Raw genomic sequence first — 122,563 nt, 5'->3', positions numbered from 1 at the left:
AGAAGCTTGGAGAACAAACCACCACCGATATCTACTACTTGAGCTACAAATATTTGCCACCATTTCTAATTATATTAGAATTTTGAAAACAGAATACAAATTAACAAGAACTAATATTTAGAATGGAAAAAGAGGAAAAAAAGAAAGAAGAACAGAGCAAAGACAATGCAAAGAAAAAAAGCAGAGCAAAGAAAAGAAAAAAGATAAAGAATTGACTTACAATTTTTTTACAGCATTTATAAGTATGAATGTAAATCTCTTATTCTACGATTGCAGCATTCTTTACAATTTTTTCCCCTATAATCTATTATTTTTGTTACAATCATCAAAACATATAACTTCATTTTTTCTGTTTCCTGCAAGCAGACAATAAGTGGTTTCCGGTCATTGTTAGACAATGTTTAATTAAAGCAGTCAGTTTGGCCATCCCAACAAGTTCCATCATCTTCACTATCCATTCCTCCATCATGGGTTGTGTTGTATCTTTCTACCGTGGTGTATGTAATAGTTTTTCTGCAATTGTCATATATAGAAATAAAGTTCTATGCTTTATTTCCAGCTGCTTATTCTTCAGTCTCCCTCAAAGTCACTGTTTTAAACTGTACATGAATCTTTAAAATGTTCTTTATTGTTATATGGAGTGGTGGGCTGATGCCGGTTTGGACCGGTTCTAGCAAACCGGTAGTTCCAACTATCAGCTGGCCCACCTGCCCCTGCCCTATCCTGTCCTATATTTCCTTCTTTCTGGCTCAGCTGATTCGGCAGCACAGCTGATTTTCGCACCTCCGCTGTTCTACTTATCAGGGCTGCCTTAGAAGGTAAGCAGCTGAGTTTCAAATTGCTGTATTTTGAACACTGTGTGCAAGTGGGTTAGGCGTGTGCGTGCAAAGCGTGCGCTCACAGAACAGGTTGTTAAACCGGTTGCAGCCCACCACTGGTTATATGTAATTGAGTCCAAAATTTTCTGACTTTTTTACACATCACCAAGAATAGTAAAAATGACCCTTCATGTCGAGTACATTTCCAGCATGTAAAGTCTGAAGAAACTTTATACATTCTAGGCAGTTTTTCCAGTGACATCTACCAATAATACACCATTTTATCAAATTCTCTATAAGACTCTAGCACCGTGATGGTGAACCTATGGCACTCCTAGAGACTCCTAGAGAGGCTCTGTAGGCTGGGGACAGCAAAAAAGGTCACTACCTGTCCCACCGGGAGTTGGGAAATGGGCCGTTTCAGGCCTTTGGAGGGCCTCTGAGGGAATGAAAAATGTTTTCGCCCTTCCCAGATAAATAGAGAGGATCTGGAACCAGGTAAGAAAGAAAAATGGGCCTACCAGGCCATCGCGTGCCAGGAGTGGGGGGTGGGGGTTGCGCGTGCATGCGCTGGTCAGGGCGCATAGAATTATTGGTGTGGGCATGCGTGTGCGCGACCCTCCCCCACCCCCCCTCTCCTGGCACACGATGGCAAAAAGGTTAGCCATCACTGCTCTAGCATAATGTAAAATTCAATCCTTTCAACCACATACACTATTCTTCCAGTCAACTACTACCATCTTCTGACAAGCGAAGTCAGTGGGGAAGCCAGCAGAAGGTCACAACTGGAGACCATGTGTCTGTGGAAAGCTGTGACCACGCAGGGCTGCCACAGCTGCTTTCATAATTTGGTGTGACCATATGACCTTATGCTTTAACAATAGAATTGCTGGTCCCAATTAATATCGTTACGCGAGAGGTACCTGTAGTAGTAGTAGTAGAGCCTATGGGATATAATTAAGCATCCCATCAATCTCTTTGATCACTACCTGTGGTGGTTCATGTCAGCAATAATGGGCTGCAGCTTTCTCTGAATACTTTGATTATTCTGGAATTAAATCAGCTAGAGCATCAATGCGTAGATACTGAATCTCAGAATCCTCCTCTAGGCATGCATATCTAGCACACACAGATAGCCCTCGACTTATTATCACCCAGAATTAATGTTGTTAAGGGAGACATTTGTGAAGTGAGTTTTGCTCCATTTTACAACCTTTCTTGCCAGAGTTGTTAAGTGAATCAGTGCAGTTGCTAAGTTAGTAACAAGGTTGTTAAGTGCATCTGGCTTCCTCATTGACTTTGCTTGTCAGAAGGTCGGAAAAGGTGATGACACTGCGACCATCATAAATATAAATATGAACCAGTTGCCAAACATCCAATTTTTGACAATGTGACTGTGGGGATGCTCGTAAATATGAAAAACAGTCATAAGTCACTTTTTTCAGTGCTGTTGTAATTTTGAATGGTCACGAAATGAACGGTTCTAAGTCGAGGACTATCTGTATGCAAAATGGGAAGATTTGTGAGTAACAGATGTTTATTAGAATACATTTTAACTACAAATAGAGAAGAATTGATTAAAAAGAAACATTGATGAGAACAGGTTCTAAAATGTTGCAGTATACACAATTTAAATGCACATTTATTTATTTTATTTATTTATTGTATTCGGCTTATATGCCGCCCTATCTCCCAATGGACTCAGGGCGGCTCACAATAATAAAAACACAAGCCACAATACAAAATAAAATCTAAAATCTAAAAAAATTAAAATTTAACCCTTAAAACCCCATCAGTCCAGGTCGAGGGATTTGAAAAGCCAAGTTTTTAATTCACAGCGGAAGGTGCGAAGGTCAGGTGCTAATCGGAGCTCCAAGGGGAGTTGATTCCAGAGGGTGGGCACACCCACAGAGAAGGCTCTACCCCTGGGGGCCGCCAGCTGATACTGTCTAGCCGACGGCACCCTGAGCAGGCCCTCTCTATGGGTGCGAACCGGGCGATGGGATATCGTTGCTGGCTGCAGGTGGTCCGCCAAATATCCTGGACCTAAGCCATGTAGGGCTTTATAGGTCATCACCAGCACCTTGAATCTCACCCGGAGGGCAACCGGTAACCAATGCAAGTGGCGCAGGAGGGGTGTAACATGGGAGTATTGGGATTCTCCCATCACAACCCGCGCGGCTGCATTTTGCACCAGCTGAAGCCTCCGAGTGGTCCTCAAGGGCAGCCCCATGTAGAGAGCATTGCAGTAGTCAATCCGTGAGGTGACCAGCGCATGAGTAACTGTGCGTAGGACATCTCGGTCCAAGTAGGGACGCAACTGGCACACCAGACGTATCTGGGCAAATGCCCCCCTGGTCACGGTCGTTATATGATCTTCTAAGCTCAACTGTGAATCCAGGAGGACACCCAAGTTGCGCACCCTATCTACAGGGGGCAAAACTTCACCCCCTATAGTCAGCGATGGCACCTCTCCCCTGAACCGAGATGCCGGTACCCACAGCCACTCGGTTTTGGCCGGGTTGAGTTGCAGTATGGTAGCAGCACTCAGGCTATCAAGTTCATTAATTCTTTTTCTAAAATATCACATCCTTTTCTGTGACTTGATCTTTCCCTTATTATAACTTGCTCTGTTATCATGGCTTACTCTGTAAAAGTGACAGAAGTTCAAAAAGAAAAAAAAATACATAATTCATACATTTGCATTAAATTAATAAGTCTTTCTTCACTTAGACTTACTCAAATATTTAAATTGTGCTTATTTAGCCTGGCTTGTCCCATTTCAGTGTGACTCACATATTAATGTTACTACTATTTTGTAAGTAAGAAAAATGACTGAAGTCACTTGGCCATTTGGATTTGCTATTATAGAAATAATGTTTTCTAATGATCGTGGCGAAGACTCCAACTGTAATTCTGATAGACTTCTTTTCTGGATATAAATACTTGGGAAATTCAAAGCAACTTAGATTGAGACACTTTAAAAGAAGGCATATGTTGAGGCAGATCTCAGAATTTAACAGAGAATCTCTATCCAGAGAATTAGACTTATTACTGAAGTTTAACAAAGTAAAAATAAATGTCTGTTTTTAAAAAATATTTATGTATTGTGTGTGTTTGTATACATTGTGTGTGTATGATATAAGTGTGCATGTATGTACAGTATTTATATATATGAATGATAACTTTTTTTCCCCACAATCAGTGAAATGTTGGCTATGTCATACACATTCAGTATTTATAAATTGCCAACATCACTTGAGGTTGGCAGAACAATCTTTGCTAGAATTCAAAAATCCTAGTTTTCTGAGCAATGTCTAAATCATTCTGCTACACAAGCATTTTAGCAAGAAGGGTCCATCATGTTCTTCAAGGCATCTTCAAGAAAATGAGAATTCAATCTCCACTAGTTTTGAAAATCTTAAGAAGTAAGCAGTCAGTAATGTGAGTCTCCTATCGTGGGTTTGGTTCCCCCCCCCCACAGTTGAAACAACAGCCAGGCTGAAAATAACACAATGCCCAGGGACAATGCCCAGGGACGCAGAAGCCACCCTCCTCAGTGAATTTGTGATAAGCTTTATGATGGTGTGCTTAATGATCAAAGGCCCAGATGGAGACCGTTCTGAAGAGAAATGAAAACTGAAGAAATGAAATATCTCCCTGGCCCAATCCTGGTGCCTCACTGCACACCAGAACCTCACGTAATTATAGGTCATTGGCAGAAACAGTGGCAGAGCTGCTGATATTTCACTTATTCAGGTCCATTACCAAGAAAGCATCCCTTCTTCCATCATAATGAAACTCCTTGGAGAGATACCATTGGGATTCCTTATCCCTTGATGAGGATGAGAAATAAACCAAGTGTAGCTTTGTAAGACTTATTATAATATGCTTCAGTGAGATGCAGCCTGTGGCCATAAACCCACTTCAGCTTCCTGAAGTGAACACAAGAAGTGCACAAAGACGCAGCATTGCTTCAGAAGAGGTACATCATGAGGAGAAAGTATCAGCTAGCCCAGGATATGAAGCCCCCAAGCTGTTTCTTATAATTAAAGTACAAAACTGGTACTTTTCGGCCATGTTCATTCAACGGCCTCATTACATTTCTACTGCATAGCAGAAAATCAAGAGATATTGTCATTTATTTATTTTTTATTTGAAATAATAATTAGTGTTGAATATTAATGAGGGAGAAGTCGTGTCGTACGACTTCCCTCTCATTGGTCCATGCTCCAAGGTGGAAGAATGGACCGACGTGAGTGGCTGAAGCGCGGGACAGCTCCGGGGGTTTAAAAGGAGCTGCCAGCGCGTCTGCTGTAGCTTTTTAAACTGCAGAAATAAACTATTTTACTGCACCATGCCGCGTCCTGCCTCCTCACTCTGACCCCACATCTAACAATTAGCATAATGAAAAATATGTCATCTGCAGAAGAAATGAATGTAATAAATGTTCGTACATGGAAGGCAAGCTTAGTTCTCAGAATATTTTAAAGCAGGGGAGGGCAACTGCACCGGCTTAGGGTTTCTGGGAGGTGAAGTCCACAGGTTGTAAAGGAGTCATAGGTCCCCACCCTGGTTTAGAGGAGTTCCTCAGATGGAGCAAGAATATTTATTATAAATGCGGATGTAAGTCCCATGGCTGTCTCCAAAGTCTGGTTGCATCAATCACATGTGATGTCTTTTCTTAAGTGTCAGGTGATTTCTCTCTGTGGGCACCTGCATGTGTATTGGGGGTCTTCTTGGAGTCACAACCCATGCAGAAAGGAGCCAGAATTAGGTTCTACTCTGATCCAGGGGCTGCTTCCCAGGTGGCATCCTCAATGGCCTTAAAGGCTTGACTTGACCCAGTCTTGAGCTGGTATTTTCTGCTTTGTTGGTGAGATTTGCCATCCTGTTCTCTTTTTATGTTATCCCCCCCACCCTCTCACTCATATTGTATTTAATTCATTCATTATGTTGTGGGCCACGCAGAGTCATTCTGGTATCAGTAATTGGCTCAAGGTCACCCAGCAGACACTGTGCCTAGAACTCATGGTCTTCCGATTTCTTTTTTTCTTTTTTACAAACGTATCATGGTCTTCTGATTTCTAACCAGGTGCCTTAACCACTCTACCAAACTGGCTTTGTCCCCCCCACTCTCTTTTCCCTGCCTTTGTCCTCTCTCCTCCTTCCCTCCTTGCTTTTTCTAAAAGAAATAGTAAGAAAGTCTTGCTGCACAAAGATTTATTGGACCTAAATATGCTCGTATCTTGTTTCCAACCATATCAGGCAACCCTTAAGGGCAATAGCTCTCTTCTAGTACTGTTCTAGTACTTATGATATGAATATCATAGAATGCTAGCCCCGAGGGTTGCTTAAAACCATCATGGCTAACCACCATGACCTTACTTTTAATACCATCTAAATGATAATTCCATAGTTTAGTTACATTAAATGAGGTACTTGCTTTGTTTTACCCTAGATAACACAATGAGAGCCTACCCATTACAGCTGTAAGTTGGGGACTATCTTACTCAAAATCAAGATCATCTAGTGCAGGGGTGTCAGACTGGGTGCATCGCAATCCCACCCCTTGAAGGTAAAAATGTCACAATACGTCACATGACTTCAACGTGACGTGGCAAGTTTGACACCAGTGATCTAGTGGAATTGAGTGCTGCAATGAGTGATCCAGGAGAAAACAAAGCAAGTGCAATGAATCCTACCAGCTTTGAAGTTGTGAAGGTTGTTAATAGCAATAGCACTTAGACTTATATACCACTTCATAGTGCTTTATAGCCTTCTCTAAGTGGTTTACAGAGTTAGCATATTGCCCCCAACAATCTGGGTCCTCATTTTACCCACCTTGGAATGATGGAAGGCTGAGTCAGCCTTGACCCTGGTGTGATTTGAACTGCCAAATTGCAGGCAGCCGGCAGTCAGCAGAAGTAGCCTGCAGTACTGCACTCTAACCACTGTGCCACCCTGGCTCATCATTAAGTGAGACATCAATACAATTGTCTCACTTAATGACACCAATCACTGTTCTTTCCATTGTAACCCTTAAGTAGAGTACAAGTAGACCTAGCATAGGTCTAGACCCATACACCAACACCTCTCCAGCTCACATATAGTTTGCCCTGAGCCTCTCAGGACCTACCCCACCCACTGCTCCACTTCCCATCCTGGGGGCTCCCCACAGGCTTTGGGCCTGCTTCCTACCACACATAGGAGAGCAGTGTGGTGGATTGGCTGCTTTCCCAAGGAAATAAGTGATTGAGCTGTGAGGGTGTGGAACCCAATGGGGTGGGAAGCAGGCCCAAGACCTGCAGGGATCCAGAGGGGCAGGTGGGGGAAAGATAGGCCGAGGAAAACCACTGCAGCATCCCTGCAGTTGGTTGCCAGGCATCTGAATTTTGTTCACATGACTGTGTGGGTACTGCAGCAACCATAATGTCATACAGGGATTATTTATTTATTTATTTATTTATTTATTTTATTTTATTTTATTTTATTAAATTTATATACCGCCCTACTCCCGAAGGATTCAGGGCGGTGAACAGCCAAAAAATAAAACACATAGATTACAAAATTTAAAAGAACAATATAAAACCACATTAAATAAATTTGGCCCGGAACAAATTAAAACACCCCCAATACTTAAGACAGATTTAAAATTTACAATTTAAAAAGTTAAAAGGGAGAAGTTAGGCCAGGCCGGCCTGTTGAAATAAGAAAGTCTTGAGGGCGCAGCGGAAGGTGCGTAGTTCCGGGATCCTCCGTATCTCCAGGGGGAGCTCATTCCAAATAGTAGGTACCCCCACAGAGAAGGCTCTCTCCCTGGGGGCCGCCAGTCGACACTGTTTGGCCAATGGCACCCGGAAGAGCCCCTCTCTATGAGAGTGTACTGGCCGGTGAGAGGCTACTGGTGGCAACAGGCGGTCCCGTAAATATCCAGGTCCTAAGCCATGGAGCGCTCTAAAGGTGGTAACCAAGACCTTGAAGCGCACCCGGAAGACCACCGGGAGCCAGTGCAGCTCGTGCAGGAGAGGTGTTACATGGGAGCACCACGTCGCTCCCCTAACCACCTGCGCGGCCGCACTCTGCACCAGTTGGAGCCTCCGGGTGCTCCTCAAGGGGAGCCCCATGTAGAGAGCTCCCTTCATTCAGTGCTGTCATAATTTTGAATGGTCATAAGTCGAGGACTACTTGTATCTATTCTCTATTCATATTCTTCATTATTCATCAACTTTTTTTAAAAAAATCTCTCTTGCAGAGGAGTTCTGCACACACACACACACCCTTCCTTTTCCTGGTTGCCTTTCAAAATCTTTTTTTCCAGCTGGAAATCTTCATGAAACAATCCTGAGACATTCATTGACCATATTGTGTACGAATGTGCTGTGGTTCTGAATGTCAGCTGGCAAAAGAACAGACATTCCCAATAAATATCTGTTCATCATATTGCAAGATTAAAATCCATAACATTCACAAGAAAAAGATGCTGTTTGTCATATAGGTTATTCTAGCCCCTCCTTTTCTGGAGACACCCCCCCCCCAAAAAGGTCATTTTCAAGAAGAAAGACAGAAATGGATGGATGGGCAAGGGACAAAGGAAGAAATGGGGAACCAAGACTAAGAAAAGAACTGGAATAAGATGTCCCTGCAGCTTTATGTTAAAGTTTGGGATTTCTAGGAAGAGAAGCAGAGGAAACTTTTGTTCAAGAAAACCTGATATTTTCAGGTAATTTTTCTAGCCAGAAGTTTAATTAATTTCTATTTAATTTTGTGCTGCTACTAAGTCAAGATTCTTTGTCCAAAATAAAAAGTGAGTTGTATGCCACTCTGTAGTGATAATTCAGGCATGTTTTAGAAGATCTACTATTTTTCCTTTTAAAAAATCCCTTCGTGGTGACAAAAGTTCTGATTTTTTTTTTTCTTCCTAGCATTTTCCTGCCAGCCCACTTTTTTCAGATCAACTAAGTGTTGATTCATTGGTTGAGGCAGGAATTGATGTCCTGCTTGTCACCCAAGCCTCACATCATGGGCAGAGAGTGACTGGCCCAAAGATGCCCAGCTGGCTTTTATGCCTAAAGCAGAACAAGAATACAAAGTTTATTGATTTCTAGCTTGGTGCCTTAACCACTAGAATAAACTGGCTCTGGGTGGGAATAATAATAATTGAGAAAATATCTGTGTGTTTATTGGAATGTTGGGATGGAGAAATCCTACGTTTTCTTTTAGACAAATTTTCTGCCTAAATCATTTCTTTTGCATTTTCTTGTGATTTTCTTTTTCTTTACTGGTTTCAGACAAAATACAATGTAACTTTTTTCTATGGTTAGATGTATGAAAGTTAAAAGTACTTTCTCTCTTATCGTTGCATAAATTTCATTTTCTTTATTTCTAATGAAATTGGTTTTGTTTCCTAAAAATGCTCCAGTCACACATTTGTAAACAAGACTAGGATATTGCATTATAGAAATTGCTCCCTTTTTATCCCTAACCTTTAAATCATCAGAAAGATAGCCCAGGCCTATGAGAACCCTGTTCTTCTCAAACTCTTCTTCTCAGTTAGGGGATGATGCCAGTTGTTATGTCCTTGGGAATATAAGTAAGGGCAGCAAGAATGATCTATCCCCAATTCCGAAGCAGAAAGCAGACTCATGGAGTCAAGATCCAAAGGCTTCTGGGGGAGGTTTGAAATCTCCAGCATTCCACCCTACAAGCTCAGCTATTTTCCTACAGTTATCTTTGCCCATATATACCCCAACATGACTGCAGGAACTGAGACTGTACTCCTTGACAAGATGAATTTCTTTCTCAAACTAAAGGGACTGTCATATTAATTTATTACAACTACTCATATTTACACATACTTGTAATAAAATAATCGATAAATGTAATAACCATGAGTCTCTCAGTACTAAGAATGGCACAATGCAGGCAGAAAAGGAACAAGCACTAAAACTTATAGCAATAGCACTTAAACTTATATACCACTTCATAGTGCGTTTACAGCCTTCTCTAAGCGGTTTACAGAGTCAGCGTGTTGTCCCCAACAACCAGGGTCCTCATTTTACCCCCCTCAGAAGGATAGAAGGCTGAATCAATCTTGAGCTGGTCAGGATTGAACTGCTGGCACTTGGCAGAATTAGCCAGTAATACAGGAAGTCCTCAACTTACAACAGTTCATTTAGTGACAGTTCAAATATACAATGACACTGAAAAAAAGTAACTTATGATCGTTTTTCACACTTATGACCATTGCAGCAACCCCATGGTCACAAGATCAAAATTTAGATGCTTGGCAACTGGTTCATATTTATGACAATTGCAGTGTCCTGGGATCATGTGATCACTTTTTGCGACCTTCTGACAGGAAAGTCAATGGGGAAGCCAGATTCACTGATCAACCGTGGTATTGACTTAACTGCAATGATTCACTTGTAAAATGGCAAAATTCACTTAACAAATGTATCACTTATTCAACATAAATTGGTCATAAGTCGAGGACTACTTTTACTGCATTCTAACCACTGCACCACCAGGGCTCTTCTTCACAAGGTTTATTATACAACACTGCAATGTTGCTTTCATCAATCTGGTCTCTTTGCCCCTCCCTCAGCAGACACCATTGGTGAGGCCTATTAGACAGGCAGCAGTTTTAATGAACCAGGTTAGCCATAGCTGTGGGCTGGACCTGAACTTTCCAGCAGAGTGCAGGGTCTTTCTAGAAGGATCTGATATGCAACAGCAGGGGAAAAGCTGCCTTTAGGACTGCCTGCTCTCTGCCCTTTTAGATTCTCTTGTTTATTTGCAATGAAGACAAACAGCATAAAGAAGCCAAAAGAATAAAAGTTTTATAAATCTCCTGTGTACTCTGTTAAAGGAAAATCTGTGCAGTGGCAGCCCAGTAAATTAGTACCCAAGGAAATAGGATGCCATTATCATTAGATCGGCTTGGTTTCAACAGGGAATATACAATACAATGTTCCATGAATTTGACACTGATCTACAAATGTTAATATGGCATAAAAGAGAAACTGGTAAATATAGAGGGCATAATCACAGTAAGTATACATCTCATTTAATTTTAATTAAAAATACGTGAAATGTATTCTTTAAACTGACTTCAACCATTTCAATGCTGTCCAGCATTTAACTCAAAGACAATATATATTTGGGTCTAGAAAAGTCATATCTATATAAATTTATGGCTTCAGATTTTCAGCTGAGCCATCTGGGCTTAGAATATTGATCCAGCACTAGTGTGGAAATAGGTCATGCTAGCTTTCTTTCCATTCTTAGTAACTATATTGAAAAAATGGTTGACTAAAAGAGTATAAAAATTTAAGCAGCTTAACGTTGTGCGATCTCCATTTCAGATACTGCCCCTGGGTATTTCCAGCTGTAGAAATTTTCCAGATTAAGTTTTCACATCATTGCATCTCCATGCCAGAAATGACTGCATCCGTGGAACTTCTGACACAACAGTGTCTCAAAGTCATGGGAGCATAGCAAGGACCAAATGTGGCAACCTTAAGAGCGATCACATGGGAGATACCATCTGTCTGGCTAATTACCTGAAAGGAATATTGAGCATGGCCTCTCTATGTAATCAGATGCCAAATGGCTTATATGATGATGAACCTTGTAACAAAATGCAGAGGCTCGATTTGTATAATTTTATCCAGATGCTGCCATAAATGATGACAACCCTATAGCAATGATAGATTAAAGTCCTGAGGAAAGCATCTCCCTCTCACTAAAAACAAATAAAAAAAACATGTCTAAATTCGGAAATATATTGCTCTGCCTATGAAAGCCAATGGAATCATTCATAACACTCATTGGCCACTCATTGATCGTGGTGTGAAAGGATGACTTGCAATAATAAGACAGCCTCCTATAGATCAACTGATATTAATTATCCCCACCAAATTAGTGCCTTCTGGGTGTATGCAACTACACCTCTCTAAACCTCCACCCACCCTCTTTCATCATTCCCAGAAACTAGGGCAATAAATATCTGGCAAGGGATTACAATGTTATAACCTATTGATTCCGTTCAAATTATGTAAACAAATTGATAATGAATTTGTTCTATTGAATGGAACAATTCTATGGAATGGTCAATCATCAAGGAAGCCATGTAAACCTGAAAAACTCTCACTGCTAAAGAACACAATCTGAACAGAATAACAGAGTTGGAAGGTACCTTGGAGGTCTTCTAGTCCAACTCCCTGCCTGGGCAGGAAACCCTATACCATTTCAGACAAATGGTTGCCCAATCTCTTTTTAAAAACTTCCTGTGTTGGACCATTCACAACTTCTGGAAGCAAGTTGTTCCACTGATTAATTGTCAGGAAATTTCTCCTTAGTTCTAGGTTGCTTCTCTCCTTGATTAGTTTCAATCCATTGCTTCTTGTCCTGCCCTGCCCTGCCCTGAGCCTAACTTTATTTAGGAGCAAGTCTTATTAATTCTAAGAAGTTTTACTTCTAAATAAATGTGTTGCAATTTATTACCTTAAGGTATTTAAACTTGGTAGATCAGCTCCACTGAATATATATTGATATATTTGGCAGGTCTGTAAATTTGAACTGATGCTTAAATCTAAATGGCATAAAATAATTTGCTAAACTGCTAATTTCTTACATGCCTAAAATGTCTTTTATTAAACATTGAAATTGCTTGCCAAGAACAATACAACACATTTTATTCATTGCTTAAAACATCAAATTGGTATTTAACTTTTTGTAATAAAACTTTCAGCTAATTATTGAGTGACATGCTTCACAATTCTATAGGAAAACAATTTTTCACTTCACTGATTATCTTAACACATTCTGTTAAGGGCCATTATTTAAATATAAGCACTTCTAATTAGCCACCTGTATTGCAGGTTTTTGAAACACGCTTCTCTCAAACTTCTGGTTTGTGATAACTAAGAGACTCTTTTTGTCAGAGCCAATAAAAGGCATACTGATGATTTATGGAATAATAAAATCAATGCCTGTATATATCATTACTATACTATTTCAGATTTTTCCCCTACTCCTCCAGAAATAAAATGCCAAATGATACATTAAACTAATGGATTGTGTTGACCAGCTGAATCTGGCAATCTCTAGTCAATGAAAAGAAATTGATTGGTTTTTTTTACTGGATCAGAGCAAAAGGAGACAGGCAGTTTTATCTTTCCCCCATAGTTGCAGTGGGGGCACAGATCTGCCTCATGCAGTTACGACACTTAAAATAAGCTAATGCTAATGGCATCTAATTCCAGTTTGCACAAAGCTGGTATTTGGTACTACTTAATTTGTTTCCAAGCAGTTTGTCACTTACCAGGGAGGACTTTACATGTGAAGCAGTTCTGGAACTAGTCAAAATTACAGAGGTGGGAAAATTAGTTGCTATTTATCACGTGAGATAAGGTGAGAAAGGTACAGAAGTCTATAGGAAAAAGGCTGGCAACTCTAATACCCTGTTCACAAAACATTTTTAACTGGATCAAAGTTGCAGTATGGCTGTTGTGAGAAAGTAATAATGTGGCAGCAAGAGGTGAGGGGACAGGCCTAGCTTGGTTCTGGCAGGGGTGCTATTCAGCAGGTTCTGAGAGGTTCTGGAGAACCAGTAGCGGAAATTTTGAGTAATTCGGAGAACCAGTAAATACCACCTCTCACTGGCTCCAGAGTGGGGTGGGAATGAAGATTTTGCAATATCCTTCCCCCAGGAGTGGGGTGGGAATGGAGATTTTGCAGTATCCTTCCCCTGCCATGCCCACCAAGCCACGCCCACCAAGCCACACCCACAGAACCAGTAGTAAAAAAAATTGAATTCCACTACTGGGTTCTGGGTTAAAATGCCTGTACTGGATGGGGAGAAACCCATCCCAAGAAGTTCAGCCATGAAAGACTTAAAGGAAAATTTATATTTGATATCTCACTCAAACCTAAACTGTTCAGTCAAGACCATAAGAAGTTAGGACAATCAACTCTGGAGAATCCACCAGGAGGATAACAATTCTCTTCTCACTGTATTGTCACCAGTGGCCATCGGGAAGCTGCTTGCCCTGGGATTTAGAGACAAGAGATTCACACACCAGGGTGAAGGCCTTCTCCTAGGACCACTTTTCTCAAAAAAACATCTGCCTCTCATACCATCTCCTGTAGGGAGAGCGTGCTCCATGTTCCTTCTTTTAAATCTTGTCATCTTTTGGGACCTGCAAAGGAAGTCTTTTCTGTGATTGCCCTGTTCATTGAAAAAAATCTTCACCCCCAATATACTGTAAAACAGGCCCCCACCTCTGCTCATCTTTAGGAAAGCCATTAAGATCTGACTTTTCCATAAGAGTTTTGATCCAGTTGAGTGGATCTCCTTTTGCTTGTGTGTGTGTGTGTTTTTTTTTATAGTGCTTGGTCACAATTTTATGTTTTGTATCTTCCGTCTTGCAAATGTTTTAAAGTTTTAAAGTTTTGTGTGTGTTTTATGGTTGGTTTTTTTTATTGTACACAACAAACAAGAGTTTCATTGTTTAAGTTTGATGGCAACATACATATGTGGTAAATAAATAAACACCAAAGAGACTTTGTTGCGTATAATTTAAGAGAGTTGCAGAGGAAAAAGAAATATGTCAAACCTTTTGCCTTCAGCTTGCCAGGACCCCAGAAATGACAGAAGACAGATTCCTAGAGTCAGCCAGCTGCTGCATAATTCCAGTGTCTTCAACTCTGTGCCAAGGTTCAAAATTTGGAGATGGGGAGATGTCTTGTTATCTTTTTATACCTTTTCAAATACGGTGGCAGTGGTGATATCTGGAAATGGCCTCATGGCACATCTTATCCGTGGTCTGTTCTATCACCAGACTTATAACTCTGTGTGACCAAAACTTCATTTTTAATGTGCCATTGCTCATAGTTCAGATATTGAACTAGAGAGTGGCTGTAGTGCTCTTTATTTTAACTGTACAAGCTCTAATTATGAAGAAAAGCTCAAAGGCTAATGCGATTACTTATTAGTAATAAGCAATTTGTATAATTTGTTAAAGAACCCTTTCCAAACATGTGCATGGGAAAATTCATCTTATGTGCAAAGAGAAAAAAGCAGACCCCATCACTTGACACATAGATTTTAATATACAGTTGCTTAATTTGAAAAGAAAAGATAAAACCTCAAAGAGGTCTATGACAATTCACCACGGCCAACTCGCCCTGACCAACTTGCCATGGCCAACTCACCAAGACTAAGTTGCCACAGCCAACTTGCCAAAGTCAACTTGCTACAGGACAACTCGCTGCGGGGCAAGAGTTACATTAATATCAAAGAAATGGTGGAACAGAATTGTTGAGGAAAGGATGCAAAAGGAGGGACAGAATAAAATGTGAATGGCAAAAATTAAAATATTTTTATTTATTTTAAATAATTAAATAGAATTGTTACATTGTCCCACAGCGAGTTGTTCTGCAGCAAGTTGGCCATGATGAGTTAGCTGTGATAATTTGGCCATGGCAAGTTGTCCCATTCCACCTCAAAGAGTTAAAAGTGCAACAATTCATAGAAAATGATTATGTCGTGTATTGCTAAATTCAACACATTTTCAACAATTGGACTCCAGCTTGAAAAGGTAATCCCACCAATGGTGAGCAGTAAATCTTCTGTGTTCTTTATCATTCTGACTGGATGTTATTGGAAATAGGAGACATAGCCAGAGAATTTGTTCTGTCTCTTTAATAACTGTTGTCAGAAATTGCATGGGCTGATTGGCTGAATTCACCTTTCTGCCATACTATTTTGATGAAACACCCATGCTCTATTATGGTACACTGGGTCATAATAATTACATTGCTCAAAGCTTGCTGGAAAATGCAGCTGAATATATAGTCAGATTAAAATATTCCCCTGCAACATGCACACTTTGATGAAGCTTCTTGAAGAATTTGTTTTTTTCTAATGCTAAGCACAATTTCCACACAATATATATGGATGCAATGTTATTATCTAGAGCATCTATGTCTTTGGCATTTAATGCTCCAGTCTCTATTTCTACACATTCCAAAAGGCTTTTTTGTAAGCTTCTTTTGTAACTTTTGTGAATGTTTTACACTTTTCCCATGAGTTATATATGTATTTTGCCCACAACGAGGTCAAGTCACATTATATTAAATTATAGGAGCATGATAAATGTATAGTTGTAAGGCTCAGAGGGATGTGGTGGCTCAGTATCTAAGATGCTGAGCTTGTCGATCGAAAGGTCAGCAGTTCAGTGGTTCGAATCCCTAGTGTCGCATAACAGCTCCCGTTACTTGTCCCAGCTTCTGCCAACCTAGCAGTTCGAAAGCATGTAAAAAATGCAAGTAAAAAAATAGGGACCACCTTTGGTGGGAAAGTAACAGTGTTCCGTGCGCCTTTGGCATTTAGTCATGCCGGCCACATCACCACGGAGACGTCTTTGGACAATGCTGGCTTTTCGTCTTTGAAATGGAGATGAGCACCGCCCCCTAGAGTCGGGAACGACTAGCACATCTGTGCGAAGGGAACCTTTACCTTTACCTTTAAGGCTACTATAACTTGGTAAAGTTTATGTCTTAATAAGATAATAGTAAGTAGAGGCAAGTCTACTAACGTATATGCTTTAGTTAGATATATATATATGAAAGAAATAATACACAACATCTATTATACTGTACGTTCTTCTTTCACCCATCCCATTGGAACCACTTCATATGTCTTTGCAGGTAGTACCTGTATCACTGGTCATTTAATGACCATTTGGAGTTATGATGACCTTGGAAATGATGCTTCTGTCTGTCATAAAGAAAAAGAGCTCCAAGAAAAAGAGCCAGTAATATAGAATGACTTAAAAAAAGAAGTGCCATCAATTAAAGAAGTCACTGTCATGGACTTGGAAAAACAGAATCCTTCTCCCAAACATTGACTGGATTTAGCCCCTAAGCTACACATAACTAATGGTTACCTGACTTTTGGGAAAAGGTGTACCAAAGCAATCAAATCTTGCCTATTCTCTTCTTGCGTAAGAGTTTATAAAGTACTCTTTGTACTTCTTGAATTAGTCATTTTTAACCTAGATTGGGAGAGTGGGTGCTGCCTGGATAGCCAGGAGGGAGACTTAACTGAGTTAGCAGCTGAGTTAAGTGTGTTGTGCAGAGAAGGCCGACGTTTGTGAGCATTCCTTTGAACTTAAAAGAGATATATGAGATGAGACATATGAGATCTATTTGAGCCCTCTTTTTTTCATTCCCACAGTGGGCTTTGAAAATGCACGTTTAATTGCTTGCAATAATTATTTTAGATGATGTTTTATTGCTGCTATTTTAATTCATTTTGCATTTACATTTTAATTGAATTGCCATTGAATTAATTTCTACATGGTTCTGTGCAGGAAAGCTCCCTTGTTTGAGTAAGGAATTGTATAATTCAAAAATTGCTTTATCTTTATGATGGCCCATCTTTTTCATCCCTAAATATAGGGTTATACAGGCTTGAGTACAATTTCATCTGTTCAAGAAAACTTCAGACATCATCTCCAGAAAACTTCCATGTCACTTTTCTCACTGGATTTATTTTCAGTATCATGACTTACCTTGAGAAACATATATCATTGCTTTTGTCACTTCAGTGTTGATCAGCATTAGAGTTATCAGATTTGAGCTGCAAAATCTTAGGCTACCATTAGCAAGTTCTCCAGACCTGCGTCCATCTGGGGTTGTCTGAGATTTTCAGCCCAGATCCAGTACTGATAAAGGAGAATACTTTAGGTCAGCATTGAAACAAGAGTTCCTTGATACTCTCTGAGCTTAATTGTTTTCTTGCAGACATTTCATTACCAAACTAGGTAACAACATCAGTTCTAGTAGGGGGTGGGGTTTGCTCTCAATTTATATTCTATTGGCTTGCCCTGTCAGTGTTGGTGGGAATGGTCTTGGTGGTACTTTGTTTGGTTTGGTAGCTTGTTTGGCAGTTCCTTGATTGGAGTATTGTTTATTTCTTGATTGTTGGACTGATGTTAATCTTGAGTTAATCTATGCTCATCTGGGTATTGATCGCTAGTGGAGAGGTGTTTTGATCTTTTTGTTCCCATTTTGGCTTATTGATTGTCTCTTTTGAATAGTCATTGTTTATGTCTGTGTGTCTTTTGATGGCTAATTTGTCAGAGTGCCAGGTTTCCAGAAATTCTCTACCATTTTTGGACTTGGCTTGGTCTAGGATGGTCATGGTTTCCCAGTTAGAATTGTGGCTAAGTCTATCCACATATTGTGAAATTAAAGAGTTTTCATCATGCCTTCTGACTGCTAGTTGATTAGTAGAATACATCCATGAAGAGCAACTAACAACCAAGTTCAGAGAGCACCAAGGACACCCCAATCTAATAACTGATCAGCAATAAGAAGGAAAAACAAAGGACAACCAGCAAAGATGATCTTTTCTAGAGAGTTCACCAAAGTTCAAATGAAACAATTCAAAACTATATTCACTTCTTGGCTTACACAATTTACTTCACCTTCCCTGGAGTTATGCACTAAATTTTGTTCTTATGCAATATCTTCAGAATGGCCTTCACTGCTGATGTAAGTAAATGGACAAGTTCGTAGCAGGAGAAGCAGTTCTTCAGATCATCACACCCTAAGCCAGTGATGGCAAACCTATGGCATGGGTGCCACAGGTGGCACATAGAGCCATATCAGTGGGCACGTGAGCGTTGCCGTAGCTCAGCTCCAGTGCGCATGTGTGCGCCAGCCAGCTGATTTTTGGGCTTTTCGGTCCCACCAGAAGTTGGGAAATGGGCTGTTTCCAACCTCCGGAGGGCCTCCGGGGGTGTGCGGAAGGCTCTTTTCGCCCTCCCCAGGCTCCTAGAAAGCCTCTGGAGCCGGGGGAGGGAAAAACGGGCCTACTGCGCCCACTCTGCCATCACGTGCTAAAAGTGGCGGGGGGCACACATGTGCAGGGGCAGGGCACATTGAATTATGGGTGTGGGCACACACATGGGCAACCTCGCCGCGCTCCCCCCGCTTTTGGCACGCGACGGTAAAAAGATTAGCCATCACTGCCCTAAGCCATTTCAGACTTTAGAGATCAACACCAGCTTCTTTTGACAGCCAGTTTCAATATGGTTATTCTTGTCATGAGTGATCTGGTCTGCAGGGCTCTCCTCAGATGAGGAAAAGCATCCTGGACTAAATATTACCAGAAGCAGATCTGGTACTTCCAGGAGCTAGCAAGAAGATTTAGACAGCAGCTGATTCCACCATACCAACCCAGGATCTGGCAGTCTCTGACTTAGAGCAGAAATGTCCTCCATCTGGCCCTCAAGCACACTGCTGTATGAGGAAGAAGCAGCAGAAAGGCATGGAACTGTTCAGCTATACTGAGAGCTAGTTGGTCAGTGGAGAATTGAATTGTTAGATGAACGTTGCCAAGGTATCACCCAATCTCCAGGCTGGGAAGAGAATTGGCAAATTTTCATTGACTTGGAGCAAAAGTAGATATAAACATGTAAGGTCTACTTTCTGTGGTTTTCAACAGCAGATCTTTCTCTCTTCCATTTTGCCTGCAGGACAGCAACCTATCTAGTCATGTTATGTCTGCTAGTTTCTGTTGCAAACAACTTCCCGAATCCTGGAGAGTAATTGTAAAGTTGAGATTTATTGCAGCCCCTGAGTATAAAGTTTGAGATTATCCTATAATTAGAAAGATACTCTGGGTTGAAGCAGGGCTTTAGTAAATTCATAGCTTCCTTCTACTATATAAGCAGGTGGGAACACATCTCACACTCAAGGAGTCATTAATCCTCTCCTTAAATCATGGGTGCAGTCCCAATGATTAATCATCTAGGACAACTTAGCGCAGCCAACTCATCACAGCCAACTTGCTGTGGGCAACTGGCTGCAGGACAACTAATATTGAAGAAATGGTGGATTAGAACCATTAAAGGAAGAATGCAAAAGGAGGGACAAAATGAAATGTAAATGACAAAAATTAAAATAATTTTAAAATTATTTTAAATACTTAAATTGAATTGTTGAATTTTTCTGCAGTGACTTGTCCTGCCATAAATTGGCCATGTCAAGTTGGTCATGGCGAGTTGGCTGTGGTGAGTTGGCCGCAACAAGTTGTCCCACTCTGCATCTAGGAAAGGCAAAGACTGAGCAAGTAAGTGGAGGCCTTTATTTCTCTAGATGTAGCCTTTCCTCGATGACAGTCATTGGGACCAGAATTTTCAGCACTAAGTGATGGGGTCCTAAAGCACAATATCACTTGACTGTGCTGTTTAGCAATGGCAGTTCTGTTAGTCCCCAGTTGCTAGGAAAAGGAGTCCTTTTAGCTGCACCCTTTGCTTTCGAGTAGCAGTTAAGTGAGGTCTATTCCAATTCATTCCAAGAGTTCTTAACCAGGGGTGGGTTCTAAATTTTTTTACTAATGGTTCTGTGGGTGTGGCTTATTTTGTGGGCGTGGCTTGGTGGGGGGTAATGTGACTGGGTGGGCATGGCCAACTTTTTTTTTTTACCTTTAAAAACATTTTTTCTACAACCTTAAGAGGTTGCTGGAAAAAAATGCTTTTAGGAGCCAGTGACGATCAGGCAACTCCGCTGGAATCGCCAGAGTCTTTTAAAGGCATTTTTTTTCCTACAACCTCTTCGGCTGTAGAAAAAATGCTTTCAGAAGCCTCTGACAATCCCAGCTGAGCCACGCGATCATCAGAGGCTTTTTAAAAAAACTTTTAAAAGCATTTTTTCGCTGAAGGGGTTGTAGAAAAAATGCTTTTAAAAGTAAAAAAAAAAAAGCCTCTGATGAGGCGGGCAGGGTAAGCGAGCGGCGACTGGGCCGGGGACCAGTTGGGGGCGTGGCCAGACAATGTTATTTCTGGTTCTCCGAACTACTACAAATTTTTACTACCAGTTCTTGTGAACCGGTGCGAATCGGGAGCAACCCACCACTGTTCTTAACACACTCCAGCCCTCTACCCATCAATCTATTTTGTTTCTCCCATTTTTCTGATAAACCAAGGTGACACATTTTTCTTAGAGAAGGTAGAGGATTCTTAAGAGGACTTAGACCACTTTCATTCCACAGCTCTTACATGGCCCCACCAAAATATATTCATTCAAAGGCAGGTATCACCAGGTTTGAAGGATCCCACGAATTACAGGAGGATGAGAGCCAAGGTGGCGCAGTGGTTAGAATGCAGTACTGCGGGTTACTTCTGCTGACTACCAGCAGTTTGGCAGTTCAAGTCCCACCAGCTCAAGGTTGACCCAGCCTTCCATCCTCCCAAGGTCAGTAAAATGAGGACCCAGATTGTTGGGGGCAATACGTTTATGCTTAGAGAGGGCTGTAAAGCACTATGAAGGGGTATATAAGTCTAAGTGCTATTGCTATTGCTATTAAGTGTAATTGGGATAGATAGAAGCTCCCCAGAAAACAAAACAAGGATAGGCATGCTAAGGGCTACTGAATAACAGTTTGTGTTTGCCTGCAGGAGTATGGATTTCTCCAGTGGCTTGAATTCTGAAGAGGCCACTATTTATGCTGCAGCCCTATATGAAGTAATAAATCTTCCTTGTTTCATATGAAAATCAAATTTTTTTTCAGTCATGAGCACAGCATCCCTAAATTAAGCTTTGTAATGATTCAATTTCCTGAAGAAAAAAACTATCTGAAGACTTTAAAAAAAACCTTGCCTTTTGTCTTTTTTTAAAAAAGTGGATGTAGTCTTATTTGAGGGAAATGAATGGTAATTTTAATTTGGCTAAACAATGTTGTGACTGACCATGTAAACTGAATTTAAAAACCCCAAATATACTACTAATTATATTTCAAAATGTAGTTTTATCTCTCTTTTTTTAGTCTTCAAGTGATTTATTGTGTATCAATTATTTATTATGGAACTAAAATTGCTTCATAATCAAATCAAAATTTAAATATGGCCACTACATTCCTTAGTAATTTAAAATATTTTAGTGATGTTCTTGCACCACCTTGTGGCTATTTGCAGTAATTTCAGATTTAGTTATATAAAATGGAATGATCTATATTTTCATGAGAGAATTGTATCACAACTACAGTATCATTATTTTAGGTAACTCGACACTTAAAAACTTAATGAATTTCTCTCTATTTCACAGTAGGTCAATTGCAATTATTAGCATAAAATTCTTTCCCAGATTCACAGAGGAATTGAAATGGACAAGATCAAATGTTCTTTATTTTACATGCTGCTCAAATCATTAATACTAGTATTTTCCTAAGCATTAGGGGGGAAAAACTTTATATAATTACAGCAAACATTTATGATAAATTTTAGTAAATTTTAAAGTTGGGAAAGTGTAATGATGTTTTATAAGAAGAAATTGAGATTAGCTTTGTAAAAAGTAAATCTGAAATCTGGTTTGAGATATATCAGTGTAGCTCAGAAATGATTCTTTGAAGTCACAGCTATTTTCCCCAAATTAATTATTTTATTATAGAATATAAATAATATATAAAACACAAAAATTAGCTTGTTTAGATAATAGAAACAGGAAGCTGTAATCATTGACTAAGACAAGGTTTTCATAATAGAAAATTTATATCAATATTAAATATATTTAAACTATATACGAGCATAGTTGTTTAAATTGTAAATCTAAATATACTATTAATAATTAGTTCTAAAATGCACTGAATTATTTTATATGAAATATGTTTTTAATCTTTAAATTAAATACCAAATCTCCACTGAATTACTAAAGTTATCTGAATATAAAGAGAAAAAAAGAGAAAGGAACTGCTTCAGAAAAGTAGATATTTAATTTTCTGAGTTTATATGCAAAAAAATTTTCCTGCTTTATTTGCGTGTTCAATTTAAATAACTACATTCTTCTAATTAACATTTATTTTGTTCTGCAATTCTTCCATTTCTAATAAACATAGGTGCTATTTATTTATTTTGCAATTGTTTGATCTGTTGTCTTTCTTGTTACTTCTGGGTTACTTTTATGCTTTTGTTCCAATTCTCTTATTTTAGCATCTAATTGTTTTTTGTTGTATTTTTCTTTTTTGACGTAGTTTATATACTTTATTTGTTTCTCAAATGATAGAATGAGAGTTTTCTGGTGTCCTATGCATTTTAAAGAAGTTTGATTTCTCTTTTTGTAGGTTAGTATCATTCATCTTCTACCTGAAAAGTATTTTTTCTTCAGCACTCCATGTTATTAAAACTTGATTATGATCTGTATAAGTCATTGAAATAATATATACTTCTTTAATGCATGATATTAAGGTCTTAGAAATACATATCTATTCTTGAATATAATTGCTGAGAAAAAGATGTAATCTCTTTTTGCTGGATTATGTAATTTCCATATAAGTGTCCATGCCAGTTCATCCATATATTGAAATAGCATTTTTGGAAGCTTTCCACCTTTTCCCTTCTTGTATCAATTTGTCTAAGCTCAAATCTAAAACTCCATTCATATCTCCCAAGACAAATATTTTGCCTTCTTCCAATCCTTACACAGCTTCTCCAGGATTTTATCTCAATCTCATGGCCCATAATTTCCACAAGATGGTTGGGCAGTTACTTCTAACTCTGTGTGCAATTCTAGGTGTATGTAGAGATATATATAGTCCTTGTTTAACAGCTGTCTCATACAGTGACCAAGGTTAGAATAGTGATGAAAAAGTAACCTTGCAACCAATCTTCACATTTAAGACCTTTACATGCTGGAAAGGAATGGAAAGCTAAAGTAAGTCATAAGCACTCTCACAGTCACTTAGGAACCCTTTCACTTAACAACCAAATTGCTGGTCTCAACTGTGGTCATTAAACAAGGATTACCTGTAATTTTAACTGCCTGTGAATTACCTGACTACATCAATTAACCCTTTTTCTTAAGAGTTGTTGTGATGCATTTAACTCCCTAATTCAGGGGTGTCAAACTTGCGGCCTCACTTTGTCGTCACGTGACATATTGCGACTTTTCCACCTTCGCTAAACCAGGGATGGGTGTGGCCAGCATGTGATGCATCTGGCCCATGGGCTGCGAGTTTGACGCCCCTGCCCTAATTGATCTGGTTAATCTTGTCATGGATACAGTGCCAAGATCTTAAAACAGCCTTCTATAGTCTGGTGCCTTCTAATGTATTGGGTCTCCTATATCTAAAAATTTCTGGCCACACTGGGAAATCATATGACTTAAAATATGAAAAATAGTATGATAATTTCATTGCAGTTTAAGGAGGAGAAAAACCAACACTCGGTATATAGGAACAGCTCATAAGTATGTGCCCAGAGCATTAAGCATTCTTAAAAGGCAAAGCCAATTTTGAAGAGGATGGAATATTTAGATCAGATTGGGGTTCACTGTGTAGCTTGTGGTTCTGACATTGAGGTCTTTTACGATACAGTACATCTCAGCGTTTGAGATGTACTATAATGTAGCTGCAAGGTAGTAGGAAAGAATATTCCATAATCTGCCAATCTTTTATCATCCTGCAGGGCTGTATTTGCTTGCCCAGTTTCCTCCAAATATAGCTCGCAGATATACCCTTCTTTCCCAAACTGCTCCTTGATACACTTGATAGGTGCAAAAGGGTTGCATGATAGAAATGCAGGTGCTCCTGTATCTTGTTTCACTGTCAACTTAATGTGTCGGGTTGGCTAAAAGAAAAAGGTGAAACAATTGACCAAAACATTAAACATCATTTATGAACACATTTATGTTCTACCAGTAACATATAATCAATCAATAATGTATAATATCTATATATTATAGATAAAACTCTCAGTGTTTCTTTGTTGGTAACCTTCAATTAACAATCATAGCATAATGATTTTTCAACCACCGCACCTAAAATCCACAGAATGCGTATGAAACCCACGACCTATTACTCCCACGGAATTGAAAGTTCCCAGATCTTCAAATCAGTTGTATTGGCAAAGTTCTGGATGCTGCAGCTCCACCACAGTCAGCCGTGGTCACACATTCATGATTCCCAATGGGGAATCTGGCAGGAGGTTGGAAATTGCTCCCGCTGCCACTGCTGCTTTGACTACTTGTGGTCATTCTGTTTATCTCTCCTGGTAGGTAAAATTTGATTTACTATTATTATTCTTATATCACACTGCACTACCTTTCTCTCAAAGGATGGCCCAACAGGTCATAAGTTGTCTAGTATTAGGTACAACTGTCAATTCTGAGCTTCCCTTAGGCATGGAAGCTGGCTGAGGACTTTGGGCCAGTCACTTTTTCAGCACAACCCACTTTGCAGGATGGCAGGCGTATTAGGTATGTTTGCCTCCCTCCTTGAGTTATACATTATTAAAAAGGTGGGATAAAATAATAATCATATATTATTATATAAAATAGTAATGATTCCTCCATGAAAGCAGGAACGGATGGGATCATAAAATAGACAAATTAGTAGAAAATAAAGAAGCTAAAGTGCGCTGGGACTTTAGAATTCAAACAAACAGGCACCTGCCACATAACAACCCAGACTTAACTATTGTTGGTAAAACAAAAAAAATCTGGATAGTGTACATTGCAGTAAGAAGAGCAGCAGAAGAGAAGAGAAAGAACTGGAGAAAATCACAAAAATGACTTGTAAATAGAAATAAAACAACTGTGGCAAAAGAAATCTAAAATAGTACTAATAGTAGGTGCAATCCCAAAACATATGGGGGCATCACTTAAACTCCATTGGCATTGACAAAATCACCATCAGTCAATTGCAAAAGGCAGCTTGATTTGGAACAGCTTACATCCTGCGATGGTAACTTTAACACTATCAAATAACATCTGCTGACCCCAGGTCCCTGCGAAGGACTCAATTGAACAGGTAGATTAAAGTGCCACATCCAGTCTACATCTCTGGTTGATTGTACAACCAACCATAATGTGTGTTATTGATACATAGTAAAGAAACATTCTACAAGTTTATCCTAAAGTAATAATATACAAACCATAAGATTGTCCTACCCATTTTTGCTGCCTGAAAAGGTTAGGATGCCTTCTCCTATTCCAAATGCAGTTTAGGTCTTTACCTAGATTTGTCCACCCCAAAACACTGAACTTCTTATAATCTTGCAAATGTATGTATGTAGGTATGTATGCAGGGGTGAAATGCTCCCGGTTTGGACTGGATCGCCCGATCCGGTAGTGATGGCGGCGGGTGGTTCGGAGAACCGGTAGCAAAAATCCCTGCCCCCCCACCATGCCCAGCTGAGCCGCACGATCATCAGAGGCTTTTTCTTTTAACTTTTAAAAGCATTTTTTCTACAACCTCTTCTGCCGAAAAAATGCTTTTAAAAGTTAAAAAAAAAGCCTCTGATGATCGCGCGGCTCAGCTGGGATCGTCAGAGGCTTTTCAAAGCATTTTTTTCTGCAACCTCTTGGCCAAAGAGGTGGTTAAAAAAAATCCTTTGAAAAGTCTCTGACGATCCCAGCTGAGTTGCCTGATCGGCAGAGGCTTTTCAGAGCATTAGAAAAAAAGTTGGCCACACCCACCCAGTCACATTACTCCCACCACCAAGCCACGCCCACAGAACCGGTAGTAACAAATTTTACATTTCACCCTGTATATATGTATGTATGTATATATGGGATCATTGCACCGGTGTATAACTCACTTCTGTTTCGTGCTATGTAATAACAACTTCACTGAGATGCAAAGTTTATGAGATTTATATAGGGCTGGCTCTGTTCAATGAGGTATTCATATCACTGGCTCAGTTCCTCTTAACAGAATTGACTGAAATGGAGTGGGGAATTACTTTTTTACAATGGCATGCTGTAAATTGGATGGCTTCATTCATAAAATAAATAAATCCTGATCCGCACATGAAATGGAAATGGAAGTGAATCTTCCATGGGAACAACTTTGCCCCTGTGACTCCCAAATCATGAAGGATGTTCAGCATATCCTGTTGTATTGCAATTTCTATTTGAACCTGTATGATGTATTCATTTGGCCCCTCATAAAGGAATTCCCAGGGAGAGACAACCAACATGTCATTTCCTATCTTTTAGGAGACCTTAAGACCCACTACTATCGATAATGTAGCCAAATTTTGCCTCACTGCTTCAAGAGCGAGGCAACAAATATTGTACAATAAAACTGCAATCCTTAGGTACCTTTAAAATCTTTCCTCTGCTTTCCCCTTCCTTTCCTCCCTCTAATACTTTTAACTTCTTTAAATTGCCATTTGTAATGTATATTTAATGTATACATATAGACCAGTGTTTCTCAACCTTTGTCAACATTAAGAAGTCTGGACTTCAAGTCCCAGAATTCCTAGGGAGTTGAAGTCCAGACATCTTAAAGGTACTAAGGTTGAGAAACCCAGGTAGTTAGTGACTTTACCTGAAAATAGGACTCATCTTGCCAATGTACAAGCGAAACTTAATGTGATAAAAAAAAAAAGTGGTTACCGTATTTTTCAGAGTATAAGACGCACCAGAGTGTAAGATGCACCTACCTTTTTTGGTGAGGAAAAGAAGAAAAAGAAATCTCCCTCTGCCTCTGAGCAACTTTGCCTCCTTGCAGCAAACAGCCTGCTTTACTTTCATTTTCGTTTTCAGCATACTTGATTAGCACAAGGAAAAAAAAATCTGCTCCAGCAATTTACCTCTTTGCAGCAAGCAGCATAGCCCTGCGCAAAACAGCTGAGAGCAAATCAGCTGAGAGTCAGAAGGTGATCCAATCAAATTGTGCTAATTAGGTTGTGCTGAAGCTGAAAGGATCTCCTTTTTCTTGCTGTTTGCTTGCAAGGAGGTAACTGCTGCGAGGCAGAGGCCAAAGGGTGGGGGCCAGTGGGTGGGCAGGGCTACATTCGGTGTATAAGACGCACCTAAATTTTCACTCCCTTTTAGGGGGGGGTTAAGGTGCGTCTTATACTCCGAAAAATGCAGTATCTATGTTGCTGACAATGAATTCTCAGCAGCCTATTTTGAAACATGCTGCATTTTGTTTCTTTTTTTTACACAAGGAAAAGTAACTCCAGAATGGATTATTTACCTGATTTTTCTATGATCATTTGCCATTTCCCCCTCAAAGACTGAACAGAACACTAATTAAACTTTGCTTTGAAGTTGCAGATACTTGTCAAATCCATAGCTTTGCTTCATACCTGATTCCCCACCTGGAAGCAAGCAAGAATAACCCTGAAGTGCTTCTCTTGGACCTTGACTGATGAGAAAGCTGCTTAAGGAAACTACTGTTTAGGCTGGATTTGTCCAAGGCTCTCAGTCTCAGCCATTATGGCCTAGCAAGATTGGGTCTCCAAACTTGGCAACTTTAAGGCTTGTGGACTTCAGCTCCCAGGATTCAACAAACCACAGTTAAACGCAGAACTCTAATATGATGTAGTTATCCAGTTTAAAACTATGTTCAGTGGTTCAACTAGAGAAAGCCAATAAGAAACCCATTTCCCTTTAAATAAATTGAATCCTGTAAGATTTCAGAATCTTTGCATAATGCACCTGTAAACATTATACAGACCTGAAATATCCCAAGACTTAGAAGTTATGTTTTTTTAAAAATTGCCTGTTAGAAAGAAAATGACATATGCACACTACCTGCACATTCCAAGGTTTGATAGGTTGCTCATCCTTCATGCAACAAGGCTGTCTCAGGCAATCAAAAGCTTTCTGGGCCAATAGATCCCAAGCTCCCGTTTTGGCTTTGGCAACATTTGCTGTCGGATCTGCTGGATCGATAATCACAGGACTGCAATACAAACGCATACTTTTAAAAAAAAAAATTACAAAGTGTAACACTCACAATAGAAATGAAAAACTAATTATTACAAGAACTCAAAAAATAGGTTACTGCAGAGCAAGTGTGTGCCAGGTAGATTCCACTTTTCAATATGTTGTTTTAATGTGTTTTTCTTCTTTATTGTACATAGTAACTACAGGGCAACTTAAATGTGGCATTGAGAATATAAGTGATTTTAATGTTTGCCTTTTGTTTACTGAATATCAGCAATAGAGTTCTACGTCAAAAATTATATAGTCTCTAGCGGTAGGAAGAGAAGAAATTTCACTCTTCTGTGTCTTTCATTCACGCCTACTTTGAGATAGCGGGAAAGCAGTTCTCTCCAAGTAATAAGTATATTTTTCTTGCCCCAAAATATTCAAGCGAAATGGAAGATTGCCAGAACATGTAAGCTAAATTTGTGCAATTAAGATTTAACAGGTAATTCAAGAGAAATACAGTCTGATTATCACTGTACCCAACTGAATGAAAGCTTATATAAGAAAAGACAACAAGAAAGAAGTAGTATCCTTACCGTGACTCCATCAATTTTCTTTTCACATGGAGCCCCACTTTGGAATTATCAAGAGGGTAGTATTTAGTCCAATAGAGGCAGAGATCCTGGTACTGAGTGATTAGTTTCATCACTGTGCAAAATCCTTCTTCTGTCTTGAATTGCTCTCCTCCGTTTGCTTCTTCCCAAGCATAAATTGTAAGCAATTCCAGGGCAAATTTGGGGGGAAATTTGGAGTCTGTGCTGGATTGCTGGAAAAAAATATTATCATGAGGCCATTTTCTTTCTGAATGGGTAGAGTATTTTTTTTTTTAAAGTCATTGCATTAAGCCCATTGGAGACTTACTACATTCAGTTATCTTGTCCTGAGCTTTGGCAAAAAACAGTGTTGCTGCTGGTTGTTTGACACTAAATTTCAATAAACTTGGGAGAACTCTGTTCCCTGCACAAAGATCTTAAGACCTCACATACTCCACAAATTGCACTCTTGTTTTAGCTGCTGCTTTTCCATCAGCCAATTTTAGTAGATGGATTATTTCTTTCTGCACCAACTTTTCCCCACTGGATGCTTTCCAAGGTCTCTTCCTAAAAAAAGAATTGAATCTGAATCTAACTGGTCCTATCCCAATATTTTGAATACTACAGCAAGTTGGCCCATTCTGGCTCTAGCCAATAGAATCCAAAGTCAGATGTATTGGCTTTATATCTATCCCTATGGATATTTTCCCAGGACATCCAGACCCAAAGGAAAACTAGTATTGATATAGGGAATAGGAGAAACTAGTATTGATTCTTGACTTCTCTTTGGGGGGGGGAAACAAATGGAGGACCACAATAAGACCTGGTCCTTACCATTATTGTGGGGTTAAGCCTTAATTGATGGCAGGCCAGAAAACTTTGGCAAAGGGATACAATGTCAGAGAAATGACTGGACAACCAGACAACACTCTTGTTTGAACAGAAGTTGACCAATGTCAAGTCCAGTTTTGTAGGTGTGATCTAGGAAGCAAAGGTTATGGGTACTTCAGTATAGAAGAGGGAGTGTCAATGCAAGCACTAGAAATATGGAATCTTGAAACTGCAATTGGAACCCATTTGTGTTCATTAAGGTGAAGATTCTTTAAATGTTTTGAGTCTCCCCAGATTTTTTTTGTAGCCAGTTGTTTATGAAATATGTAACAAATCTATCAAAATTTATTTATCTATCAAATTCATATAGAGATCTACTTCACACAAGGTTACTCTGGGGGATGAAAAATAAAACCTACCATCAAAATGTATTATTAAAAAATCACTTAAAACTATTAAGTAATTTAACATATAAAAGAACATTGGTTAGTTGTTTCCTCCTGTTACTTTTCCAGCCTCCCCAACCCCACCTCATAACAGCTCACCTTCTTGATTTCTTTGTACCAGTGCTTGACCAGCCGTAGCAGATCCTTGAGCTTTGTTGGACAACGTTTCACAAAATTCCTCTGCAGCTCTGTGAACGAAGTATTGAACTCCCCTGGCAGGCCGTTGGCTTCAATTAGTTCGATATAGACCTTCAGAGGTGGGATATATGTAAAGGTTATCTGACCTAGGATGGGAGAGGAACCAAAACAAATCATCACAAGATTTTTGTGTAATATCATGCTCTGTTATCCTATTGTGAATTTTTAAGGGCATCAATAACTGTTATGTCCATTGCCATCTCTTCACTCTGGATCGGGGTCTCCAACCTTGGCAACTTTAAGCCTGATGGACTTCAACTCCCAGAATTCCCAAGCCATCTTTGCTGGCTGGGGAGTTCTGGATGACTCCACCCACAGTGAGATTTGCAAGACTGATTTCAACCCTTCAAAAAAGGCCAGCTTACAAAACAGATTCCACATGGAAACCAACATTACACTTAATTGAGATAGGCTATCATAACAAAATCTTGCAAGCCTGAGGCTTCCCATGCCTCTCTCTCTTATACCCTAGGGATCCAGAGTGGCTTCTTAATATTGTCTCTCTTTCAAGAACTTAAGGAATCCTTCTGTTTTTGTTTTTGTTTTGTTATAAATTTTTGTTTATATAATATTTTCTGAATATTCAAGGTGGTCTCCCTGCTTTCTACACTATTAGAATAAGATGTTCTATTAGAATTGTTCAGTGGAATGCTAGCAAAGTGGGCCTCTGTCTTGGGAGGGGGGGAGAGGTATTTCATAATGTGTGGACTGCTACCAAGAAGGCATGAAGGCACCAAGAAGCATCCAAGAAGTACCCTATATATTTCACCTAGTTAGGGCAAGTTGATTCTACCTGGGACAGATGATCCAGCAGGGAACATAAGGGCAAAAACACGTACAGCTTTAAAAGCAGGATCTTGAATTAGGCTTGGAAGCATATTGGTCACCGAGGGAGTCATCTCAGCATATCTCAAACACTGCAAAACCTATTTCCCATTATTAGTAATAAATTCACTACATTTTGAATCAGTTAAAAATTTGAGTTTCCTAGGACAGTCCCATGTAAACACCATTGTTGTGGTCTGACTATAGACAGTAATAAATCTCCACTGCAAGGACCTGCTGATGAATGCAGAATATAAGGACCCATGATTGGTTCTCTATAGTCATGGTGAAGGTTCCTATGCTCACCCTATATCAGAATTAATAAGGAAGTGTGTGACTAGATTCCTCACCTAAAGCATCATATGCTGGGAGGATGTCCACTTCTACAACCTCTGTCTTCTTTTTTGCCTGGAAGTGGAGTTGGAGTGAACGTGTTCCCTTCTTCAGTGGGAAGATGTCAACTTTGAAAGCAATCGTCTGGATACACCTCTTCAAATTCTTTTCAATGTCGTTGATCACTTCTTCACGCTTCTCTACTTGATCCTGGAAGCTGGAGAAGCAGCTGAGGAAGATAACCAGATCAACATCGGAACTCGTATCCAGAGTTGTTCCTTTTCCTATAGAGCCAGCCTATATATATATATATATATATTTTAAAAAAAGCAAATGTTCACTCTCTCACCATTTGGTCACTTAAAACAGCAAATATCTCACAAACTCTAAGACAAAGGAGAAACACCTGCACCTAATTGTACAGAATAAACAAGTTTTGCACTTTCTCTTCCTCTTGCGATAATTAGGTCCTTCACACCAGATAAAAATGACTGGATCATTTGACTGGATCAATCCATAGTTTGGCCAACACCTATCATTAGAATATGGTTAATGTCGAGTTTCAGGGTCACTGCATATAATGTAACACCATGAGCAGGCTCTTTCACATTCTTTACAGCAAATCGTGTTCTTGTTCCCATCCATCTCTCCCTCTGAACCAGCATTCAAGTCAATTCCTTTTTTTTTGTAAAAAGTTTTTTATTTTGTAAACAAACATACAATATATAATCAATCATTCAGTGTATCATCTGAATAAATCTTTTTTTTTCATATCTTGATATTATCATTTCATTTATTGTAACATTTCCCCCACATTTACTTTTCTATTAATACATTTATCTATCTTTTCATTTTATCAAAAATTTTTCAACAATTTTATCCCAACCCAACCTTCGACCCCCCTCCCCATCCCCCACCCCCAACTTCCCAGAGCAAAAACAGGGTATAACATTTAACAAACATACGCTAAAATATACTAACTTACTGTAAGGTTCAAAACTCCCTCACACACTTTAACTCCCCTTTTACAAATTATTCATCAACCTCCCTTTTATAAATTCTTAAAATCAATTGGGTTAAATTTTTCTTCCTGAATATAGAAACCTTTTTCTTGGTGCATAATCCAGTAACTTTAAGAATGTTACAAACATTAACAAGCACTGATAAGTTTCATTTTCACGCCCTCAAACACCATTCTTTTTCAATATTGCTCCCTAATAAAATAAATTAAACATTTATCCTCTTTAATCCTTCATAAACCAATTGCCAATTTCTAACTATTCAACATTACTCCCTTGTAAAATTCTAAATTAAACATTTTAAAACTTTAAACATTTTGTCACATATACCTTTTAAAATACTAAAATCTTGTTAAACATTTTAAAAATCTCTTAATACATCAATAAGCTATTCTTAGTTCATTTCTCAAAATATAAATTTTCAAACCTTCAGGAAGCTATCCATTAAATTTTTAATAAATCATTTTAATACCTCAATAACTTTTTAAAAGCTGTCCATTTTTAGTTAAGCATTTTACTTCAATAAAACCTTCTTCAAAATATAACCCTCAAAAGGCTATCCCCTAAATTATATCCAAAACTAAATATAATAAAACACTTCCCTTATATCATTGTCTTAAGATAAACTTAAAAAATACTAATTTAATTAAACTTTTCATCTTATTACTAAGATCCTCCCCAAAAGAAGTTAATCTTCAATTCTTCCTTTCTTCCTCCTGCTTTTATTTTCGAGAATTAAACATTTTAAAATCTCTTAATACATCAATAAAACATTCTTCAAAATATAAGTTTCAAAACTTTTTAAAAGACTATCCATTAAATTTTAAGTTAACTGTTTTAATACTTCAATAAGTTTTAAAAAGCTACCCAATTTTATTTAAGCCTTTTTACTTCAATAAAACAATAAACTTTTCAGATTTATTACTAAGATCCTCCTCAAAAAAGATTAATCTTCCATTCTTCCTTTCTTTCTATATTTTTTCCAGTCCTTCTTCTTCAATAATACTTTCTTCTTCAGCATTGCTCCTCCCCCTGCTTTTATTTTCGAGAATTTTTGAATTTTGATTTGAGGTTGATGTATCTTTGAAACTCGTTCTCTTCTTAGAATTATTTCCTCTAATTTGAAACCCCCATATCGACTCTTCCTGCTTGTATAATCAACCAGTTCATTCCTCTGTCTGTAAGACCAAAAATTGTCACGATAAAATTTATCAGTTTGCAGTAAAGAGTCTACTTGTTACTTTTCAATTAGTTGCGTGGAAGCCTCTGCCAAGGCCTCTGTTTCCACTGTGCCAACCTCCATCTCAATCCTGACAGCTTCTTTTTTATCCTCCAAAGTCACATTAGGCTGGTTAATTTCTTCATCTTTCCCAGCCAGCAAATCACTGTTATTCTCCAAATTATATTTTTGAAAAGTTCTATCAATTGATTCCAAGAGAGCAGAAGTAAAAAAGTTTAAAAGTTCTTGAAAATCCTTTACAGTCACAGCTTGTGAATTTGCTGACTCACCAGGCAGTGATCCTCCAGCCCTAATGTCAGCCATATTTCAATCTTCACTTTATATTTATTCAGCTATCAGGTCAATAAGTCCAATTAGAAATGTAAATTAGTTAAATTCAATACCATAGCCTTTTCCATTCCGCTTCCACTTTAAATCTTTTCTAAATGTGTAATCCAGTAGCTTTAACAATGTTGCAAGCGTTAACAAGCATTTTCACTAGTAAGTTTTGTTTTCACGCCCTCAGGCGCCATTTTTCCCCTTTTAAAATGGAGTTAAAGATCAGTACTTGCATTTTTTATTCTCCTGATTTGCTCTGCCAGCATCCAAAGTCCAAATTTCTTGTAATCCTTTAAATTGCATTGCTGGTGTGGTCGCGACGCCTCGGTCTGCATAAAGCAGACTTGTCCTGGATCCGGAGCAGATGAAGGGCTTTCAGGGAGCTCTCACCCTGCAAACCCCAGGCTTAAAAAAAGAAAACCTGGGGGTCTAGGGGAGCTCTCCCAGACCCTTCTGCTCTTCTCTCCCCCTTTTTCCCAGGGGGAGAGTTTCGAGCCGCTAGACAGCTGATTTTTGCTGTTCTAGTGGCTCTAACGGAGTCCTGGGACTGGCGCTCACAAAGGAGTGTCTTTTGATGCCGCGGAGCCACCGGAAGTCTACCATTCAAGTCAATTCCTGATGGTCTATCAAGGACATGGCCGATTCAACCGGAAGCGTCACGGCGAGATAGTCAGGGAATTAGTGGGCTCCAATGAGCTCTGCGAAAACCTGGATTGACGAACTGCTGCCGAGGGGTCTTCAGACTGAAACTGTCCTGTAGGGATGGGGAAGAAGGAGAGGCACCTCAAAAGACCAAGAGGAACAGGCAAGTCCCTCGAAGGTCAGAGGAAATTCTCTCTGATTCAGCAGTGGGGGCAGCAGCCATTGCAGCTGTCAAGAAGTTGGGGCAACCGGGCTAAGTTTTGAGCAGGAGCAGTGACTGGAACAGAGTTTTTGAAGCAGGGTGAGTGACAGCCAACCCACAGGTTGAAAAAACCCTTTTAAACCTGAAAAAACCCCAGTGTAAAAATAGCGGCTAATGGGCATGGGGGGAAGGAAAGAGGATGTATGAAGCGGAATTTAAAGGGACAAAAACCTGAAAAGAAAATTGACTTTTGAATAAAATTATTTGGAAAACTTAAAAAACTAGAAGAAGTAACCCCAAAATTGGCTAAAGGATTGGAAAGAAAATAAATAGATCCTTTTTTTGAATGTTAAGAAAAATAAAAGAGAATTGGACAATAAGCCCTGCAACAGAAGTGCTATATAACTAAACGATAAATAAAAGAAAAAAAGAGAGAGGGAAAAAGTATTGTTCAATTTGGACTGGGCTATAAAATTGATTTGGTATTTTCAAAGTTAAAAAGAAGAAAAGAAAAGCTAGTAAAAATTGTTAACGTGGATTGAAACAAAATGGATACTTTGTCAGACAACTAAGAAGAATTGTGGATTGTAGAGAGACATCTTCAGGAGAAAAAAGATCATTGCAATTTGGAACCTTTGTTTTGGAAAATTCTTAACTTTATTAGTGAAAACAGCCGTGAGAACTTTTGGGGAGGATTGCTCTGTCTGCAAGCGGCTTGACTTTGGAGGCAAAAAAAAGGAATACAATGAAACTTTTAAAACTGGAATAATATCAATCTAGAAAGAATGAAATGGCGCAGGAAATAAGAGAAATGATGGAAATGATGTACTTGTCATGGAAATAAGAGAAATAATTACAATGTTACATGGAGAATCGAAACTTGAAGACCCAAAAATTGAGATAGAGCATCCTCAAGCTGACAAAGAAATAAAGATGGAGAAGCAAGACACGGAAACTGAAAATAAAGAAGATAAAGACAATGAGATTAATTTTGAAAAATTAATTGAATATGTGGATAGTAACAATAAAAAGGAGGTTTTTAGAGATTACATTGGGATTAACAATGGAAAAAACAGAAAGAGTAGAAAGAGACAAAGAAGGAAAGAAGGGTGGAATAGAAAGAACATGTAAAATTTAAATGATTACACTGGGATTAACAGTGAAAAGATAAAAAAAGAGAGAGAAAGGGTGGAAAATAACAGGAAATGCAGGACAAAATAGAAGAGTCCAGGACTTTGAAATACAGAATGATTACACTGGGATAAACAGTGGGATAAACAGTGGGGAAATAAGAAAAGGAGAAAAGAGAAGGGAAACAATGGGAAATATAGGGCAAAATAGGAGTTCAAGATTTTAAAGCGCAAAAGAAAAAAGCGGAAAGAAAAAGGCAAAAATAAAAATGAAAAGGGAGAAAAAGAGAAAGAAATGAAAGAGAAATATGCTGTATATACTTAGAATTGAAATATGAATTGTAGTAAGAAATAATGAGAAATCATATGATTGTAAAAATGAAATGAATAATAATTGGAATATTTTTATTTGCATTTTTGAAATTTAGATAATGTTCCCTTTTTAGAAATATGAATAAGTTTAAACTGTAACAATTGAAATACCTTTAATGGTATATGGTGGTGACAGTAGAAATGACTAAGTTGTGGCTTTGAGCAATATATGGGGAAAGCTATATGATTAGAGGATAATAGCTAGAACATTTTAAAATTTAACTAGGGAAATTGTAATAATTGAAATATTTTTAATTGTATATTGTGGTGAAAGCAGAAATGATTAAGTTGTGGTTTGGAGGAACATACGGGGAAAACGGTTTGGTTTATTATTATCATGTAAACATAATTGATTTGTAAGAAGTTGGATTGCATGAAAATTATTTGGTTTATGATTAATATACAAAGAAAAAAGATAGTTATATAACTAACTGATTTATACTAAAATGTTGGATTGTATTATCAAAGGAAATTGATGTTATAAAATAAGTGGGTTTATTATTCCTATAAGAATTGAACAATTGTAACATTACATAATTAATTTATGGATGGATATAAAAATAAATGACAATGGGAAGGGGTATAACAGAATAGAAGGGAAAAATTGAATTTGGTTAAGATTAGAGATGAGAATGAAGGGTAATATTGGGTTTTTTTTAAAAAAAAGATAAGAATAAATATCATGGCAAAAAGGAAGATATAGAAATTGTAAATTTAGTTGAAATGACTAAACGCTGTTTAAATTTGTGAGTCGGCCAAATACTCTGTTCAGAGAAAATACATTGTATGTTTGTAGGTGTGTTTGTGTAAAAAATAAAAAATAAAACTTTTTATATATATAAAAAAGGACATGGCCACACTGGCATGAAGTCTGGCATTTATTTCCTAACTTCAGCACCCACATTTATTAAGGCAGGATATATATTCAGTATTTGAATTCGCAATCTGGAAAGAGGGTTTAGAACTTGGTACCCTTAACTAAGTTGGCACAATGGCCTAAAAGAGCCAGTGCTACTCTATCTGAGACATTATCTTACTAAGAGTTGGATTAGTTAGACCAAACAAAGCTCACCTTTATTGTCTTGATCACCCTGGCATCCTTGTACAGATCACACTTTTCTTTCAGGAAAGAACAAATTCTGTTGACGGCATCACAGACATTGTCTTGAAACTCCTTGCTGGGATGGAGGTTCGTACCAATATATCCATCAAGTCTTTTAGAGGGGGTGGAATACAGCTTCATTCTCTCTGCCTGGTACTCCATTTGTGCTACAGGGATGAGCCACCCGACTGTATTTATCTTATTGCCACTCTCTGATGTCACCACACAAGCTCTTAAGGTGGACTGGACTGTGCACAGTACAGTCAGTTTTCTCAGACATGTACTTTCAAATAACTTATATAAAAGCTGAATTGAAATACAAACAATAATTTCATCGTTCCCGTCACCCATCTCCTCCCACTTATGACTGTATGACTGTAACCTTGTTGCTGGTATCCTTACGATTTATATTGATAGTTTCCTGATTGCTTATTTGTACCCTATGAATATAATTTAATTTAATTTAATTTAATTTAATTAATTCAATTTATATGCCGCCCCTCTCCGAAGTCTCAGGGCGGCTCACCATACATTTTAAAAAATCATTATAAAAAAACATTTAAAAATTAAAAACATTAAAAACTCATTCACGCCATTCATGGCTGGATCTCGTCAGATCACAAGAGCGAGATCAACGGCCCCAGGCCTGCCGGAAAAGCCAGGTCTTCACCGCTTTTCAGAAGGCCAATAGGGTGGGAATGGTCCGGACTTCAGGAGGTAACTGGTTCCAGAGAGCTGGGGCAGCCACAGAGAAGGCCCTCCCCCGCGGGCCCACCAGCCGGCATTGTTTAGCTGACAGGACCCAGAGGAGACCAACTCTGTGGGATCTTACCGGTCACTGGGAGTTATGTGGCAGAAGGCAGTCTCGAAGATAACCTGGCCCTGAGCCATGTAGGGCTTTAAAGGTAATAACCAACACCTTGAATTGTGACCGGAGACCAATAGGGAGCCAGTGCAGCTCGCAGAGAATTGGTGTAATGTGGGTGTATCTAGGTGCACCCATGACAGCTTGCGCAGCTGCGTTCTGGACCAACTGTAGTCTCCGAACACTTTTCAAGGGTAGCCCCATGTAGAGGATTAAGTGTTGTACCTTATGATTCTTGATGAACGTATCTTTTCTTTTATGTACACTAAGAGCATATGCACCAAGACAAATTCCTTGTGTGTCCAAGCACACTTGGCCAATAAAAAATTCTATTCTATTCTATAATAATTTCAACATTGTGAAATTAATGTATGGAAAGCAGCAAGAGAATATTTTTTATCTGAATAAAACAAAAAAAAATATTTGTCTATGTTGGGAAAACCTCCACTCTTCATGGTAACTATTATCAAAAATACTGGAATCCTTTTAACATAACAAAAGGTGCAAAATAACTTTTTACTTACTGTTCTTGCTAATCCAAGTTCTCTAACTCTACGTATATACCAACTTTTTTGGGGGGTGGGTGGGTGAGTCCTAAAAGTATTTTCATGGACTACCTTAAAAGTCCGAGGTCGGAGACAATTTGAAGGCGTAGAGGTTTCGTTTTTCCACGCGCGAAACTAAAGTGCAGGAAACGAAAGTGGTGTCCAACGGGGGGATGAAAGGCCTGGAGTCCTCCAAGCGAGGATTGGTGTAACACTCCCAATAGGTGGAGTCTTCGGAGACACAACCTCTCCGTTTAGATCCCAGAATATCCAGTTCAAAGAAAGTTCAAGCAGCGGGCATGGAAGAGCGGCTGTCAGGTTTCCCAAACGCTTCCCGCATTCAGGTGCTAGGACTACCGCTCCCATCGTCCCCACCCAAGACAGAGAAAGGGCCAGTGGTCTCAAAAGAAAAACATATTGACGAGGAGTGCCAAGCAAACTAGTTAATGTCGCTGGGATTCTCAGGAACCAACCAACAACCCTATCGCGATTAGAGTCACTCCCTGTGTTAGAAACAGAAACTTAGAAAAGGCGCGGCAATTCCTAGCGGATTGCAGCGCCGCCCCCCCCCCCCACGTCCACCCCCGATTCAAGGAAAGGAACCAGGTTGCTCAGCCTGACCTCTGCAGTTGGATCGTCGCCAGGCGAACTTTGCCAGTTTAGAATCTGTTGGATCCACTGGTTCCCATTTGTGGCATGGTGTGCGATAACAAGGACGGCAGCCGTGCGCCCTTCCCTTCCCATCATTGGGTGTGTCTTGCATTTTATAAATTAGATGCCCCCGGATTACTTTTGGATTAAATAAAATCCTGAGATCCGTTCCGCAGCTAAGGCGTGGAGGAAATGAAAGTCTCGAGTCTCACCCCGGGCTAGAACGAGGAAACCCGCGAAGCCAACGGGTTGGGGGCGATTTTCAGTGCCTTGGAAATGTTCCGCTCCTTAGCAAATACCTAAGAGAACAGAGAACTGGCCGGGCGAGTTGGGCGGAGCGCCTCACAGGGCCTCTAGTGTAGCCCCCATGTAAGGCACCGATTGGCCTCGTATGTGTAGACTACGTACAAAACACAAGAGGCCGATCTCAGATATGATACCCGGAGACATTAGATATAATTTCTCTCGTCAGACGCTCCATTTCAATTCCTAGTGGTAGGAACAAGAATGAAATATATATGAAATAATTCTCATAAAACGAATTAAATTGTGGGAAAGTCTTAATTCTGAATACCTGGCTCCAGCACTGTCTTTGCCTACTTTTGAGATGTCGCTTGGACAAAACATATCATGCAATAAATGTGAGGCTGAAGTTGAACCCTGTGGGTGACGTCGCATTGAGGCTACACAAAAGAGTTTAACATTCCAAAACAATATGTAGGTCAAGACAACTCTTCCTCCTAAGGTAATTTTCCGGGCAAAACTGGTATGTATGTATGTATGTATGTATGTATGTATGTATGTATGTATGTATTTATTTATTTATTTATTTATTTATTATTGATTGATTGATTGATTGATTGATTCGATTTATATGCCGCTCTTCTCCAGAGACTCAGGGCAGCTTACAGTGCGTTAAGCAATAGCCTTCATACTTTTGTATATACCTGCTTAGTAGGGTTTTTGCCCCCCCCCCAAAGTGGTGTTCTTTTTTATACAAAGCCAGCTTATTGCCCCCACAATCCGGGTCCTCATTTTACCTACCTCGGAAGGATGGAAGGTTGAGTCAACCTTGAGCCTGGTGAGATTTGAACTTGCAGTAATTGCAGGCAGCTGGTGCTACTTAACAGCCTTTAGTCTGCTGCGCCACCAAGGCTCTTTCCTTCCTTCCATTTCTTTATAAAAGTTGACCGGATGGGTCACTGAACTTCTCTACCTGGGACAGACTTTGTCGGTACCGGAAAGATCTTATCACATGCATCTCTGTCTTGGATGGCGCCTCCTTTCTGGTCCAGTTGCCTGGTGAAGCCACCACATTCTGCCTGGTGCCAGGATCTGACCTCAGTATTTAGAGCTGGGTGGGTCCAAAGGCATTTCAAAATCCCTCTGAAATTACAGTCCTGGGGAAGGAGAAAATTTCCCAATAATATCTCAAGGACAGCAAGGGCAAGGGCAAGGGCATTGCTATGGGAAAAGCCTCCTGGGACATCTTTTCTTACAATTTAGTTGAAGTATAAAAAGTCCCCAGAGTTGCAGAACCTTGAAGAGATCATGGTTTTATGTGTGTGTGTGTGTATATATATATACAGGACATTCAAGAACAAGTTTTGGACACTTCAATTTTCTCTTTAAGAAGATGAAATAACAACTATTTTTTATAAAATTGAATGAGAACTGGTAGAATAAAATCAGCACTCACACGGCTTTATAAAATGGATAGTGGTTAATTTTTTTTCTGGAACACTATTCCAGAAACTCAAGTTTTTTTCCTCGTAAGGCCACAAGGACTGCAATAGTGTTGAAACATTTATTTTTCTTTTCTTCTGTCTCTTCATCCATCTTCACAACCACTTTAGTCATTAATGTGACTCTTCTAGGCTTAAAGTTCTTCAGAATCTGAGACTAGTATTTTTTTTTTAAAGATGATCCAGGAACCATAAGGACTAAGGAAGATATTTTCCCAAATCACTATGGTAAGAAAATGATATTTCTGATTTGTGTTTGACATTAGCTGTAAAGAACTGCAGCTCCAAAGTATTATTATTTAACGCGACTAACAATTCATGGAATCATTTCTATTTTCAAAATACATTTAAGTCCTATTTGCAGTTTGTGTCTCATCATTTAAAGCATTATTATAATGCTTTACTTCATTGCAAAACAACTTAATTAAAAAGAAAAAAGAAACTGTTAAGAAAGAAAAAAAAACCCAAAGCACAGCAATTTGTAGAATATCTGAGATTTGTTCCAACTTCCAAACATTTTATGTACAATATTTTTTCAGACTTCATAGGTGAGTGGAAATGCTTTGAGACACAGCAGCAGACGTCTCTCCAAAGGAATAAAAGGCGAAATAAATAATTATAAAAAGCCCTTCTTCTGTCTCTGGACTCATCAAAGCTTCAGATGGCTTGATCATCTCAAATTTTTCTCACTTATTCAGGGGCAGCTTTACCCAAGAATGTAAAACTGAGAAACTGGATTTAGAATTTGCATTACATTATTACAAGTCTACAAGGCCATTTTAATGCCTAGTTACTAGTTCTGTTATATCTCCAAACTGCCGCCCAGTCAAACATCATGTCACTCTCACTCACTCCCCACACCTTCTTTGGAATTATTCATTCCAGTCTCATTTAGATTAGATAGGGAGTCACAACCTTTGAAACTGCACACCAGAGAAACTGCTTATACCTCCCTCTCTTTTTCTCTCTCCTTCCTTCCCCCCACTGCAAAATTTATTGTCCATCCAATTCCAGTGCACTTGGAGTATTCCAGACTTGGTCCTCAGATCTCAGCCCAATCCATTTTGCTATTTCTTTCACATCAGTACCTGCACCTTAAAGTTTGCTTTTCTGCAGAATAACAAACAAAATAATGATCAGGGCTTTTTTTTTTTTTTTGAAAGGCAGATTATTCCATGTTTGCTGATAGGCTAAAAATGGCATGAACTGTCTGAGTGCCATACAAATTGCTCCAAAACAGGCTTGGAAATGAGCCAAGTGAGCTCTTGGTGGCATCAGATCCTCCCCCTCTCCCCCCAGAATTACACTTGAGCTTCGATGGCTAGTAGCTCCTATCCCCAACCAGATTGACATAGGAATCAAATGCTGGTGGAAAATAATCTGTCTAGCAGGAAGAGTGGGAGACATACTGTACAATTCACAAAAGGGCAGCTGGTTTTCTTCACATACCAAAATGATCATGGTCGATTGCTAATCAAGGTCCAATATCTGCATGCTTTCCAGAACAAGAGAGAGTCCCCCATAACAATGGCTCACAGCAAGGATCTCCTTTGGATTGCTCTTTCTCCAGAAAGGGTCTCAGGCTAGTGAAAAATCCTCTGGGGCCTTGACGCAGGTGGGGGAGGGGAAATTTCTGCTGCTTGGTTCTTCAGCTTTTGCATCACAACAACTTGAAACTCCTTCTCATACAAGTGTATGCCCAGAAAATCTCAGTCAGAAATGAACTCTAAGTCCTCTGGGCAAGAACAGCCCTGTTTGTTCCATCGGAGGCTAAATCTTGATAGCCACCTAGTAGTGGATTACATTCATCAGTCAACAGTCTGTTAATAAATACAATCAGTGGTTGCAAGTTGCTTTTTCTGGAGACAGAGCACACCGTGGCTACTTTAAACACAGTTATGCTTGGATAAGGAAGGGAGAGGAAAGAGAGCCAACATCCCCCTCCAGGGTTTAGACAGAATACATTGTGAGAGGCATCCAAGTCCTCTCCTTGTCTGGAGATGACAGAATATCAGTGGAAGCTCCAGAAACAAAGAGCACTAGAGATCCCTGCGTAACCGTTTGGTAGCCACTGGATCTTTGCAGAAAAGAACTGTATTTCCCAGTGCCTGTTTTTCTTCTCACTGGTCAAGGATGTTCAGGATGTGGCCTCTGGTGTATTTGGTCCTTGGAGGCTGCTACCCTCGTCTTTGGTTGTGAATTATGGACAAGTCAGGAGCGCAGAGCTTCCCCCATTTCCCCAGGTTCTGTTGCTCTCTGTCAAGAGTTTGAAGAGTAGCAGCTGTGCTACTAGGGCCTCAGGCTAGTGAAAAATCACACCAACATTACCAGTCCCCCTACAAACTACAGAAGAAGCAGCTATCGGGAGTATGGGGCTGGCGTGCAAGGGTGTTCTTTCCACCCAACCACAGAAGCCATAAAAGATCCTGCTCTTTCTGGCCTACCATCCCCATTCCCATACTCCCACCCTGCTTCCCTGGCCCTTCCCAGCACAGAGATTTGTATAAGTGCGTCTTATGCAAAGTCACCAGATGTCTGTGCTCCGAGGAGCCCTTTCTGCACGGGGCACTTCATGTGTTCTTCGGCTGCGGGCTTTCCGCTTTTCCTCCAGATGTTTCCATTTCTGACTTTTAGATTTGATGTTAAATAAAGGGGGCAACGGAGGGGGCTTTTTCTTGGGCTGGTGGCTCTTGCGGCTCCACAGTTGCTCACACACCTGGTCCACGGTGCTGAGATTGGGGTGATCCACCAATTGTAAGAAATCTTGGTACCAAAGTTTGCGGTGGAAAGGTTGCGTGGATTCTTCTTCCCAAGAGAGGGAGAGAGAGTCAGCCTGCTGTGCATAGATCACTTCAAGATGGAGGTGCAGCAGACCCTGGGTAAAGCCATGCTCTGTTGCATGGCAATAATAGAAACCAGCATCTTTGCGCTGCACACTGCGCAACAGGATTCCCCGGTCCATTTTGATGACCCGATCATCCAGCAATACCTGGAGGTGAACAAAACACAGACAAATGAAACTGGAATGAACGATCCAAAAAATCAGAGGAATTTTAAGTCTCACTGTGAAATTCTCTTATTACTGAAATCTGTACGAAAGATCCTTTAAGGACATTGGTGTGATTGGAGTGCCTGTCAGAGGCAGACAGGAAAGCATCTTCTCTAACGTTGCTTCAAAATCGTGGAATGGATTCTTTCTAAGAGCCTTGGTGGTGCAGTGGACTAAAGTGCTGTTAAAATAGCATTTAGCTGCCAGCTGCCTGCAATTACTGCGAGCTCAAATCTCACCAGGCTCAAGGTTGACTCAGCCTTTCATCCTTCCGAGGTATGTAAAATGAGGACCCGGATTGTGGGGGCAATAAGCTGACTTTGTATAAAAAAGAACACCGCTTGTGGGGGGGGGGGGGCAAAGCCCTACTAAGCAGGTATATACAAAAGTATGAAGGCTATTGCTTAACGCATTATAAGCCGCCTTGAGTCTCCAGAGAAGGGCGGCATATAAATCAAACCAATAAATAAATAAATAAATAAATAAATAAATAAACAAATAATTCAAGTCCCTCCACTCATTTTACTTCTAGAAAAGATGATGATGATAGGCCTCTTGATTTTTGGTGTTCCATTTTTAATGCCTTAAATGATGATTTCAGGGGACTTTATTATTGTATTGTTTAATTTTAGATTTGTTCTGGCTTGGTATTTTTTTTAATAGCAAAAAATTAATAGCAAAAACAGTATGTGTATTTAGAAACCTGAAGCCATATCAACAACTTAATCTGAAGTTGTTAGCCTTTTTTCACATTTATTAAAGTAAAAGTGGGATCATCACTAGCATTCAGATGCAATTCAAAGTTCTTCGCTGTCCCCTTTAAAACCCTAAATAGCCGAGGCCCTGGATATCTCTCAGTTGGTCTGCTTTGGGTTAATTCTATCAATCTAGTAAGACCAGGTGGAGAAGGCTTGCTGAGGATCCCCTCTCCCCCCATGGAAGGAATGCAGAGATCCAATAGCTGAGCATTCATGGCGATAGTCCTCTTTTTATGGAACAGCTTGGATATCCAGACCACTCCCTCCTTGTTATTTTCTTTAAAAAGACCTCTATAAAACATGACTGGCTAAGAAGGCTTTGAATATAAACTATACTACCCTGAAAGTGTGGTGTAGCAAATTGAGGTCCTTGTTTTTATTGGATTGTCCAGATTCGTCTGGTCCGCCAGTTGCGCCCCTATTTGGACCGAGATGCCCTATGCACAGTTACTCATGCTAGTTACCTCCCGCGTTGACTACTGTAATGCTCTCTACATGGGGCTGCCCTTGAGGACCACTTGGAGGCTTCAACTGGTACAGAATGCGGCCACGCGGTTTGTGATGGGAGAATCCCGATACTCCCATGTTACACCTCTCCTGTGTGACTTGCATTGGTTGCCGGTTGCCCTCCGGGTGAGATTCAAGGTGCTGGTGATGACCTATAAAGCCCTACATGGCTTAAGCCCAGGATATTTGGCGGACCATCTGCTGCCAGCAAGAGCTGCTCATCGCCCGATGCGTTCTCACAGGGAGGGCCTGCTCCGGGGGCTGTCAGCTAGACAGTGTCAGCTGGCGGCCCCCAGGGGTAGAGCTTTCTCTGTGGGCGCGCCCACCTTTTGGAATCAACTCCCCCTGGGGCTCCGGTTGGCTCCTGACCTTCGCACCTTCCGCCGTGAATTAAAAACATGGTTGTTCACATTGCCCAACCTGGACTGAGAGGGTTTTTAGATTTTGGGGGTTTTAATATAAATTATATACGTACATTTATGTATTTTATATTTTTAACTGGTTGTTTTATTGTTGTGAGCCACCCTGAGTCCTCGGAGATAGGGCGGCATATAAATTTTATTAAATAAATAAATAAATTTTTAATGGTTTCCCTCCTGTTTCTCTCTGTATGGTCTTGTTGTAAGCTAGTCGTTATGAATGGAGTGTCATACAAGTTGGGATACATGAATGAATGGCTGAATAAATAAAACACGCTATAACTTATACAGGTAGTCCTTGACTCACAACAGTTCATTTAATGGCGGTTCAGTTACAATGGCTCTGAAAAAAGTGATTTATGACCGTTTTTTACAGTTATGACCTTTACAGCATCCGCTTGATCATGTGATCAAAATTCAGATGCTTGGCAACTGGTTCATACATATAACCATTGCTGTGTCCCAAGGTCATGTGATCACCCTTTGGGACCTTCTGACAAGCAAAGTCAATGGGGAAGCCAAATTCACTTGACAAGTCAGGTTACTAACTTGTCAACTGCAGTGATTCACTTAACAACGGAGGCAAGAAAGGTCACAAAGTGTGGCAAAACTCACCTAAGAAATGTCTCACTTAACAACAGAAATTTTGGGCTCAATTGTGGCTGTAAGTCAAGGACTACCTGTAGTGTTTTATAGAATAAACCAATTATCCAAAAATAGCTAACAAGGACATCCTCTATATTGCTTCAATTATAGCTGGTTGATGCTAGCAGTATACTTTTTCTCATTAGTAGAAAAATGCATGCACACAGCAATTAGGTTTTACCTCCTTCTGGGGGTCACTCCTAGTCTTTTGATATGTCCACACAATCTTGGCCTGCAGTGATTTAGGCAGACACTCTAGAAAAGTGCTGCTGCCTTCCACTCCATAGAGTTTCTTTTCCGGTACACTGGTTTTCTGAGGATCTGTACAAAATCAGAATGGAATAACATGAGGAATAAAAACCAAATTGTCTATCAGTTAAATGATGAGGAACACATAGGTACATAGGCCCAGTCAGAGGTGGGTTTCCGCAGGTTCTGACCCGTTCTGGAGAACTGGTAGCGGAAATTTTGAGTTGTTTGGAGAACTGGTAAATACTACCTCTGACTGACCCTGCCCCCATCTATTCTCTGCCTCCCAAGTCCCAGCTGATTGGGAGGAAATGGGGATTTTGCAGTATCCTTCCCCTAGATTGGAGAGGGGATGGAGCTTTTACCTTCCCCTGCCACGCCCACCAATCCACGCCCACAGAACCGGTAGTAAAAAATTTTGAATCCCAGCACTGGGCCCAGTCCAATAGCAAAGCTAACCATCAGGAAAGAAGCATAAAAGCATAGTTGAAACTAATGAGAAAAGAGAATGGTTCCTTGAAGCACCTGTGAGGGCAGGATATGTGGGTCCATGTGAATTATGAATGAAAGAAGTTATTTCTGCCTAGAAGGATTGATGGTTATAAACATTTAAATGACTAGAAAGGATGGATTCTGATAAGACATCCTATTAGCCCTCTGCCATATTTTTCTTTTTGTGTTAGGTTTTCTAAGAAGAGGGAAGATACTGGATTTAGGCAAGAATTTGGAAAATGGTTTAGGTACAATTTGGGATTTTATGCTTGATTTCACACCTTATAGGATTGGTAGATGTATCATTTTCTACAATTCTCTTTGGATTGTTTATTTATTCCCCTCTCATTTTTTTTTCATGTGAATGTTGGATTGTGTGTGGGTAGAGAGACAAGACAGAAAAGAATAAAACCAAGAACTGTCCCACTTCATTAGTTACAAATTGTGAGGGATTGGGGAGAGAAGCTATTTATGGACAAAAGGACATAGATGGTTGTGTGGCAATACACCCTTTGGTCTCTCCTCTTTCTATCAAAATCTGATAGAATCTGATAGAATAGCTTCAGATTTTGGATGAGAGAGAGACAGATGGGGATTTGTTGTGCTTCACAGGAATATTATCTCACTCACCAAAATACCTGTTTGCACTACTGTAGCAAAGTACAAGGACCTTAACTTGGAGTTAATTCAATAAAATAGACTTGGCATACTGTTGTTTACTTTCTACTCTGCTGCCAAACACTCTTGATGGCTAAGGCATTGATAGAAATTTCAACATTCATTCAGTAAGATTGTTTATAATTCTAGATTAGAATTTCATAGCTTTCATGGCTGCCATGTGTTTACCACTGGGCCCCATGATCAAGATTAGATCTAATCTAATAAAATCATTGCCCTCCTGCAGGGATGGGGAGTCCATTAAAATGATCCTGCCACTTAGAGTTATAGAACTAAATATATAAATATATTCTTTAAAGGGATTTCTATAAGTCAGAGTCCAGCAATCCTGTTCAGACCCTTGTCCTATGGAATGGGGAAAGAGAATGGGCCACTGATACTCTCTGGCACTGTAGAGGCCCAGGCCTCAGTGTAGTTTTCTTGGGAATTATGTACAATAATCTTGATTCAAATAGATTAAAAGTGATAAAGGGCTCATTGTGCAGGCAACTATTGAGACATTTATTAATTCGTATTTGGGGTGATGGCTGTGAAGATGAAATTATTTGCTGTTTCCATTACAGCTTCAACTATTTGTCCAGTTTCAATTTTTTTTGACTTTTAGAACTTACTATTATGGAGCCCAGATAATCTAATGACAGACCCCTGTCACATATGAAAGATAAATTTAAACCATTTTCATTTTAATGCAAGATCATCTAAGCCAGGGGTGTCAAAATGGCAGCCTGCGGGCTGGATGCATCAAGCACAAGCCACGTCCACCCCAGTTCCGCAAAGGCAAAAAATGTAGTGATACGTCATGTGATGTCACATGACATGATTGAGTTTGACACCCGTGATCTAAGCTGACACCAGCCAGATATTAAAACAAATGAAGAAGCTGTACAAAATCAAAAAATGTGGAGACAGCTGTTCCATAGAACCATTGAGAATCAGGCCCAAATGAATGGATAGTCTCCTTATCATCCCCATCCTGATCTCGACTTCTCAAAGCTCTATATTGTTAAAAAAGATAAAGTCGCCTTTGAAGAGAATTCAATTTCTGGCAACAACTTTGAGACATTTGTATAGCTTTTGATATGCCAATGTTTTGTTGCTACTATCTTCCAGGATGGTTGTTTCAATTTCCAAGTCTAGCCAACAACTCTGGAATTTCCATCCAACCAACCACTGACCATATTTCACCTTCCTTAACTTGTCAAAATCAAGCTTCTTGTATAATATAAATATATCAAGAACTTTAGCACTCTTTTGATTCATGCATTGAACGAATGTTGGCTAGATGTTGACATCTACCATAAGTAGGCACAATTTTATGAATATTGATGCAGTTTGCACCATTTAAAAATAAACAAATATTCATATGTTGTACAGGTAGTCCTCAATTTACAACAATTCATTTAATGACCTTCAAAGTTACAATGGCACTGAAAAAAGTGACTTATGACCGTTTTTCACACTTATGACTGTTGCAGCATCCCCATGATCATGTGATCAAAATTCAGATGCTTGGCAACTGATTCATACTTATGACCGTTGCTGTGTCCCAGGGTCATGTCATCACCTTTTGCAACCTTTTAACAAGCAAAATCAATGGGGAAGCCAGACTTAACAACCATGTTACCAACTTATCAATTGTGATGATTCACTTAACAACTGAGAAAGGTCATAAAATGGGCAAAACTCACTAAACAAATGTCTTGCTTAACAACAGAAATATTGGGCTCAGTTGTGGTCATAGGTTGAGGACTACCTGTATTAAAGAAAGTGCAGATAAGATATGTTGACCTAGGATTAATCACTGGCCAAAATATATTCATTGGAAGAATAGTACATAATTTACATATGCGTTTCTTGGGCGGGGGGGGGGGGAATGAATGCAGAAATAGCTGGGAAAAGGAAACAGTGAAATTAAAGATCCTCCTTGCTCACAGCTATAATGTAAGTACATCAAGAATTTTGGCACTCTTTTGATTCATGCATTGAAATTAAAATATTTGTGCATGGATATGTAACATGCTATGCTGAATTAAAGAGCCCATATATATTTTGCTTTAATGCGATATCTTGGCTCTCATACCATGTAAAGACAACTGGTTTCCCACAAGACACTTAGCACAAAAGCCCTAAGCTTGTTTTGGCCCAGACTATTCAATTGGATGAGCAGATTTACTCACATCTAGAGCACAAGATACTGGGATCTCCATTCCTCACATCCTGGCGTCGGAATCGCCTGTTGGGGAAAAAGCATGAAAAGATTTGCCAAGCATTCTCCTGGGGTTGAACCTGAAGCCTCAAGTCTCCATAATCAATCACCCTTCACTGATTACATCCAGGACCCACACCAGTAGGATTGGCCCCCAAGGTTACAGAGCCTAATCTATAGGCTGATCCTTGGCCCATACCGTTTGGTATTCTGCAGGTATCGAGTGCAGGTGGTGCCATCCCAGGCACAATACGGATCCCTCGCTAGGCAACATTCTGCACAAGCTTTGCCATACATCCCACAGCGGTGCAAAGGCAGTTGCGAAATGGAAGTCCTGGATGCCAGGTACAGCTGTTGCTGTTGGAAAACAAAACCACAGAGTCTCCTTACGGAACCACTAATATCTGGATGGAAAATAACCTCCTGCTTCTAACAGGTTACTGTTTTGAGAAGCTGTTTATGAAGCCTAACCCAGGTTGTCAGGCACCGCTCTAATGAATGCCCTGTAATAAGTGAGAGGAAAATGGAGAATGGATACGATCAGAACCTTCTAAATCACAAACAAGGGATCTAGCAGGGATCTATAACTTGTGTAGATGGGTAGGCAGCCAAACAGGAAATTAAGCAAACAACTACTTTCCAAACATGAACATTTTACTAATTTTGTTCATGGACATCTCAAGGAAAAGACACGTGAATGCAATATGATGTTCTGAAAAAGTTGTGAAATCATCATCATATTCATCATCATCGTCAAAAAAAAAAAAATCTCTTGGACAGAAGAAATGCATACATATAATCATCCCTATTCATATAATTCATACAATTATTTATGAATCAATGCACTCAAAGAGAAGTTTGCCCCCTGGTTTTCATAAGATCACTTCCCAAAGATTTTTTTCTGTTGTGCTACATACCCGCTTGGATGAGATCTGCATGCTAATAATAGGAGAGGAGTCCTGTCAAGGAGAAATGGAAATAATTATGTGGGTATTGAACTGCTGATAAAAAAGCCACTACTTTTCAAGACGTTCTCCAGATAACTGCTAGTAAGGGGTAGAAGGAATAATCTTGAGGAACATTAGGGTTGTAGTTGCAAGCAAAACAACAGTCAGATAAAAGAAATTTGAGTCCAGGGCAGATTGAAAATTGAGAAATTTGTCTAGACAGGACTCTCCCTAGTTCTCAGGAAGTTAAATAGAGGGAGGGGGTAAGCACATCCAGACTTGCAAGAGTATGTTACCGCAACCTTATACTGAAAGTAGTATTGTTTTATATGTTGACTTTGATGTCTTTGTCTGGTCTACGTTGAAAGGGTGACACAGCTTTAGTTTCTTTGGTGAAGCCTTGCACTATCTCATCCTAAAGCTGGAAAAGTAGAAACACCTACGATGGCTAGGATAATGCCTGACTTAACCCAGTCATCCCAATCTCGATACTTGCGGTTCTGGGGGCAACACATGATCACATCAACTGGTAGGGTTGTGCAATGTTTTGAATTGCAGAGGAAAAATATTCTGCAGTCACAAGGATTTGAAGATAACATTCATCATGACTTGGCTGTCCTCTACTGTTACAGCCTGGTCCTGGGAAAATAATCTTTTGGTTTAAGGAATTGCACATAGATGCTAATATGAGTATGAGTAATATGAGTATTCCCCGGCACTCTGATTATGTACCATCAAATGTTTTAGACTCCTAGCAATTAGATAGGGAGAGATGGAGATGGAGATAGAGGCAGAGGCAGAGGCAGAGGTACAGTCGCAGTGGCACAATGGTACTGCAAGCTACTTCTGCTGCCTGCCGGTGGCCTGCAATTTAGCAGATCAAATCTCACCAGGCTCAAGGTTGACTCAACCTTCCATCCTTCCCAGGTCAGTAAAATGAGGACCCAGATGGGGGAAATCTGCTGACTACTTAGAGAGGGCTTAAAGTACTGTAAAATGGTAAATAAGTCTAAGTGTTATTGCTATTGCTACAGGCAGAGATAGGTAAGCAGACACATTCTAAAACAACCTTCAAACCCAATGCACTGCACATTCCCATTAATTTAACCAAAGTCATCCTGGGGAATGCAGAGTCCTGACTCCCGTGCTCTAGGAAATGCTTAGTAACCAATGAGGCCTTGCATCAGGAGAATCCTAGTAAGGGTAAATGGTATTCCTATGGTACAGCCAGCGTAGGTTTAATAATTGAGGTTGAGGTTAAATTTAAACTCTAGGAGATTAAATGATTGAATCAACATTTTTGATGTTCTCTCAACATATTAATATTTTTCATTGATCCAATTAAGTATCCTTCTGATACCACCCTCTGAATTACAAACTAGCTAATGTTTAGTCTAGCTTCTCAGAGAATATAAGCAGCTGAGTTAATTCCATCAACCATGGGAGAAACATCTATGGTAATTGCATTATGTGAATAAAGTATAATTCAGTATTGTTTTAAAAAGTAACTAGTCTTGCCCCAGGTCGAACTGTCTGACTTCAGTTGTTCAAACTCACATTGAACACCTGAAGTTCCTCCAGCAGCAATTCTTCCATATTTTGCCATGAGTCCTTCGGCACCGAGACGACCTTCAAGATTGTGCCAATGTCTGCCAGGCAAAGGGAAAGCATAAACCATTTTGCACACAAAAAAAGAGATTATAGGCAGGTAAATTGGCTAAACTACAATCCTGTTTTTCCTCCATAGCCAAAGAGAAAACATGGAAGTTTCAAGCCATGCAAATCAATTTACATAAAAAACGCAAATATGTTGACTGTTGTTCAACATCAATGGAGTGCATCTGATTGGGAAAGCAACTTTAATATACTTGGCTACTATTTCCAAGGGCCTTGATTTCAATATCTATTGATTTGCTAAATTCACAGCATAAAAGAACCAATGAGAAGTTGGACCATCAGCCCGGGGCATGAATGATTATAATGCAGGAAGTCAGGAACATATTTCCTGGAGCATTTGCAAATAAAAATGCTATTGCAACTATTAAGGGGTCCAGTTTGATCAAGACTGAAATGTGGATGTGGTATGTTTTTTTTCCTATGCTATAGTTTTCATCCCCAAGAACCTTTTCCAGCTTCTTGCCGTTACATGGATAGGACTTGAATTTATTCAATTCTGAATTAATAAGGATTTGGTTCCAATCCTTAATACACCATGGAGGCCAAACATCATTTTGTGCTTCATTTATACCAGAATAATGGGATGATTACCTATGTATGAATGACAAGTAAATGTATGTTTCCTGGGATCATGGTTGTGCTACAGTGTTGGTTGTTTATGGCTGCTTTGGTCGTATGTGTTCACATTATTATACATATGCAAATATATAGCATTGAAAGAAAATTACAGTGGCAAAAGCAAAGGAACTGCAGGCGGTGGCTGAAGAAAGAGTAAAATCAGGCTTAAAATGGCCTTTGAACAGGGTGGTAGGAGCTGTGTTTCAAAAAGAGAAGACCCAAGAAAGTGAAGCAGATGTGGTTAGGAGAAACAAAAATCACAATATATGATTTTATTTAAACAACATTCAATTCATTAAAACAACTAATAGGTATTCTCTGCATGAATTTAAGCACTTCTTTCTTCTAACGTATTAAAATTACAATTTAGAGACAACTTGTGTTTGCCTATGCATCTCTGCTCTATATTTGGTTCTGCTAAAATAAATAGGCTTCCTTGAAGCTATAAGTCAAATCTGAAGAAGGACTCAAACATTTTACCTTTGAACAAGGGACAGCCTCTAGCATGCAATTTTGGGGAGCAAAAGAAACTTGGCCTGAACATTTATGCTTACTCATCAGAAGAGGAGGGAAGCAGACATACCTGTGCCAATGAAGAGGACATCATAATGTCCATCAGCAGCTGCCACTCGGTCTACTGCAATACGAGTGAAGCTGTGGTCCACATTGGTTTGCAGGAAGACAGGCCTTTGGCCATGGGGCAGTACTGGATTATACATTAATGGGTGGTTACGAGCAAATTGGATCACATCATCAGGATAATCCTTGGTGGAGCTAAAGGTGCCAAAGGTTTTGCTGGGACACTAGAAGTTCAGAGAGAAGGAATGTAAAGCGAGGCAACATCCCATACATTGAAAAATGGTCTACTCATAAACACTTCCTACCATAGCCCTCCATTTCCCCAACTTGGCTTTCATTCTATCTTTTGCTTTCCTTCCATTTCAATCAAATCCCATAATAATTTTCCATTCCATGCACTCAGTTACTACCCCTCCCTTCTGATCTCTTTCTTCATTGTTTGCCAAACCCCAAATATTTTCTAGAACAAAACTCCATAAATACAGATCCCGTCAGATATCAGTCAATAATCATCCCAATCTCTAGCGTTTTCATGGGCAGAAACACTTTTATTTTTCATATTTTAAGCTCTCAAATCTAATGTACATACCGTTCCTGGGCGGGGATAAGGGACACGGCCTTGATAGGAAACCCACTGATAGTTAGGCCCTTCCTTGTGAGCAAAAGGACCAAGGAAAGCTCTGCGGATGTCATTCATGTGATATACGCAGACAGCAGAACCTTTGAAGACTGTGCTGTAATCAGAAGAAAAAGAAACATTACAGGAAGAGTAAAGAAATGAAACAGGGAAGGAATGCATATCCCATTGCCATCTGATAATGTGGATTGTAGAGCCTGTTTGACTTCCGCTCAAAAGGCTCTGGGAAGCATATTTTCCTGTTTAACAATATTGTCAGGGAGTGGGGGTGGGAGAAGAAATTTTTAAAAGCAATGGAAGATTATAAAAATGTGATATTGTATTGTATTGTATTGTATTGTATTGTATTGTATTATATTGCATTGCATTGCATTGCATTGTATTGTATTGTATTGTAACATTATATTATGTTACGTTACGTTACGTTACGTTATTACATTACATTACATTACATTACATTACATTACATTACATTACATTACATTACATTACATTACATTACATTAATTGTCTTTGGTTGATGGATTGAGGGTCATTGTGAAAATGCAAAGTAGATCGAAGAAGCCTGAACTCTGCCCACTCCTGATATAACAAAAACTATTTTCTTTTTACCTAGAACTGGTGAAAACTGCATACAATAATGGGTTACGCTTATCCCTGGTTGGCAACAAGAAGACATCACCTAAGTTCAACAGGAAGGGAAGAAATCATTAGCTTGCAGCTTGGCACCTGACAAATCACTTCTATCCAAAGGAGAGAATGACTTTCTTTCAACCCAGACATCAAAACATTCACCAAGGAAGGGATAAATCAAGCCCCCATCCCTGTTCATCTTGCTTCTAGAAGATCCTAAACCAGCCTTTGCCAGCCTAGGGACCACTGCATCTATTTGGCAAAAATAAAAATAAAAAATCCCACAATCCCCAGCCATCACAGCCTAATTTCATGTTGGCCAGGGACAGTGGGATGATATAGTCCAACTATCTGAAGAGCTCCAAGTTACAGAAGGCTGGACTAAATCCATTTTAAAAAAAAGAAGAAGTTGCCAAAAATCAACTCTGTAAGAAGACATGACCACCAGATGGTAATATCTGAAAGTTGAAATTATGTGGTTTCACTGTTGTAATTCTGAGGATATGAGAATATTATATTATATTAACATTCAGAAAAGCCAGATTGCAAATGGACAGTTTTCAAGGGAAATGAGTTGCTTTATTAAACTGGGAGAAAACATTTCTGCATTTCAAAATATACATTTCTTTTCATTCTAAAGTGGTAATATGATTGGAACTATAATAATGCTGATGGTAATAAGTTAAAAAAGCCAAATCATTTACTGGAAGTTTTCTTACCATTATCATTATTATAATTCCAATCATATTAGCACATCTGAACTAAAAGAAAAAAAATGTACAATCATGCATATATTTCTGCTCGACAGACTATATAGTCAGATGTGAGACGAGAGACGGTCACCATCAAGGAAGAAGAACACTATCTGAACTCAGCTTTAACTTACTATTTTAACTGGGATAAGACCTATTCTAAGATCAAGAATACAAAAAATAAAGAAACATAAAAATAAATTAAGAAACTTTCAAGAATTGCTCAGTTGCAGCAGAAAAGAGAAGGAAAACAGTGATTTCAACGAGGGACTTAAGAGTGTGAGATAGATGCATTATTTCTTCAGTCAGCTTCATTCCAAGCTCATTTCTGCTGCTTGATAGTTTGACAACATCTTCCTCATTTAGAACCATTCCAACCCTACACCATGGATAGTCACTCACGAAGATGATCAAAATGGGTGTCACTTCCATCCATGCAGGGTACTGCACACACCAGCCGAGCCTTCAGGAATGTTGTCCATTTGTTCACCAGGCTTCTCTGCCCACCCATGTCATTCTAAAGGGAGAAGAAGAGACCTATTTAAAAAGCTAGTTGGAGAGCACAGAAAACGATGCCAGCTGATTCAGGGATCTTCAAAGAGCTCATAATTTTTAATGCAAATGGGCTCAGTTGGACATAGAACTTAATGCACACCTTAAAATGGGGTGAGAGGTTGTCCCGAAGATGTCTTTATCCAAAAGGCAACTGGACCTTATTTTTTCTTAGAGAATGGTTTACTTTTCACCCAAGAAACTTCTTCAGTTCTTCAGAAGCTTCTTGGATGAGAAGCGAAATGTTTTCTAAGAAAAACAAAACATAACAGGAAAGTCCAATTGCCTTTTGGGAAAAAAGCACCTTTGGGACAACCATGACCCGGATGATTGAGAATTTCCATGAACACGGGTCAGAGGTTGATTTTTACTGCTTTCAAAGCATTGCTGTGCTGGAATCCTTTTTGGATACTTCAACAGCCAGTTGTTGCTGTAGAATTCCTTGGAAACATTTACTCTAGGGCCAGGATCCTCACCCTTTCAATAAAGTCAGGGCCAACTCCTAGCCATCTATCTTCACCAGATTTTGTCTAACTCCCAAGCCTCCTGACCATCCTCATCTTGGAACTGGAGCCCATGCAACAGTCTTACCCGGCAAATTTGCCCAATGCGTGCAAAACTCTGCTTGCCCAGGCCTTGGGATCCTTCCACTGCTGTTTCCCGGAAGAAAAAGAAGATCTTATCATCATCGGGGTTCTCACTCTCTGGGATCCAGAAGACATCAATGAACTTGGGTTCTTGAGACAAAGAAATGGAAGAGAATGTTAATGCAGGACAAAGCAACACTGGCCATTCTTTTTAGGTTTGCAAATGGCTGCCTTAGAGAGGGGGTAGAAAAGTAAGGTAAGAAACAGGCAATGTTGCAGGGACAATATGCTTCTTAGATTCTGGTCTTCCTTCTACTTAAGTTGAAATTTCAGCAGATATTTTCCTGTGACATCTATGCCAAAGATCCTTTAGGGACAAATTAAGTATGACATGGGAAATCACCTTTCTCAAAGATCAGAAGACATGATGTCTCTTTCAGGTTAAGCTCAACTTCTGCTAACTTTATGGATATGCCTATGTGGTTTTTATTGCAGGAATATGGAAATGGCTTATCACTACCTTGGTTTTTTTTTTTTTTTTTTTAGAGCCTGGGGATTCCCTAGCAGTCACCATCCATGTATGAATCTGACTCTCCTTCACTTTCAAGATCAATTAGAAGTCAGCTAGATCCTGAGACATGGGGAACTAAATTGGAAGGCATTTGTACACAAATTTCATTTTAAGGCTACAGGCCTTCCTCATACAGGTAAGAGAATTTCATGGGACTGTGATTCTGGGACTGTCCACAAGCGTGGTTAAAAAATAATGAGTCAATATTGAGGCTAAGGCAGTGTGGCTGAAGTTCCACCTGTTTATTATGTGCTGTTCATAAAAAACAGGTTGCACTTTTATTGCACTGTCACAGCCAACTTCTTGACTTTTTTGACCAAACCCTAAGGATATTCCATTTATTTTCATCATTAAATTCAGTTGTTCTCTGTTGTCCTTGAAAAAAAGTGAGAAGAAAGCCAACTAGTTGGTCCAGGACATTTAGAAGAGAGGAAAGTCACAGGTTTGCCTTCCCCAATAATTCTCCTTTGATGTGTTCCGATTTATAATCCCAGTTTCCTAACCAGTGTAATCATCCAGACTGCTCATTCCCTAAACAACAATGTAGAATTGCTGATTAATGAATTAAAATAAACAAAACAGAAAATACACATCCTGAGGAGCATTCTAATGTTTTTTTCCTTCCACTTTCTCTTCTGAAATCTCAGGCTGTAATAGTGACAAACTCTGATCACTAGGTGGCAGCTTCCACTCATAAATTACTAAACAACAAGCCGAGCAACCTGACTTGCCACAGGACAGACAAGACTTGTAATAATGAATTCTGGATTCTGTGATACTTTAAAGAGCATTATTTCTTTCACCCTCTTCCCCCCCCGTCCCCATATTGTTCCCTTTCCAGTACTAACTCACTTCCCACACTATAGGTCCCCTTCTCACAAACCCTCCACTGACCGTTGAGCCATCGGGAATCATGCTGCTCGGTGCGGACAGAAGGCCTCGATCCCAGGCTGCGAAAGATGGTAAAGTCTCGGCCCATCAGATCAGTAGCCACACCAGAATAAAGCTCTTCACCTGCACAGCACAAAAAGAGAGATGTTTCAAAAGCTTTCTGGCTTCCTAATCTCCATTGACATCTGAGAGAATGTAGCAAATCATCTTTATTGTGTGGCCCCTGAGAAAGATCTCAAGACATCAGCTGGGGAAAAGGCACTGCTTTAAGGTGAATGAACTACCATCCCAGCAGCTGCTGCATCTTTGGCAGAGAGTGTCAGCTGATCTCATCTGTTTCCTGGGCAGATGGAGGGAGAAAAAAATGAGGGTTTCAAACGATTCCATGTGAGATCTTACATGGGTCTGGTTTTCTTGTCTCACTTTTATTTGGGTGCTAGGCAGTGGTGGAATTCAAATTTTTTTACTACAGGTTCTGTGGGAAGGATACTGCAAAATCTCCATTCCCACCCCACTCCAGGAGAAGGATATTGCAAAATCTCCATTCCCATCCCACTCTGGGGCCAGCCAGAGGTGGTATTTGCCGGTTCTCCGAACTACTCAAAATTTCCACTACCAGTTCTCCAGAACCTATCAGAACCTCCTGAATTTCACCCCTGGTGCTAGGTCATTGTTTGGGGGCCTCTCCCTTTACCTGCAAGAACTGAGGCCGCGGTGTGATTTGGGTCATAGGGACTTTTGCCTTTGCCATCCTCCAGGCTCTTGAAGTCCAGCTTAAAGACAGAGTCCTAGAGAAAGGAGCAAACATGTCCATCAAGAGAAGCTTGGAGCTCCTGTGATTCTCTTGCTTAGGTTTTAGTCTCTGTAACCTTCATCTTTACCCCCAGATTTAGGTACACTTTATGAACCTTAGTGTATCACTCACCTCCACACGTTGCCCCACTTCTACAAAGCCACAAATGGGGTGAAAAGCCCCAGTGCCACAGGCGTACAGGTGTGTGCGATTGTAGAGATGCAGGATCTTAACAAAATTCATACACTCGGCCTGAAAAGCAAGAGCAGAGCCCTTAACTGAGCAAGCCTAATAAATGACTCCAACTAGGGAAAAAAAAAAACCTGCTGAAAGAGAAGGAAGGAGAATAGCTGGAAGGCAGTGATCAAGTAACAGGAAAGCTTGCAAAAAGCAGAGAGCGTTTTCCCAATCAAATGCTTCTTTCAGATGCCAAAAAGAGCAGCTTGCAGAGCTGACAAAACTGGGAACGGAGAAAAAAGAGGCCAGAGGAAGACCTGAAACACAGTTTGCTGGCATTTGCTGTCTCGGTGCATTCTTTACTTATGGATACCCTCCCCTGACATTGCTGGAATGCCAGCACATGTGGGAGCCTTCCTTCACTTTCGTTTACATCAAATGAGATGGAATAGTGGTGCTGTGAAGCCCATGACTCATTGGGATGACAGCATATCTTGCTGCCCGTTTTTCCCAACAGGGGGCACTGTAGAGAGAGCAGCAGTTCTACAGCATAAACTTCATGCAACACTCAGAAAATCAAAGAGATTTGGGGATTGACGGGGAGATTTCGTGCCTGTCACCAGCAGACACAGAGAACCCTGCTCAACTGCCACAAGGTCTACTTTCTCCCCCCACCACAAACTCTGTCAGGAGGTAAACATCTGTCTGACTTAGTGTTAAGCAGGATTTACTCATTAAAAAGTGTCAGATTATTTAAATGTCTGGAATAACTCAGGCAGAAGGGCAACCTTTCCTTCCCAAGAAATGGGCCATGAATAGAAGGGGGGGGGAATGATAAACTTACTGTGGGGAAAGGAGAAGATAACCAGGGCCTCATTCAGCACCACCAGGCACTCAAGAACCTCCCTTCCAGCAGTGTTTCTCAATCTTGACAACTTTAAGATGTGTGGATTTCAATTCCCAGAATTCTCCAGCCGGCATATTGGCTAGAGAATTCTAGGAGTTGCAATCCAGACATCTTAAAGTTGCCAAGGTTGAGAAAGGCTGCTTTACAGAATTGTCTCCCAATAGTTCTTGGGAGGTAACCGAGAACAAACCACAAAGGCTGAAAGAAAGTTGAATGGAACAGGCCAAAAGGAGCCACTTCACATGCAGCCATTAGTCAGTTGCAAAGCAAACAAGTGCAATGACAAGGACTTGCAAGCAAAGACGAAGGGAAGGGGGGGGGGGCGAGGGGGAGGAGGAAAAAAGAGTCCCCATAATGTCAACACAAGGCTCAGGGAAGGAGGGGATCAAAGCGGTGGGGGGGGGGCAGGGCAGAGTTCATGCTAAAACTCTGCCACTGGCTCAGTAGTTCATCTTTTGAAACAGACAAACCTTAAAACCAGAAAAAATGTATTAAGAGAATGCACACAAACAGGAGGTCTTTATGACTATATTTCATTTTCTTTGGCTTCTTGTGTTTCCCTTCTCATTTCACATGTCTTCCTCTTTTGCACGTAATTGCCTTCTGATACCCATCAATAATCTGAATAAAAAAAAAATGTTCCTTTCCCCCACCCCCCACCCCCATGTGTGTTTTACAATATTATAAGGAATAACTGCCATAAAAGAAATAATTTGAAACTATTAGCAAGGTATCACTAGTAAAAGAAGGCACCTGCACTGAGTTATAGAAAGGAAATCTCACAACAAAAAGATAGAGCAATGTCCAGGATCACTGCAATGATCATAGCTAGAAGTGGAGAAACTAATTAGAACTGGGGAAACTAACATATCTATATCTGTATCTTTCTCTCCCCACCCCCCCGGTTTGTGTGTGTGTGTGTGTGTGTGTGTGTGTGTGTGTGTGTGTGTGTGTGTGTAAATCAGCATTGCCTCCTACCAACTGCCTGGACAAGTTTCTGTGGTATTTTGGCAATAAACTCAATTGCAGAAAATACGACTTCAGCAACAGAGTGGTCAACACCTGGAATGCTCTACCTGACTCCGTTGTTACATCCTCAAACCCTCACAGCTTCAACCTTAAACTGTCTACCATGGACCTCACCCCATTCCTAAGAGGTCCGTAAAAGGGGCGTGCATAAGCGCATCAGTGTTCCTACTGTCCCTGTCCTACTGTCCCCATTTATCTGTATTCATTTCCTTCGTTCATGTCCATGTTCATATTTATACTTGCTATCTTGTATATGTTGACAAACTAATAAAATAAATAAATAAATATATTTGGAAGTGGTTTATCAATGCTTGTTTTCTAGGGCTGAGAGAGAATGACTGGCTTAAGGACACTCAACTAAGCTTTATATCTAAAGCAGAACTAGAACTTGTGGATTCTTGGTTTTTAGCCTGGTTCCTTAACCACTATACCAAACTGCTTTGTATCTACATCTTCAGTTCCAGGAATTAAAAAAGAACAGGACAAGAAGAAAGAGAAGGCGAAGGTGTAACCTCTAGAAAAGGGAAAAGAATGTTTTTTGTGAAAACATTGTCAGTTTTCATGAAAGGATTTGACTGCAGCTGCATCTGAACCTATGATTAATTGGGACCACTCAGTTCTTCATGCCGTTTTCTTCCCTTTTGTAGAATCCTAATAACCCGTAATTGTAATCTCAATCCAAAATCCCTATGTGCCATTTTGCATTTATGTTTTTTAGCAAGCAAGATATCCCCTTCTGGAAAAATCCTGGATCTTCTTTCTGAGCCTTCTCTCTGAGGTTAAAGTCACTGACACTTGTGAGCCAGCAGCCAAGGGAAACCAAAATCCAAGAACAATGACTATGCTCAATGGACAGAAAACGGTTGGCCTCCCATGCCTAGCTGCTGGTAATAGGAAAGGGAAATGAGTCAGATGCCATGGTGACAGATCACTGCATTAGGCACGGGCCAGATGTTCCGGTCTTGCTGTCTCATCAGCTCTCTCAAAGCCCGGACATGCGCCAGTGAATTTCTGAGGAATTTTGCTCCTGGCCATATTACACTACTAATACATCACTCACATGACAATATGCCAAATGGCCCTCAAGGCAAACAGCAGGTAGGACAGGGCTGGGAAATATATTTCCTTTATGCCATGCAAAATGAATTGGGTCAGTTTGCAAGTTAAATCCGGACTGTGGATCAGTGGTAGACTACATGCCCTGCATGTAAACAGACAAGTGTAACTCTCTAAGATTTTGTCTTAATCATTTGTTGAGCAAATTGGACCAAAGTTCTGATAGAAGCTGGCCATAATTGGGTGCACCAACTCCCACAGGGAAACCACATAGCATTAACTAACCAGCAGCCATGAGCATGATCTAATCAAGAGCAAGACCATGGCTGTTCTGGATCACATTATCACTTCCACTGCAAAATACATGTCAGTATGTCAGGACTGTTACTTCTCATCTTAACAGTTCTTCTTTTCCTCTCATCGAATGCTTCTGGACCTTGAATCTAGTTGCTTAAATCAAATTAATTTCCTCTCTTAATTGATATCAACCTGAGAGCCATAGTCAGATCTTGTAGCTAATACTTTGGTAATACTTCATCTAGTTTGTGATGTTAGCACTGAATTCAAGCAAACTTCAGTCATAAAGAAAGCGAAGTTTTACACAGACCAGGTCTTTTCTCCATCTCTTTCAAAATGGTTTCAAAACTGTGAATAAATCTGTACACAGGGAACAGCGCTCATATTCCTTAGTTAATCATACTGGGGATTGGGAGTTTTGCTCTGTTCTGTGATAAATGTTCTGCTTCTGAATCATCCCCATAACAAAACAGAATGGCTCTGTGAGTTACTTCCATTCTCATGGCAGAACAGAGGCAAACTGGGCTACTGTTTTTAATTGGAAGAAAAGCCATTTGGTAGGATCGTCCCCTTTATATGTGTGATGTTCTAATACAGAACCATCATTGATTAGGAAGCATATTCCTCTGAACAGGACACAGCAGGGAAGTGTTTGCTTTGTCTAAAATGGCATGGCTGTCAAAACTTAAATGTACTAATTAATTACAACAGGGGACATGCTAAAAATCTCTCATTCTTTTTCTCTTTCTGTCTCTTTCTTATACACAAACACACACAGATGGATCTCAACCATTTGTCTCCACAACCTACTGTGGAGATTTTAAGTAAACAGGTCTGAGGTTGTCACATCCTGTCATCACTTTTGAGTAGCCCAAGAAGACAAATAACCCCGACTCCTTTTGCAGGATGACCAAACAGATTAACTATGGAGAGCTATTGGGGTTAGGGGGTGGGATTCCAGCACAGAAAGAGGCACCTCTCCTCCATCAATAGCAGTCTCATTTTCTGGCCATCTGCCCCCCACCCCCAAGCCTCCCTGCTATCTACTGGGCTCAGTGGAGCAGAAAAGCGATCTCTCCAGCAGGATTAGTTGGATTTCTATCTGGAATGAAACCTATGGAAGAGAAGTGACTCATGGCTGCTCTGACTTTTCTGCTCTGCCAATGAATCGAGCAAAAGCAGGAGCAGAAAGAGATGTTCCTGCACCACATGTCCTTTCTGTTGTGTTTTGGAATGGTGCCATGGCAACTCATTTGAGTTTTAAGCAGGAATAATATGACTTGGGACAACACTTGTGTTGGCCCTATGCCCAGCTGTCTTTACTCCAATCTCCTCCTTACTGGGATTTTGTTTCTAGGTCTGTTTCCTTGATGCAGAATAAAAGTTGTAACTCAATGGTAGAACACCACTTGTATCATAGGCAAAAAGTCTTTGATTTAGTCCCACTGGGGACAATTGTAAAGGCCCTGTTTGAAGCTACTGATCTATTGTTGATATTTGTACTCCACTGTACTAAATGGACCGTATTCCTTCTTTGCTTTATTCACAGTAAGACCACTGCCATTATACAATACACTAAATCCTAAATACATGTTAGCAAAATGCAATTACTCTGGTTGCATAACATGACATGCCCAATCAAATAAACCACATTGTGACATAACAGGATGTCTTACTTCCTATAGGATGCTAAGATATGGCTGACTTTCCATAATATCATAAACTACCAATGACCTAGCCCTTTTAATTTAGGCCATGTGTATTATGAGAAGCCAGAAACTGCATTGTTGATGCTTCATACATTCCCCTGGAGTCAGTCTTGCTTGATTTTGCTGTTGCTCAATACGCAAGTATTTAACTATGCCTATGAAGCTATCATGACCACATCACAGTTGCCTGCTTGGCCAAAGGGCCATCAGAGTTCACCGCAGCATGCCATGCCGTAGTGTTCAAACAGAGAAAATGTCCCAGCACTTCAATCAAAGCTAAGAAACAGCAATGGGGGAAAGTTGGTCTCTCTTTTTCAGCAGCCATTTTAGGAATTAGGGAAGCCAACTATTGGGAACATGAACCATATATTTTCCCTGCCAATCCCATCAGTTCAATGGATTCTAGCAGTTCAGGTCCCAACATTACAAGCACCTGAACTTATCCACAATCTTGATCTTGAATTTTTTAGGTCCTACATCTCTCTTACTCATGCCCTTATTACCTCACTATTTAGATTATTCTGAAATAATTTGCCCTTAAAGGTGGCAAAAAGGCTCCAGTTCGTAACAACAGAGCAGCAAGGATGTTAGTGTTACTAAAAGTTAAGTGACTAACATCTATAAAAATAAGTAAGAAATAATAATTCTCTGGTGCACTCCGCTGCACGGGCTATCAATAAGCTTTCAAGTTGAATTTTCAAGCCTGAGGGAGGCACCCCTCTGAGGCTTGACCACAGGGTGCCCCAGAGACAGTCTGCTCCTGTGGGCTCAGAGGTGATTTTTTTCTGTAAAGATTCCCATTTTATCAGTGGTGGGATTCAGCCAGTTCGCACCACTTCGGGAGAACCGGTTGTTAACTTTCTGAGCAGTTTAATGAACTGTTTGTCGGAAGAAATAATTAGGGCAGAGAACCGGTTGTTAAATTATTTGAATCCCACCACTGCATTTTATGATACACAACGCTCATGCTGGTAACCCTTCCTGCTGATCTTCCATAAGGAGATAAAATATTTTTAAAGGGCATTTCAGGGCTGAGATCTTATTGGATGGGCAAATTTACTATATGTTTTACTGAACTATATATTATGTATTTATTTGGAGGGGGGGATGAACCTGATCTGAAGAAACCCCATCTCACTCAGCTTCTTTTTGTAGACTTGACTTCATGTGGCTCCTTTTTTGGACAACCTCTATGAGTTATAACCAGGGTGTTGAGCCCCTTCTTGCTGAGCCTGACATTTATCAAGGCATAAATCTGAAGGTGTCCTGGTTCATCTCCACTCCTGACAAAATGCTGGGAACCTTTTTCTTATCTCCTGGAAGGTCAGGATGGGTCAAAGCAAAAGAAGAATCTCTAAGTGCACAAACCAGTCCCTCTAAGTGACCCTTCCAGCCCTTATGGGGTCTCACAGGGGGTTAGGGCAGAATACTACCGGTTGACAGACTGGGAAGAGAGAAAACATTTTACAGGTAACAAACTTCACTTCTATAAGATGCTCAATGGCATCTACAACAATGAAAGGTCTTGGACAAATCAGGACCATCCAAGCTCAAGTTAACTTAACTTAGAGCCCATTAATACAATGAAAATATTTCTGGGTCTCTGTTCATTCACTCTGGAAGCATCTGATTCGCATCACATCTCCTAGTGCTTCTTAGCCCTTTCACTTTATGCCTTGGATGCTTGTTTGGGTGTATGCCTTTATTTATGGTCAAAGAGCAGGTATGAGAAAATACAAATTACAAAAAAATGATGATGATACAAAGAAGTAAGAACAGTAAAACATTAAATTAAAATAAAGCAACAATAAAATAAGAACCAATGGCATATATAGCTTAATTAATATCTCCCCCACCAATGGTCACTTACATTGATATCTTTGCCTGCCCAGTTGCATTCCTCCCTCCATTCCACAGGTGCAGACCAATAAATCTGTGAGAGCAAAGATGGAGGAAATTAATAGCAAAACCAACCAATGCCACACCAAGGTGTGTGGGGGGGTGATCTTCCAGTCCAGTCATTCATCACAGCATTGTCAAATACTACTAAAGCCCTGGTACTAAAAGCTATTCATTGGAATGCTGGTGTTTTCCCTTAGTCCGGACCCACAATTTCTCTGCTGTTTATGTCCTAGTGCTATCAGGAAGGGAGGCAGAACGCTGTAAAAGTAAGGGTGGACTGATGGACTGCAAGGCTGAGATCGTCATGAATGCTTTGCATAGTGCAGCTCACCCAAATTAATTTTATTGAGTTTTACATTTAAAAGCCACTGTGTGTTAGTTGGGTATTTGTTTAGCAAACAAGCAAGCAAGCACACAATCAAGCAATCCATTGGCTATCCTTCAGACATTAACTCTTTGTGAAAACAAAAAAGTGCTTGACAATAGGTATAAAGCCACTGCAAAAAGAATCTGACAAAAAGCAATAAAAGCCTCAGTTCTTATTTTTAAAAATTAAATAGCAAATGTGCAGAAACTGAGCAGTGAATGAACTAATCTCTCGAAGCAGAGATTTCCCCAAACTGAAGTGCTGCCACAGAAAACTGGTGCTTCAGGAGAAAGGGGTCAAAGGTGGTTTGGCTGTATTGTGTCCTCAAAGCTTTTCTCCTGCTGGGCCAGAATGCAGTTTCCACCGATAGTCCAGGATAGAGAATATCAGCACACTCTGCCCCCCACCTCCATCCCATTTCATTAAGCAGAAAACCTTCCCAGAGACATTTTGTGAGGCTCATTCTCATGATGAGGAGAATGTCTCCTTCTTCAGGGAAGAGAAGCTGCGATAAATTGCAGACCAGAGCAGGCCATTGGAGAACAAACATTTTAAAATGTCTGAATAATATTGTTCTTTATTCTTAATAAAACAGTTGTATCCCACCAAATTCTCAAACCCAAGCAGTTTATAGCATGTAGTCGGTCCTGGGTAATCTCCAAATAGATTTTATTTATCACATTTATTTGCTGCCCCTCTCACGGATAGTGGGACCTGTATAAACTGGGACAAATATCCTCCACTTTTGTGGAATAGCCATTCCCTCTTTAACAAAAGGGAGGGGAAGGAATATTTGGGTAGGGTAACAATTACATTGTGTCTTTCCAGGGCAACACAGCCATTGGTTGTACTGATGGGGATGGCAGAACTGTAATCCCTGGAGGAGCCAGGTTGAGGTCAGTGGTGGGTTCTTCCTGGTTCAGCCCGGTTCAGCCGAACCAGTAGCAGTGACAATGTGACGTCACCGAACCGGTTTTCTTTGTCCGGGAGCTGGGCATTATTCCTACCTTTATTTCTTCTTTTTTAGCCCAGCTGATAGGTGCAGCAGAGTGGATTGCCGCACCTCAGCTGGGCAGATAACTAGCACGCTTGTGTGAAGCGATCATGTGCGAAGCGCATGCACGAAGAGAACCGGTAATAAAGCCGGTTGGAACACACCACTGGTTGAGGTACAGGTCCGTGCAGTTCATAGGCTTCTTACCTTCTTGTCATGCTTGCTAATGTTGTCCAGGCTCAAGGATGCCATGTAGTTTTTCCCTCCCACAAAAAGCCGGCCCCTCTCTTCATCCAGGAGCAGCGCATCGTAGCAACAAGAGCGTTCCAACTCATAGGTGCGCAGCCCATGTCGCATCTTCAGGTCTGGAAAGAAAATGGAAGATGGCCTGTTACACAACTACAAAAACGTACAATTCTATTTATGTTCTGCAGGCCAGAATGAATAGAATCAGATATAGCCAACCAAGTGTGATGCAAGCTAAATAAATGAAAAGAACAAAACATTGATGGTTTAATGCTTTTTCTTTTAAGGCTATTTGTATACCTTGTATGCAGGGATAAGGAAGTCATATTTGCTGCAGACTGTTGTAGGTGACTAGCTCCCTATGTGCATTATTCTTTTGGTAAATAATTTTGTATTAATGGTTCTGGTAATCATGCTCATGACTTATGAAAAATGTAGCAGTGCCACTCTGCTGCTTGTCCATTGGGTCCATGTGGAATAATAAGAAATGATTTCTTCAAAGATAAAAACAGACTTAAGAAAATGAGTGGATGGCTATACTGTGATGTGCCCATACCAGAATGAAACTATGCATACAAATACAGTGACTGAACGGAACTAAGTGATTTCTTTTCCCAGACAAAGCTATAAGGGTGAAACTTTAAAATGACATTTTACTGTATGCCGAAGAGAGAAAACAATTATTTAACAGTGTTACATCTCTTGTGCCCCAAGCAAGACATTTTTACACTCAGAGAGACACCCATGGACCTTATTACAGAATCAAATTATTAAAATTAAGTCAGTTAATATAGAAATAGGAAAAAATGCAAAGTTGAACATATAAAGTAGTGAATGCAGTTCACATTTCAAAACAATCCTCCAATCAGGACTTTTGGTGGTAAAATGTTTGTTCAAATGTAGAAAGATATATAAGTTCTTCTGACTGCTGTAATAACTGAGAATGGAATGACTTGTAACAAATTATATCATTTATTTGTTTGTTTATTTCTTTGAAATCATCAACACCTGCAGTATCCATTTCTTATTATCATTTAAATCATTGGACTATAATTCATAATTATGATACAAAACTACATCAAATTAACCAGCTATGTATTTTGAGAATCACATTTCCAACCGTTTCTTCTGAAAATATGCAGTGGTGTCTAACAGACATGAGTTTTATTTATAATTTTAAATCTATGGAACTGGGACAAAGATGTTCCCAAATGGTTCTGTATTGCCATTCATGTATTGGATGCTCAAGTTTGCTATTCTATGACCATCTCAAAACTGTCCAGAGAGGTCCTCCAAAACTTCAGTTCCATTTCAAATCAGTTAATATTGTATCAAAAAGTCTCAAAAACCATCAATTAATTGATATGGAAGATTGAGGTTTGTCAACGAAGATGTAACCTTAATCTGAACTCTATCCCTAAATCTACCTGATCATTTGAGTACTCTATTCTATTGTACAGTACTTTATGTTCTCCTTTCCTGAAAAGGACAAACTGACTTCTCCTCACTGCCAAATTGCACAAGCTTAAGTTTCCAAATGCAAACCAAACAGTAAAACTGAGAAAGGACAGCCTGCTTTATTCTCTGCTAAAATTCCCATTAGCTCTGATATTTTTGGAAATAAATAATACACTTTCAGAATTTAGATTTTAGATTTTTAGATTTTATTGAACTTCTATACCGCCCTTCTCCCAAAAGACTCAGGGCGGTGTACAGCCATATTAAAACACATATAAACCACAAAATTTAAGAACAATTTAAAAAAACAAATATATAAAATTTGGCCCACGAAATTAAAAACTAACAAACACCCAATTTAAAAATTCATATTAGGCCAGCCCGGCTTGTTGGAATAAAAGAGTCTTCAGGGCGCGGCGAAAGGTACGCATCCCTTTTGTAAGAATCCCTTACAAAAAAAAAATGCAGATGAACAAAATTACTATTTCCAATATATTTTATCAAAAGGCTTTTCTGCATCCAAGCCTCTACAGATAAATATTACCCTTGGTTAAGTCAATGCCATCATCTGGTCTCTGAGCCCTATTGACTCCTCTGGGCTTCTCCCCCCACACTACTCATGTCTTAGATTATCATTAAATGCTTGAACATTCCTGTCACTTTGCTGCATTCAACCCAGCAATCATAAGCATCTAAATGGAAAAGTCCTTTAGTCTGAACTGCTAAAGGCCCTTGGGCTGTAAAGATGTTAGGAAGATAGCCTTTAAACCTGTCTCCTTTCTGACAAACACAAATGGCTTACCTGTTCCACCCATTTATAGGGATTTCTGCACATTTAAAATGACCTGTTGCTTACTAGCCTGGAAACTATGTCTTCCGTGTGAAACAAGCAAGCACACCAGCTTATCTTGTTTACCCAACACCCCAACAAACATTGTCTCGAGTTGGATGTCAGAAAAATCCCCCCCCCTTTTTTTTGCACTGAGCACTGCCTTGGACGTAAGGGATCTCTCTCTCTCTCTCTCTGTGTGTGTGTGTGTGTTGAAAAATGCAAGTAATGGCATGTCTGAATCCAAGATTCATCTCACATACACAACTCAGCAGTTTGTGATTAACCTGCTCCAACCTAGAGCCATTCAAGCCATTGGCAGAGAGCTGGCTGTGGGGGAAACTGTTATTATAATCTGATTGCCCCCCACCCCAAATCCAATTTCTGCCTGTATCAAATCCCACCCTAACACCCCTCTTTTCAGCCCGTTCTTTGATTGGTCCCACCAACTTTAATAGGCTACCAGTCTCAACCAGCGTGACATTAATCTGCCAGCACAACAGGCATCTGCTCAGAGAAAGGACTCTTTCTTTACACCCAGAGCCTAATCTGCTGTCAGCAGCAGGAACAAATAAGCCATTGTAAGGAAGTGAAAGAAAATGACTGGCAGGGGAGCAGTCCACCCGCTAATGAGCTGTTGGTGATCTCAACTGCAAGGGATGATGGAAAAGTCACAGCCGGATCAGCTGCACCAACTTATTTATTTCATTAAATTTATATCCCACTTTTTTTTTTCCAGGAGCAAGAAGGCTGCATACACTGCTACGCAGCAGTGTAGTTTTTCCTTCCAATAACCCCATGAGAGAGTTTAGTCCAGTTTACTCCATCAGCCTATGGCCTCTGGTTTAACCTACTTCAGTTTGGATTGAAGTAGATTAAATGGGATGCCAAAGCCATCCAGCAGCTCTGATTTGTCTGAGACCCAACTAAAGGACCAGAAGGAAACAAGTGCTGCCCTTTGAAAAGTGCAATGCCAGATTGGCCAATCTAACCTGACTTTGGGTCAACTTAAAAACAACAACAACATAAAGTTTCTGGAATAAAACTGAGGAATGTCCTCCAAACTCCTGAAATAGGACAAGTGCTTTCTTAGAACGATTGCTTCACCTTCAAAAAGCTCATCTGTCCTCACTTCTTCCCATGTAAGGTCCTCTTCCACCTCCCATATGGACATTTCTTCTCATCCAGCAATTCATAGTTCTCACACCTGAGTGAGACCTCAATTCCCTTGAGAGATCATGCCATTCAGTTAAGGAAAGTTGCTGCATGCTTCACGGTACTCAGAGGTAGGAATACCATCCAGTTTCACTAATCCAAGAATAAGGTTATTCCAGATTCTTGTTAACAGATTTCCTTGTCCAAACACCAGTCAGATATATTTTTTTTTACCCTAATTACAGCCTAAAGAATTGGGACACAATTTGTGTGTCCCAAGGGAAGAGCAGAGGGAAAGTGGCAAATGAATCTTCACAAGATGCAAAACCTCTGTACGTAGATTAAGTAGCTGACACAGATCCCATTTTGCACAAAGATCAGTTCTGTCTCCACTTACTCTTTCATGGCTCATCTCAAGAAGACTTTCCCCTTAACATCATTCACACCATTCTGGTGACAAGAGTATTATTGTATCAGAACACAAGAGATTCAAAAGAACCAAAGTTGATTTCCATTCAAGAGAAACTCTCTTGCCTTCCCACCTCTTACTGCATCCTTACCATGGAAGGAGAGCTTCACACGGGGATTGGTAGTGGTAAGTGTAGTCCCTTTCCCAGCTAGCCACAGAAGGAAGGCCAGTGTCTGGATCATAGCAGCAGCTGCCTCTTGTTTTCTGGACTCTGAACTTCAGGTGGCTGAAAGATGGAAAAGCAAGAGTGAGACTATGCTTGCCCAGGTAACAGTCAGGTTACATAATCAATATTTCAAATATAAATATATCAGGCTAAAATTTGGCAGTATTATTTGTTTTGCATAGCAGACCAGAAAAAATAAGTACAGCCAAGGCCATTTTAAAAAGCACTTATTTTGCATTATCAATTTTCTAAATTATCCTTCTGCGGTATCTGTATTATGCAAATCTGCAACCATGCAGGTTTATTCTCTAGAAAGTAGACCAACATTTTAAAATCATAACTATTGTGGGCTGGTCTGAGGAATGTTTTTATTCACATACATGGAATAACTGAGCTGTAATTAAATATATGGAATGTGTAATAGCTACATGCTAACATGACAGCAATATGTATTACTAAGGATATTAAAAAGTTATCCAGGTATAATAGGATTGGCAAATCTGTTGCCATATAGATGTTTCTGACCTACAGCATTCCCAGACACTCTAATTAATTATTCAACTACAGTGTTGTTTAGTGTTTACAAACAGGAGAGCTGGATTCTCTTTCCACTTTGCTCCAAGTCACTCTGTCAGAAAACCCAGCAGTGAAAGTGAAACAAAAGCTTATGAATACAGGTATTTTCTACTCATGTAAATCAGACACAAACTAATAATGCTTCAAAGACTGTTCAGAATTCACTCTCAGATTCCAACAAGTCTCCATAGAAATCCCGCAAAAATTACCTGTGTCTGTTGTTAAATTAAGAAAGTTACAGTTCTGAATGTTTACCATCTCCACATTGGTATTACAGAAGGAACAATAAGAAAAAAGAGAAAGTGCATGGATAATGGAACAGTTTGCATGCAAGGGTACATTTTGAGTTAGATGCAAGAGCAGAAAATGATCAGCAAGAAGATGGAGGGGAGGATATCACTATAATAATTTATATATCTATTTATTTATAAAATTTATTGGCCACCCATCTTACCATAGGATATCTTTATTGCATTTATTTATTAAATTTATATGCTGCCTAGCTCACTCTAAAAAGTGTCTCTGGGTGGTTTACGGTTTATTTGTTGCCGTCCTGAGTCTCCGGAGAAAGGCGGCATATAAATTGAACTAATAAATAAATAAAATATAAATTGAACTAATAAATTTATTTATGGGGGGGATTTCACTAGCAGTTTACAAATAAAACATAGTAAAATCATAAAGACCATTAAAAAGCAAAACTACTGTACCATAAAAAAAGTCAAAACGACAGCCATTCAATTCCAAAGGCACTCAAAGGCCTTTCACTTCACTTTAGAAGATTCCTGGTCTATATTAGAGGAAAATCATGAATTGCACTTTGAAATAAAATTCTAGTCCATTGCTAAAACAACCAGGCTTATTACGTCTTGTTTTTGTGATCTGTTTAGAAAAGCAGAGGTCATTTTCATGTCACATTTTTGTCAAGTCAGGAGGAACCTGCCAAGTAACCTAACTCCAGAGGCAGTGCTGCAATTTTAAAGTCAGACATCATAGTTACCATGGCAAAAGAAATTATGTCTAGATCCATAAACAAAATAGAGAGATGTTTAGAGAAGGAAGGAGAGAAAAATAATCAAGAGAAGTAGGAGAAAAGGAGGAGGGGGAAGAATTGTGCAAAAAGTCAAGGCTCATGGGAACAGCTGTCAATTGTAGAGAGTGACCCTCCCCATTGGATGTCAGGAAAAATTTAGAGGGAGTTGCACATTCTTTTTAAACGTGTTTTGCCCAGGCAAAGTTGAAGCACCATTCACATTCCCTCTGGGCTTGGTTCCCTGGTTGGTGAACCATCTGTGGCCTTGGCCAAGCAAAGGGCAAGCAATTTTGACAGTCCTCCTGCTTTGCCTGCACCCACATGCTGAGGACATTGTCAACTCCTGCTATGCTTTGCTCCTCACTTTGACTGGCCAAGCCTCTGGTGGGCCTTCCACAAAGCAGGGCTATTAAAAAAAACAAAAAGATAAAAGATGGCAGCCATGATGAAGGACTGAAAGCTCCATCGAACATTAAAGAACAGGTGGACACTGTCAATCACACTGTCATAGACATCTTGCCTTTTTTTAAAAAAAAAAAAACTATACCCTGTATCTTGCCACATAAACTGAGATCTCTCCAATATATAGAATTATTTAAAACTTATTTGCCTCATCTTTACTGAAGTGAAATGATTAGATTTATTTGTGGGGGTTGCACAATTTCATGTAGCAATTTAGGGGGATTGTGGTACCACTAAGTTTGAGAACCACTGAGCTACGTAGTTGGGAAAAAGCCAGTTTTCCCAGATTTGGGATAAAGTGCCATCTCTTCAGATACAAGTTAATCGCTGTGTGATTATAGAATGTGTAGTATGTTTCACTATGTGATTAACATATGAAGCATTATGAAAGCCTATCATATGGTTCATGTATTATACTAAATGACAATGGATTTTGTGTTTTCTTTAAAATAATCTCTGCTCTTAAGGTTTTGTAATCTCTGATTTCTGATTTAGCATGGTTTTCAAGACCATTTTTTTCTACAAATCAAAGTTATAACAAATCACATCTTAGCACAAAGCTGATTTTCAAATAACTACGGTTAACTGATCCTAATTAGCAACAACTCTCCAAGATTACCTGAGGTAGAACTTTTTCTCAGTCCTTCAGCCTTCTGAATGTAGAGCAGTTGCCACTGCACTACATATTTTCCTCAAACTTCTAAAGAAATCCTATAGTCACCCATATAGGAAAGAAAATTACATATACATACAGGTAGTCCTTGACTTGCAACAGTTCATTTAGTGACTGTTCAAAGTTACAACAGCACTGGAAAAAAGTGACTTATGACTGTTTTTCACACTTATGACCATTGCAATATCCCCGTGGTCACATGATCAAAATTCAAATGCTTGGCAACTGGTTCATATCTATGATGCTTACAGAGTCCCAGGGTCATGTGATCAGCTTTTGCAATCTTCTGACAAGCAAAGTCAATGGGGAAGCCAGACTCAAACAACACTGTCACTAATTTAACAGCTGTAATGATTCACTTAACAACGGTGGCAAGAAAGATTGTAAAATGGGGCAAAATTCACTTAACAAATGTCTCACTTAGCAACAGAAATTTTGAGCTCAATTGTGGTCGTAAGTCGAGGACTACCTGTACTGTGATAAGCAATCTACATAATAGGATACATTTACCACATACAGAGTCAGACCTATCTAGTTCTAGGTACAGAACCAATCTAGTTCTGTACCTTTACCATTTCCTTTGATTAAGTTGTATTTGTAGCTAAAAATCTCCTCACTGTTGCGGAAGTGGACTTCTTAGGAGGTCCATCAGAAAAGGTTACTGGATCCTGTTGAATACCAAGAAGCCACAGAAGGGTTTGTGTCTGGTTTTACCAGTGATTCTGCCGATGCCCTTTTAGGCAGAATATGGAATTTGCTAGGGCACTTGACACCCACAGGACTTGGATAAGCAGCAGGACCTGAAGCTTATGAACCCCCAACTTTGCTAAGGCTCAGTATAAAGCCCATTTGAAGATCTATATTGTGGTGATATCTGCATCATGTTGTGAGGGGGGAAATACCTGATAATCTCCTCTGTCCTCAGAAATCTGTCATAGGACTCCCAGAGACTTGCTATGATATTTTCAGGATTGGTTGGGGTAAAATCTGTGATAGTTGAGCATAGCCCCTAGAATCCACAGAGAGTTTGTTTTGCTTGGATTGAGATTTGTTTCCCCCTATCCAACCTGACATTGTCAACACTGCATCTAAACTTCTGCTGCATATCCAAGGAGGACCAGGGCGGAGATACAAATCTGAGAAATGGGGGAATCATCTGCATACTGATGACACCTCTCCCTGACCAATAAATAATCTCTCTCAGGGCTTCATATACAGTAGATATTAAACTGGACAGATGAAAGAACCAAACTTATTCCATTATTTAAGGGTCCAGTTTCTCCTTCCCAGTAAACACAAACCATTGCCGCATTTTAGGAAGATGAGGCACCACCACATGAGAGTTGGTGGTACCATACAGTTGATATCTCCAACTGTAATCAACCTTTGGAGGAGGTTCAAAAGTATATTGTGCTGGTCAGTATCTATTAAGACTCATGAGAGGTCCAAGGCAGGCAAAGAAGTTGCACTTCCACTTTTAAATCTTGCCTTAAGGCGTATGATGTCATATGAATATGCAGGTAAATTAGACGAAAAATGAAAGTGACCCAGGGGTGAAATCCAGCAGGTTCTGACAGGTTCTGGAGAACTGGTAGCGGAAATTTTGAGTAGTTTGGAGAACCGGCACATATCACTTCTGGCTGGCCCCAGAGTGGGTGGGAATGGAGATTTTGCTCTATCCTTCCCCCAGGAGTGGGGAGGGAATGGGGATTTTGCACTATCCTTCCCCTGCCACCCCCACCAAGCTATGCCCACCAAGCCACACCACGTCCACCAAGCCATGCCCACACAACCGGTAGTAAAAAAAAATTGGATTTCACCACTGAAATGACCCTTTTGCCTGAGCTCTGAAAGAAATTATTGGGTGCTAAATGTGAGGTCACTGAGGAACAAATGATAGATTGATATGGGAACAGAAAGTGTTAATTGTAGGGTTTCCATGTATAAAGTCTAATTATGCCTGCCTTGCCCCAAATGCAATGCCAATTCCATTAGTAGCTGCTTTTCTGCTATCTTGCTTTGTTGCCTCTAAATTAATCAAATTCATATTGCATATTTCTTAATCACCCATCTCCCTCCTCCTCCTATTCTGAAAGCAACCGATGTGCTGATTGAAAAGTTGGTTATAGCACATCAGTATGGTTGGTACTTTGGCTTGCCTGTATGACTCATCTGGATGCAATCTATAGCCAAGGTGACTCTTGACTCTTTTTTTAGGTAATCCCAGTATCTGGGGGTTGCAAAACACCTATCATCTGTCGCATAATTAAATGCCCTCCTTGGTGTAGATGCCAAAAGCACAACTACAGAATTTTCTTTCTGTGTGCCAAAGGAAACGCTGCCATCCAATCTCCCAGCAAAGACCATGAATTCAGCTCCTTTCTTCCTACATCTTTGTTTACTTCAATCCCATTTTGCATTGTTCCTGGATGAATCTTCACCCAGCCCATTCTTTTCATGCTGAGAAGGCCACCTTTGAGCCCTTTTGTCTGCAGCAATTATTTCCTTGCCTCTCTGGCCATTAAATGATGCCAGCTTCCTCTAGCAATTATAGAGATGCCGGGTAAACCCAGCTGTAATGCAGGAGGATTTTCTTGTATCTCTTCAATGGCGGAAATCTCAACTAATGAACCTTGCCAAGAGATCAGGTGAACACAGAGTTGCCTTTTCTGGGAGCTTGTTAAGCCATGTAGAACGAAGAAATAAAAAGAGACTAACACTCCCCTCACTAAATGGCTTGATTAACTTTAGAAAAATGTATATCTGTTAAAAAGGATGTGTGCACCTGCAAACTGATTGCAGGCCCTGTAGATTTTTGCAGATATCTTTTTGGATAACATGCAAGGTGTCCTTTGATCTTACAGTGAACACCTGTAAATAAATTTTGCCATGTGGAAGGTATCTGTCAGAATTTCATTTTGTTCCACGCTCTTCAACTTCATTTCTCATCTTATCTGTAGTCAACATTCCATGCACCCAAAGCATGCTCAATCCTTATTAAACTGCTTTTATTTTCCCTTTCTTATATACCCTCCCCAATATGTATTTTTTTCCTTTAAAATTGTTGATTCTCTTTCTCCTTTTCATTTTGGCAATGTAAGAAGTACAGGAATTCTGTGATCTTTGATGAAGTAGGAGAGCCAGGTACCAAGCTTGGAACTGGGAGATGTGAGTTCTAGTTCTGGATTTAGCATGAAGCCAACTGGGTCACCTCGTGCCAGTCATTTTCTCTCAGCTATAGGAAGAATGCAATGGCAAACCATTTCCAAAAATCCTGCCAAGAAAACAGGGGCTTCTCCAGACAATTGCCAGGAGTCAACTCTCACTCAAAAGTGTGCACGCACATCCATGCTCACACATAAGGATGAGTAGATGTTCAGACAGAATCTGACAACTCTGTTATGCAAACTGCCTTTTCCAGGCTCACAAATTCTTTGCGATCCTCATCAAAGTCAACACATTTGAGTTGCAGCCCAAATGGGCCGTATGACGTGATCACTGGAGACAAGAGTCCTCCTCCAAATAAAGGCTTTATTAGAACTTATTAAAATGGTGGTGTTGATGAAACACTCCCTTTATTGAGCAAGAGTGAGCTATGTGGCCATGCAGGATTGCAGAGCAAGTGCCCTCTCTCGTGGATTTAGAACACTTACACTTTGGGCTTCAAAAGGTAGGAGCATTTGAATCAGAGGTGAGATTCACTTACCTTCCCTACCAGTTCGCAAATGTGAGCACGCACATGCGCTCGCTTCACTCACGCATGCCACCTCTACACATGCACACAGTAGTTGCGCATTACGTCTGGGCGGGTGGGCGGAGCCTCCCACAGTTGCCGCTACCAGTTTGCGCGATCTGGACAGAACCAGCAGGATCTCACCACTGATTTGAATAGAAAGAAGATTCTTGAAGATGATAATTCATTGTGTTAGGTTTATCCAACAGAATAAAAGACAGCCCTCAGCCTTCTTTATAGTCATTGTGAGCAGAAGATCACAAATAATTTTTTTTAAACTACCAGCTGGGATGTTTTGAAAAGACTGGATGGATTGGCCTTTCATCTAGCAAGGGATCACTATTTTATGAAAATGCAAAGGATGCCAGCAACCCAGAATGCAGCACGGGAAGAGATGACAACATTCTATCTCTTTCGATAAACATAAAACTTATTGAACGAGTGGAAAAGGCCATTTATCATGATATCCTTGGCTCAAGGAGCAGAAGATAAGCCGTGCTTGTTTAATAACTTTTGTCCAATAAACCATCATTGATAAATTCACATATCACGACTGGGTTCACATAACCCAAGATGCCAGAATCAAACAAACTGCATAACAAGCTTAGAACAAAGCATTAATCTAGTCTGTGAGTTGTAAATAGGATTCATGAAAGCTTCTTTCACATTAGATTAACTACTGTATTTTGGTGACACTGCATCCCATTAGTGGGCAGTTAGTGGCTGCTTCAGCACTCACCTACAAGGCCAACTCTTCCCCCACCATCCACACTGTTTAATTTTGCTAACTTTCTACTCAGGAAATAATTGTACCCCTTCTCATTATTCCAGTTTGGGTCTGAGCTGTTCACAATCTTTTCAAGACATAGATTGGTTCTCGCATTAGGTTGTGCTATGTGGTTTCTTTGAGTTTGCTTTAGAGCATTGATCTATCCATAAGGGTCATAAGCAATGTCTGATGCCATAGCGCAATACGAACCCTCCAAAATGTGATTTATTCAATAGTCCTTGATTAAGGATATGATCAAGAGACAGATTGGTGAAGGCATCAGGCTAGAAACCTGAGTTCTAGTCCTGCCTTGGGCACAAAGCCAGCTGGGTGACCCTGGGCTAGTCATTTTCTCTCAACCCTGGGAAAGAGGCAACAGCAAATCACTTCTGAAAAAGCTTGACAACTACAGGACTAGTCCAGGCAGTCTCCGACAATCGGATATGATTGAACAGAAAAATAATATGACTTATTGCAGCATGTAAACTGAGCGCACTGAACCAGTCCACTAATTGTTTCACTCTTTTTTTGTCTTCCTCTAACACAGATGCCTTTGCTTCTTTGACCTGCTCTCCTATTACTCATCCAGAAATGTATACGCTATGGCAGTGCCTGGAAGGGACAGTTGTATTCAGAGATAGGCAGCAGTATGGGGAGAATTTTACAGATAAATTTATAAGCCAATTTCGTAAATGGATTTTTCCAGACCTTCTGAACCACACAGCAATTAAACTCAAAGCAGAGCATACAGAGCCATGTGAGTCCAGCTGTGCCTTAGTAGTACTGTAACTTTTCAGTGACTTCAGATCCCAGAGAAATTATCAGAGCATGTTAGTCTCAAAGCCTCTGTCTAGCAGAGTTTATAAATCTCATATCCTGGACATAAACTGTTTCAACTCCTAGCCTCAAAACAACGCTATAGAGCACTGCATACCAGAACTAGACACAAGAACAGTAAATTCTCGAATGCCATCACTCTGCTAAACAAATAATTCCCTCAACATTGTCAAACTATTTACTAAGTCTGCACTACTATTAATCTTCTCATCGTTCCCACCACCCATCTCCTTCCACTTATGACTGTATGACTGTAATTGTGTTGCTTGTATCCTTACAATTTATATTGATATTGTTTCCTGATTGCTTATTTGTACCCTATAACTATCATTAAGTGTTGTACCTTATGATTCTTGATGAATGTATCTTTTCTTTTATGTACACTGAGAGCATATGTACCAAGACAAATTCCTTGTGTGTCCAATCACACTTGGCCAATAAAAAATTCTATTTTGTTCTGTTCTGTTCTATTCTGTTCTGTTCTGTTCTGTTGTTCTATTCTATTCTATTCTATTCTATTCTATTCTATTCTATTCTATTCTATTCTATTCTATTCTATTCTATTCTATTCTATTCTATTCTCTCTGCCTTCCCACTTTGGGTTACATATAAACAGTGACAAGAAAACAAGGTTTAAGTAAAAATATAGTCTGCTATCAATTAAGAAGAAACTGATCCTGGGAGGAAGAACTCTGCTCGCTCTTTCTTTCTTTCTTTCTTTCTTTCTTTCTTTCTTTCTTTCTTTCTTTCTTTCTTTCTTCTCTCTCTCTCTCTCTCTCTCTTTCTTTCTTTCTTTCTTCTCTCTCTCTCTCTCTCTCTTTCTTCTTTCTCTTTCTCTCTCTCTTTTTCTTTCTTTCTTTCTTTCTTTCTTTCTTTCTTTCTTTCTTTCTTTCTTTCTTTCTTTCTTTCAGCAGAAAGTAAGACTGATGTGACTATTGTATCAGGATTATCCTCTGCTAGAGCCAGGATAATAGTGCTTTGCCTTTTCAATCTAAGTGTAACTCAGAAAAGCCCTACAGATGGAAAGGGAGCAGGCAGCTTCCTCTACCAGCTACACTCCCCTCCAATGTATTATAGTACTCGAAATCACTACTTAAGCAGACTTAATTGCAGTTGCTTTTCCTTTGACAATTGGATGCACTAATTTGTAGCTGAGAAGCAAACCAGGCTTTGAGAAAACCAGGGATACAATGCAAATGCATGAATTGCTGCTGGGTGCCAAAGTTAGCTTTTCAATGTAATAAGCAAACACCAATTTCTAAATTTTTATGAAATGTGAAACAGGAACTTCACGGCCATCCTTATTTAGGCACTAAGAACTGAATGGCTATTCAGAAAGTCTTGAAGAAGATGGGCCAATAGCAGGGGATGGAATCTCAGAATTCAGACAAGTGGCTTTTGCGCACATTTACACAAAATAAATTAAGTTCTAAAGAGGTCTCTATTAGCGGTCAAGGGGAAGGTTTCCATTGTTCTGCATGGTTGCTTCTCACAATAGCAAAATTCAGAGAAACCCATTAACAATTACCGGGTTTGTAAAGGGTTGCAAAATTCACCTTTTTCTTGGTTCTTTCTGATTACATAGGAGGGGAAAATGATATTTACTACTATATTAAAACTTGATGTGCTTGCTGCCGAGAAAAAAATATGAAGGAAGAACAAGTATTAAGAACTACTGATTGTAGTTTGTGGGGAAATTATTTTTTCTTAGAACAAGATTATCTTTGGCTCCTCCTTTCCAAATATTAAAGTTTCCCCTTCCTTTGCAAGGCTCAGGGGCTAGTTTGAAAATTGTCCCTGGCTGCCTTCACAGATGGGACGATGAGGACCCAGAACTGCTTTGCTGGTAATCATGCCAGATGGGATATCTGTGCATGTGCATACACAGGCAGGCATCCTAAAGCAGTGATGGCTAACCTTTTCCGAACTGAGTGTCCGAAGTGAGCGCGTGCCCAACCCCCAAAATGCAATGCATGCGCAGGCCCCATGCATGTACCCACCTCCATGCATGAGCCCATGGCCCCTGCTTGCACCCGGCCCCCACATACACTCCACTCCCCGCACATGCACCCCCCCACATGCACCCCAACCTCGCACATGCATGCACCCCCATATGTGCCCCGCCCCCATACATGTGCGGCAGAGACACAAAAACCAGCTGGCTGGCGCGCCCTCCCGAGCTCTGTTTTTACTGGCAGAGGGTTGCAGGAGGCCGTCGTAGCAAAAAATAGAGCTTGGGAGCCCATTTTCACTGGCAGAGGCACCACAGGCCAGTCCTTTGCTATTTCCTGGGCAGCCCTGTGGGCCAGATCTAAACACCCCGTGGGCCAGATCTGGCCCCCAGGCCTTGAGTTTGACACCCCTGCAATAAAGTGATGGTGGCTTAGACATTTTTCTTTCTTTCTTTCTTTTTCTTTGCAAACCACCATCCATCTCCTAGCTTCTTATCATAATAACATGGGTGTGCAGAGCGGTAGAGTAGTGGTTTTATTTCCCTTTTTTGCATCATCTGTTTCTCCAAAAGCGTTGGCAGTCAGGGGAGGGGGGCAATGGCCTTCTGAGAGCTCTCTTTGTGATCTCAGTATGTCATTTTGATGTTAGGAGAAGCAAAGACAATTGCAATTCAGATCAAATTGTTTGGGATGAACCGGGAGCAAACTGGAGCTAGTGAGGAAGTGCTCAAGGGGACGGCAGCATACAAATCTTCTCTCAAACTATTTGCAATTCTTAATCGCAAAGAATGAATACAGAAATCCTGACAATCAGATACAATTTGGTGAAAACTTTTTAATGATGCCATGTTCACAGGGGGATTATTTAATTTTAGACAATTTTAATTTTCAACTGCTGTAGTTCTCGTAAGGATGGCAATCTATTTCTCTGACACTATACTTCTATAATAATCAGTGCTCAAAATTACTGATGCTAGCTCATATTTCTAACATCCATCACTGCCCTCTAGAGGTCACGACAAGAACATTACCATATGACCATTATCTCCCTTGAGAGTGGAGTTCTAAATTAAAGCTCCCCTCTCAAGGGAGACAATGGCCATGTGATTGATAGCATTCTTTCCCCAGACAGGGCAAGCAGCATTAAGACTCCATTCTCCAGAAGGTCTAGCAAGATCACTTTCGAGTATAGCCTTTGATCATGCTAGTTGGGCTTGCAGGCCCAACTTCTCTGGAGAGTGCCAGCTCAGGGAAGACTGCAACATATTGTTACGGTAGGTATTTAGGGAAATTGAATCCATGGTCCAAACAGGTTCCAATATTCTCAGAGGGTTTGGTTTTCTTGATTTTTATCAGGTTTTGGCTGGGAGATGCTTGGGGAGAAGATACGTTTCTGATTGGTCTTACGATCAGTTAGCCTGGCTCAGTGGCTAAAATACTGAGCTTGTCAATCAGAAAGGTCGGCAGTTCGGCGGTTTGAATCCCTAGTATAGGTCTCCTGTGTGAGCAGGGGGTTGGACTAGATGACCTCCAAGGTCCCTTCCAACTCCGTTACTGTACTGTTACTGAAGATTGAAACCTCCCTAGACAGGACTGTTTTTGAGAGAGGCATCCTTTAATATTTGAAACAATCAGCTGGATCAAAACATTCAAGGTGGTAACATTAATCAGGTAAAATCACCGCCACCATCATTATCTCAGGGATTTCTTCCAGGATGAAAATGGCAACCTTAGAGCTGGACCCTCAGAGGTTGTTCTTCCTCTTGAAAAGCCTTCTCTGGGGCCTCTGACAGGCCAGGCTCAGCCTTTGCCTTCGCTATATATATAATTTACATTATATATAAAATATGTTTAATGTATGAGTTGCCTGGAACCCTTCAAACTAAAATATGAGCTTTAGTAGATTCGTAATTCATATATTGTATAGATCAGAGGTGTGAAACTCAAGGCCTGGGGGCTGGATCTGGCCTGTGGGGTACTTAGATCTGGCCCGTAGGGCCGCCCTGGAAACAGCAAAGGACTAGCCCGCAGTGCTTCTGCCAGCAAAAACAGGCTCCTGAGCTCTGTTTTCGGCTTCCACGGCCTCCTGCAACCCTCTGCCAGTGAAAATGGAGCTTCTGACTCCATTTTCACTGGCAGAGGGTTGCAGGAGGCCGTGGAAGCCGAAAACGGAGCTCAGGAGCCTGTTTTTGCTGGCAGAGTGCTTGGGCCGCCACAGGTACCCCCGGCAGGAATGACATTGAGCTGGTCATGCCCACTCTGGCCACACCAAGTCCCCAACTCCCGAGGTCAAACACAACCCTGATGCGGCCCTCAATGAAATCGAGTTTGACACCCTTGGTCACTATCACTATAGATAGTGATTTCAGCTTTAAGGGTAGTGTATAAAATTTTAAATTAAAATAACTCTTTGGGACTTCATCACACTTTCCCAAAAAGTGAAAAAAAATTGCACTGACTTTGAAAGAAAGTGGAAGCTCAAGGGAAGGGTCATTTATCTAGAAAGGCTCCATTTGCATTAAAAAAAAATCTGACTGCTGAATCTAATGGCTATTTTTTCTCCAGGGACTTCACCCTTCAGAGCATATGGCACTCTGCTCTGTCTCCCCCTGAGGTTTCTTCTGCAGATTCTGCACTTCTTTAAAAAGCAAAAAGATAACTCTGACGTCACTCTGGATAAAAGCCCAACAAAGTCTATGTTGTCTTACTGGCTGAGAGTCCGCTGATAACAGAATCCTTGACAGGACTGCTGCTACTGAGAATGTCCTCCAGCTCAGTTTGAAAGGAACATGCACTGTTTCTTTAAAATAAAGATTCACAGTCGTGGTGCTGCCAGAGAAAGAAGCAATGCCAGAAAAACTGCTGGAAGCCTGTTTATTACTGTACATGGACTGGGTGACAAGCTGAACAGACGTAAGGCGTACTCCTGAATGCTGGGCCTCCTTCCTCATTACAGAGGAGAAGGAGATCAAACAGATGGGAAAAGGAGAAGCATAAAGTTCTATTAGGCAATGCTCTGTTTTACAGGGGAAAGGTTGTGGCTCCAATGAACTGGCCCATATAAGCCCTTATATGGGTTTATATTAGCCCTTATATTACACTTCAGCAGGTGGCAGCATCTAGCTGACCTTGACCAATTTTGGAAGCTGGGCAAGCTTAGCCTTGGGTAATACATGGACAGGGCCAACCTCAGGGCTATAGGCTGGATTGCACAGTTGAAAAAGTTTCCTAAAACACATAAATTATGTTTCTTACAGTACCATCCTAAAACAGAGATTGTGAATTCTAGGTTTCCCTTCAGCATAGGAGTATTTGGTGTATTTGCCACCATGAGTTACTTAAGTAATAAAGGTGGGATAAAAAGAATCTAATAAAGAAAGAAAAATTGAGATAATACTGTTTACTATTCCAAGAAAATTGTCTGGATGCACTCATCAGGAACTGGACTCAAATGGGTGGCTCCCTGTATGAGTAATGCAAGAAGAAACCTTTATGCAGACTCAATTTCACCATGATAATAAACCAAATAACAGAATTAACTATCTCCTAATATAAAGAATCTTAACCTGCAATGCAAAAGAAAAATGAAATCATAACCACACCAGTTAGCCTTAACTGAATTAATATATTCAGATGCCAGGAAGCTAAGACCTCAATTTCTGTCATATGTTCACATCGTCCCAGGTACAATATACATATATCTTATATTATATGTACATAAGAGAATGTTATTGAGGAAACTGGCTGTTTGAATAATCCAAATCTGATCGTTTGAAAAATAAATACACACACACATACATACATACATACATTTTTTCATGTTTCTAGATAGTCCAAAACTAGCTGTTTTGAATTGTCCAAGTCCTATCTTTATTCTTTCAAATGCCTTTCAACTCTCTAAAGAGTACTTGCATCTGTCTCCAATGGAGAAGACAAATCTCAACTGGAGTCTTGTGGTTAGTTTGCGGTATTCTATTTTTAAAAAGATGCAAAGAAATAGGAATACAATTAGAGAGGGAAGTGAAGGCTGTCAGATTTATTGGAAACATGTCCCTTGAGCAAAAGTTAAAAGACCTGAATATATGTGAACCAGAGGCAGGATGGGCATGATCTAATCATAAAAAAGAAATGATGGTTTTCCCCCCTTCTGTTCTTTCTCAGGAAGCCTTCAAGTAGTGACTCTCCAGTCATCTGTTGGAGATGCTTTTGTTCTGAGTGTTTTTGCATCAAACAGTGAGTTAAACTAGATGACCTTTAAGATCCCGCCAGTGCTATGATTCTATCTTTCCTCCCAGAATTCTAGACACCAATCACACCTGAAAGCAATAAAACAGGGGACCTATTATAACGGTAGAAGCTGGTATTGACTCGGGCATGTCAGCCCATATCAATTTTAAATCTCAGAACCTTACCCTATGTCATAAGATACAAAATTAAATGCAGCAGGAAAGGAAGGAAGTAAATACTATGTTCCTCCAACCCCCAACCCATCCCAAAATAATATGCCCTGTCCCACAAAGGCCTGGCCTCCTTCCACTCAGGCTGGCTTTCAGTGGCTTTTGCAGAGAGAAATGCTGAGGCTGGGAATATTCATCTGGTTTCCAAAAACAAGATTCCTAAGCAGTGAATGCAGATTACAGCTCTACCGTCCCCATCTCTTCTTCAGAGACATGGGAGCGAGTAGTTGATGAAGCATCACCTGGAAGAGGATCACCTGCTCCTCTTCAACTCTTCTACTCCTATGACCTGGCCCACCTTTTCTGGATCTACAGAGACAGATCCCCTCATCTCAAACCCATTCAATCCCAGCATTGGCTCCTCCAGGATTTTTGCCACGCTTTATTCGTATCCATTTCATGTATTCGTAATTGTAGTTTACACTTGTATCTGTTATCAAATATATGCTTGGTGAAATAAATAAGTAAATAAATAAAATATTTACAAGTAATATGTTATCCTGGGAGAATGCCTTCCAACTTCACCCTCAGCATGCAAGAATATTATACCCTTTCCCTAGGACCATCAGCATCTAAGAACTCTAATTTATAGATCCAGGACCTTCACTCCCCAAAAACTATGATGGGAAAGATTTCCCCCTAGCCCTGAAATGGGGAAGTGAGGGAGGGAGAGATGATGAAGAACCACGTGAGTTTTAACATTCCTTTCCCTTTAATATTCCACGGTCCAGGTTTCTTCCCAGCACCTTGTTTCTCCCTCAACTTTGCCAAAGGCAAGGGAGCAACTGCTTTGAGCCCACTCTAAACTCTACCCTGGGGAAATGGTCCCTTGCTATTCAGACATGGGATAGCACGAACAAAGATTTTGATGGGCAAAGCGGTGCCTACTCGGAATAGAGGTTCCTCGGGAATTCTGGGAGTTACAGTTCAAATATACCTAAAGTTTTTTTTTAGGCAGGTCCCCGGGATTAAGGCTTGGGGAGAGGGGGATATTTTGTCGCTGAGCAACCAACACAAGTGATGAGCACTTTCCCTCCCTCTCTTCTTCGTTCTCCAGATCCCCGGCAAACCCCACTCGCCTCAGGCCCAAGGAGAGAGAAAGACAGAGAGAGAGAGAGGGAGGGAGAGGAAGAGAGAGAGAGAGAGACACGCACAGAGAGAGAGAGGGAGGGAGGGAGAGGAAGAGAGGAAGAGAGAGAAAGAGACACGCACAGAGAGAGAGAGGGAGGGAGGGAGTGAGAGAGAGGGGGGAGAGAGAGACACGCAGAGAGAGAGAGGGAGTGAGAGAGAGGGGGGAGAGAGAGAGACACGCACAGAGAGAGAGAGGGAGAGAGAGAGAGAGAGTCTCTCCTTCAGGCAAGAAACAGTTTGAAGCCGGCCAGCGCTGCGCTCCCACTCAGAGGTCGGCGCGGTTCGCTGGTTGGCAACACAACATCCCGTTTCCCAAACGGGCCGAAGAGACAAGGAAGTGGAACCCACCTGATCCCGCCAGCCCTGCCGGCCGCTCAGCGCCACTTCGGAATCCGAAGAGAGTAGAGAAAGTTCCCACCAACTCCCGGCGTTGTCTTTCCTCAGCCTGGCTGGCTGGCCGGCCGGCTGCGAGGCTGAAGCGCGAAGGATTGGCCGCTTTCCCTCCCTTTCTGCCAGCCCCACGCCCCCCCCACCCTTGCCTCAGCCTGCCTCTTTTCCAACCGGGCAAAAGCGAAAGGGGAGGAACTGGCTTCAGCGGCGGGTCCGAAGTAGCAGACGTCAAGCGCCGACTGGCTGGGTGGGGCTCAGCCTTGGAGGGAGCCAGCAGAGGCTTAGGGCAGGAGCGGAGCGCGGGGCCGGAGCGGAGGAGCGGAGCGGAGCGCGGGGACCAGAGAACGGAGTCCGGGTTTTCTTCCGAGGCCACTTTTCAGGCTCGGTTGAATCTAAAAGATCCGTCCTCTGCACTTGTCAAGCCTTTAAGCCAAACCGCGCCGGGATTTGAACTGGGATCGCAGCGCTGGCCGGCTTCAATCTGTTTTTTGGCTGGAGAAGAGACCGTATCTCTCTCTCCCTCCCCTCCCTCCCTCCCTCCCTCTCTCTCTGGCTGAAGAAAGGGGTGTTTTGCCAGGGATCTGGAGAGCGAGGAAAAGTGCTTCTCGCTTGTCGGTTACCCAGCGACAAAATATCCCAAGGCTGCGTTTTTTTCAAGAGGCAACTGGACTTTCTGGTTTTTCTATGAAGACGTTTCGCTTCTCATCCAAGAAGCTTCCTCAGCTCTTCTTCAGCTCTTCTTGGATGAGAAGCGAAACGTCTTCAAAGTAAAACCAGAAAGTCCAGTTGCCTCTTGAAAAAAGCACCTTTGGGACAACCATGACCTGAATGACTGAGAATCTCACTAGACATTCAGCGACAAAATACTTTTTCCTCCCTCCCTCCCTCCCTCCCTCCCTTTATTTTCACCAGTTTGGCTTTCTAGTCTGGTAGATAAACCAGACTGGAAAAACTAACTCCATGAAGATAAAAGAGAGGGGCGGGGGAGAAAGAGTATTCCAATTTATGAGATTACTGTGACCATATTATAAAGGTAGCATTAGCATCCATTACTTCGGTTTCCTAGTCTGGTTTATTTGAAGGGCTTCGAGGCGAAGCAGAAATACCGACGCATCAAGCTTCCCCCACCCACCCAATCTCCCTGCGTTTCTCCTCACAACGACTGCCTTTAGATTTGCGGTTAGAACCGCCTATAGCGCGATCAGTTGTTCAGTCTCTTTCCCCGCGTTTCGAAGTAGGTGAAGTTTTATGCGGCATCTGGTTCAAGGTTTTTCAGACTTGGCAACATTAGGTTTGTGGGGGTCAACTCCCAGAATTCCTAGCTGGGAATTGAGATCCACCCATCTTAAAAGTTTCTAAGTTTGAGAAACACTGACCTAGGCTAAGTTTACTGAGTTCCTAGTGCAGTGTTTCTCAACCTCCACGCTTGGAGATGGAAACGGTCCTAAAGATTAAACCTACATAACCTTGGTGGCACAGCAGACTAAAGTGCTGTTAAATAGCACCAGTTGCCTGCAATTACTGCAAGTTCGAATCTCACCAGGCTCAAGGTTGACTCAGCCTTCCATCCTTTCGAGGTAGGTAAAATGAGGACCCTGATTGTGGGGGCAATAAGCTGACTTTGTATAAAAAAGAACACCGCTTGGGGGGGGGGCGAAAGCCCTACTAAGCAGGTATATACAAAAGTATGAAGGCTATTGCTTAATGCATTGTAAGCCGCCCTGAGTCTCCGGAGAAGGGTGGCATATAAATTGAACCAACCAACCAATCAATCAATAACCTACCTACCTACCTACCTCAGCCTCAAACCGTTCAGGACAGTGCTGTTCTCAAAGGTGTATCCCTCCAGATATGCAGATCCCTAATTCTCTCATTAATCCAGGTTAGCAGAGCCTGTGCTGGCTGGGAATAAAAAGAATAAGTCAGCTGGTGAATTACCTGGCAGGGAAGATTGAGTGTACCGGTAGCTGCTACTTTGAAGTTCCTCCAGCCAAGTCACAGGTGATGTTGCAATGTGTCCTGGTCCTATTCCACTAGGAATACTGATGTCATGGGCTCTAAGAGTTAGCTTGAAGAAGGGAAGGTGTGGGAGGGAGAACCTCAACTGAGACAATGATCAGCAATTTGAGTCCAAAGCGGAAATGTAATTTGAGAAAGCATCACAGGCTTGACCTTCCCTAGTTCTCATGAAGATAAAGAGAGGGAAGGTAGAGGAAAGAATATTCTGACTTGTGAGATTCTGTGCCTGTAACCATATTATGAGTCTCAGAGGAGCCTCGGTGGTGCAGTGGTTAGAATGCAGTACTGCAGGCTGCTTCTGCTGACTGCCAGCTGACTGCGATTTGGCAGTTCGAATCTCACCAGGCTCAAGGTTGACTCAGCCTTCCATCCTTCCGAGGTCAGTAAAATGAGGAGCCAGATTGTTGGGGGCAAAATGCTGACTCTGTAAACCGCTTAGAGAGGGCTGTAATAGCCCTCTAAGTGCTATTGCTATTATAAAAGTAGTATTAGTGTTCATCACTTTGGGTTTCTGGTCTGGTTTACCTTAAGGGCTTGACAACTGAAAAGACTTAGATTAAATTGATTCTATAAAATGGCCTTGGAAAGGGACATGGGCTTATGAATGCATGCAGATTCTTGCTCTGGCATTCTTCTATTTTTTGGGAAATCACAATACAGAAAGTCCTCGACTTATGATCACAATTGAGCCCAAAATTTCTGTTGTTAACTGAGACATTTGTTAAGTGTCCCCATTTTACAACCTTTCTCTTGCCACAGTTATTAAGTGAATCACTGCAGTTGATAAGTTACTAACCTGATTGTTAAATGAATCTGGCTACCCCATTGACTTTGCTTATCAGAAGGTTGCAAAAAGTGATCACCTGACTCTGGGACACTGCAACGGTCATAAATATGAACCAGTTGCCAAGCATCTGAATTTTGATCACATGATTGTGGGGATGCTGCAAAGGTTGTAACTTTGAAAAATTGTCATAAATCAATTTTTTCAGTGCCATTGTAAACTTTGAATGGTCACTAAATGAACTGTTGTAAATCGAGGACTACCTGTAATACATAAGCCTCAAATACCCAAAAGTTTTGAAGAGGGAAGGAGAGTTGTAGGCAGTGACATGATGTTCTCTGCCAATGCCTGGCATCATTCTTAAGCTTTACCTGCAATGTAGGGTAGGACCGATAACTTAGATAGATGCCCACCTATTTTTACATTGGCATTCCCTGTAAATGCAGCCTCCTCCTTTCTTACATTTGTGGTACCCCTCCCCATGGCTGGCAGCTGGCCAAGAAGATGATGCACCCACCCAAGCAATATGACTCTCAGAAGGGCCTCCTTTTGCTCAAAGCTCTATGACCCCAGTATTTGCGATTTCCATTGTCCATTCTTGGGACTCCTTTGTAAGCGCAGTGGGGGTGGAACAAATGCTGGGGCCCTTCTGACCTTGCATTCAGCTAACAGAGGCTCAGTCTTTGGCATAGGGTGCTGAGAAAGTTCATGGCTGCTTACTGTAAGGCATTCTCTCTTCCTCCCACTCTCCCACGAGCGGGGTCCTTCTTCCCTACCCCCACCCCCACCCCACGCCAGCATCCTGCAGAACAGGTTACTGGCTGGTGCTCCCCTGCAAGGCTTGTAACTTTCCTTTGCTTGGTTATCAGAATACAATTGCCTAATTTACTGGCCTTTACAAGACAAGGCTTTCCCGACTGCTGGGAAACCAATGAGCCATATGGGCTCCTGTGTTTATCATGGGAAAAGAGAGAGATTTCCGAGAGGATATTCCTAATCCATCTGTACATATGTATTATCCTCTTGTTCATAGTCTTTCCAGTGGGGGACAGATAAAACCCCTACCCTGTTGTCAAAGTTGAATGTGGATCGAAAAAGAGATGTTTGCAACATGCTGTCACATCCTTCTTAAAAAGTCTAGACTGAAAAACTTGTCAGACCAGAGGTGAAGGGATTAAATTGTATCCTTTCAAATCAGTTTCAGTTCTTTAATATCAGTTCATCTAATAACATCTTCTACTGGGGCAGCTTTATTAATTTGTCACAGCAAAACTAACAAAGAGTCTTTTGTAACAGTGAATTGCTGTCTTTTAAGAATATGTTCTTTGGTTTAAAACAAATGTGGTTTCCTTCACCTCCGTGTAGCCTCTTTGCTCCTGCCTTCAGCTTAGAATACGTCTTAACTTTAGAGAGCCGGGATAATAGAGTGGTTAGTGCTGAAACAAGACAGAGAATATTTGTGTTTTTAAGTCATGCTTCGGCTGCCACCTGTTAGGTCTACGTCACAAGGTTCTTGTGGTGAGAAGAATAGAAGCATATACTGTACGCTGCTCTTGAGTTTTTTTGTCAGAAGGGGAGATGAATAAGGTGCTGTCGCCGGGGCAGGGGGTGGGGGGTGATTTTAGTCTATTAATTTATTATATGACTCTTATTTTATTAGTTTTATTGTTTTTATACGGGGTTTTATATTCTGTAAGCTGCCTTGAGTCACCATGTGCGAATATGCGGCAATGTAAATTCCATAAATAAAAAAAATGAATGAATGAATGAATGAATGAATGAATAAACAAACAAACAAACAAACAAATAATCCTAGTTAGAAGATAACATAGCAATATGTCTTGTGTTTTTTAATGTCACTTTATTTATTTTTATTTATTTATTTATTTTTATATGCCGCCCTTCTCCAGAGACTCAGGGCGGCTTACAATGCGTTAAGCAATAGCCTTCATACTTTTGTATATTTTATACAAAGTCAGCTTATTTCCCCCACAAACTGGGTCCTCATTTAACCTACTTTAGAAAGGATGGAAGGCTGAGTCAACCTTGAGCCTGGTGAGAATTGAACTCGCAGTAATTGCAGGCAGCTGGATGTTAAATGCTGCCTTAGTAGGAGGCATTAGCCTCCTACGCCACTCAGGCTCCTTTCATTAAAGTGTACTTGTTTGTACCACAGTTTGTATCATAGTTGGATGGTACAAACTATTTTGAGATTGGCCCTATTAGGATTACTGGTTTGACCACTTCCTTAAAAGTTTTATCTGTTCTGGCAATGTTACTGGAATCTTGAAGTAATTGCAGATCTGACAATGTCAGGCATTAAACATGAGGCTTGGAAAGCAAATCAATTGCACAATTGTGTGTGTGTGTGTGTGTGTGTGTGTGTGTGTGTGTTAGAGACATTGTCTGAACTTGCTCATGGAACGCTCTGCTAAGATTCAAAAGAACAAATCAATATCGCCACCATCTTTGATTCCTATCAAGCCTTCCCAAACTGTGTGTTATTGTGACCCCTAAAAATCTCATGATGACATTTTGATTTTGTTCCCAGACCACCAAGTGAAAGTTCACCCCCTTTGACTTCCGCAGGCTGGCTTCCTTCCCTCTGGTCTCTTGCCATTTGTGAACATTTTGAGCCAGGGGAAGGTAGATGAGACACCTGGGTTCCACAGAAGCAGAGGGGAAGAAGCAGAAGTGTTTTTTTGGAAATCAGTAGGGAAACCCATTAAGCTCAGTTTACTCCCAAATAAGCAAACATAGGATTGCATCAAGGCTTGTGGGGCAAAGAAATAATGCATGGAAACTAATCAATGAGAGAAGGAATTAAGAAGAAACTTCCTAAAAGTGAGAACAATTAACCAGTGGAACAGCTTGCCTCCAGAGGTTGTGTGTGCATCATCACTAGAAGTTTTTAAGAAGAGACTGAGAAGCCACTTGTCTGAAATGCAACAGGGTCTCCTCCTGCTTGAGCATGGGGAAGACGTCCAAGGTTCCTTCCAGTTCTATTCTGACTAGGAAATTGTGCCTGCCCGGACTGCCATCCTGAAGCCAGAGATAATATTGAACTGCTTGTGCCTGCCTTCTATGTAATGCAAATTGCTCTCTTCCAAGCAAGGAGGCATTGTGGATGGCACTGTTCAAAAAGTGATGTTGCTCATGTGCAGTCCTGCAGCATGGAGCACGTTTCTATTGCTGATGCCGATCCTCTACAGACTTCAGTGAAGTTTCCTTATAAAGTATTCTTTATAGAATCTGGGAAGGGGAGGGAAAATCCAACTCTTTACTCCCAAACACAACATACAGAAAATCAAGATTCAGATTAGCATGTGTTGCATGGATTCTCTTTTTGGACATGGGTTTTGTGCTGTTGCAGTAGAATGATATGGTAGAACTGGTACGGGCAGCCCTCAACTCACAACCACAATTGAGACCAGAATTTCCATTGGTGTTGTGGCCCGTCAGCGGCCTGTGCAGCTAGTAGCTGATTCCAACAGCGAGGAGGCTGGTGTGGTGCTGTGCCAGCAGCCTGTGCAGCTGGCACTCAAGTCAGACAATGAGGAGGCTGGAGAAGATGTAGTGCCAGAGGTGGGGATTCAGCCAGGGCCTTCAGAACCTCCAGAAGCTCCCATAAGTGAAGAGGAAGAGGAAGAAGAGGAGGAGCCTCTTCTTGATGCACGGGCGCACAGAGCTGCCAAAAGGCAGGAGTGGCTCCTCAGGAGGAGGTCTCCTCAAGAGTAAGGCTTGGGGTTAATTGGCCACTCCCTTAGCCTATTTAAGGAAGGATGACAACTGAGGCAATTTGCAGGGAACAACTTCATTCACTCTCCTTCACGTCTTGATCTTAGTTCTCTTATCCGTTTCCTGCAAATTGCTTCTGGGCATTCTGCCAACCATAGAAGATTACGATTATTTATTCTTTGGATTCTTGTAGGCTGTTAATAAAGTTAATTGACAGCCTTTGTTTGAAAAAGACTGATTTAATTTAGTAAACTAAGGTTTGTACAGACTTTGTGTGTGCTGCGTTCTTTGGGGTCCGTAGCTGGGGCAGAACAATTGGTGAGCAAGGTGGTTGCTAAATGAGTTGCACCTGATTTTGCCACTATTAAGCAAATCATTGCAGTTGTTAATTGAATCACGTGGTCATTTACTGAACCCTGTTCCCCCCCCCCACTGACGTTGTTGTTTGGAAGTCACCTGGGAAGGTCATAAATGGCAATCAAATGATCCAGGAAACTGTAATAAATATAAACTCTGGTTGCCCTGAATTTTGATAATGTGACTGTGGGGATATTACAATGATCTTAAGTGCAAGGATGGGTCGTAAATCACCCCCCCCCGCAATCCTGTTGTGACTTTGAACAGTCACTAAATGAATGGTTGTAAGTCAAGGACTACCTGTATTTAGATTCCTTTTGAAGTACTTCTCCAAAACAGGAGCAAGGTTTGACAGGTGGCTGAGCTGCTACTCTAGCCCTCCCTAAAATCTTGCCACATCCTATTCCATCCCCAGCCCATCCTATATTCAGGCATGCAATTGGTGGGTATTTTTTCCTTCCAGCTGATGAAATTTGTTGGAAGGGAAAATGAAACAGTAAACAGTAACAGAGTTGGAAGGGACCTTGGAGGTCATCTAGTCCAACCCTCTGCTCACGCAGGAGACCTGTACTAGGGATTCGAACTGCTGAACTGCCGACCTTTCTGATCGACAGCCTCAGTGTCTTAGCCATTGAGCCACCTAGGGGAAGCCACAAATCAACCTTCAAACTATAAAGAAGGGCACCGGTCTCTGATCTCATTATTCGGCATGAGAGGCAGCACAAAGTGTGCAAGTATGAGCTGGAGGAGAGCTCTTTAACACAATTGTGAAGATGCCTACAAAAGGGGTTTCTTCAGTGAGCTTTTCTAGGTCTTGCATGACCATCCCTTCTTCTCCTCAGGTAGGCCTTCCAGTCATGGAGCATGTCAACTCTGCAATAATGTATCTATTTATTTAATTAGTATGCAAATACTTCTGAATCTCTGAGTGTGTTTGCATGTGGATATAGATACAGAAATATAAGGAATATCATTGGTTCTGTGTGTGTGTGCACATTGCAAAACTTGGTTCAAAAACCAGACAAAAAACCCAGAACTGAAGTAGAGCCTGAGTTCACAAATCAGACTAAGCCATCATTTAGCCCTCATGAACTGAAACAATCATCATTTGCTGGGTTTTCATAACATGCTGAGCATGTTTTCTGAGACAATGACTGGATCGTTCAAAATGTTAAAACAAAATCATATGATGATTTAGTGGGTTGCACCATAGCTTCTTTCATGTGGGAAAAAATTGCCTACACACAAACACACAGAGAGAGAGACATATGCCCTCTTCTGTTAATCAGTTCAGGCTGTTTGAGAATAGTCAGTTCTTTAGCATGCAGTTGTCATGACTGGGTAACATTTATATCCTTATCCTCACTCACCTCGTTTAAACCTTTTAAAATTAAGTAAATTAATATCCATCAACACGCACCAAGTTGGTAAATTCCAGAACTAGCTGTGCAGTATGTAATTAAGTGTTTCATTTTGTCTGAATCCAAGCAACCTAATGTTATTGATTGGGAACTTTTCAAGAGTTGAATGCCATTGTTGTTACAAGGCAATGCTGGTTAAAAAAATAAGGAGTCTCTTCATGAAATCAGAATAACTGTTGCTTAGAAAATGCCCTGGTTACCAATCCATTTAACAGAAAGCAGCCAGCACCAGCAGAGCTGTGAAATAATTTCACATCTATATAGACAAATTAAGGCATCAGACAAATTAAGTTAAAAGCATTTTGTGTTAAGTAGCAGTTACTGTACCATAGCAGAAAGAAAGCTGCTTCTTAGAATTTAGTAGTACATGTTTCTAGAAGAACTTTCTGGAATAGCAAGTTAGGCATATGTATTATTTTACATTGTAAAATGTCATGTCTAAATTTAAGATTTATAGCCAAATCCTGTGAATACATACCCAAAGGTAAATACTATTTATTTAAGGCCTACTTTCCAATTAAAATACCATGTGATTGCAGTTTGAGACCTATAAAATATTCTGCTATGCATACCTTTGTAGTAGTTAGCATTGCTCACAATCCAACACAGAATTAAGTGGAATTAAGAATCTTGAAGACAATAGACTTAAGTGTGCTTAATTTCCTGGTGAGCGTTTTTTAGATTTACACATTTTATTTCACTTTGTTTTAGGAATTGACTGCTGGTATGATCCCAAGCAGAATAAATAAACTTGGAAGATATGCTTCAGCATGGTATGTAAATTCAATTGCACATTAGAAGTGGCTGGTCATAATATGAAAACAAGCAAAATTAAATAAACAGGCATGTTTTGAATTATTCTAACAGTACACAACTTTCTCTGAGAAAATAGAGTTTCAACACGGCTTTTCTGAAATTGCCAGCTTTAGAAAAGTTTGTATTCAAATCTTAGGAAGTAATGAGAACAATAGAGAATATTGTGGCTCCTTAAATGTTAACAGATTAATGGCATAAATGGGTTTCTTCTTTATGGTACTATATTGTTCTATTAGTCTTGGCTAATAGAGCATGCCATTCTATGAGCATTAACCTTTGTTACAAGGTTGTCATAATAAAGGAGAAATGTGTATATTTCTCTTAGTTCCTTGAATATGTGTCAAAGGTACATCATATCAGAGGTGGGTTTCAGCAGGTTCTGACCAGTTCAGGAGAACCAGTAGCGGAAATTTTGAGTAGTTCGGAGAACCGGTAAATACTACCTCTGACTGGCCACGCCCTCATCTATTCTCTGCCTCCCGAATCCCAGTTGATCGGGAGGAAATGGGGATTTTGCAGTATCCTTCCCCTGGGGTGGGGTGGGAATGGAGATTTTACATTATCCTTCCCCTGCCATGCCCACCATGCCACGCCCACCAAGCCACACCCACAGAACCCATAGTAAAAATTTTTGAATCCCACCACTGCATCATATGCATCAAAGGTACATCATAAATGCAGATGGAGATGGGAAGGCATGCAAGGTGCACATAGAGAAAACAATTCATGCAAGAATGTGAGTTTTTCAGATGCAGAAGATGGACAAATGTTATCTTGAAGCCTCACCTGAAGCGATATAGAAATGTTCCTTAAGATATTGCAAGGCCTGGTTGATTGGTGGAGAGAGAGCTGCTCATTTCCCCCCTTCCCCCTCCCTTATACTGATCATCTGTATTCCAGATGCCTGGCTGCCCTCCAAAGAATTGAAAGCAAAAATCTTTGAAGCTTCCTATTTTCCGATCCTGTGTCCAAAAATAGCAAGGGTTGTCCAACTTCAGGGCAAATTGGTGCTTTGCTTTTTCCATCTTTCTATCTCTTATCAGCAGCACTTAGAGGATGCCAACTCACAGACTGACCTCTGCTCTATTTTACATCATTTGCTCTGCAGTGACATGTGAGCTTATATGTGGCCAGTGGCTGTCCTGGTTTGGTGAGTCGAGCCCATCCCATCTGATGAGTCGAGCACATCCCATCTGGAGAGCTTCCAGTGCAGGGAAGGCTCTCATAATATTGATATGCTGTAACTCAGACATTTTGGTGACCTTGGCAGGGAAGAGATGGGGACATGAAGGAGTGAAGGGAGAGATGACTTTTCACTCTATAAATAAACATAAATAGGAATAACTTGGCATTTCATTGGCGTCAGGCCCTGCAGAACAGTGCGAGCTGCAAGTCCTTGAGAGCTGAACTCCCATTTCGGCAATCAGTTTTAAGATAACAGATTAACAGAGTTGGAAGGGTCCTTATAGGTCATCTAGTCCAACCCCCTGCCCAAGCAGGAGACCCTACACCATTTCTGACAAATGGCAGTCCAATCTCTTCTTGAAAGATTCAAGTTATGAAGCCCTCACAACTTCCGAAGGCAAGCTGTTCCACTAGTTGATTGTTCTGTCATGAAGTTCCTCCTCATTTCTAGGTTGAATCTCTCCTTGTTCAGTTTCCATCCATTATTCCTTGTCTGGTCTACAGGTGCTTTGGAAAACAGCTTGACCCCTTCCTCTCTAAGGCAGCGCCTCAAACATTGGAACATTGCTATCATGTCTCCTCTGGTCCTTTTCTTCACTAGACTAGCCATGCCCAGTTCCTGTATCCGTTCTTCGTATGTTTTAGTCTCCAGTCCCCTAATTTAGAAAAGGACCTGTGGAGTGACCTTCACATGCTGCCTCTTAATGTTTCCCTGGATAGGAAAAAAGGATCTTTTTATGGATTTATGTTAGTTTTCTATCCCACCTTTTCTCTGAGGGCTAAGGATGCAGTGGCTTCTTTTTACTGCCTTAACAGCAGCCCTGAGAGGTAAGTTGGGCTGAGAGAGAGCGACCGGTGCAAAGCCACCCATGAGTTTCCATGGCTAAACATGAATTTGAACTCGGCTCTCTTCAGTCCTAATCCTATATTGTAATTACCACAGCACACTGGCTTTTCTCACAGCCTGAGGCTTGGTACCCGTTCTGGCTCTAAAAGACAGGAAGGACAAGTTATGTGTTGGCTTGTTTTAAACTATGCTTCTCACCTTAAAGCTATACCCAAAGCAGCATGTGCTCAAATGTGAAGATGGTGCAGCTTTTAAAAGTGGAGCAGGGTCAGATACGTTAACTAAATTTAAGTACAGTACTGATAGAGAAGCTGGGTGGCAGCTTCTCTCCAGTACTACATCCTTGCACCAGCAGGAGGCTAGACTAAAATCCCTTCTAATCCTTATGACTAGGCTCACCCAAGTTAAATTATTGTTTCCTTAACCATTATTTCTTCAATAAATCAAACTGGCTGAGTTCAGGCACAATACAGGTAGTTCTTGTCTTACAACAGTTCATTTAGTGATGGTTGAAAGTTACAACGGCACTTGAAAGAAGTCACTTACGACTGTTTTTCACAGTTACAACCTTTGCAGAATCCCCATGATCATGTGATCAAAATTCAGATGCTTGGCAACTGGTTTATACTTATGACCATTGCTGTTTCCCCAGTCATGTGATCAACTTTTGCAACCCTTTGACAAACAAAGTCAACGGGAAAGCCAGATAAACTTAACAACCAGATTTATTAATTTATCAACTGTAATGATTCACTTAACTGTGGCAAAAATGTCGTAAAATGGGGCAAAACTCACTTAACAAATGTCTCACTTAACAACAGAAATTGTGAGCTCAACTGCGGTTGGAAGTCCAGTACTAAGCCATATATCATACTTTGCAACTGTAGTAGTAGGTTCTTGTTCTACACAGTAGTAGGGTTTGTTCTATGCAACAAAGAATTCAAAACCAAACCAATCTAAGTATAGTTTAATGCAGCATCTAAATTGAAGGGAAGCAGCTATCCCTGGTGTTCATTTTGACAACTTGCCTAGGAAGTAAGTTTCAATAACAGCTGGGGAGGGCTCAGAAAAATTGGATGAATTCATTTTTGTAAGATAATACATGTTCCATCTCTTGCGACAGCATATTGGATCTATTTCTTAATTTTTTCCAATAAACTCCTTGGAAGGAGAAAAGAGGAATCAGTATGAGATATGGAAGCTATGTGGTGACTCATAGAAACAGATGAATCTGGGTAGGAGATTGAGAGAATTGTGGTCTGAAGGCAAAAGAGTTTTTGATTGTGCCTGAATCTGTTGATCTTTTTCCTGCACACCACCATGGATGAAGCAGTTCAATCCTGTGTTTCTGTGACCTTCAAACACCTCTGGTACCTTCTGCACTAGCATGTCCCAGGACAAGTGACAACTAGAGCAGTCACTTTATCACCCTTATGTAGAGGACTCAGTGAGGTCATCTAGTCCAGAAGGGGGAAGTGCCAAGACTTCCTAATCTCTGGCCATTTGGTGGTTTGGGTTTTGGAGAATTGTTTAGATTAAGTAGCCCCATCTGAGGTGGTCTCCTGTGTTTTCTTCTGCATATATGGAACCAATAAGACTGGCTGGAAGGAGATAGAGCAAGTGAATGGGAGATTTACCTTCATGGGAATGCCTCCCTGTAAAATGAGGTTCAGTCCTCTAAATGTTGAAAGGACAAAACATGATGTTGCCTCTTTTTGATACTTTAAGACAAAAATGTCCCAAGAGATAACAGCTCTGGCTCTCTGTGGTAGTGACCAAGGCTTAGAGAACAGAAGATCCTTCAAGAATTTCACTACACCTAACTTACCACCACACCCCAAACCCAAATCCAAATGAACTCTGTGTCTGAGACGCTTATAGGGAGAGATATTTTCCACAAAGCATATTGTGCTTGATCTATAAGACTGTTTAGGCATGCTCCTTGGGACAGAGAAAATTGAGGGACAGCACCCCCTTTCACCAACACTGTGAGGCAGGTAGAGTATCCTGGGCTCATTTATGTGGCCCAATGAATTCATAAATCACACTCAGAGTGCAAATGAGACCAGTGAACAGATCAAGCAGCACAGGACAGTTTGAGACTGTGATCTCTTTTTAATATCTTGCTTGTAATTGTAACCGAGTATGATGTATGCCCAGTGAAACATGATTCCTTTAGAATACCCTGGCTTTTGGGTAGCTGCCAGTGGTGGGATTCAGCCAGTTCGCACCTATTCGGGAGAACCGGTTGTTAACTTTCTAAGCAGTTCGGAGAACTGGTTGTTGGAAGAAATCTTATTTTGTTTTTATCCAGTTTACACAGGGCTAATCCTGTAAGGAAGGCAGGAAGGAAATATTCTGGTGTTGTTTCTAGCCTAATCTTTATTGCCCTGCTTACAGAAACTGCCTCTCTGGCTAACCCTTGTTACATTGTAACAGCTAAGGCAAAGCGCCCACTGACCTGAGTGACGTTGAGTTGGCCACGCCCACACAGTCACATGACCACCGAGCCACACCTACCCATCTGGCCATTAGGGCAGAGAACTGGTTGTTAAATTATTTGAATCCCACCACTGGTACCTGCCCCTGTTGAAGTTTTCAACCAATCCACTGAGCACAAACCAAGAGCAGCTAAAAAGGCACAATGCCAGGATAGTGTAAAGAAATCATACTCATGAACCATGAAATGGTAAATATTTCACTATTCCTTTGTACACTTAACAATTTCACCAGAATACTTATTTTGCTTCAGGCTTCAACAAATCAAAGGTTTATTACCAAGGCTTATCACAAAAGCAAACAAATGCAATGTGTGAACACTGTAAGTAAATTTTTAATAGTAGTATAAAGACAAAACTGTATTAATGGTATCCCAGGAAAAGACAGAGATAGAAAGGAAGAGTAAAAGAGAAGAAGTTTTGAATTCCGAACCCTAACTTTATTATGTAGACTTTTTATATTTTGACTCTGTGACAACCATTTTTTTACATAATAAGCCCAATTTACTCTCAAATATATGCTCCTCCATTCAGTACCCAAAATCAACCTTTCTTTTTAAATGACAAGACTGTAGAAGAAATTACACTTAGGTTTAAATAATGCTGAATAATTACTACTTCTATTTCATTATATTTAGATTAGAATTGCACTTAAGGAAACTAAGATGTACAGTACCTCTAAGCTTTCCCATGCTAATTTAGTTTCTGTGATAAAATTGCCCCTAATTTAATTTGAATTGATTCAAACTTGCCGATAATATTCTACTCAAGCAATCTATAAGATTTCCTTTTGAAATCTTTTTGTTAAGCAATGACAACTTTTGAGACCCACAATAGAATTCCGTGGGAGTCTGACATGCACCATTTGTTTCTGAATGTTTTTAGTGTCAGCTTTCTGTCCATTTGTTCTTTTGCACAGAAAATAAGCGATTGATCAGAGTGGCTTGAAAATGCAAAAGGACTTGGCTAAAGGCACCCTGTTGAACTTCCTGGACACATCTCTGCTGAACTGTGAATCTTTCTCCCCACCCTTTTTCCCCCAAACACATTCCTTAAGAAAAGTCAGAAGTAAATAAATTGGTAGATATTGTATTTCTTTTCATTTCTCTGGGGAAAAGATCCAGCACTGCCAACTTAATTGCCATGAAGTTTATTTATGTGGTGATAATTATCTGTAATGAACCAAAATACTGTAATTGCATCATGACTGAAGTAAGCATGCAAAACTTTTCCACAGTCGGAGTCTCTCCATGTCTGCCCACTTCAGAAAAGGTAGATGTTTTACTCCCTTAATTGATACAGTCCCTGAGTATAAGGTCCTGGCAACTAAAGGATATGGACTAAATAAATAAGTGTCTATGGAGATTCTCAGTCAACCAGGTCATGGTTGTCCCAAAGGTGCTTTTTCAAGAGGCAACTTTGGACTTTGTTTGTCCTTTCACTTGAAAGGAGTTTCAAGGAAGTTCTACACCCATTTGCACTGTTCAGGTGACCCTGAGGGCACAAATAAACCTCCAAGAGGCCTCAACAACTCTCAGAAAGAGGGCTAATGACCAGATGACTGCAGGGAATATAAACCCTTCCATCCTCCACCATTCAGTCAGAACTGAAGAAGCTTCTTGGATGAGAAGCGAAACGTCTCCAAGGAAAAAACAAAATCAAGTTGCCTTTTGAAAAAGCACCTTTGAGACTAGATCAGTGGTGAAATCCAAATTTTTTACTACTGGTTCTGTGGGCGTGGCTTGGTAGGCATGGTGTGGCTTGGTTGGCATGGTAGGGGAAGGATACTGCAAAATCTCCATTCCCATCCCACTCTGGGGCCAGCCAGAGGTGGTATTTTTCAGTTCTCCGAACTGCTCAAAATTTCCGCTACTGGTTCTCCAGAACCTGTCAGAACCTGCTGGATTTCACCCCTGGACTAGATGAATAACTAGGCTGGTGCTGAGCCAACCAAATCTCTGTTCAGCCTGCAGTTTTCCCTACTTCTGGTGAAGAGAGGAGCTTCTCTTTCTACCAACCTGTTTTAAGCCTTGCCTTAAATATTGTAACCCAGAGCCTTTGTTGTGGATCCGATCAGACACTTTATGGGCAGGTTACCATGTTTACACAGTACAATTAAATCTTGTCACACAGGTCACATTGTGCTTCCCCACTCATATTTATGTGTCATTATTTCTGTGGTGTTGCAGCAACAAAAAAAGAGATAGCTTTAGTCTCCTTTTCTGCCCAATGAGTTGAAAAATACCAATCTATGTACATCGGCAAACCACATTTATAGAAACACCTGGAAAGTTTTGCTGTGGAAACCAACACCCTCAGAGTCATGTAGAGATGGATGGAAATAAAACATACAAAGATAATGCAGGTGGAGCTGCTTTGATGGTAATCCTTTGATAATAAACTATGAGAATCCTGGTTTGACATTTAGTCCCCTGGATGTTGCCTTAAACAAGTTTTACCCAGAAAATTATGTTTGATGTTTTTCGGTCAGCCAAGACTCCCTGTATTGCCTAGTGTAGACATAGGGATGAAATAATCCAGGAAATTATCTTATTTCCTCTATCACAGTCCTTAGAAGTCTATTCAGATATGACCAAATTCAGTGGGACTTTCTTCTGGATAATTATGTTAGTTGTAGCCTAAAAGAAGCAATTCAAATCTATGCTATTAGCTTCCAAGTCTTATACCGGGACCAAAGACATGGTAAAAAATGGGTGAAATAAGAATAAAGCATGAAGTCTAAAATAATGTAGCCACAGTTTCTGAGCAGTTCAAAATTGTATACATTAAATGGGAGAAGTGCAGGCTTGTAGTTTTACTGATACATTGCATTTATTTGTATGTCTCATGGAGAAAAAAATCTATGTGGTCACTAGGAGTCCAAAATGACTTGATGGTGCATAGCCAGTCCATTTGTGTGCCACCTCCTCGTCGGATTCTACATGGTTTTGCAATATTAAAATATTAAAGCAATACTATATCATTAAAATATATAGATTATCACATCTCCGTTAAAATTCTTCCTCTGCAAAAACTCTGTGTGAGAGAACTGTTTTTACCCTCTTTTTACTCTGCCCCCCCCCAAAGAAGTCAATCTGACTTCTCAAGAAGCAAGACCCTGCAGTAGGATCTTCTCTCAGCTAGGCCCAAGGTAGGGTCAAAGCCATAAAGAGCTTTACAGGTATCCATCAGTTCCTTGAATTAGGCTTGGAAGTAATTTGCAATTCCCCAAAATTAGGGATTAGCTCTGGTTAACTAGTGGCACCTACATTCTAGTGAAGCTGCAGCTTTTGAAACTGTTAATTGGACAATCTTTCTCTGGTCTACCTTCTTGGATCATATTACAGATTCTGGAATTAAGGGAGGACAAAGAGGGAGGATAAGTTGAAATTTTCCAGAAGTAACCTGGAACCCATTAAGCCGTCATTCATTTTCTAGTACATTCCTGCCCTTTGGAAGACTATGGCAGGGAAGAATCACATGGTGTGCACAGCTGAGCAATGGCATGGAGGAGAAATTTACACAGGTACTCATTAACCAGAATTGGCTCGTGAAGGTTCATATTAGAAATCTGCCTGTCTCAAGATGACTGAATGGAAAAAGATTAGATAATGGCACGTTAGCATGGATTTGTATCAGGTTTTTGTTATTTTAATGTTTTATATTTTAACTGGTTGAATTTGCTAGTTTTTATAATGATTGTATATGTTTTTCAGTTTTTGATTGGGAGTTGCCCAGCGTTGGCTATAAGATGGATGGCTACATAAATGTTATAAGTGAACAAATGTTTGTTTTTTTTTAAATGACCTGGTAATCCCTTAACTGAGAGTAGAGTCAGAGCGACTGAATGGAGCTGAGCATTTAGTGGCTGGATGGCTTTCTTGACAACTATGTGGAGCTCACAGCAGATATGTTCTCTTTGCACACTGAGAGAGAAACATCTGCCACAGCCTAGGATTGAACTCTCAACCTTCCGAGTGGGAGGCAAATGTCTTCACCACTAGGCCACCACACTGCTCCAAGATGTTATAAATGAGTAAGAAATTCTTCCTCAAAGAAGCATTCTTTCAGATACGTACTGAGCCAAGCTCAACCTTTGTTTCATTAGCCTGTGCAAAATGTAAATAACAATCCTGAGAGCACTGGGTTGATGTCATAAACACCAGATTGTAAAACACTTGCACTGGAAAGGTATCTTCCAAATATCCCAGATCTGATCATTACTCTGTGGTTAATCTGGTTTGGCTGCTTTATAATAGGCAAGCTTGCCTTAAAGATATGGGGGAATGTACCTAATAGATGAAGAAATGGAATCAGTTGAAAGCCAATACAGGATAATGTAAAAAGCATTAGACCCTGTTTGTCATCTAGCACAGAATCAAGGATTCCTTACTCCAAAGACAGTCCTGCTTTAGCTATCAGGCTATATTCACAGCTGGGATGAGAATCCAAAGTCCAAGATTTTTGGCTAGAACTTCCTTCCCCTATCTTGTGCATGCCACATATGAGGAAGTCTCTCCAACAACTACTGTGTACCACTGATCACATCTGAAGGAGATTAAACCACTCAATTTCACACAAATCCACTTTCTATAGACTTTTAGCCATGCAGACAGCTACACAGAGTGAGCGAATGAGCAAGACTTCCTAGCTGATTTAGCTTCATATGTGGAAACATTCTTAATTCTCTAAGCACTGAGCTCCAGATTTTATTGTTTCTTTTCCTGCTTGGCTTTCATCAGCTTTGTAGATTCCAAGTAGGATGATGCATTAGCAGCATTCATGGCACGTACTGATCCTTACAAAGAATGTACAGAGAATGGTTAGTGGTGACGTACACAGATGGAGTTCCACGTACATGTGCCGTGGCCTAGCAAAGGGGGGAAAAATTAATCCACAGAGATTTAAAGTCACCTTCCACCACTTTTCTCTTGGCACTGAGCAAGGCAGGAAACAACTTGCTGAAAATGGGCTCTTTTAGCTACCCAGCTTCATTTTTTTAAAAAAATCGGGATTATTCAATGCATTTTGATTTCATGGGTGGAAGAAGGGGAAATGGAGTGGTGATTCAGTGGTTAGAATGCAGTATTGCAGGCAAACTCTGCCCACAGCGAGGAGTTTGATCCTGACGGGGCTCGAGGCTGACTCTTTCTGAGGTCAGTACAATGAGGACCCAGATTGTTGAGGGCACTATGATGACTCTGTAAAGAGAGGCACAGTGTAAAGCACTGTGAAGTGGTACATAAGTCTAAGTGCTATTGCTAAATGGAGCATTGGAGGTGACCTAAATCAAAAAAGGTAGCAAGGTGGATGGAGGACAATGATTAGAACTACTGAGCCAAAGGGGAGTTAAGGAGAGAGGAATGCAAAGGAGGGCGATTCTGTGCCAACAAGCCTGGATTTCTGTTGATTTAATTTCTTGCTTGTTGCCTAGGAATGCAAGTTGGCTCTCCTACAGGCTCTGGCCTGTTCCAGCCTTGCCTGAAAAATCCTGGTTTATACATTAACGTTAGCTCCTTTTGGAACCTTCCCTGTTAATTGTGTGCCTGACCTTATTAAGTAAGGCATCCCAAGGATGTATTTTATAAAGAAAGAGTTTACTTTTCTGAAAACTCTGTCCTCTGCATGCCCATATATGAGTGCTGACTGTAAGGCGCTATCCACAAGGAGCACAATCAGAAACATTCTGATTTCACATATTATGCCACACTGTAAGGTATTTGTTTGACTTGAGCTTAGCATTATATTTGAGCCAGCCATTGTGGTTTATATAATCGAGATGAATCCACTGAATCTAAGGATTGACCAAAAGGAGGAAATGTATTTTGTGATATGTTGCAAACCTTGCCTCATGCTGCAATGCACGTAGCTGTTTCTCCATTGGCAATCTCATGTTTATATTCTTTTTTTTAAACATATAAATGTTTATTAAATCTTTTTAAGAGTTTTAAGATAAAATCTAATGCAAACTAATGTAAAAAAAGGAATTTAAAGTACGGAGAGCCAATTTGGTCTAGTGGTTAAGGCATCAGGCTAGAAAGCAAGAGACTATAAATTCAAGTCCATTTTAGGCATGAAAGCCAGATTTCCTGCCAAGGCTTTCTAAAAATTGTCATTGTCTACTCCCTGGGGCTGAGAAGGTGTGGCTGGTCTAGAGACACCCTTTGTACCTAGGGCAGGACTAGAACTCACTGTCTGGTGGGTGGTGGTGTCTAGCTTGGTGCCTTAATCACTGCCTCAAACTGCAAGACAATTTAAGATAAATGGCTGGTAAATCCTATCTTTATTTTCCCATTTGTCTAGCAACACCGTAAGGTGAGTAAGAAACACCATCCATTTCTCTTCTTGACATGTAGCAGAGCACACTTAGGTGTAAATAAAACAAATAAATAAAGACAAGAAAGGGAAAAGAGAAAGCAAAAAGTGCAAGAAAAGAAAAAACTAAAGAACAGAAAATAAAAGATACAAAAAGTGACTTCTCATATTCTTCACAGCAGTTGTAAGTACAATCTCTTTCTCCAAAGTTACATCATGATACTCTTGTTTCTAAAATCCTAATCATCAAAGTAATAAGTGACAAGCTCATGTTTTCATTTTGATTCCCATAAGTTTCCAGTCATTTCTCTAATCAAAGAAGTTAATTTATCCATTTCAGCAAAATATGTCAATTTCACCAGCCATTCCTCCACAGGTTGGATATGAGATGAGTGGCAAATACATTTCATAATAAATAATAAATAAAAAATAGTGGATAATCTCAAATCTTTCCATCTCTGTGCATATAATAATTTCACTGCAGTAACCCTACATTGAAATGATGTCAGGCCCATTTTTTTTTTTTTTTAAAGACACATGGTAATTCTTCAAAACAGATTCTTCTTTATTTCTTTATGGTTGTGTAAAGGGGCATAGAAAATATCTTAAGTAAAACCAGACACAAGATAGCATGGCTTACTGCAGTGTGTGAACTCTGCCAGACTATGATTTAAGCCCCATATTTCTGTCCCCGCAGGATTTGGTCCACCTATTGCATTTGGCTCATATTGACAAACAGACAATCTGTTTTCTGTTCAGCAGCAGCAGCAACATTAGCATCTTCGGAACTACAATTCTGTTAATAGCTGAACAAAGTGAAAATTCAATGGTTGCATAGGATCTCTCTCTCTCTCTGTTTGTCTGTCTGTCTGTCTCTCTCTGTCTCTCTCATCTATCCATCCATTCAATTTCTTAACCACCTATTCCCTCAGAAATTGCATCGTAAGGCCTAACTCCAGTTTCACTAGGAGTCATATATGGTATGATGAGGATTACACAAAGCACTAAAATAATCATTTGCAAGCCACATGGATGGATTCACCCAGAGCTGAGGGTGAACTCAGCCTTATTCATGCCTTTCAAAAAGTAATTGGTTCCATCTGAGTTTGGCTTGCTTTCATGTATTTAGCATGTGTATGTCACGTATTTCCAAATAGAAAGCAAGGGAGATTAAATCTCGAGATTCAGAGTGCCTTCTTATGGCCCCGTTAATGTGTGCGTTCTTTCAGCCCTTGAGTCAGCAGAACAGTATGCTGGCATATACTGTGCTGCCCTGACAGTCAAAATTACACTTGCAAGTGGTCCTGTTCATAGAGCTTGTGTGTGTGTGTGTGTGTGTGTGTGTGTGTGTGTGTGTGTGTGTGCCTGTGCCTCCAAGTCAATGTTGATTCCTGGCAACTATCCGGACAAATCCCTGCAGTTTTCTTGACAAGGCTTTTTAGAAGTCATTTGTCATTGCTTTCCCCCTAGGGTTGAGAAGGTGTGACTGGTCTAGTGTCACCCAGCTGGCTTCATACCTAAAGCAGGACTAGAACTCAGTGTCCCAGGGTCTCTAATCTGGTGGGATTAATCGCTATACCAAACTGCAGGACAATTTAAATAGCTGGTAAATCCTACCTTTATTCCCCCATTTGTCTAGTAACACCATAAGGTGAAGAAAAAACATCCATTTTTTCCTCTTCTTAACATGCAGTAGAGCACTTGGACAAGCATGTGGGGAAGGTGCCTGGGATGGAACCTCTAGCCTATTTTCAAGTTGCTTGAGAGATACCGCCGTATGGGGGGTGTTTTATGCCTATCAGGTATTTCTGAATATGGGTCTAAGAGTCTTCTGGAAGAACAGTAAGCTGGACAAACAGTGTGGCTGACAGGTAGGTGGGATGAAGGAGGGATGTAGAGTTGAGTGAGTTTGCCTGAATCATTTGGAGAACTTTTTCTGCTTCAACTAATAAATCAATTTGTGGCTATTGTTGTTCTGAGCTTTATTACAAAGAACTTCTGACTTTATGTGAAACTTATTCCTTTCTCCGCCTGCCCTTAATCACAGAACAATGTTTTTTCCACCATGTCCCAATGATATTACATTAGATCTATTTTACCCTTTAGCTTGAAATCACATAATATCATAATGATGAAATAGTGTAACAATGCAACTGAAATAGGAAATAGTGTAGAAAAGTATAATGGGCTGACATGATAGAATACTGAAATGAAGAGTATCCTGTCTGAACACTTGCCTATGAAAATTGATAGTACTGCTTCACATCTGGAATACCATGACAAGTCCAGCTTGCCACAATATAAAAAGGCTGCTAAAGTACTGAAAAGAGTATAGAAAAGAGCACCAAGGGGCTAAGGGTCTTGAAGGGGCTTGAAGATTAAACTGTACAAAGAGTTGTTAAAGGAACTTGGTATGCTTAGCTTAAAGAAGAGAAGGCTAAGGAGAGACATGATAGCAATCTTCTGATACATGGAAGGATATCACAGGGAAGAGGGAGTAGATTTTGAGTCCACTCATCTTAAAGTTGTCAAGTTTGAAAAACACTGGTCTAGATTCTATGATGGATAAAATTCATCAAATCTGCTGCAGGGCCATAATTAGCAGATCCCCCTCCCCCCCTTACTTGACCCTGCTGTGTTGGATAAAGCACCATTGGCTACATCCAGACAGACACATAGCACCTGTCTGGAATACTTCATACCTGCTCTGTATTTTCCTTATTTCAGGTGGCTGACCCCTGCAGCTGACGCACAATCCCTGGAAAAGATGCATTTGGTTTAAGAAGTCTTTAAAGAGATGGTCCATGCATGGCTACCCAGCTCTAAATTACATTCTGCCTTTTAAATGTGGATTCGGAACTGTCCTAATAAATTATCCCAGGGGAGGAGTTTTCTCCGATTCCTGTGGATATTTAATTTCAAAGCAAACTGAACTTTACAAAAAGCCTGCCTCCACCTAGTCAATTTTATCTCAGGATCAAAGGCTCAATGATTGAAAGCTCCACTATATAAAATTAGCTATCAGGAAGAAAAGATCTAACCAGGGCCCCTCTTGACAATGCAATTTTTAAAATGCTAAGAATGCTTTGGGGAATAGTGTTCCAATACAGGAGCCAGTTTGAGATGTCCCCAACCAATCCTGGTTTGATACCATCTTAAAAAGAAGGAACACATTATCACTCAGGACATGTTCAACAATACAGCACTCAGGGCACACAGCTTCCAATTGCCATCTATTAATAATCTAATAAGCATCCTGATTATTAATAGCTTTCGGGAAAAAGTTTTGACTATGAGTTCTTTTTGTCCCTGTTATGCTTGACTATTAAACCTAGAGTTCTGATTTATTTTATGAGCTCTTTTGATATTCCATGAAGAGGGAATTTACCCTGTAAATACCTGTGGGGGATGAGCTTGCTCTTATTTACTTCTCCTGTTAAGGGTTTCTTTGTCGGAGTAGCAAAAGAAAACCACAGAGCACATTTTCATGCTGCAGTCAGCAATTTGAGAGACCTTGGAGTCATGGTCACCTCCTTGGTAGACAGGTTCAGGCAGTTTAATTGGCAGTAGCATGGAAGCGGCTTGTTAGATACCACTTTCTTCCAAACACCAGATTAGCCTGCAGCCTTGAGATTTCTTAATAGTCTCCCATCTAAACAAATTTGACCTGTCTTAGTTTTTTCAAGATCAGCTGATGTTATCTGAAAGAAAGGTAAAGGCGCACAGAACACTGCTACCCTCCCACCGAAGTGGTACTAGGGGCTGGTACAAAGTACTAGGGGCTGCTAACTAGCTAATCAAAAAGGATTTATCTTTAATGGGATTACACCAGGGGTGAAATCCAGCAGGTTCTGACATGTTCTGGACAACCGGTAGTGGAAATTTTGAGCAGTTTGGAGAACCAGTAGGGAAATTTTTGAGTAGTTCGGAGAACCGGCAAATACCACCTCAGGCTGGCCCCAGAGTGGGGAGGGAATGGGGATTTTGCAGTATCCTTCCTCTGCCATGCCCACCAAGCCATGCCCACCAAGCCACACCACACCACGCCCACCAAGCCACGCCCACAGAACCAGTAGTAAAAAAAATTGGATTTCACCACTGAATTACACTGCTGACTTTTGAAAAAGAACTGCTAGCAGGATTAATAGGGGAGAAAAAGATATTTTTGCCGTTCAGCTTCAAGATCTTTTGTCTCTTCCTTTTATGCAGGAAGAGAAAATAATAGATGGGTCATTTCATAAATGACCTCTGCCTGTTTGTATAGTATCTGGTATTCACCTTCCTTTTATCTCCATTTGTTAGCAAAGGGCAGTGTTAGTGGCTACTGGAATTCTTGGATTCCAGGAATCTGTGATTGTTCTACGAAGAAACACAACAAGAAGTCAAGTAGGGAAGCAGCCAAAACTGGAAGAGAAGTTATCTAGCTGTTTAAAGGCGTTTCCCGTTGGAGCTACTTAAGGCATTATTTTTGATTGATAGGCTCTGTTCCAAAGTATTTAAAGGCTAGTTTGCACTTATCATTGTCATGGATTCGTGACAAAATAAACAAACTGCATTTCAGACAGAATGGCAAAGCCATTTTTCCAGAGAAATGTTAGTAATGCAATAAATGATATTCAGAACATCACAAGGAAAAAAACTCCTAAATAGTCAGGCAGAAAAGGTTTCTTGAAACCACAATCTGTAAATGGAAGCATCATAGTCAAAACTTCAGATAGTTAAAAACTTATCTGAAAAAAGAGAGCAGGCATAAATGTAGCAGATTGAAAGAGGAAAGAAAAATAAAAAAGTAAAGCAATCCACATGCTTTGAGAGGTTGTTATCTTTAACAGGAAGATAGCAAGTTGTTAGGCAGATAATAAGGTTACAAAAAAAGATGTCGCCTAATTCCCACACAGACAATAAACAAATGAAGAAAAGAGTGTGGAGTATATAAGGAAAAAAGGAAGAGAACTTACTTAAAGCTATTTCCACCTGCCAGATTCTGGCACAGACACGCGATGTTATTTCCAAATGGAAACATGGCAGTTCTCACCTCTGATTATTTTTCCAGTCAGAGTGACATGCTGAAATACAGTTAGATGGAGAAACTGAGCTAAGAATTACTAAGATATCACCTCACAAACTTCTTGTTGACTCTCTTCAAATTATATATTCAATAACCAGAGCAAGCAGGTCAAGGATTCCATTTTAAGATGCACAATCACCATAGATCTAAGAAAATCTCACTGTGTACAAATTCCAGCGTACTAGTTATTTAATATTGTTCAGATCAGATTTACAATGGTGGGATTCAATTTTTTTTACTACCGGTTCTGTGGGTGTGGCTTGGTGGGCGTGGCATGGCTTGGTGGGGGTGGCTTGGTGGGCGTAGCAGGGGAAGGATACTGTAAAATCTCCATTCTCTCCCCACTCCAGGTGAAGGTTACTGCAAAATCCCCATTTCCTCCCTGACTCGGGAGGCAGAGAATAGATGGGGGCGGGGCCAGTCAGAGGTGGTATTTACCGGTTCTCCGAACTACTCAAAATTTCCACTACCGATTCTCCAGAACTGGTCAGAACCTGCTGAAATCCACTATTTCAGAACCACTATTTTCATAAGCGAAGGATGAACAGGACTACAGTACAAAGCATACTAACTTTAAATAGATTTACACAGAGCACTTTTGAAGAAACAATAGGCTTTTGACCTTTTGTGATAGAGGGCCTTGCTCATTTCTGTCATACAGTATGATCCATTATCACTCAGTCATTTCTAACTTTCTAAAGTTCTAGACTTTGGGCCTAGCCTGAGTAAAAATCGTACTCAACATCTGGTTATTCATGTATCTCTTGAAGAAATTAAAACCAGATCCAATAGTTTTTCCTCCAACTATAGTAAAAACAACAAAATTGCTTCATGCTGCTAAAACAAATGAAGAGCAATTATCTAATAAAAATGTTATTGCATATCTTGGATTGCAATGTTTAGTTGATTCATTAAATTTTGCTTAATTTTCACATTCAGTAAGAAACCATCCTTGATGAATCCTATAGAACTTTTAAATGGGTATTTTTATACAAGTTCTCAAAAAAAAAAACCAACAGCAACCTTATCATGGCAAGAGATGCCCTTCAAAAAAAAACATTTTTCTTTCTGAATGCAAGAATGATCTCCCCCCCCCACCCATGGTTGTTTATTCCAATGAAAATGCAAATCTAATTAAAATCAATCTGATTAGCCAGCGTTCTTTAATCAGATGAAAGCTCTGCTGTATCTTGAATTTTATACCATTTACAATTTAGATTAACTGTAGCAGCTGCATTTCTTGGAATGCTTTTTGGAATGCCTTGTAATATTTTTAGGTTTTTGAAAATGCAACATCATTACAAGGAAATGTATATTCCTGGTCAGCAACAACTGATTTTGAAGAGGACTCCTGCAAGGAAGTGGAGAAGCAGTTATCCAACAAAGTCCTAATACCCCCTTTTCTCTGCCCTGCTAAAACAGATGCCTCCCACCAGCTTTGATTGAAGCTGATAATGGAAATGGGCCATTCAGATTTAACCCAGGAATCTTCAGCTGCTGGCCCTAAAGTATGCTTTTGTTCATTAAAATGGGGCAGATTACTGAATAGCTCAGATCTGAGCAGGAACATTTGGCTAAGAAATGAGTTAGCAAAGCAAAGTTTCAAAATTATCATAGTATCTGCATCTGTTAGAGAGACACTTAAAATGCAGAATGTGCTTGTAGGATCAGAAGGAAAAATTGTCTTGTTTATTCATCAACCACCTGTTGGTCTACATCCCACAACTGATGTAGTCACAGGTGCTTTCTGACTGAATTCCCATTATGACAGAGGAGAAAATATTTACTTATTGGTTTATAGCATTCATTAAGAGTGATATTTGTCCATGTTTTTCAATCCCTAAGCCTTCATAAAATCATAAAACAGCAGCAATAAAGTATCAAATAGTAGATCTCTAAAAACAATTCAGAGCCATTTTAAAAGGAATCCAACAGTTAGAATCAATTCAGAATCAGTCAAATGCATTACCAGAATAAATGTGCAAATAAAAAAGAGAAAGGTATCAAATGTCATGCCAAAATAATTTAAGATGGTGGGTGCCAGGCTTCACCATCCTAATTGCAAAGATCTGGAGAATTCAAAGACCTTAAATGACAAATGTAGTATGTGGCCAAATTCTTGCCAGAAAAATAAGATAACAATCAGGCCCTAAGCCATTTAACTGGAAGAAAAATAGCACTTTTATATGTGCTCTCAAGCGAACCAGCAGCCAATAAAGGAATTTTAAACAGTCAGGAGACGTCAACAACTAAATTCTAAACCAATGGAAGCCTTGCCAATTCAGCCATATAGATTTGTTAATCTTTTATTTAATCCAATTTTATTCATTCTAAGCACTGTGTACAACTGATTCTTTAAAAAAAATATAGATATAGATAGCTATCAAGCACAAGAAAACTTTTTCTTTAAAAAAGTACTGTGCAAACTATCCTCAAAATGATCTTACTGTGATGCCAGAAAGAAAGGCATGTTAGCAGCTGTCCAATCTCTGAATCCAGGAGTCACCACAAAAAAGGCTCTGCCTCTTGGCTGAAAGGTTTTCAGAGCAAATGCTTGAATCAAGGATGGGAGATTAGAGAGGATTTAACAGAGCTTTTCTTTCTTAAAGGTTATGTTTAGTTGCTGCCAAAAGGATCAAGACAAATAAAAAGGAGCCTTAAATTTTCAGTGAAATCTGTGATGCACAACTGCAGAGAGCCATCTGGTTTTAAAACGCAGGCCTGAAAAGAGGGAGGCTGGTTGAAGAAATTAGAAAGTGGTATTTCTCAGGGTTAAAACAGATTCATTATAGTCATGCTGGCCAAAAATCAGAAGATAGCACCTTTTACAAATAAATTTATGAAAGAGCATGACTTTTGGGAAACATCGCTCACTTCATCAGAGGCCTGGAATAGGATTTAAATTGGGATGGGAGGGTTAGAAGAAGAAGAGAGGGTAGTTTTATAAATGGAGAGTACACATGAGACAGGTTACTAATGCCTTATCAATAAACAATTGTAATGTGTTAAGATCATTTTGTGGGATTTTATAAAAGCCCTTTGAGAGAGTAATCGGGGACACAGTGGTTCAGTGGTTAGGATACCGAGTCTTAGACTGTTAAAGATCTACAGCTTGCCAGTTCAAGACCCAAATGCTGCAAGACGGAGTGAGCAACCCTTGTCCCAGCTCCTGACAACCTAGCAGTTTGAAGGCATGTAAATGCAAGTAGATGAATAGGTACCATATTTAAGCATGCAGGAAGGTAATAGTGTTCCATGTTTCACCATATTCTTTGTGTCACAGCCAGTCACATGATAATGGAAACATCTCTGGACAATGCTGGCTCTTGGCTTAAGAAACGGAAATCAGTACCCCTCCCCTTAGAGGTCATGACTAGCAGGGTAAAACCCCCAGGAACACTTTTCCATTTCCCTTTTTCTGAGAGAGTCTAAAGTTTATTATTTATTTATTTATTTATTATATTTCTATACCACCTTTCTCCCGTAGGACTCAAGGCGGTGTACAGTCAAGAAAAATATAGACACACAAACATCATAAAATTGCTAATTAAAATTGTTACTTAGTTTGGTCAATTAAATAAAGTTCTGATATCAAACTTGTATCCATTAATTTTGTTCTGTAAAGATGAAGGAAAATTGCAAGAACAACTACAGATCACCTGACAATCATCATGCTTATTTTTATTTTATTTTATCTATTATTTAAATTTATATACTGCCCTTCTCCCGAAGGACTCAGGGCGGTGTACAGCCAAAAATAAAAACATAAAAATATAAAAATTAAAACAATTTAAAAGTATATTAAACAAATTTGGCCCATATTAATTTAAAAAAACCCTTTTTAAAAAACGAATTAAAAACAATTAAAAGAGCTACGCCAGCCCGGCTTGCTGGAATAGAAAAATTTTGAGGGCATGGCGGAAGGTGCGTAGATCCGGGATCCTTCATATCTCTGGGGGCAGCTCGTTCCAAAGGGCAGGTGCCCCCACAGAGAAGGGTCTCCCCCTGGGGGCTGCCAGTCAACATTGTTTGACCGACGGCACCCTGAGGAGCCCCTCTGTGGGAGCGTACTGGCCGGTGGGAGGCTACCGGTGGCAGAAGGCGGTCTCGTAGATACTCAGGTCCTAAGCCATGGAGCAACCACCAGGAGCCAGTGCAGCTCGCGCAGGAGAGGTGTTACATGGGAGCGCCACGTCATTCCCACAATCACCCGCGTGGCTACATTCTGGACCATTTGGAGCCTCTGGGTGCTCTTCAAGGGGAGCCCCATGTAGAGAGCATTACAGTAGTCCAGGCGGGAAGTGACAAGGGCATGAGTGACCATGCTCAAGGGGTCCCGATCCAGAAAAGGACGCAACTGGCGAATCAGGTGGACCTGATAAAAAGCCCCCCTGGCCACATGTTCTTCTAAAGACAGCCGTGTATCCAGGAGGACACCCAAGTTGCGAGCCCTCTCCATGGGGCCAATGACTCGCCCCCGATAGTCAGTGACGGGGCCAACTGAGTATATCGGGATCCTGGGAGCCACAGCCACTCGGTCTTGGAGGGGTTGAGCTTGAGCCTATTTCTCCCCATCCAGATCCACATGGCCTCCAGGCACCGGGACATCACATCAAGGGCATCATTGGGGTGGTCCGGGGTGGAGATGTACAGCTGAGTATCATCAGCGTACTGATGGAACCTCACCCCGAAACCACGGATGATCTCACCCAGCGGCTTCTAATAAATGTTGAACAGAAGGGGCAAGAGGACCGACCCTTGTGGCACCCCCCACACAAGGCGCCTCGAGGTCGACCTCTGCCCCCCTGCCAACACAAACTGCGACAGGTCAGAGAGAAAGGAGGAGAACCACTGCAACACGGTGCCCCCCACCCCTAACCCCTCCAACCGGCACAGCATGATACCATGGTCGATGGTATCAAAAGTCATTGAGAGATCTAATAGGACCAGGACAGAGGAACAGCCCCTGTCCTGAGCCCTCCAGAGATCATCAGCTTCCATGCAGAACCATCAGCAAATCACAGGACTTCATTTGTTCTGACCCATTTGACAGGAATGGTGAACTGTACTACCCATCCAGTGAAATCAATTAAAAAAATCAATAGATCCAAGTCAATTCCAGGGAGGGAAGATCCCTATTAAAAGATAGATCACAAAATAGAACAATGGAATATCACTAGTTGCCATTCAATACTATAGATCAAACTTTAACAGGTTATTCATAAAATACAAGGCATACTGAGCAATAATATCAGTCACACATTTCAAGATATTGGGTAGTAGACACCTAATTGCATGTAGACAACCATCAACCTAAAGCAGAGAGAGATGAAGTTCAATAACATATTGAGGACCAAATGTCCGCTTTATGGAAAATCTTATAGTTAGTGTTCATAATGCTCTGTACTAAGAATAGCAAATTCACTATAACAACTTCTATAATTTTTCATGGACTAGTACCCAATAGCAAGAAAAAATATTTAGAAACTCAAGTGAAGCTGAGCAGGTAGAATGATCAGTGGGACCAAATGGCTAGGGCATGCAATGGTCTATTTAATTCAATTTTAAATGTATGGAAAAGAAACACAAGGATTCCCCACAACAACAGATAGTCATCGAGAGAAGAAGTAGGGATGACATGTAGCGGTCTTCCAATATTTAAGGAGATATCACAGAGAAGAGGTGGGTCAACCTATTCTCCAAAGCTCCTGAGGGCATGACAAGAAGTAAGGAATGCAAACTTACCAAGGAGAGATCCAGCCTAGAACTATGGAGAAATTTCCTAACAAGAACAATTAAGGCTTGCATTTAGAAGTTGTGGGTGTTCCTTCATTGGAGGTTTTTAAGAAGAGATTGGACAGCCATTTGTCCAGAATGGCATAGGGTCTCCTGCCTAAGCAAGGGGCTGGACTAGAAAGCTTCCAAAGTCTTTTCCAACTCTGTTATTCTATATTCTTTAAAAAAAAAAAGTGAGATTTTTCACTCAGTTGAAGTCTTGTTTATGATTCCCTGTCATATTTTTGTGGGCAATTATTGATGTAACGGTAGAGTTTCTTTTTTTTTTCCCTGGAAGTGTTGTGGATTCCCCTCACTCATCCTGAATATATTTAGTATTTAGTATTTATTAAATTTTTATACCGCCCCCTCTCCCGAAGGACTCGGGGCGGTGAACAGCCAGAATTAAAAACACACAATACAAATATTAAAATATATTAAAACAAAATTAAATTATCTTTGGCTTCTCCAATTTAAAACCCCTTACCCATAAAATTCACCCCATTAAAAATTTTTTAACCCAGCCCGGCTTGCTGAAATAAAAATGTCTTCAGGGCCCGGCGGAAGGTCCGGAGGTCCGGGATTAGTTGTATCCCTGGGGGTAGCTCATTCCAGAGGGCGGGTGCCCCCACAGAGAAGGCTCTTCCCCGGGGGGTCGCCAGCCGACATTGCCTGACAGACGGCAATATATATATCATTGCCAGTTAATTACCAATTAAACGCATCCATGAGAACATAAGTTATATGTGCATTACCCAAAAAATGGCAGAGCTTTTTTTTTTTTAAAAAAGTTTTTTTTTATTTTTTAAGACAAACAAACATTTAATATATCATTCATTTTTTCCATGTGACATTTCGGTGTTATCTCCAAAAACTTCTTCTCTTCTTTTAACTCTTCTATCTTCGTTCTCATCAAGTCCATTACAAAAATTTTCCACTACTATAATGTTCTAGTTACAACATTTTTTTTCAATCTCTTTTCAATCTTATTTATATCTCTTTTCTAACCAATAGTAAAATTGATTCCATATCTTAAAATATTCTAAATCTTCTCTTTCTTTTATCATCATAGTTAATCTGTTCATTTCTGCACAATCTAATTTTTTTTAAATTACTTCTCCCTCCAATGGTATACTTTCTGCTTTCCAATTTTGTGTATAAACAATTCTTGCCCTTGTTATTACATGTATAATCAAATATATATTGCCTTTACTAATTTTCTCTGGTAAGTTACCCAATAGGAATAGCTCTGGTTTTAAATCCATACATTGGTGTATCATTTCCTCCAACCATAACTTAATTTTATTCCAATAGTTCTTTGCTTCGGGACATGTCCACCACATGTGGTAATATGAGCCTGGTAACTGGTGACATTTTCAACATTTAGCTGATTTATCTTTAAACATTTTTGCCAGATTCTCAGCTTTTTTTAATAGACTAATTTCTATGGAAGGCAACACAGAAATCTTCATTATCTTTACAATCTTCTCCTCTTGTGCAATGCATGTCTGCAGAGTATGAAGTCTTGTAGCAAGTAATAAAATGAGGACCCAGATTGTTGGGGGCAATATGCTGACTCTGTAAACCACTTAGAAAGGGATATAAAGCACTGTGAAGAGGTATATAAGTCTAAGTGCTTTTGCTATTGCGATTAATCAACAAGAATGGGACACAGGTAGAAAAACAGATGTCTGTCCTTGACACACAATAGGGAGTACAACCTCTTTTCCTAGAAAGGGGAAAAAAACCCCCAACTTGTTATCTACATAGCAACATCATCAGATGATCTTGACCCTAAATTGTCTTGACTCACCCTTTTAAAATAGTCTTTAGTTGCTTATCTTTGTATGCCTGTCAGAATACATTCTGTGGATTAATAGGAAAGCATTATTGTGTGATAATGTCCATAAATGTTCCACCCAATTTTATCTGAATGTAGAAATACTTGAAATCTTTGTATTCAGTATATGCTCTCAACATTGATTATTTCTACTCTTATTCTTTGCCAGAGTAAGCAGACATTTTTCCCCCTGTTCTCTAACTTCACAATATGCCTCTGGTCTTTCTCCAGACTCAAGGTCGCAAAAGGTTGTTAATTATTTGTAACCTTGCCATTCAAATGATGGGCTTTGTTCATTAGCAAAACTGAGCTACTGCAATAGCAGGAAGAAGGAAGGGACTTTTCTTTTAGTTGAGCAACTAGCTTGGGGTCATCGGGGAAAATAACAAAAACTGAAACAGATATTCTAAACAGAGTCATTTATGGGACGAATAAAGATGTTAGGAAAATCCTTTACAAAGGAAGATAAAAATGCAGATTTTGCTTTGGTATGTAACAGTAATACATTATTTTTCAGTTAGATTTGGTGGTAACTCTCTGCTTTTTTCTTATACTACATAAGTTATTCAATCTGTTTAATTGACTGTTCCTATTTTTATGCATAGTTGGAATATATAACTTGGCAAATGAAGTCTGCAACAACATGTAGTTTTAGATTATTAGTGGACAACTATCTTCTGAAAACAATTCTTCTCCTCCTCCTCCCCAGCAGAAAGTTGATAGAAGTTGATTATTGTTTTAAAGAAAAACAGTACAGATTTAACCCCTTTATTTATTTATTTTCTTAAACACACACACACAGAGACACACCATGTCATCAAAAATGGATAAATTTGCTGCTGAATTCTAGGGAGTAAACTTGGTGGTGCAAAGCAAAAATGGAGATGGGAGGATGCATGTTGGCCATAAATAGCCCATCCAGGGGTGGGATTCTACCGGTTCAGACCGGTTCAGGCAAATCGGTAGCTCCAACGATCAGCTGGGAGCGAACCGGTTTGCTCCAATGATCAGGTGGGCCTGCCCACCTGCCCCTGTGCTTTACTGACCTATATCTTCTCATCTGATTCACGTGGCAGAGTGGATTGCCACGCCTCAGCTGTGTTACTCCCCAGCAATAATGCAGAAGGTAAGTTTTTGTAAAACTGTGCATGTGCGCGCAGCTGTGCAAAGTGCACGATCACCGAACTGGTTGTTAAACCGGCAGGATCCCACCACTGAGCCCATCCTATTTAAGTCTGCTAGTGATGTCAAGATGCTCCATTTGCTCTTTTACTCTTCTCATTTGATTTTAACTTTCCCCCCTGTAATATTCAGGCATTGTTCATAAGTCATA

General features: G+C 40.4%; 2 protein-coding genes across 2 annotated transcripts; both read right to left on the bottom strand.

Annotated features, from left to right (window-relative positions):
* Window positions 1-22,944: 22,944 nt before the first annotated feature.
* Window positions 22,945-38,077, bottom strand: LOC117679087 (2'-5'-oligoadenylate synthase 1A-like). Its single transcript, XM_034440732.3, has 6 exons — window positions 37,718-38,077; window positions 31,740-32,019; window positions 30,466-30,650; window positions 29,093-29,322; window positions 28,377-28,527; window positions 22,945-24,457 (listed from the first exon to the last, which is right to left on the bottom strand). The coding sequence occupies exons 1-6, from the start codon at window positions 37,907-37,909 to the stop codon at window positions 24,194-24,196; spliced, it is 1,302 nt and encodes a 433-aa protein (XP_034296623.2). The 5' UTR covers window positions 37,910-38,077; the 3' UTR covers window positions 22,945-24,193.
* Window positions 38,078-42,031: 3,954 nt separating this feature from the next.
* SEMA3B (semaphorin 3B) lies at window positions 42,032-89,413 on the bottom strand. Its single transcript, XM_034440744.2, has 18 exons — window positions 88,526-89,413; window positions 72,480-72,614; window positions 68,439-68,596; window positions 66,839-66,901; window positions 59,926-60,045; window positions 59,695-59,788; window positions 59,004-59,123; window positions 57,543-57,688; window positions 56,802-56,916; window positions 55,627-55,696; window positions 54,967-55,111; window positions 54,382-54,601; window positions 53,061-53,152; window positions 51,474-51,515; window positions 50,756-50,913; window positions 50,528-50,583; window positions 47,113-47,252; window positions 42,032-44,542 (listed from the first exon to the last, which is right to left on the bottom strand). Exons 2-18 carry the CDS (start codon window positions 72,568-72,570, stop codon window positions 44,078-44,080), a joined length of 2,295 nt encoding a protein of 764 aa, XP_034296635.2. The 5' UTR covers window positions 72,571-72,614; window positions 88,526-89,413; the 3' UTR covers window positions 42,032-44,077.
* Between the last annotated feature and the right edge of the window lie 33,150 nt (window positions 89,414-122,563).

This window comes from Pantherophis guttatus, chromosome 2 (assembly GCF_059756535.1).
Source record: "Pantherophis guttatus breed Tessera chromosome 2, ASM5975653v1, whole genome shotgun sequence".
NCBI lineage: Eukaryota > Metazoa > Chordata > Lepidosauria > Squamata > Colubridae > Pantherophis > Pantherophis guttatus.
Note: the sequence above shows the minus strand (reverse complement) of the source record. Positions and strands in the feature narration are given on the sequence as shown.

Excerpts from the sequence above, each read along its gene's own strand:
- SEMA3B (XM_034440744.2), bottom strand. The coding sequence starts at position 72,570 with ATGATCCAGACACTGGCCTTCCTTCTGTGGCTAGCTGGGAAAGGGACT. Across the intron at positions 59,124-59,694 it reads CGCGGCCTCAGTTCTTGCAG|GTGAAGAGCTTTATTCTGGT; the intron begins GTAAAGGGAGAG and ends TGTGCTGTGCAG. Across the intron at positions 47,253-50,527 it reads CAGTATCTTGTGCTCTAGAT|ATCCTCAGAAAACCAGTGTA; the intron begins GTGAGTAAATCT and ends GATTTTGTACAG.
- LOC117679087 (XM_034440732.3), bottom strand. The coding sequence starts at position 37,909 with ATGGAGTACCAGGCAGAGAGAATGAAGCTGTATTCCACCCCCTCTAAA. Across the intron at positions 30,651-31,739 it reads CCCAGCATATGATGCTTTAG|GTCAGATAACCTTTACATAT; the intron begins GTGAGGAATCTA and ends CTCCCATCCTAG. Across the intron at positions 28,528-29,092 it reads AGAAAATTGATGGAGTCACG|TCCTGTGATTATCGATCCAG; the intron begins GTAAGGATACTA and ends TTTGTATTGCAG.